Below are 144,179 nucleotides of genomic sequence, written 5' to 3' on the forward strand. Positions count from 1 at the left end.
TAATGGATTGAAGCATGGCCACAAGCAAAAAGGTTTCCTCATAATTGATGCCCTCTTTCTGAGTGTACCCTTTCGCCACCAGACGAGCCTTGAAGGTCTCAACCTTACCATCGGGGCCCTTCTTCCTCTTGTAAATCCATTTGCAACCGATTGCTTTTACCCCGGAGGGCGGATCTACTAGAGTCCAGACTCTATTGGTCTCCATTGAGTTCATCTCTGCTCTCATGGCCTCCACCCACTTCTGGGAATCTATGTCCAACATAGCTTCCGTGTAAGTCACGGGATCCTCCTCACTAGTCAAGGTTTCCACCAGGTAACTATCCTGGTCATAACCATAACGGACTGGTGGCCTGGATACCCGAGTGGATCTTCTAGGTTGGTCACTACCTGGAACTTGTGGGACATCTCCCACTACTCCTGAGTTCTCCTCATCAAGAACAACTTCCTGACGATGGGTGTCCAGGATATAGTTGGTTAGAATTGCGCATTACGACTGCAGAACACTTTCTACTCACTTGGGTCATAGAATAAGTAACCTACAGAGCATTTTGGGTAGCCTACAAATAGGCAACGGCTGGTCTTGGATTCCAACTTGTCTGCACTCGTTCTTTTAACGTGTGCTGGACAACCCCAAATCTTCAAGTGTCTGACACTTGGTTTCTTTTCGGTCCAAAGTTCATATGGAGTATTCGAAACCGATTTGGTTGGAACCCGATTTAGCACATAAATCGCAGTCTCTAATGCGTAACCCCAAAAGGATGTGGGTAACTCTGAGTGTATGAGAAGCGACCGGACCATATCCAATAAGGTCATATTCCTCCTCTCCGAAACACCGTTAAGTTGTGGTGTAGCAGGAGGAGCTAATTGTGAAGATACTATCCCATTGTCCTTTAAGTAGTCGCTGAACTCGTCAGAAAGATACTCCCCACCTCGATCAGATCGAGGGGCTTTAATTTCTCTCCCCAACTGTTTCTCGACCTCTTGTCTAAACTCTTTGAACTTTTCAAAGGATTCAGACTTGTGTCTCATTAGGTACATGTAACCGTATCGTGAAAAATCATCTGTGAAGGTGATGAAATACACGTGTTGATTTCATGTCCTAACACTCAGGGGACCACATACATCAGTATGTATTAGGTCAAGTGTGCCTGTACATCTTTCAGGCTTACCGTTAAATGGTCACTTCGTCATCTTGCCTTGTAGGCAAGGCTCACAAGTGGGAAGATCTTCTACAGTTAGAAAATCCAAAGGACCATCCTTTACCAACCTTGTGATTCGGTCAACACCGATGTTGCTAAGTCGGTAATGCCATTGACATGTGGGATTAACTGTATCACGAGCTCTCTTCTTGGGGATTTCAGCCGACGTAGTTTCGGTTATGTTAGTTTCTAGAGAAGGATGTAGAACATAGAGACCATTCTCCAGTTCCCCGTATGCGATGAATCTGTTGTTTCTTTTAATAGTAATCGTATTACTAAAAAAGACAGAATAACCATCTGCACACAGTTTTGAGACAGAAATCAAATTTCTCCTTAAATTTTGCACATAAAGACAGTCTTTCAGTACAATTGTTCCTTCTCTAAAAATTAACTCCACGGTTTCTATGGCCGTGGCTGCAATAGTTGCAGTAGTCCCCAAGTAGAGTGTGACTTCTCCTTCACTCAGCCTTCTGCTTACCTTGAACCCCTGCAGTGAGTTACACGCATGAGTTGAAGCCCCGGAGTCAATACACCAGGACGCAGAAGCTACCAACAAATTGATTTCTATAACACAAGTTTTGAAGTTACCTTTCTTGGATTCCAAGTAGGCATGACAATTCCTTTTCCAGTGGCCGGTCTTCTTGCAGAAGTGACAGGCATCCGATGCTTTGTCTTTCTTCTGCTTCTTGCTCTTAGTGGCTTTCTTCTTAGGCTTCTTTGCCTTCCTCTTTCTCTTGCCTGTCTTGCCAGCTTCAACAAGCATGGCTACAGGCTCATCCTTTCTAATCAGTTCTTCAGCTCTTTGCAACATATTGCTGAGCTCTTGTAAACTGACATTCAGCTTGTTCATGTTATAGTTCATGATGAACGGATTAAAGGAAGGAGGCAAAGAGTTAAGGATAGCATCTATTTGGGTTGCAAGGTCTAGCCCGGATACAAGAGCCTCCAGTTCGTTGATGTATCCCATCATCCGAAGGCAATGGTCGTGAACTTGTTGACCCTTAGACATTTGTGCGGTCATGAACTATCTCAAGACCTTTTGTCGAGTAGAACGATTCTGCTCTTCATACATTGTCCTAAGACTGTCCAATATGTCTTTGGCAAGTTCGATTTGATCGAACTGCCTCTGTATCGGGTTGTCCAATGAGGCAATGATGTAATACCGGGCAAGGGAGTTTTTCTCCTCCCATTCTTGATAGTCTCTCCTTCGGGCCTCAGAAGCCCTATCACCCGGACGCTCCGGGGCAGGATTCTTTGCCACTTCGTCTAGCTTTTCAAAAGCTAGGACCAGCATAAGGTTTCTGTACCTGTCAGCATAGTTTGGGCCCCTCAACTTGTTGTCATCAAGCAGTTTTGCAAAAGATCCGTTTGCCATTTTCTGATAAAAGAGCAAACATCAGTCCACAACCTAATTTGATTCATGTTCATTTCATAGATATGGATTTTAATCTACGATCCATTTCCATTTATTCGTCTCTGAGATTTCTCTCATTTCTCAGTGACGGAGACTACGGGTTGTATCTGGAAATGTGGGAAATCACATAGGGTGCATGGAGCCAACTGTTTCAGCTGCATAACCCCACCACCTTTCTGTGAAGGATCATATCCACTCATCATATGAGTGTTCCCTTTGGCCTCTGTCAGACAATGTTCAGAGCCATCTTCAGGTAAACATTTCTGTCCAGTGAGTGCTTACCCATCATATTCGTGAACGCCAAGGTACCGTGAGAGAGTTCCCATTTTCTGGTGAAGCCCCTCCCACATCGGTCTATGACGCCCCTATCATCTTATGAAACACTCAGACAAGCCCAACAGCAAATGGATAGCCCATTTTCTGGTGCGTTTCCTCATTACTGAAGGACCCATCCTCATGCTAATGATGGAAGGCCTTTAGAGAGTTCATCATATGAATCTCCCTATCACATGCACTCATATTAGCTGGAGGGAACAAAATTACGCCCTAGTTTGATTTAGGTCAAACCAAAGTGGCTCCCACTGACTTTCATAAAGCCAGATTTTGGTGGGCCTTAAATCGGCTAGGGTTCCGCACGTAACCTCTTGATGAGGTGTGGGGCCCACCACTAAGGGAAGTCATCCAATGACCAAAAGGGACATCATGGCAATGATGTGCATTCAGCCATGGTGTGCGCAAGAGCCACTGTCGAATGAGCATGGGCCAAGTATTTATGGCCCATGTACGCAGCACATCACACATCCATACATCTCATGCAGGGATAAATTGATCCAATCAATTAATTATCTGTAAGGCCCGTTGGAAGCCTGTTAAAATTCCATAATATTAACCATTAATATTATCTAGGTATATGGGCTGAATTAGGGTTACCCAGTTCGGCCCATATAGCTTTATCCTTTAAAATGGGCTTTTGTAGTTTTAACTATTTAAAACTGGGCATTTACAGGCTGGGCCGAATTAACCATTTAATTAAATATCAATCTTTAGGCCCATTAGTGGGAAATTAGGGATAACTTTCAACCTTGATTAAACCCTAGAATTGGTCCAAACAGTTTGAACCAATCTCAGTTCGAATGGGTCTAGGGTTTGATTTTTAATTAAATCCTTAATTCAAGAAAATAATCTAAAATTAAATACTGATAAAAGAAAAAAAAACAAGAATCAGTCAATCAGGGCTGTTCGCACAATCCATCCTACAAAACAGATGTTAGATCACAGAATGCAGTTTCACAAACTGCAAATCGCAGATAGCGTTTCTCCCATCTGGAAATCTCCTTCTCTGAGAAATCTCCTTTTCTGCGCTACCATCTTCAATCCAAAATAAAAATAAATAGAAATCTTATTTCTATTAATAATTACATCAGATCGAATACCTATACATTGAGTCTAGAAAATAAAAAAAAAAATTATTTACAAACCCAAAAATAATTCAAGAATTGCAAAATCGCAGGTTCCCTACGCAAACCAAGAATCCGATCTCCTCTTGTACGAACAGCCCATAAATCAAGAAAATTATAAAAAACAATTCTAAATAATAATCAAATTTATTTTAAATTAATTTCAGATTATTTGCCCATCTGTTTTGGGAACAAATTTTCCAAAACCCATATCTGCGCAAATTGGGTAGAACGCCTTCTCCCTAATTGCGCTGGTTCAGATCTGAAACAAAATTGTTCAAGATTTGAACCTCGCTCTGATACCACTGAAGGGATGAGAGATCCATCCCATGAACGCCCAAAGATTACGGAATAAGGGGCGAATTTTAAAAATTTTTCTCTCCCTTCAACTGGGAATCACATTCCCTATTTAGAAAATCATATTTTCAATGATCATTCTTGAACCTTAAACTAAACCAGATCTGAACCAAAAGGAATAGGAGAGAATTATACCTGATACGGAGAAGTAATATCTCCCAACAAAGGTGTTCACGCCCAAGGAATGATCCAGAGACTGCTCCCACTGAAGATGGCACAGTGCAGGATGGAGCAGAATCAGCAGTGTTCTTCCCCAAGAACTCTGTCCTTCTCAAGAAACAGTAGGATGGAACGTGAGCACAGCTTCCTTTTCAATCATTTCTCAAAGAACTGATGTCAAGATCCAATCTTGACTTCTCCCACAACTGGAGATCGAACTGGAAAACAAGACGGCAAGAACAGGGAGGCGGCAAGAGAGTATCCGCAGGGTGCAGAATTCTCTCTTCTTGATTTCTGCACTAAAGAGGATCTGATGTATGTCTCCTAAAGGCTGCCGCCCCCTCCTTCTTTTTGTTAACTTAAAAGATCAGCTCCTAATCCCATTAGGAGCTGCTTATCCAAATCATATTTAGATCAGCCTTCTCTTCTAGTGATAAAGATAAACCATTATCTTATCTGCAGATTAGATTAGCTTTCTCCTAATCCCATTAGGAGGTTTCTAGATCTGAATCACATTCAGATCTAGACTCTCTGAGTGGATAGGATTATGACCCTATCCTATCTGCTAATCCATCTCAGAATTCGCCCCTTTAATTAACTAAATAAATAGCTCAGTTCGAAATGGGCTTTAGGCCCATTAAGCTTATGTGCTCACTTAACCTTCCTAACTGCTACCCAGTTGGGCTTCCTTGTATGGCTTGGGACCCAAGCATTGATCTACACATCAGCCACATGGGTTCGGCCCAGCCTTTGTTACAAGGCCTAATCGAATACACTGCTAAAGACAGTGCACCCCCTGAAACCCATCGAATGGGCTCTATGGGCCCAACACTTACCCTAAGTGGTCCCTGGGCCAAGCCACCTTGTAACACCCAGGGACTGTGGGCAACTGCAAGATTAGCCCATCAGGTATTATCCTCAATGGTCTTACACTTAACCTCTCAGCCCTTAATGGTCATACACTACCCGACAAGAGAGGACCTCTCCCTCGGCTGCAAGGAACAGTGTTGCACTCTCTACTTATATGGATCCCGGGAATTAAAACATTTTTGCAAACATTTTAAAAACCATAATATATATACTTTTATATCTCATATAAAATATACTTTGCAAAAAAAATCTCAACGGTTCAAATCGGCTGCCGGCAGTCTTGGTTTCCAACAGTGAGAGTGCATCCCCGATCATTACCTTTGTCCGACAAAGGGGCTGATCCTATCACTATGATCACCCACTCAGATGAATTCTCAGACTGTCCCAACATACCCAGGTTTTGACCCCCGCTAAGAATCTCACTGATTGGTACATCAAAGACATCCCCATCCGACATCTAGTGCAGTATCATAATCGAGTCTAGGGGTCGGGTGTAACTTTCCAGTTTTGCCCATCAATCTCCAAAGTCCAGGGCAATACTGGAAATCTGGTCCAGTTCAAAGATTCAATTAATCCCACACTGTATATGCCTAGGGTCTCACCCCGGTAGCTGAGACAAGCCACCCCAACCGACTTGGTGGCACCACAGTGTCAGCCTTGTCAGGATAGTTCCCCCCAAACCGACCCACTGGCTGTGAACATTCTAAACTAACACGAGTCTCATTAAGTGTCCAGTTTAAGGGTATTACATAGAAAATACCATGGGAACATGAATCAAATATGCACTTTTATTCATTTGCAATAAACTCATAAAGTACATCAATTCGATTGAAGCTAAGGGCTTACAAAACTGTCTAACACTTCTTGTTGTCATATATTAAAGTTGTAGCAAATGTAGATACCTCTCAAATCTTCATTGCAGAAATGGTTTTTTTTTTATCTCCCACCAAGTATGTATATAGATAACCTGTACAAATCAAAAATCAATTTGGACGGATCTGATGGACCAATAAGATAATTGAATTGGACCAGTCCAGATTTAATGGTCAAAGTATTTATTGGATTGGATTGGAATTGGTCCGTCCGTAATGAATTTATATTAAATTGGGTTGGATGGAACCAGTATCGAGTCCATTGATAGAATAAAAGAATATAGGTGTCAATGGCTAGGTTTGGGTTGAAACCATGCATCTAAATTAAAACCAATTTAAACAGATTAATTAGACAGTCCATACATTAAATCGGACTGGTCCAAAATGGTCTAGAATATTCATCGGATTGAATTGGACCTGGTCTATCTGTAATGGATTCATATTGAATCAAATTGGATTGGACAAAATCCAATCCAATTGACGACATCCCTACTTGCAATCCCTAATGAAACACAAACACAGTGACCAAGAAATAAAGTGATATTTTGAATTTATTTTCATTGCTAGCATATTTGCGTTTCATTTGGAGGTCACGAGAGTGCTGCAGCCTGCAGCAATAGATGTGATCAATTCCATTAATGTGCGTTCCAATCGTTTGGGTTCGAGCAATAGGAGTGCAACTTGGGTTGGATTGAGTTTGAGATTTTGTCAAATTTGGGATAGACCCACCTTGGCAATTAACTTGGGTTGCCTCGTGATGTACATTACCTTCCATATTGCACTCTAAAGGGAATTTAGATCAGTTACCAATATATAGAACCATCTCCCGTGAAAGACAAAAGAGATGTTTAGGTAAGATTTGCAGTGGCCTGTTGGGACAATGTTGGGAGAGTACATTACCTTCCATAACTGCATTTTTTATCAAGAGGGAAGTTATTAATGGTGGGCTGAGCAGTTCGCATTAGTATTGAGGAGTGGGCTGAGCTAGCCACGAGCCTGACCTCCATGATCTAAGTTTCCCAGCCCATACAGAAAAGGGGCCGGGCTGGGCTCCCAAAAGGCATCTATAGTGGGACTCTCTAGTTTCCTTAGTGCCCATGGACCATGAGAACTGGCCTGACCTATATGATAATTATATATAAAATATTATCTATACTATTATAAAAAGTATGAATGAGGGTGTAAAACTTTTATTGATTAAAATGCTCACATTTCTTATTTAGTTCATCTTTACTTATAAAGGTCTAAAATATAATTTCAATTAATGATTTTCACTTCATTTAATCCCCTCTTATTAATTCTTGTATTTTATGTATTAATTCTCATTCTCTTTTATTAAATCCCACATTTAAGTTATATTTTCACTAATAAATATTACTAATTAGATCTATCCTTAACAATATAAACCCGTATATTTTAGAACTTACTCAAAAACAAAATCAATGTTTTCAAAACTAGACTGAACCGAATGATCGGACTGGAAAAACCAGGAACAGGTCACCCGATTGGTTTAGTTTTACCTCAAAATCACTTTTTGGCCAAAAACCGTTGATTTAGTCAGTGAACCGTTGACTTGGGTAGTCAAACTGTCGAACTATTCAACCCAGGAATGGTTTTTATATTTTTTTATTTTTATTTTTTTTTTGTTAGAGCGGATCATCCTTTTGGACCTGACGATAAGACTGTTCGACCTAGGAACTGGACCCTAAAACAGTTCCTTGTTCGGTCTGGTTTTAAAAACCTTGAACAAAATCATTCTTTATCCAACTAATGACTATGCAATTCAACTATCCAAATCAAATTGTACAACCCATGAAGTCATAGTTAGATAATAAAATTTGTAAATATAAATAAATATAGAAAATTACAAAATTATAGAAAAAATAGACACATAGAAATAAATAAATATATATATATAGAAACAAAAAATAAGTGTATAATATCATATATTTAACATATTAAACAAAAAATAAGTAAAAATAACAATATTATTTATACATGCATAGAAATAAAAAAATTATAGAAAAAATTGAACATATATATAACTCCATATTTAAACAACCATTAAAAATATGAATAAAATTGTAGAACTTTCTTTTGACTAAATATCCATTTTTTGAATTTAATCTCTATTTAATTGTGAGATTTAAAATGTTGTTTGAACTATACTTTTTATATCATTCAATTTTACCTCTTTAAATCTTACATTTTTTATAAATAAACAAAAAAAAAAGTATACACTAAGAAGATAAAACATTACAAAAAGAAGAGTCCAACCAATTAGGTAGGCCAGCCAATGATACTCAAAACTCTGTAGCCCAATATGAGGTGCTTACGTAATCAGATTCGGATTTTATAATATACATCCAATTAATAGTAAAAACAAAAAATATAAAAAAATAAATAAATTTTATAAAAAAATTCAGATACATTGTTGATATTATTATTATCATCTAGAATTGCTACATGCAAAACATATGTACACTTATGCTAAGGGTTTGATTATGATACTAGAGAAGCATGTGTGAAATTTAAAAAACGTATAAGCAATCTTCAGATATCATACTTTTCGAAATCATAGATTTACCCTGTTAGAAAATAGACAAAATGATACTTTATAAACAGTTCATTACACGAATGTATCAAAATGGGATTGGCATAGAGCCAACCACCTTGGGCTGGGTTTGAGCCAAAGCCCTGAATGAGCTGGGCCGTTTACAATTCTTTAACCATGAACTTTCCGAGACGTGGTCCTAGGGTTGCAAAAGAGTTTTCCATTAACGTGTACCTCTATTGCAATATAATTCATTCACCCAAAACGATAAATCTATAGCAAATTACTGTTAAGAAAATTTGACATGCAAAATTTTAAATGCACATATTAAGAGTTTCAAAAGCATTTTACCAAGTCATATGCATATGATGAGGTAATGCATTGAAAACTATCAATTGCATCTGTTCGAACTAGTGATTTGTTACACATTAAAGGGGCTAAAACTAAAAGAGCTTAAGATAGACCAAAAAACGACATGAATAGAAATAATAAAAAATGATTTATGCACTAATAATTTAATATTGGATATGGCTTTTCAGGTAACAGATCCCATAATGGATGATGATCATGAAGATGAGATGCTATTTTTTTTTTATTTTTTTTAAAGGAATATACAACGGGGATAATCCATCCCCAACCTAGATACAGGCGGGATTCAATCCCAAGTCCCCACTATGACCAGCAGCAGGAGACCTTATCAACCAACCAATTGGTGAGATAATTGATAAAAACATAATTGAGAATAAAGGTGAAAAACATTTTTCAAAAGCCAAGTAGCGAAGTGAAGATTTGTTAAAATACAGAAAATGCCAGTGAATTTTATTTATTTTTCTGATTGGGCAAGCAATTCGCTCGGTGCAATTTGGACAGGCTCGGATTGAGATTTTGTCGAAACTCAAAATTTGAGTAGGCCTGGCCCAAAGGCCCGACATCGTGTAAAATGCTAATTCGGGTCAAACCCAAGCAACTTCCGGCCTTCCTCCAAGAGGAGTAAAGGCTAAAAACAATACTGCTTAGATTATTTATACAAGTATATTTTTCCAGTTTTCTAGATTTCTAGTTCATTTACTCACCCCCTGTAATTTGAGATTCGTTTACGTATTCCACCCCTCAACTAACACGCCGTCAATTTTAGTGACAAAAATTGTTTATTTGGCATTTAACACTTTTCAAAAATCCATTTTATCCTTTGACACCCTTTGTATGTTATATCGATAAAAATACTCTTGTATGTACTTTTTTTTTGGAGGGACAACTTTTATTCTCATGATGTTAAGGTGGAAATGAAAAACTAAAAAAAAAAAAAAAGTTTTAGGAAAAATTAAAATAAAACAAGTTTTTGATATAGTAAAATTATATTTAGTATTCAAAAATGAGGTAGCTTTTATTAATGTCAAAAAGATTATTTTATAGGCAAAATATTTTTTTATTATTAAGGGAATTTGATAAAATAGCATTTTTTATTACTTCCTCTTCCTTTCACAGATCCTTTTAGTTCGGTGGTCAGAAGGGGTATAAGTTTAGGTAAATCTCAAGATGGTATAAAATCCCATAGAATGCATTAGCAGGGGAATCCCGTCGCACATTGTGAATCCCCATGAATTTAACATAAATGTTTGGGAGATATTCTCAATGTGTGAATATGCTATGTAATGAGAATTTTGTGCATTCATAGTTTTTTGCTTTTAAGATAATCTAGGCCCATCCACCCACACATTGCTAACATTTTCCCATGATTTTAAGATACATGAATAGGAGATATTCACAATGTGCAGATGGATTCAAGCATTCTCGATGATATGGGCTCGTGTGGTAATGGGTCTCTTTAAAGCAAAAGCCCTATAAATATTTAACAAGTATGAACATCCAATCACACATTGGGAATATTTTCTCATGAATTTAGGATACATGTTGATGGAGAACGATTTGGTATGACCTACGAAACAGTGACATGTGGACACTGACTCAGCATAAGCGATAGCTTAGCATTGTAGCCTAATACAATCAAGTAACGGGCCCATAAGGCAGCTCGCTATATCGTAGCGCGCAAAAGGAGGAGCTCGCCACAACATGAACTCTGGGTTCCCCGAACTACCTCTAAAGGGATATTCCGAAGCAACTTTAGCTCACGAGCTAAGAAAACCAACTCCCCCGAGCTCCCAAGCAGACAAGTCATCCAGAGGACCAATTCTACTAAGGGTACTCCTAAAGTATTCCGAGTTCGCTACATAGCAGCTCGCGAATGGGCCGCACGAGCATTCCTTAGGAAGCTTCTATCTGACAAGTCATACCAATCAGACTGCGCCACGTCCCTTACTGATAGCATAGTCTCTGTCCTTTCGACAGTCTACACCCACGTCTCTTAACAAGTGGAGGTGTGCCTGTCACTTTGGAGAAGTGTCACTCACCCGGGCGAGGAGTACGTCACAACGGCCACCTGCGCAGCCCTGCCAGGTAACGGCTGTGGCAAGGGCCCAGTGGCGGTTATGCCTAATCTGACAAGAGCGCTCCTATAAAAGCCCTCAGGGCAGAAGAGAAACTTCTTCTTGAGACCTCTGATCTCTCGAGTATAGTGATAAAGAGCGACCTACACTCTTAGCTACCGACTCTTCTTTTCCTTCTTTCTTGCGTTCTAACTTAAGCATTGAAGTATTCCCACTGGGTAAAATCCCCCGGAATCCTTCATTTCCATCTTCTCAGGTGCCGTCCGTTGTCAACAAGGAGGCAGTCAACAGCCAGGTAGGAGTGCCCGGATTGTGCCGCATCACATGTGTACAAGTTTGATTTTTGTTTCTTCATGTGTGCATGAGGAATTATCCTTTTTCCTGTTCCACCAAATAGGATTGTTCATTAAACCAATGAAAACAACCTAACCGACCAACCTGACCCAACTCAACTTGAGTTAGGCGGTTTTACATTATTTTCAATCGGCTTCGATTTAGGAATTATGCTAACTCAAGAGGTCGGTCGGTTTCGGTTTAGCTATGTGTAAACTGACCAAAACCAACATGACTTGACCATTGATATATACTAATATTATATATTTTAAATTTAAAATTTTATATGAAAAAGTGGGAAATTTCTAATATTTTCTAGTTTAAAATATTTTATATTGTAAATTTTATTTTTTAATAATTATGCTGCAATTTTTTAATTTGAATATAATTTCTTAAATTTAAATCTTTTGAACCAACGAACCAAACCGATACAACCCGAGCTGTCTTGTTTCTACTAAAGGTTAATCGTTTTAGGTGACCAATTTCCCAATATAACTATGTCAGTTTAGTTGGCTAAAAAACTAGCGACCGAACCAAATCGACCCTTGAACACCCCTACCACCAAAAAATAAATTCATTCCTAAACCCAATCCACAAGTTTTTTATATTGGGCCTGCGTTTTGAATCCAAGCCCAATCTGAACCCTTTAACATATATAAGTGATTTATCCAAAGAGTCATTTTTTTAATTTTTAGGATGATTTTTTGATAGAGATTGAAATTTCTACCCTACCAATGGGTACTCACCACTACATGCCCCACTAGGGAGGGTTTTCCCTTGAAAAATGGATTTTGGGGCGAGGATGGACTTTAGGATTTTCACAACCTGCACGGGTACGTATGGATGCAAACCAATCACATCATATTTGAACCAGGGTACATTCGAAGCCAACCTGATACTATAAATTGTAGATCTAATCCAAAGATCCGATCGGACCTCACAAATATGGATTCAAATCTATCTATCAAGGAAGTCAGATATTCGAATATGATTCGATTTGATTTAATTTAAAAAAAAATAGTATATTATTAAAAGGAAAAAAATTTAATAGTTAGGGTCCAATTTCAAATTGGATCAAATCATGATCTGGTCCATTTGCACCCTTATCGGCACGGGTAGAGTACAATATTAGGCTAAATTTGACCCTCCCAACTTGCATACTGTTGGAATTAGACCTAGTAATTGGGTTGGGTTGGTCGGGTTCGGGTTAGGGTTGACCCATGAGTCAATTCGGGTCATCCCAAAAAATAACTAAAATAAAAAAAAATAAAGAAAAAATACATGAAAAAGGCCAAAATTAAAGAAATTAACCTTAAAATTCCAAATGTAAAATAAAAAAAAAAAACTTGAACATTTAACAATTTAAAGAGTAAAGACTAAATAGGAAAAGTTAAAAAGTGGAAACTTCTAACAATGAATAAATAGTCCCAATTAGACTTGACAATTGGGTCAACGAGTTGACCCATGACCCAACCCAACCTAGTTTTTTCTAGGTCAAGTCGGGTTGGGTCAATCGGGTCATTCTCACATTCAGGTAGCTAAATATGAAACCCTAACCCTATTTTTTCGAATTGGGTTGGGTCGGGTTCGTAGGTTGGGTCAACTTTTTGCCAGGTCTAGTTGAAATACATAAACCTATGCACTAAGTGTTAAATATATAATATTTTGTTGTAACAAAAAATATAATAATATTTTGAATTTTATGTGAAGGAGATAGTTTACACGATTTTAACTATTTTATCAAATAATAGAGCTAACCAGCTAACCTAACAATCTGATCCACCCCACCCTCAAATGTGGAAAAGATAGATTCTAGGAGGGTATCTTGTATTGGTGTTTGTAAGGCTTTGCCACGTGTTCTACTTAATGAATCCTACTTTTTACCCCAAAAAACTCATGTTTTGAGAAGAATATAGTTTTTTTTTCTTTACATGGAGGTAATTAAGGATCTAGAATTTATAAAATAGAAAGTTCCCAATTAGCACCTGTACTTTGGGCCTAGTGCCACTTTGGTCATCGAACTTTAAAACGTGACTATCCAGTACCTAAACTTTCAAATCATGCCAAATCCAATACTTGTAGTTAACCGACCGTTAAGTAGCATTTGAAAAGACACAAATGTCTTTCGAGTATCATCTAATTTTCTTTATCAACCATCCACTTTGATCCCCAAACTTTAAAACGTGACTATTCAGTACCTAAACTTTCAAATCGTGCCAATCCAATACTTGTAGTTAACCAGCCATTAAGTGGCATTTGAAAAGACACAAATGACTTTCGAGTGTCATCTAATTTTCTTTATCAACCATCCAAACGCTTGTTAAAAAATGAACAGTCCCAAATCCTTGCCTCTTCTATTCAAGAAAGTTGGGATCAATAGAATGCCCACTCCACTAAGATGTGACACCAACTTTCTTGAATAGAAGTGGCAAGGATTTGGGACTGTTCATTTTTTATCAATGTTTGAATGGTTGATAAAGAAAGTTAGATGACACTCGAACGACATTTACGTCTTTTCCAATGCCACTTAATGGTTGGTTATTAGGCTAGTTAACGATAGATAATGTACAAGTTATGCTATTGAGAAATGAAAGTTTATCTTTTTTTGGCAAAAAAAAGGGGTTGAGGTACTAAATTGTCACGATTTAAAGTGTGGAGAGCAAAGTTTAACTGAACGCTTTGACCGTTTAGACTGTGGAACTAATGATAAGGTTCCATTACAATAATAAAATACATGGGGTTCATACCTTTCATAAATGAGGCCAAATTCCCAATCAGTATCCTGTACTTTGGCTCCTCGAACTTTAAAATGCAACAATCCAGTACCCAAACTTTAAAATGCGATAATTCAGTATTCTAACTTTTAAAATATGATAATCCAACACCTTCTGTTAATCAATTCGTTAATTAGCTATTAAGTGACATTTGAAAAGTTAAAAATGCCCTAAGAATGTCATCTAGTTCTCTTTATCAACGATCCAAACATTGACAAAAAAACTGAACAGTTCAAAATCTCCTAGCCTCTTCTATTAAAAAAAATTGGTGACTGTTTAGAAGAATCCAGAATTTGGGACTGTTCATTTTAGTGTCAATGTTTGAATATTGATAAAGAGAATTAGATGACATTCTTAAGGCATTTTTAACTTTTCAAATGTAACTTAACAGCTAATTAACGAATTGATTAACCGAAGGTATTGGATTATCATATTTTAAAAGTTAGAATACTGAATTATCGCATTTTAAAATTTGATAACCAAATTATCACTTTAACCAAAATACAGGATACTAAACAGAAAATTTCCCATAAATTTATTACCGGCGTGAAAATTGATCGCTGGGTTAAAGACCAAAATGGCACTTAGAGAGGTAATACTAATCGGGATGTTTTCCTTTACAGAACTACAAAACTAACCCCGTTGCTATCCTGCTTTTCGTTGTCGTCGTAGTCGGATCACATTGGGAAATAATTTCTTTGGAGGAGATAGATACGGTAAAGTATCAAGTATGAATTGGAAATGGATACGTTTCCGTTTGTTGTGTTAGATGAGTTTATCTTTATGTACTCAACGTCACTCTTAAATCTTCACTTAAAAGAGATGGAGAGGTAGCTGCGTAACATCTCAACCAACCAAACCAATAATGATAACACATTAGCATCTCAATTTTCATCTCTTGTGCTGCCACCTGCTAAATGCGACTTCACATCTGCGCCCCACAACGTCTTATAGTATATCTTCACCGTGTATTGAGAACATCTTTCGATGATATATCAGAATAGATGATGTGAACATCGATGTTCCCAATACACGGCGAGAATGTATTGTGAGGCGCCCTCGCAGATCTGAACTCGCTAAATGCTAAAATCCGGACGGAAGGATAGAGAAAACTCCGAGTCCGCTAGAAGCTTCCACACCCTTCCCTCCAGGCTCCAGACAAATCTCGTCCGGCTCTCTTTCTATTGCCGTCCCTGTTACAAACAATCCCACCCAACGCCGCCACCGGAACGTCTGTTCTTCCACCACCAATTCAAGCTACTCAAAACCCGAATAACGCATTAGTATTTAGTAGTATCATCACCAATCAAGAAGAAGAAGAAGAAGAAAGAACACAGTAGCGGAAGATATGGGCATCGATTATTACAAGATCTTACAGGTCGATAAAAACGCCAACGACGATGATCTTAAAAAAGCATACAGGAAGCTTGCTATGAAGTGGCATCCTGATAAAAATCCCAACAACAAAAAAGAAGCCGAAGCCAAGTTCAAGCAGATCTCTGAAGCCTATGATGTCAGTATTACCTTTCTATTCTCTCTGTTTTCCATACATGTATAAAACTATGCATCTGTTCAGAACCTCATATTTGCTCATGGATTTCTTTGCTTTACCTCTATAGGGCTGATAATCCCAAACTCTTTCATTTTTTTCTAGACTCCCAACCAAACTCTTTCAAGTTTATACCTTTTTACTTCTTATACAAATCTCACATTTCCGATTATCCTAAAACTCCCATCTTTTGATCTGGGTTCCTTTGCTTTATTCTAACTTTTAATATTCAAGTGCCTGATTTCTTTTTCTCGTGAATATACTTAGGTTCTCAGTGATACCCAGAAGAGAGCTATCTATGACCAATATGGTGAGGAGGGACTTAAAGGGCAAGTTCCTCCACCCGGTGGGGCTTCCTTCTTCCAAAGTGGAGATGGCCCGAATGTGTTCAGATTCACTCCTAGAAGTGCAAACGACATTTTTGCGGAGTTCTTCGGCTCCTCGAGACCGTTCGGAGGCATGGGAGGAGGCGGAGCTATGAAAGGCGGTTCGAGGTTCCCTGGTGGTGGTGGTTATTTTGGGGACGATATATTTGGGTCGTTCAGGGAGAGCTCCATGAATCAAGCTCCCCGTAAGGCTGCTCCAATAGAGAATCACTTGCCATGTAGCCTTGAGGAGCTTTATAAGGGAACTACCAAGAAAATGAAGATCTCAAGAGAGATCACCGACATCAGTGGGTGAGTACTCCGTCATTCATCTCATTTTTTACATCCATTTTTCTTGATCCAATCGATGTTAGCTCATATCTCATTTGACGCATTTGCTTTTGTTTCTATGATCCATTTAGAAGTTGTTAGGATCCTTGGTTCTTGACTCACCTTGGTTCTCGACCCACCTGAATGATGGTTTCTGTTTACTTGTCCATTAATATCTTGACATATTTATGCCATATTTCGTCCTCAGCCATTACAATAATGAATAACCCCATCCAAAATCAGTCTTGTCCAACATTTGGTTGTAGCTGCGATAATGCTGCTTTGAAGTCTTAATCAGGCCCCTATAATGTCTTCAGTCAGAAATTCATTAAATTTATCTCTTTTATGACAGATGTTAATGCTGCTTAGAAGAAGATGCAGTCTGATTGTCATCATTAGCAGTCTTATCCATCAGTTTCTAGAATTTAGCCTATTCATTGGCTTCAGCAATGGAGTTGTTCACCTTCTTAGCTAGCCCAGATAGGTTCAGCTCAATATTCTTAGAAACTTTCTTCTTCTGTTCCTTCCACATTACATTCAGGCATAGTTTTCTGTAGTTCTCTGGTGATTTATCACTGTTGAAGATAAGCTAAAGTTCAGTTTCTGATATTAGCATGAAAGATTGTTGCGGTTTAAGTTTATGTTTGGAAGCATTAAAATATCAAAATTTGCACCTCATTTGGTATCACCTGTTCCTTGGATAAAATACTAGAGTCTATGGACATAGAAGTAACCTGCTTTGATACATTCTGTCATTTTCTATTCCCACCAATTTAAACACGTTGGAAACACTGCTGAGGTGATACAAGGTCATCATACGATATCCAATCCATTGCTTTGCATAGAGAAACAAAATATTAACTCTTTCCAGAAATTGAAAACCCATTCCTAGCCCTTCCAAACTAAAAATGGCCCCTATTACAAGACATTGAAATATGAAAGCTATACATTAAAATTTAAAAGAGGAGTATTTGGTAAGTGACTCCCATCTAAAATGATGAAACTCAATTCCTGTCAGTTCAGACAGGAGAGAAGACGACAAATGTCTTCCTCACGATTATCCAAGATTATCCCATAACCGACTCCAAATGATGGCTCCTTCTGTAAGGAAATATGGCTATTCTACTCTACTCCTACTAATAATGAACTCTCTTGTGGGCCATCCTGCAACTGAAGCTGCTAAATGTCTGGGAGTCATTTATTATGGAATACACCATTTAAGTGCAACCACAGCTTTTAAGGGAAGTTGAAATGCAATAAGAGATGCCAATAGATTCTCCTTAATGTTTACTGGTCTATTGTTAATTAATTTGAGGTTTAGCCTGCTTAGGTATTTGAAATAAAAGCAACCTGGAAATTAAAACCACAAGTGGATTACCGAATGCCAATATTTTGCTAGACTCTGTTCTACATTCACCATTTCCTTCAACTTCTAAGAAACAATTGATAATACCATCGGACCAAGGGGTGTTGTAGAAGAAAAGAATTGATGGAGTTCTCCAAGTCAAATATGAAGATGGACTTCTTCAATGTCATTAAAATTGTCAGAGGTTTTCCTTGTGGATAGGCTAGCGTATCTCCTGCATTTGTTTTGTATAAAGTGTATTTAGATGGCTTTTCCCTTTGGTGGCCTATGATAGCATTTTTAGTTTAGTTTAATAAGGTTCCTGAACTCAAATATGGAGATGGTCAACTCAAAAGTTCCTAGTGATTTTGTTTACTCAGATTTGCTGTGTAGGATATGGTTTTAGATGGTTCTGTCCTTTGGTGCCGGTAAAAGCATTTCTAGGTCAATCTTAGATTTGAAGTGGCTGCTCTAACTTATAAGTTTGAAGGCTATTCATCTTTATATGGAGACAGCTTTCCTAGGGTGCTTTTCTGTCATCATTAATAATTAGATGGTGTTTTAGTGATTTGCGTTCCTTTCAAATTACAGAAGCACCATCTTTGACCACTTGGGAACTTTATTTCTTTAATTATCTTGTTCTGCTGCTCCTGCATTCGATTTCTCCGTGCATATTTGTAAGTTTAAATTGATGAAGGCTAACTGTGTTGTAGCATTTACTGGTAAATGTTTTAATTATATATGAATTGCTGTTTTACTAATTTCTTATTTTCTTTATAAGTTGATAAGATTCCTTTGGTTACTTAACCTAGTGCATTTGTGGGTCCAGGAAAAGCATGCCAGTGGAAGAAATTCTAACCATTGACATTAAGCCCGGCTGGAAGAAGGGGACGAAAATCACGTTCCCTGAGAAAGGGAATGAGCAGCCAAATGTTATCCCTGCAGACCTTGTATTCATCATTGATGAGAAACCACATGATGTTTTCACAAGGGATGGAAACGACCTAGTTATCACACAGAAGATATCACTTGCCGAAGCCTTGACGGGTTACACTGTAAACTTAAAGACACTTGATGGTAGGAGCCTGAGCGTACCCATTAACAATGTGATCCATCCAAGTTATGAGGAGATCATCCCAAGAGAGGGAATGCCACTACAGAAGGACCCTTCAAAGAGGGGAAACTTGAGAATCAAGTTCAACATCAAGTTCCCTACGAGACTAACCTCTGAGCAGAAGGCTGGGGTCAAGAGACTGTTGGGTGCCTGAGTTGTGAGTCTGGCGGTTAAAAATTTGCAGGGGCGACACATGTGAATATTTTTTTCAGAAGGCTGTGTAGCTGGATATGTAGTTGGGTGCGGTTCAATATATTTGTAATTTAGTTGAGTATAAACTTCATTTTTTGATGGTCCAATTTATTTTTGTTAGATGTTTGTTTACACTAGGCGATTGATTTTCTTGAGATGGAATATACATTGTAATTTATTTCAAGGTGAGAAAAAAAAAACAGAACCTACTCAAAGTGATTGTCAATAGTTGATTTCTCTGTTTCTTGACCATTTTTGTCTAGGCCCACAAGGGTAGCCATTGTTTTTCTTGGTGGGGTCATATGGATGTATGAGGACACAGTTCGGATCTGTTGGCCACCTTCATCCAGCACATTGGGAACATCTCTTGTAGATCCGGATTGATAATTCTGGAATCAGTAATTTATGGTTCCAGATGAGTTATTACATGGCAGTAATGCAGTAAGCTTTAGTAATTTTTTTTTTTTTTTTTTAAATAATGGCCGTAAGATAAAAAATGGTGAAAACACATCGGTCACACAATCAAAACCCCCTTGTTCCTGTACTTTGTTTTGCGACAAAGAGCCTCTGTACTATGACCCTCAGACAAAGACCCCTTTCCCTTCGTTGAAATCCACCGTTTCAATATTTTTAATCGGAGAAAAATACTGTTTCTTGACTTCACGATACACGAACAGTAGTGTCGGTAACTGTTACAGCGGCGACAGACTTTCGAAGCCCTCCCACTCTCTCCCTCTCTCTCCCCCGATCTCTCTTCTTCCCCTTCCCCTTTCTTCTTCCCGGAGAAAAGCACAGCGGATATTGAGCACGAAGCTCAGTCCCAACACCATTGTAGATGATCCAGTTATTGCCGCCGATTATGTTGTGAACGTCATAATAACTAAATAAAAAAGGCGGCTTCTTTCTATACCACCAGCAACCAACATTCTCCTTAACTTCATTTGTTGGTCAATCATCTCTGCTGCCCATTTGCCATTTGCTCCTCCCCTCTTTCCTCCCTCTCTCTCTCTCTCTCACATATAAAAACTCCGAAATTCAGCTTCTCAATTGATCGAGCCATGAGGACAGAATTCTAGACTCGATAATGGAGGTGGTGATACCGGTACCACCCAGCGGCATGGATTTCAACTTCACAGCGCCTGCTCTTCCCCCTACATCAGCGCTCCTTCCAACCCCAAACGTTTTGGTGAGCTCTTCAACGCTCCCACTAGTCCTACTAGGGCCACTGCAATCTATCATGGCTTCAACGACTTCTCCATCACCAGCGGCACCGGCGGTAGGGGTGGCTCTTTGATACGTGCATGTGCATGCATGCACTAGGGGCACAGCATCCGAAGACCCGGTCAAAGTGGATAGCAGCAGAAGACCCGGTCATGTTAGCTCTTAGTTGTGGATAAGCCTTAGCCATTCAGTTTTAATTCTGTTAGAATAGATAAGTCTTCAATTCTGCATTCTATTTCCTACATAAGTGCATTCTGTTTTTTTGTTGATAAGCTCCTAAGATTAAAGGGCAGTAGTTCCTATTTCTACTCCCAGTTTGTAACACAATAAGACTATAAATATAGCCTGAATGAATGGACTTGGCATTGGCTTTTCTATAAACAAACTCTCTCTCTCTCTCCTCCTTATTCTCGATCCTTCTCCCTCTTGTTAGATAACTTGAGCGTATCATTGGTATCAGAGCCGGTTCGACCATGGACACCCGTGGAAAGGCTAACGCGGAGTTCCACAATGAGGTAAATGAAACCTTAGCGTGACATGAGTCGAGCTTCGACCAGGTGAGCACTGTCTTACAAGCAGTGTTAACTGAACTCCAAGCCCTTCGAGCCTCACGAACCACTCCCAAGACCAACCCCTTCGCCCATGAAGAATCCTCACACCCTCATACTTCCCGTTCCAGCTCCACCCATGACCACCCTCATCAACACGTCAAGTTGTCATTCCAAAATTTAATGGGGATGATCCGAGCGACAGAATTTACAAGGCAGAGTAGTATTTTGAATTTCAAAATATTATTCCAGACCAATAGGTACAGCTAGCTTCCTTCCATTTGGAAGGCATTGCCTTACAGTGGCACAAGTGGTTGACCAAGCATCGTGGACCGCTCACATGGGAAGAATTCTCCAAAGCGGTGTTACAACGGTTCGGCCCCACCGACTACAAGGACCCATTGGAAGCATTAACCCGCCTGAAGCAAACCACCACTGTGACGGCTTATCAAGAAGCCTTCGAAAGGCTCTCCCACCAAGTTGATGGCCTGCCCGAGAGCTTTCTCATTGGCTGTTTCATTGCAAGACTTCGTAATGACGTCCGTTTATATGTGAAGATCAAGCAGCCTCGAACCTTGATAGAGGCGATTGGAGTGACCCGGTTAATTGAGGAACAAAATCACTTACAGCAGAGAGCTAGCCAGCCGGTTCAATCCCCATCAGCCATGACAACCCAGAAGGGGTCACCCAACCCCATGGCCGGTGTACTTGGGCCTCCACCAAGTTCGCGCACAAACCAAGTTCCGGTTCAATCCCCATCAGCCATGACAACCCAGAAGGGGTCACCCAACCCCATGGCCGGTGTACTTGGGCCTCCACCAAGTTCGCGCACAAACCAAGTTTCTAGTGCTCCTTCCCCAACATTCCAGCGACTCACCAACCAGGAGGCACGAGAACATCGTGAGAAGGGGTTGTGTTACTACTACGATGAGAAGTTCACCCCCGGCCACCATTGTGCACATCCACAACTATTCATGATTGAGGATCCAGAACCGGCGGACGTGGAGACTGTTGAATAAGAGGAAGAAAACCAATAAGCCATCCCTGAAATCTCCTTCCATGCTATTGCAGGAGCCGAGCACCCGCAAACCATACGTGCTCTTGGGAAACTAAAAAACAAGAACGTGACAATATTAATTGATGGTGGCAACACCCACAACTTCATTGACCAAGCCATCGTCTCCAAGTTCGGGTTGCCAGTGAACCGAGACAAGAAATTTCAAGTTATGGTGGCCAACCGTGAAAAGATTGAGTGCATGGGGCAATGCTGAGCTCTCACCCTCGCCATTCAAGGACACCACGTTACCGCTGACTATTATGTTCTTCCCGTCGCAGCATGCCAGTTGGTGTTGGGAGTACAGTGGCTAGACACGCTTGGACCCGTCGAGATGGATTACAAAAAACTAAACTTGACGTTCAAAAAGGAGGGGCTCTCTTGCACCTTCCAAGGGATTGGGATGAGCCAACATCGAAGCCTTAACCAACAAGGAATGCAATGGGTTACAAGGTACGGGATTTCTTTTTCAAATAGTTCCTTCACATAGCAACGGCCAACCAGGTTCCCTTCCACCCGAGATGGACTACCTTCTCACCGAATTTTCCCACGTGTTTGAGCTGCCCGCAAGCCTGCCTCCTAAACGACCCCATGACCACCGGATTGCATTGCTTCTCGACAAAGGACCGTTTACTGTGAGGCCATATTGATACCCATATTACCAGAAGACCGAAAAAGAGAAGATGGTGAAGGAGCTTTTGCAGACAGGGCTGATAAGACCAAGCAATAGCCCATTCTCATCGCCGGTTTTGCTAGTGAAGAAGGCTGATGGAGATTGGCGGTTTTGCGTGGATTACCGAGCACCGAACGAAATCATTGTTAAAAACAAGTATCCCATCCCCGTGATTGATGAATTATTAGATGAGCTCTGCGACACCAAATTTTACTCCAAAGTAAATCTACGGTCAGGATACCATTAGATTCGAGTGCAAGAAGAAGACATCCCTAAAACGGCTTTCCGAACACATGAAGGGCATTACGAGTTCTTAGTGATGCCGTTCGGCTTGACAAATGCACATGCAACTTTTCAAAGCCTCATGAACGACCTCTTCCGCCCATACCTCCGGAAATTTATTTTGGTCTTCTTCGACGACATTCTGGTTTATTCTAAATCATGGGTAAACCACCTATCTCATTTGAGAGTTGTTTTAACTGAATTATCCTCTAACAAATTATTTGCAAAAATGTCAAAATGTCAATTTGGTGTTTCGCATGTCGGGTACTTGGGTCATGTGATTTCAGAACAAGGTGTATCCATTGATCTAGCCAAGATACAAGCTGTTCTCGCATGGCCTACACCAACATCAGTAAAGGGGGTCCGTGGCTTCTTTGGGTTAGCAAGATATTACCGGAAGTTCATCCGCAACTTCGGAAGCATTGCAGCTCCCTTAACCCAACTGTTGAACAAAGGGAGATTCCAATGGAACAAGGCAGTAGAGCTGGCCTTTCAACAGTTGAATAAGGCACTCACTTCACCGCCAATCCTATCCTACATCTACCAGATTTTTCCCAACGGTTTGTGATTGAATGCGATGCGAGTGGAACCGGGATTGGCGCCATCCTCATCCAACAAAACTGACCAGTGGCCTACTTCAGTGAAGCCTTGAAAGGTTCAGCCTTGGCATTATCCACCTATGAGAATGAGATGTTAGCTATTGTTAAAGTCATTAAGAAATGGCACCCATATCTGCTCGGAAAACCATTCACAGTCCACACCGACCAAAAAAATCTTAAATATTTACTCGAGCAGAGGATAACCACACCGCCCAAACGTGGTGGCTGCCAAAAATACTGGGCTACGACTATGAGATCGAGTATAAAAAAGGGGCTGAGAACCAAGGTGCGGATTCCTTGTCACGTATGGCTGAATTTCAGTTTCTTTCCATCTCATACCACACGCAGACTGGTGGCCGACGCTACAGGAAGAGGTCAAACAAGACACCTTCTATGAGGAATTGATGAAGAAGTGACCCTCCCACAAGTTGCTTCAATGGGATGGGGTATGGTTCAAGGGGGACAAGATTTATTTGAGCCCCGCCTCCACCTTGATTTCAAAGGTGGTGGCGGACTGCCACTCATCCCCTGTAGGGGGACACTTTGGGTTTCATAAGACCCACTCTCGCATCAAGCACAACTTCCTTTGGCCCCACATGCATCGGACGATGAAGGAGTTCTTGTAGCAATGTGACGTATGTCAACGCTTCAAAACAGATTGCATGAGACCAACGGGATTGCTTCAACCATTACCGATTCCTACTCAAATGTGGACAGACATCTCCATGGACTTTATCGAAAGATTGCCTCCCTCCAATGGGTACACGGTTATCATGGTAATTGTGGATCGGTTGACAAAATATGCCCACTTCATTCCCTTAAAACACCCATTCACTACCACCACAGTCACGAAGGCATTTGTTGCCAACGTTGTCCGCCTACACGGGGTACCAACATCCATTGTTAGCGACCGTGACAAGGTATTCATCAATTCATTCTGGCAGGCACTTTTTCAGATGCATGGGACAAAATTGTGTATGAGCTCAAGTTACCACCCCCAAACCAACGGGCATACCAAAGTTGTTAACCGGACGTTGGAGCAATATCTACGGTGCTTTGCAGGTGACTAGCCACGAAAATGGTTAGAGTGGGTTCCTTGGGCAAAATACAGCTACAACACCTCCACTCACTCTTCCACCAAAATGACACCCTTCGAAGCAGTCTACAGGATCCCACCCCCAAGTCTCCTGAACTATGTATTGGGTACTGCTCGATTAGGGGCAGTTGACGAATACTTGCGTGATCGGGACATCATCCTACGCGAGCTACAACATAACCTCCAGGTAGCTCAGAACCGGATGAAATGCCAAGAGGACCAGCAACAATGAGAAGTCTCATTCGTAGCACTTGACTTCGTGTATGTGAAGCTACAGCCTTACCTGCAGACATTGGTGGCGTTTCGGCATTCCATGAAGCTCGCCCCACGATATTTTGGGCCATACCCAATCATTGAGAAGATTGGTTCAGTAGCCTATCGCTTAGCCTTGCCCCCCGTCTCTTAGATCCATAATGTGTTTCATGTCAGTTTGCTATGGAAGCACTTGGGACCCATCACCCCAACTTCCACTCAGCTTCCTCCAATCTTGGATACTTCGACCATCCTACCCTAACTGGAAACAATCCTAGATCATTGTATTATTCACAAGGGCAAATACCACCCAAAATCCGAAGTCTTGGTCAAATGGATTGGGGTGCCGGCCGAGGATGCAACCTGGGAGAATGAATTGCACTTCAAAAAATCTTATCCCGACTTTCTTGCGGACAAGGATCCTTCAGAGGTGGAGGAAATGATACGTGCATGAAAGGATACGTGCATGTGCATGCATGCACTAGGCACACAGCAGCCGAAGACCCGGTCAAAGTGGATAGCAGCAGAAGACCCGACCATATTAGCTCTTAGTTGTGAATAAGTCTTAGCCATTCAGTTTTAATTCTGTTAGAATATATTAGTCTTCAATTTTGTTCCTAGATAAGTGCATTATGTTTCCTAGATAAGCGCATTCTGTTTTTTTGTTGATAAACTCCTAAGATTAAGGGGTAGTAGTTCCTATTTCTACTCCCAGTTTGTAGCACAATAAGGCTATAAATATAGCCTGAATGAATGGACTTGGCATTAGCTTTTCTACAAAAAACTCTCTCTCTCTCTCTCTCTCTCTCTCTTCTCCTTATTCTCGATCCTTCTCCCTCTTGTTAGATAACTTGAGCGTATCACTCAATTGGGAACAAAAGAAGCCTGGAAAGTCAAAATCGAGCGACACCTAGAACGATGATGACGACTTCACCTTTGATTTCAGTGGTCAGTTAGAGATAGCTTCACTCACCGTCGATGAACTCTTTGATAGAGGCGTCATTAAACCTTTAAAACTTCCTCCTCGGTTATAGTAGGTTCCTAGCGGAGTTGACGAGTTTGCTACTTGGAAGAAAGTTGTTTCGTCGCTGAGGTCCCCAAGATCACCTATCTTGAAGGGGAAAAGGATTATCCGTGAAGCGTTGTCCCCACCACACAAGTAAGACTTTGACTCGCTCGCAGCTGCAATAGAGCAAGCACGTAAAGGATCAGAATGTGATCAGAGGGAAAGATTCTCCAGTTTGACTTTTGGTCGTAGGGGTACCCGATCACTGTCACCTTTCAGAGTTTCTACGTTTGCATGGGAAGAAAAAGAGCAACAGCAAAGCACCAAACCCATTTTGTCAAATTCAAAATCCTCTTCTACATCGTTGTTGTCTTTGAAGGGGAGCAAGAAATGGAGGCTGAAAGATTTTCTGTTCTTTTGAAGCACTTCAAAGGTCGAGCGATAGACAATGATCCTTTTAGAAAATTCGTGGTTTTATCCAAGAAACAGGACGACGTAAAGAACTCGAGCTTCTGGTCGCTCCGGTTCGAGGAGAAGAGGGCTAGTTTCAGCTCACGAGTTGCATTACACGGCGAACTAGGCGGTATCTGAGGAGTTGAAGACGACCTTGCCGTACAAACAAGGCTTTTTTAGGGAGAGAAAGGGGAAGGGGAAGAAGAGAGATCGGGGGAGAGAGAGGGAGAGAGAGGGAGAAAGAGGGAGGACTTTGGAAGTCCGTCGTTGTTATTTGTGTATCGTGAGGTCAAGGAAGGTCGGAGAAGATGAATAGTGTTTTTCTCTGAATAGTTATTAGAAGGTTAATATGGAAATTAAAAAATATTGCAACGGTAGATTTCAATAGAATACTAATGGAAGGGGGTCTTTGTCTCACGGTCATAGTACAGGGGGGTCTTTGTAATAGACCCCATAGTACAGAGGGGTCTTTGTAATTTATCCTATAGTTAAAAAAAATGAAAATTGCCTTTGTATTGTGTAAGAACGTTTTAAAAAATGACTCAAAAATGAAACCATTCTGACCATCGATTTCGGGTTGATGGTCCAATCATCTGGTTCAAACTGATGATCTATTCTAACAAATAAATTAAAAATAAAAAAAATGGTCAAAAACCATTGAACAGATCAACGATTCGACCACCCAACTCAATAGATTGTTGACTTTTTTAATGGCTTTTGGCCAAAAATCGGATTTGGGGTAAAATGAAACCAGTCCAACCGTCCGGAACAACGGCAGTTCGAAAACCTTGTTGTAGTTAAAAAACCTTATCGGAACCATGACCTAAACACCACCTAAAGTGATTTTTCACAAATCTCGACCTTATCCAACACTTCAATTCAGTTTATGACAAGTGTATAATCACGTGTTTCACAAATTTCGATCCTATCCAATATACTTCAATTCAGTTAACGGCAAGTGTTTGATCACGTGTGTTTCAAGTAGTAGATACCCAAGTATTGTACTGTCTGTAATAGGACACCTGTTAGAACATGCAAAGTTTCAAAAATTGATGTCATAATGATCAAATTCATGGCGTATCATTATCAATTACAGGACCAGGCCCAATGCAGATTTCTGAACTTCATTCTCCAGACCTATAAATATTCAAAATGTCAAATTCTCCATTTTATACATCACTGCCCGCCTATAAATTAACATCAATTCCGAACTGACACCTACCACAATTACACTTTGGGCTTAAAAATTCTGACCCTGGACTGAACCGTCATTCTCCTAATTTTCTAAGGGGTAGGCACATGAAAAAAACAAAGGGCAAAGATGTTGAGATGGCCATTCCCATTACAAAGGTCATCTTTATGCGAGAAGCTATTATTATGCATCGGTACTGTCCTCACCAGATGTATTAATGAACAAAATCTGCGTACAACTGTGACGTCTATCGCCGTAGTGTGGAAAGCTATATTTCATTGAATTTTTGGAGGATCGCATCTTCAGATCTTCTGTGTTTACACTGATTTGCATTTACTCGATCAACTTCTTTTCTCTCTTTTTTTACACTGATTCCATCTTTTCATCCGCCCAGAAACATTACATATTAGGGCTACAGGATGGGCGCTACAACTCTTTAAATAAAAGAATGTAGGGCACTGATGTTGGACAACATTACTAATAAATCAACTAATGGAGCTTACATGAGAATTTTCTTAATCACTATATTCCGATGACGTAGAAACCGTGCCTTCGTCTTCATCCCCATTCCTCTCCCCGTCCCCGTCTACATTCCCCTCTCCATCTAAATCCCCCTCCATATCTCCATTCTCATCTTCTTCCACTTCATCTCCATCCATTTCTTCTCCTTCGTCCCCATCCCTATCTTCTTCCTCGTCGTCATCCTCATCTCCCTCTTCACTTTCAACATCCTCATCGCCTTCTACATCAGCATCAGCATTAACATCTTCCCCTTCCTCATCACCCTCAACATCATCCTCACTTTCCAACAATAAATCTTCAGACTTTCCATTAAAAATCCCACCGTAATCTGCTTCCCGGTCATCATATTCATCACCTGTTCCTTGACCGTTGACATCATATTCTGATGCTTCTGCACTATTACTATTGTCAGCCTCCTCCACATGCATCCTCCCGGTTTCCTCAAGATCCCAATCTCCCCCAACTAAAATTGGAAATTGCCCACCACTTTCCTGCTTGGTTCTGCTGGTGTGATTGAAACGACCCAATGTTTTCTCCTTCTCAACCACTCTCTTCTGTGTTCTTGGTCTGCTTCTTACTGTACGGCGACCCCGCCTACGCCCACGCCCACGTGTCCGACCTTTCCGCCCCAGACCTTGACCTGCCTTCTCAATGTTAAAAATAGACTCCTTGCACAACCGGGATCCACTGCCTCTCTGCCACCTCCCACCACGACTGCGACCTCGACCCCTCCCACGGCCCCCACGTCCACGTCCAGAGCTTCTACGCTCACTGCCTGTGTTAAGCCAGTTTCCTTCTTGCATGTATTCACGATGGCCTGTAGCTTCTGTCGGTTCAACAACTTGGATATTTTTCACAACCGTGTATTTTGATGGAAGCTTCTGTTGAAGATGAAAGTGAATTTTATATTCAGCAAGGAATTCTATAAAAAAACAGTGGACATGATCTCAGCACATGGGATCTAACGAGTGCAATTGTCTGGTTTTTTATGACCCAAAAATATGCCCATCAGTGACCTTGATCAGTGAACATACTAGCTATTGTACGAGGCAGAAGCAGTGTTTTAAAAGCGCAAGGCGCAAAAAAGGCGCAAAGGTCAATTTGCACCTGAGGTGCAAAGCACAAGGCGAGGCACGCACCTTTTTGAAGCAAGGCACAAAAATAAAAAAAAAATGCTAAAATATCAAAAAAATGTCAGAAAATTAAAAAAAAAGTCAAAAAATCAAAAAATATTAAACATAATATTAATAAAAAATATAAACTTAAATTTTAAAATAAATGTTTTACAAAACCTATTATCTAAAATTAAAATACATAAATATAAGATGTAAAGAATATTCAAATGAGAATTTAAAAATAAAATCAAACATACAAAACATTTTAAAGCATGTAAAACCTCTAATCTCTTTTTTCACTCAATTGCATTACTTCACGTAGCTAATGTAATGTAAAACATATTATATTCCTGATGTTAGGTGTTAAAGTCTTAGTTTACACAAAAAATAATGAATTTATAATTTTAATTGCTTTTTAAGAAAACATTTTAAGGATGAAAGAATGAACAACATCAGCAAATAGGGGGTTCTCGTTCGCTTGCGTTAACACCTAACACGGACTTTGTTTGGGCCTGCCCCATTCCTTGAGGGGTGTGGCATGGGGGTCCAGGGGGCGGAGCCCCTGGCCCATCCGCTATGTTCAAAAGAAAAAAAGCAAAAAATCGTCAAATTTTCAAAAGGTGCACACCTGGGCTGAGGTGCAAGGTGCATCAGGCGCACGTCTAGGCACACCAGGAATGTGCCTTTTGAAAGGGCTGCACCTAGGACCTAGGCGAGGCGCATACCCTAAAATGCACCTCGCCTGTGTGCCTAGGCACGCCTTCTAAATCACTGGGCAGAAGGCTATCATTCATGATCTTGTTGCTGCCTTGTGTGCCTTTCTATCAGTACGTGGCAACATTAAGACATCAATCATTATATATTAACGAAAATTTTTCTGTAAGTAGATTTTACCAAGATCATCTGAGAAAGTTACTCACAATGAATTCTCCATCTTCCTTGTCTTTACTGGACTCAGCTTTCTCATGCAATATGTAGGAGATCGATGCATCAAATTCCATAAGCCTTAATAATACAGCAGCAGTTGTTGAAGGTACCCATGGAAGTACAGCAACTGATTCAGGAGGTGAAGAATCAACAGCAGATCCTGATTGTGTAGAGGAACCTAACAGTTCCTCGGTTGCCTCAAAGTTTGATGATAAATAGTCCCTTCTTATAGCACCCTCCAATAGAGTCAATATCTGGATACACCATCAACCATTCTTAATAAAGAATGCAATTTAAGCCATTGTATAAGCATAAGCTCTGATATAGAATAACAATAACTTACATAGGACATTTATACACATTAAGTGTCAATTCACCTAAGAGGTGCGTGCTTCCAAGACAAACAAAAGCACTGGAACATGGGTTAACTACCTAACATATTAAAAGAGGTCATTGTATACGGTAAAATTATGATTACCAGGATGACATGCCCTGAACATAGGCAGCCAGGCCACCTATAACCTATTACCCAATTCCTGCTCTCAGGAATCCAAGCAAGTACATGTAGGAAAACAGAAATAGATTATTAGTTTGCAACTTGGGCCAGGATCAATTGAAACATGACAGAGCACCTTTGATGTTTATGGGATTTTTATTGATTTCAAGAAACAATCTAGAGATAGAATTTTCAGACTAAAGGTTAGGCTTAATAGAGGAATCCAAGCCCAAGCTAAATGTGAAAGTTTGGAGATTAATCCAAACAGATGATACTTAGAAACTGGAAGCATCAAGTAGCTTAATTTCTATTTGCAAGGTGACGCCTAGGCGACAAGACGCCCTTTGAGGCTCACCTTGCCTATCGCCAAGCAGTTTTGTACTTTCTATTATGAAGTACTTTTTTATTCTTTATTTTTTGAGATTATAATTATAAAATAGACATTATTAAACTAAAATATTCATTTTGTATGTTTATATACTAATTTATTTTTTATTATTTTCTTATTAGTTAGGGTTTAATCAACACAAACATTGCTAAATTTTCTTTTAGCAAAAATAAGGGTTCAGCCCCTATATTTTTTGAATTTTCTTTTCCTTCTTTTTCTTCTCATGAATATGTTGATTTTCCATACTTTAACATGACCTTTATACTTTTCTTATGAAAATTATGGATAATTATTAAGGAAATATGGTTATGGAAAATCAAGACGATTTTACATAAAAAATCCATAGCCTAGGCTAGGCAACAAGGCGCACCCTGTCACCTAGCCTTGCCTTGGTGCCTTTAAAACTATGCACATAATGTTTTTATATTTTATTTTTATGTTATTAATAGTAGTATAATAGATATTATTAGAATAAATTGTTCATATTGTGGGTATATAAAACTAATTTTATTATTCTTATCCTAGTTTCTTTTCACTATTTTCTTTTTGGGTTCAATTTATACACAAGTCAGTGACATAGGGGCCATTTCATAACAACTAAAGTTTTTTTCTTCTTTTTTTTGAATAAGGTAAGGTAAATATCATTAAGAGAGAACCAGAATACATATTACAACAGGCCCCTCAACCAACATAACTGAGGCCCAAAACTAAGAATACATTATAAGTTAGATATCACCAACAATCAGCTGGGCTCCCAAAATCCTTGGTTGAACCCCTTTCACAGAAGCAGTCCAGGAGACTAACTTCCCAAAAGTAAAGGAAATTAGTTGATCCACTTCCCTATGCTTGTTCTGGAAGATTCTGCTGTTTCTTTCGGCCCAAATGGTCCTAATTACTGCAATAGGAATGGAGGACCAAACACTTTTTGCTACCTTGGACAGTGCTCCTTAATCCCAACAGCACAAGAAATCACACACAGTCGCTGGCATAACCCAGTCGAGATGCCAGAAGGACAAGAAGTGGTTCCAGATTGTAGTGGAAACAGAGCAGTGCAGAAATAGGTGGTTACTATTTTCTTCCACTTGATTACAGAACACACAGGGCAGGTCATGGAGCTGGATTCCTCTCCTCACCAGATTCTTTTTGGTGAGAACTCGTTCAAAGCCACAGCCTAGAGCAAAGCATTTATCTTTGAAGGGACAACCTGATTCCAGACTACTTCAGCAGGAAACTCAGCTTGAGGACCACTTGTAAGTTTCCTGGCAGGGTTAACAGAGAATACACCATCACTACTCCAATTCCAGTTCCAGGTGTCATCTTCAAGCAAATTCAGGTTCTGGTTGGACAACAATTCCAGCAGGTAAGACACAAGGTCCAGCTACCAGTCCTGAAAGTGTATTCTGAAAGAAGGGCACCAAACCTGGGTGTTGTCTCGAACCTCAGAGCAGTCAGCCACCAAGATATCTTGATTCTCTGCAATCTAGTACAACTGAGGAAACAACTCTCCTAATCCTAAAGACAAGCTTACCCTTTGTCCATTTCTCAGGTAAACCAAAAGATCCCTATTTATCAGAGGGAAGACTTCCATGATTTTCTTCCAGATGGAGTACCCCAAAGAGGTCACAGAAGTAGTTGTCACCCAGTCCACACTCTGTGTTGATTTAGCTGCAAACAAGCTTCTCCACCAACTACCTCTTTCTTTGCCAAATCACCAGTTCCATTTCCCCAGAAAAACCTTATTAAAGACCTTCATTTTCCTGACCCCGAGACCGCCTATTCTTTTAGGGGCACAAACCTGATCCCAGCTAACCAAGTGAGTCTTCTCCTCTTCCTACCCTTTCCAAAGGAAATCTCTCTGCAGGTCCACTTTTTGCACCACTTTCCTTGGCATTGGTTAAAGAGACGGGAAGTAGGACAGATTTGATAAGGAACTTTTTAGAAGTGTAATCCTACCACCTAAGGAGAGAGATTTTGATTTCCACGAACTTCTTTTCTAGCCTCTCCAGCACCGGCTCCCACACTAAGGATGATGTGCATTTGGCTCCCAGAGGGAGCCCTAGATAAATAGTTGGCAGGAAACCAACTTGACAGGCCAGGACCTCAGCTAAATCATCTATATTTTCTACTTTTCCCACTGGAATTAACCTGCTTTTGGCCCAGTTGACTTTCAGGCCTAAAACTACCTCAAACCAGCAAAGAACCCCAAAAAGCACTCCCAACTGTTCCACATCAGCATCAATGAAACAGAGGGTATCATCAGCAAATTGGAGCGATTCCCACCTGGTTCAGTAAGGCTATTAATATTTCCATCACACAAATAAAAAGGAGAGGGGAGAGGGGATCTCCTTGCCGAAGACCTCTAGAACTCTTGAAGAAACCAGCCAACTGACCATTCAATAGGACTGAAAGACTTTTGCTTTGTTTTTTGGTTGATAACATAAACAAATAAATAAAACTTTCAAGGGTATAGTGTTCAGTCCAATTTCAGTTCCAACCATCAAGGAACCCACAACGTCCTTAAAGTCTTATTCACTAAAAGACAAAATAATAAGCTTTTCAGTTCAGCACCTTCAGCTGTTATCAAACAGCCCCATAGTCTTTTTGAACTCTTTAAAACTTGAATTGATAAGTAAGAAAGTAACTTGAAGATTTTACCCAATTGACACACAAGAACAATCAATAGGATATCATCATCATCATCATCATCCTCTTCCTATGACCAACAAGGGCTCACCCTTATGTTTTGTTTGTTTTCTTTCCTTTCTTATTTTTCTTCTCATAAATATGTTAGATTTCTATCTTTGGAAATGGGATTTATACATCTTTCATGAGGATTATGGTAATTATTAGTTAAAGATTACTGCTTCTAGGGAACTACAATAGGATTATTTTTTTATTTTAAAAACTCATCACCTAGGCGTCACCTAGGCAACTAGGCAACAAGGCATTCCCCTATTGTAGCTTCACCTTGGCACTTTCAAAACTATGCTCCCATGAAACATCTTATTTCAGGTTTCAGTAACCTCAATGAAATGTATCTCATTTGTTTCAATTAGTTCACTCTGATGTATGTGGTCACTCTGATGTATGAGGTTTCAGTATTTGGTTACTTTCGTCAGCGATCATTCTAGAATTAAATGGATTTATTCAATTAAAAAAAAACCTTTCTAAGCTGTTTTCTGTATTAAATCTTTTTCTTGGATATCTGGCCTACCATATATGTTTTGCAATCAGATAATGCCAAAGAATACACTTTTCAGTCTTTCAGTAAATATTTGGATATAAACATAGGCTACTGCACCAACCTTTTTGCATGAAAGAACTCCTTAGCAAAATGATTTTTCTGAGAGGAACAAAATATAATCTCCTTGAATATGCACAAAAACTTGTGTTTAAAATGATTTTTCAAAAAAAAATTTTGATAGGCATGATTTCCCAAAAAATGTTTGCGGAAAAAAATGCTTACAGCTCATTATCTGATTCCACTACGATATCATTTTCCAATGTGCCTTTATTTTCTGTACCACCCTGTATTTTTAGTCATGTGTTATGTCAGCTTGATGTCAATCCTAACCCAACCCAAGTTGTTAAACCCAAATCCTAATCCTAACTCAACCCATGACTTGGGGTGGGGTTGGTATCAAGTTGAGCAAATGACACACACACACACATGCATGTTTATACATATTTTTGCTTAAACAAACTCACTTTTCTAATTTAGTTTATCCAATCAAAGGTTTGAAAAAAGAATTACCTCTCCCTTGGTGGGAGGACTACACTGATCAAGGCCATACTAGCAAACTTACCCATTTATTTCCTTTCAGTGTTCAAAATTCCAGTAGGTTGGAGAGATTAATGAGAGACTTCCTTTGGGAACTGGGAGAGGAGAAGAGGGACCATAGAGTTAGCTGGAAAGTGGTGACCAGGAGTAAAGCTTGCGGAGGTTTCGGGCTTGAGAACATCGGGAAAAGGAGCTCGGCCCTCTTGGGAAAGTGGTTGCGGAGGTTTCCTCTGAAGCAGGAGAAGCTATGGTCTAGAATAGTGGCAAGCATACATGGGATGGAGAAAAATAGATGGGATGTTGGAATCAGAGCAAGGACCACAAGCAATTCACCTTGGAAAGCCATTCATGATTTGCTTCTAGTCTTCTCCCCACTTGTCAGGTATGATTTGAATTCTGGCAATCACATAAAGTTCTGGGAACAAACTTGGGTGGGGAATGTTCAATGTAAGGACCAGCTTCCTTCTTTGTATGCTCTCTCTGACTTGAAAAATAAGCCAATTTCTTCTTTCATCACCCCTTCCTCTTACAGTCCTAGGTTTGGGTGGAACCTGGGTCTGAGGAGGGCTGTGAGGGACTCTGACTTCCACAGTATTTTGAGCCTCTTGACCTTCTTGATAATGTTTCCATTGACCCCTCTAAGGTGGACTCTAGAACTTGGACCCCGACCCCCACGAGCTCTTTTTCCTGTGCTTCCTTCTTCAAAGTTTTATGTCAGTCCACCAGTCTTGCAACCTCCCCTTTCCCGGTTAATGAGGTTTGGTGCAGACCAATTCCTCCTAGGGTTGGTAGTTTTTGTTGGGAAGCCTATCTAGAAAGATTCAACACTAGTGATTTGCTTCAAAAGAAGAGACACAATACATGCTTGTCACCTCATTGGTGTGTTCTATGCAAAGCGGATGGAGAGACTAGTTTTCACTTACTGGTGTCGTGCCAATTTGCAAAGTCAATTTGGGAATGGGCTTTTTCTCTTTTTGGGCGTAGGTGGAACCCTCCATTAGATTTGCAAAGCCTATTTTCCCCTCTGTTTTTCAGGTGGCGCATGAAAAGGGGAAAGACTGTGGAGAGGACTGAGGGCTGCAATATGCTGGTCATTATGGGAAGAAAGAAATCTTAGGATCTTCTCAGAAGAAGAGAGAGGGGCTGAAGAATTGAGGGTTGTGATCCATGTAAGGACTGTACAGTGGCTGAAATCTTTAAAGCTATTCACAGACTACACAGTGAATGACATGTTGAGGAAGTGGGGTGAGATTGCAAACTGCATGAAGACCAAATCAGTTGTGAGGGTGTCTTGGACGCCCCCACCTGCTGGTTTTCTAAAATTGAACTTTGATGGGAGCTGTAGGGGGAATCCTGGACAATCAGGGATTGGGGGTGTTTTTCGGGATGAGAACGGGATCATTTCTGCCATGTTCTCAGGTCCAATTGGAGTGGGGGATTCTCTTAGAGCTGAGATCTTGGCAGTTATGGAAGGAGTCCAGAAAGCTAAGGAGATGGATGTCAGAAAACTCATAATTGAAGGGGACTCAAAGGTGGTGATAGGGTGGCTAATGAAAGACAATTGTGGATCATGGAAATACAGCAACAAGAGGAGGAAATTCAAGTGGCTGGTGCGGGAAATGGAAATCAGGATGAGTTGGGTTAAAAGAACAGCTAACTCTATAGCTGATGGACTAGCTAAACAGGGGATAGAAAGGGATGTAATGTTTTGGGCTAAGTTGTAATTAAATTGCTTCTTCTTTTCCTTTTCTTTCTTTGAGGACTTAAGTTGTATTTGGAAGATAAGAGCGTTTGTCTTCCTTGCTTTAACTATTCTTGTGATATTTTAATAAAATTACTGAAGTTGTTATTGATCAAAAAAAAAAAAAAAACAAAGGTTAACTAGCACTGAAAAATCTTTTGGTTGGTTGGATATCTAAACCATCCTCCTATTACTTGGCTAAATACCACATTTGTTGTTAACATAGTCAAATCAGTTCACGAGTTTTCCTAAGAGTTCTTCCTATGAAGGCAAATTATCATAAGATGAGAAAAGTTACATGATCATCTAGTCTTTACCGGAAAAAAGGAAAAAAAAATAAAGAGAAAGGAAATAACATACAAAACAGACATTGTTAAACATAATACCTAAATCAAACTGCAAGTGCTTTCCATAATTCCAAAAATATATCAAAGTAATCTTACAACAGCATCATTTTCCATGCCTTGCCATCTAAATACAACAAAAACAATTTTCCACTGTTTCCATATACCAATATGAACACTCTTTTTCCTTCAAGAATCCAAACTTTGACATATTTTGGGATCACAATTTTGAGGTCGCATTTAACTTTTTTTTTTTTTTTTGTAATTCCATTTCAAATCCAACAAGAATGGTCATAATATTAATATATCAAAAACAAGGCTTAGACAGTAATACCGCCTCATGGAAACTAGTAATATTCAACGAATTCATTTGCTTCCAATACACCCATGCAATACTTGAGACCTGTTCTCACACTTTTATACATAAAAGTTTGAGGGAATGTTAAAGCAGTTAAAGCTCTCTTAAAACAAGGCAAATTATAAACAAATAAACAAAGGGGCTTGACTATGATACCAGAAAGTCATGATACCGGGAAAACCTATAAACAAGGATAAAAAAACCATTACATATCGGCTGATACGTATCATTTCGGGACCTCTCCGATACGCCCCTACAGTGGGTGTATTAGGGGTCTGACCGGTTCAGGGTGTGGAGCCCTAAACCGGCCCCCCTGAACCGGTTTTGAAAAAAAAATAAAGAAAAAGTAAAAGAAAAGCTATCGATATCGCCCGATACGCCCCTACCAGCGCATCAGGCGTATCGATATTTTGAACCTTGCCTATAACCAATCAACCAGTATCATAAAAGTTATAACCAATCAGGTGGCTTTCATTAAAATTCGGGGGGAGGGGGGAAATGGTCAATGCCCCTTCAGTATCATACCTTTCTGGCATCATATATTTTCCCTAAACAAAGAAACTATTATAATTCGGCCTGCCTTTGAGTTTTGTTAGTCTGATAACAACCTAGAAGAGAGAAGAAAGAAAGAGAGAGAAAGAAGGAGAAAATGAGAGAAGAAAAGTCTGGTTCAAATTAGGAAAAGATCACATCTCCCATTCGGCCAGACATGTTTTATATTACTAATATAATGGAAAAGACACATGTGCCCTTATTTAAGTGAGGGACACTAGTTCTAATATAATATTACAGATCAGCAACCTCAACATAAGTATAAAGATAGAAATACCCCTACATTAACACTCCCCCTCAAGCTGGTGAGTATATATCATATAATCCCAGCTTGTTACATATGTAGTCCACTCTTCCCTGACTCAACCCTTTTGTAAATAAGTCTGCCCACTGGTTCCCTGTGTTAACATATATAGTGTCTATCACTCCATTCAACACCTTCTCTCTCACAAAGTGACAGTCAACCTCTATGTGTTTAGTTCTTTCATGAAACACCGGATTAGAAGAAATATGAACTGCAGCCTGATTGTCACAATAGAGATTCATTGAAGTGTTAATATTGTATCCTATCTCCTGTAGAAGGTTCCTTAGCCACACTAATTCACAAGCAGTATGTGCCATAGCTCTATATGCTGCCTCTGCACTGCTTCTCACCACGACTGTCTACTTCTTACTTTTCCATGTCACCAGATTACCCCCAAGAGAAGTGCAATAGCCTGTGGTAGATCTCCTATCAGACATAGAACCGGCCCAGTCAACATCAGTATACCCTTCTATTTCAAGTTTTCCACCATTTTTGTATATCAAACCACAACCAGGGGCCCCTTTTAAATACCTCACAATTCTTAGAACCGCATCCCAATGAGGAACCAGAGGTTTCTGAATGAACTGACTTACCACACTAACCACAAATGAAATATCAGGTCGAGTAATGGTTAGGTAGTTCAGTTTACCTACAAGTCGCCGGTATCTGCCAGGGTCTTCAAACACTTCACCCATACCACTGCTCAGCCTAGTATTTGTTTCCATAGGTGTTTCAGTTGGTTTAGCACCTAAAAAACATGTTTCCTCCAGCAAATCAAGCACATATTTCCTCTGACACAAATTAATACCATGCTTAGATCTTGCTACTTCTATCCCCAAGAAATATTTCAATTTACCAAGGTCCTTTGTTTGAAAATGTTCCTGTAGAAAAGTCTTCAACCTGTCAATGCCCATTTTATCATTCCCGATAATAACAATATCATCTACATACACCACCAATAGGATTTTTCCTGCCTAAGAGTCATGACTGAAGACAAAATGATCAACTTGGCACTATTTCATACCAAACTTCTTTACCACCTCACTGAACCTACCAAACCATGCTCGAGGAGAATGTTTAAGCCCATATATAGCCTTCTTTAGTCTGCATACCTTACCATCCTCCCCCTGATCAACAAACCCCGATGGTTGCTCCATGTAGACCTCCTTGAGAAAATCACCATGCAAAAAAGCATTATTGATATCAAGCTGATAGAGGGGCCAATCATACATAGCAACAAGAGAGATTACAACACGAACCGAACCTATCTTAGCAACTTGGGAGAAGGTCTCTATGTAGTCAATACCATAAGTTTGGGAGTACCCTTTTGCAACCAATCGAGCTTTCAGGCACTCAACACTACCATCAGGTAAATACTTAACAGTGTAAACTCATTTACAACCAACAGCCTGCTTCCCAGGAGGAAGAGTGGTGAGGTCCCAAGTATAATTATTAATTAGAACTGAGAGTTCTTCTTCCATTGCACGGCACCACCCAGAAGAGGCAAGGGCTTCCTAGACATCCTTAGGGACAACAACTGAGGATAACACAGAGATAAACTGGTGATGGGAAGTGAAGGTGAGCGAGTGAAACATAATTAGAAATAGGATGAAGGGTACAAGTGCGTTTACCTTTCCGCAAGGCAATGGGAATATCAAGATCAGAGACTGGGTTTGAAGCTGGTGTGGAGACAACTGTCGGATCTGTCGATGGTGATGGAGCCAGAGGAGTAGCAGCCGGTACATGTGGGCGATGTATACGCTTGACAAATAGGTGGGCGTTCAACAGGTGGTGGCACTAGAGGAAAGGACTTGGTCACGAGCCTCATGGCTAGAACAAGGGGAACAGAATCGACAACTGGAAGTGGAAGAGGGGGGTGATGAGGAGGAAGAAGCATCATCGGACCCCAAGGAAAACAGAGTAGACTCAAAGAAGGTAACATCAGCACACACAAAGGAACATCGAGAACTATGATGGTAACACTTATACCCTTTCTGGGTCCAGGAATAGCCAAGGAAAATGCACTTAATGGATCGTGCATCTAACTTGTCCTTCCCGGGGCCCAGATTATTGACGAAGCAGACACACCCAAAAACCCGAGGAGAAAGAGGAAACGGAGACAAGGTGGGAAACACGGTAGTAAATGGGGAATGACCATCAAGGATAGACGTGGGCATCCGATTAATCAAGAAGCAAGAAGTAAGCACCGCATCACTCCAAAAGGGTTTGAGAACATTCATGTGATGCATAAGGGATCGTGATGTTTCCAAAAGATGACGATTCTTTCTCTCAACCACCCCGTTTTGTTGTGGGGTGTAGGTACATGAGGTTTGATGTATAATGCCATGTTGGTCCAAGTATTCTTGAAATGACGAAGATAAATATTCACGGCCATTGCCAAAACAAAAAATTTTAATGTAAACACCAAATTGATTATAAATCTCAGCATAAAACTTTTGGAAGATGGTAAACAATTCACTTCTTTCTTTCATTAAATAGAGCCACGTCATCCTTGAAAAATCATCAACAAAAATGACAAAATATCTATATCCATTGTATGACATCACTTTATAAGGACCCCAAACATCTGAATGAACCAAAGAAAAAGGACTCGACACACGGTTATCAACACTAGAACTAAAGGGAACATGATGATGTTTCCCCAACTGACACGACACAATCTAAAACAGAAAGTTGACTCAACAAAAGGAACCAAAGATTTCAAAACTTTCAACAAAGGATGACCAAATCGACAATGCCAATGGAGAGGAGAAAGAGATGACTGGAGAGTTGTTGATGTTCTTCCACCACCATCAAGATAATACAATCCACCAGCTTCATATCCTCCACCAATCGTCATCCCCATCTTGAGATCCTGAAAAACACACATAGAAGGGTAAAAAGTAATAGAGCAATTGAGTGACTTTGTTGAGGGCCCGGGAATAGGATCTCATCACGGGTCGGTCCACGGGGAAAACCTCCTGTTTTCCATTGTTCCTTCCTGCTCGTGATGAACCTATCTTGGCACCTTCGGTGATTTGTCCAAGAGATCACCAACTCTCCTAACTCACTCTTGACTGAATAATTTGATATCTCATTCAATAATGGGGTCTCCTTAAATAGGAAATTACAAGAGTCCTAATCAAAGGGAGTCTCCTTGCTGAATAGGGAGACTTCCAATTTTATCTTGCTAAGGAAGCCATTCCTTACATAGGAATGGTAGGCTGTGTTGTAGCAGTACTCGGCCCAAGGAAGCCATTCCAACCACCGTCGAGGTTGATCGCCTACGAAACAGCGGAGATACATCTCGATAGTGCGGTTAACCACTTCCGTCTGACCATCGGTTTGTGGCCGATAAGCTGATGAGTAGGCCAGGGTGGTGTCGTGTAGTCGAAATAACTCTTTCCAGAAGGCACTAGTGAAGACCGGGTCTCTATCGCTGACGATGGATTCCGGCAACCCATGTAAGCGAAAGATGTGTAAAGAAGGCAAGGGAAACCGAAGTGGCACTGTACGGGTGTGATAGAGGGATGAAGTGCGCGTATTTAGAGAAGCGGTCGACTACCACAAAGAGAACTGATTTGCCCCCTACCTTGGGAAGTCCCTCAATGAAGTTCATGGAGATGTCGGCCCAGATCTGCGATGGGATGGAAAGGGGCTGAAGGAGGCCTACCGGGTGTAGGTTTTCCCATTTGTGCTGTTGGCATGTGGAGCAATTCTGGACAAAATCTCGAATAGAAGTCTTCATACCTCACCAATGGAAATCTGACCGGACACGGTATAGTGTTTTTTGAATGCCCTCGTGGGTGGAGTTATGGATGCTGGTGATGATGGTGGGAATCAATGGGCAGTCTGCTGAAAGATGGACTCGTCCCTTATACAGTACCAACCCGTCGTGAAGTGACCAATCGGGGTCGGCCGTGCCGGTCTGGATCTTCTGCAGTAAGAGCGACCATTCTGGGGACTGTGGTGCTGCCTTCTTAATGTCATCAAACAGAGAGATCCAAGGTTGGGAAATGCTACATAGAACCATCACGTCTTCTTCTCGCCTAGACAAGGCATCAGTTGCGCGATTAGAGGATCCTGCCTTATATTCCACCCGGAAGTCAAACCCGAGCAGTTTGCTAACCCAATGCTGCTGAGGGGAAGTGGTGAGACGCTGCTCTAACAGGTATTTTAGGCTGTAATGATCAGTTTTGACGATGAACGACTGCCCCCACAAATACGGCCTCCAGTGCTGGATGGCTCGGGCAAGGCCGATTAGTTCGCGCTCATAGGGTGGAAGCTTCAGATGCCGGTCAGCCAATCTGCGGCTGAAGAAAGCGATCGGGTGCCCTTGCTGCTGTAGTACGGCCCTGATACCCACTCCGGAAGCATCGCACTCGACTGTAAATTCGAGGGCGAAATTAGGTAATTGCAGGACAGGGGTTGAAGACAGTGCATTTCGCAGTGACAGAAAAGCTTCATTAGCTGCGTCATCCCACCGAAAGGAGTTTCTCTTCAATAGGTTGGTTAACGGGGCTGCTAACACTCCATAGTTCTGTACAAAATTTGCGGTAGTAACCCGTTAAACCGAGGAACCCGCGTAAGGCCTTGGCGCATTGAGGTTTGGGCCATTCTGTTATAGCCTGAATCTTGGAACTATCAACTGTTACACCCTGCCCATGGATGATGTGGCCGAGGTAAAGAACCTGTTGCTCCTCGAAGGAGCACTTGGACCGTTTCAGGAATAAGCTGTGTTGGCGTAGGAGTACGAAAACGGTCCTCAAATGGTGGACATGCTCTACCCATGATTTGTTGTAAACGAGGATATCATCAAAGAAAACTAAAACAAATTTGCGCAGATGGGGCTGGAATACCTCGTTCATTAGTGACTGAAATGTAGATGGTGCATTGGAGAGTCCGAATGGCATGACTAAAAATTCGAAGTGGCCATGGTGGGTGCGAAAAGCAGTCTTCTTCACGTCATTGGGAGCCATGCGAACTTGGAAATATCCGGACCTTATGTCCAACTTAGAGAAATACCGGGCACCATGCAACTCGTCCAGTAGTTCGTCAACAACGGGAATAGGGAACTTATCTTTGATCGTCCGGTCATTGAGTTCTCTATAGTCAACACAGAACCTCCACGTTCCATCCTACTTCGCCACCAACAGAACCGGCGAAGAGAAGGGGGAGTGACTTTTGCGTATGATCCCTTGGTTCCGCATCGTTGTACATTGTTTTTCTATGTCATCCTTCTGTAAGTGAGGGTAGCGATAAGGTCTGACAACGACTGGTGCTGAACCCGCCACCAAAGGAATACGATGGTCGCAAGCTCGGGAAGGGGGAAGGCCTTTCGGTTCTTGGAACAGATCTGAAAACTCGGCGAGAAGTTTTTCCATGGCTGCCGGTTCTGTCTGGAGTGCATGAACCTGCGGTGTCTTTTCTTTAACCCTGCAACCGTGCCATGAAACTTGCTTGCCATTCAGGTGGAAGGTCATGGTGAGTGTGCTGAAGTCCCACAAAATCAAGCCTAGGGTAATTAACCATTTGACCCCAAGAACAATATCGAACCCATCCAATGAGAGTACAAATAAATCAACAAGAATTAGTTTAGAATTGACCTGTACTAGGACGTCCTTACAAATCCCTGGACTGTGAACTTTTTCACCATTTGCGACGGCTACCTGTAGTCGCGGCCGGAGTTCCATTGGTAGTTTTAACTGCAGGGCTGCATGTTCACTTATGAAGTTGTGTGTGCTCCCTGAATCGACAAGAATGCGCACCGGCTAACCTGCGATCTGTGCCTGTAACTGCATGGTCTGAGAGGTTTTAATACCGGTGATCGCATGGAGAGAGATCTTTGGTTCGAATGTGACGGGTTCCCCTTCCTCCTCCTCTTGCTCATCTATGAGAAGGCAAAAAAGCCTCTTGCATCTATGTCCTGCCGAGTAGAGGTCATCACAGTTGAAACATTGACCTCTCGCTCGACGCTCTGCCATTTCTACCCTGGTCAAGCGCTTGATGGGAGGAGTGACCATGTTACTGCCTGTACTTGTCACTGCTCTAGAGGTGGTGGTTGTGGGAGGCTTCATTTCCCGGCTGGTAGCAGAAGAGGGGGTCGTTGCTGCTGGTCTTGGGGGCACCCACGAGTTCGGTGGACGACCCACATTAAAAATTTCGCGGCTGAGCTGCAGCTTGCGCTCAAATGCACGGGCTAAGTTCATGGCTGTGACCAAATTTGGGGGATTCTGCATCTCGACATCCACTCGCAGGGGTTCTGCTAACCCTGCTGTGAACATATCGACTTGCTAGTCTGGTCTCACGGAGGATGCCCTCGCGAGGAGGGTTTGGAACTGTCGCTAGTATTCAGCAACTGTTCCAGTCTGTTTTAGGTTAATTAGCTCGCCCAGTGGGTTGCTGGTCAATGGGGGTCCGAACCGAAGAAGGCAATAGGATTTAAACTGGGCCAACTGAGCTCGGGTTCTTCTAGCTCTAACTGATAAAACCAAAGTTGTGCTTCTTTTGTTAAATGAAAGGCGGCTAGGCTTACCTTGTCCTGGTCATTTGTCCGTTGATTCCAGAAGAACTGCTCGCAACGACACAGCCAGCCTAGGGGGTCTCCGTTGCTGTTGTACAATGGGAACTCCAGCCTGCTGTACTTGGGGATGATGGTTGCTCCATGGCCGACAGACTGCTGTTCGCCGTAAGACTGGCAGATCTGGCCGGCGGTCGTTAACTGTTGTCCCTCCGTCAGAGTTCCTTTCCCGGCTAGAAAGAAACATCTCCATTAGTCGTCGCAGTTCTCGCACTTCACCTTTGATCTCACGAACTTCGGAGCTGGTCTACACGAGTTGGTGCTCGAGGTCGTGGACCCTGGAAGGTAGCTGCTCCAGATCTCCCATGACGCCTTGCTCTGATACCAAGTTGTTGAGGGCCCGGGAATAGGATCTCGTCACGGATCGGTCCACGGGGAAAACCTCCTGTTTTCCCTTGTTCCTTCCTACTCGTGATGAACCTATCTTGGCACCTTCGGTGATTTGTCCAAAAGATCACCAACTCTCCTAACTCACTCTTGACTGAATAATTTGATATCTCATTCAATAATGGGGTTTCCTTAAATAGGAGATTACAAGAGTCCTAATCAAAGGGAGTCTCCTTGCTGAATAGGGAGACTTCCTGTTTTATCTTGCTAAGGATAAGATAAGCTAATCCTAATCTGATAAGCTACTAACAAGATAAGATAAGCTAAGCTAATCCTAATCTGATAAGCTATTAACAAGATAAGATAAGAGATAAGAACAATAAGATAAGAACAAGCAAAATGAGCTAATCTAATCTAGATAAGGCTGTTGTTGCCAAACTGGGTAGGATGAGCATCACTGAATCCTTGCTGCTGCTGGCGGTGGGCCCGGGGCCTGTTGCTGCCGGTGGCGATGGTACGTCTTCCCGAGGAAGGCGTCCATAACAGACTTGGTCAACTTACTAATAGACATAAGGTTAAACGGAAATTTAGGGGCATACAAAACTTAGGATAAAGATAAGGGGGTCAAATTAACATTGCCAACACCACAAATCAAGGATGTGGAACCATTAGCAGGGGTAACAGATTGTGATGTTGAGCAATGAGGGAAGAAAACACACCTGGAGTTCCAGTCATGTGATCGGAGGCTCCAGAGTCAATAATCCAGGGATTGGGTGTGGATGCCAAACAAGCCATACCTGAGTGTGCAAAAGTAGTCGTGTTCTGCAGAGGAATTGTCCTCAATACCTGGAATTCAAGAAAGGTAATTTCGAATCTTGTGTCATAGAAACCAATTTGTTGGTTGCTTCTGCGTCCTGGTATATTGACTCTGGGGCTTCAACTCATGCGTGTAACTCACTGTAGGGGTTCAAGGTAAGCAGAAGGCTGAGTGAAGGAGAAGCAACGCTTTACTTGGGGACTTCTACAAGTGTTGCAGCTGCGGCCATAGGAACCATAGAGTTAATTTTTAGAGAATGAATAATTGTACTTAAAGATTGTCTTTATGTATAGAATTTAAGAAGAAATTTGATTTTTATCTCAAAACTGTGTGCTGATGGTTATTCTATCTTCTTTAGTAATATGATTACTATTAAAAGAAACAATAGATTCACCGCATACGGGGAACTGGAGAACGGTCTCTATGTTCTACATCCTTTTCTAGAAACTAACATAGCCGAAACTACGTCGGCTGATATCCCCAAGAAAAGAATACGTGACACCGTTAATCCCACGTGCCTGTGGCATTACCGACTTGGCCATACCGATGTTGACCGTATCACAAGGCTGGTAAAGGATGGCCCTTTAGATTTTCTAACTGTAGAAAATCTTCCCACTTGTGAGCCCTGCCTTCAGGGTAAGATGACAAAACGGCCATTTAATGATAAGCCTGAAAGATGTACAGGCACGCTTGACCTTATACATAGTGATGTATGTGGTCCCCTGAGTGTTAGTACTCGTAACCAGCACGTGTATTTCATTACATTTACCGATGACTATTCTCGGTATGATTACGTGTACCTAATGAGACATAAGTCCGAATCTTCTGAAAAATTCAAAGAGTTCAGACAAGAAGTCGAGAAACAGTTAGAGAGAGATATTAAAGCCCTTCGATCGGATCGAGGTGGCGAGTATCTCTGACGAATTCAGGGACTACCTGAAGGTCAACAGGATAGTATCACAGTTGGCTCCTCCTGCTACACCGCAGCTTAACGGTGTTTCAGAGAGGAGGAATAGGACCTTATTGGATATGGTCCGGTCACTTCTCGTACATTCAGAGTTACCCACATCCTTTTGGGGTCACGCATTAGAGACTGCGATATACGTGTTGAATTGGGTTCCAACTAAATCGGTTCCGAATACTCCATATGAACTTTGGACCGGAAAGAAACCAAGTGTCAGACACTTGAAGATTTGGGGTTGTCCTGCGCACGTTAAAAGAACGAGTGCAAACAAGTTGGAATCCAAGACCAGTCGCTACCTATTCATAGGCTACCCAAAAGGCTTTGTGGGTTACTTATTCTATGACCCAAGAGAGCAGAAGGTGTTCTGCAGTCGAAATGCACAGTTCTTGGAGAATGATTATATCCTGGACTCACACCGTCAAGAAATAGTTCTTGACAAGGAGAGCTCAGGGTCAGTGGGAGGTGTCCCATAGGTTCCAGGTATTAACCAACCTAGAAGATCTACCCGAGTGTCCAGGCCACCAGTCCGTTTTGGTTATGACCAAGATAGTTACCTGGTGGAAGCCTTGACTAGTGAGGAGAATCCCGTGACTTATGCGGAAGCTATGTTGGACATAGATTCCCTAAAGTGGGTAGATGCCATGAAAGCTGAGATGGACTCAATGGAGACCAATGGAGTCTGGACTCTAGTAGATCCGCCCCCCGGGGTAAAAGCAATTGGTTGCAAATGGATCTATAAGAGGAAGAAGGGCCTCGATGGTAAGGTTGAGACCTACAAAGCTCGTCTTGTGGCGAAAGGGTATACTCAGAAAGAGGGCATCGATTATGAGGAAACCTTTTCGCCCGTGGCCATGCTTAAATCCATTCGGATCCTGCTAGCTGTAGCAACATACCATGACTACGAGATTCGGAAAATGGATGTCAAAACTGCATTCCTGAATGGAGATCTTACTGAAGATATCTACATGCAGCAACCGCAAGGTTTCATAGCTGCGAATCAAGAACACATGGTATGTAAGTTAAATAGATCCATATATGGACTTAAGCAAGCTTCTAGAAGTTGGAACATCCAGTTTGACTCTACTGTCAAAAAGTTTGACTTTGAGCAGAACCCGGATGAGCCCTGTGTTTACAGGAAGTCCAGTGGGGATAAGGTTACGTTTCTGGTTCTGTATGTACACGACATTCTACTCATTGGGAATGATGTAGGAATGTTGACTATGGTTAAAGTATGGCTTTCACAGCAATTCTCCATGAAAGATCTTGGAAAAGCCTCCTATATACTGGGTCTTCGACTCTATAGAGATAGATCGAAGCAGATAATAGGATTATCCCAATCTGCTTACATTGACAAAACTGTCAAGAGATACAGCATGGAGAACTCCAAGAAGGGAAATGTTCCTTTCAGGCACGGAGTCACTCTCTCCAAGAAGATGTCTCCCAAGACATCTGAGGAGATTGAGGGCATGAAGGACGTTCCCTATGCCTCAGTCGTAGGGAGCATCATGTATGCCATGCTGTGCACTCGTCCTGACATTGCTCAGGCAATGAGTGTGGCAAACAGATTCCAGGCCAACCCAGGGCAAGAGCACGAAACCGCTGTGAAAAATATATCGAAGTACCTTCTAAGGACAAAAGAGCTTTGTCTGGTATTCGATGGTAGCTCACTGCAGATCCAGGGGTATACTGATGCCGATTTTCAATCGGATCCAAATGATAGAAAGTCTACATCTGGGTATGTTTTCACGATAGGATCGTGTGTTGTTTGTTTACTGGAAAAGCAGCAAACAAGGGTCCACGGCAGACTCCACAACCGAAGCCGAATACATTGCCACAAGTGAAGCTGCCAAAGAAGCCGTGTGGATGAAAAAGTTCATTCACGAATTGGGAGTAGTTCCGTCCAGCACATCACCCATCCCGTTGTTGTGTGACAACAATGGAGCGATTGCTCAGGCTAAGAAGCCATGAGCCCACTCGAAGTCTAAGCACATCGAGAGGAAGTACCACGTACTACGGGAGATTATTGGTAGAGGGGACGTCCTGATTCAAAGGGTAGCATCAGCGGAGAATGTAGCAGACCCATTAACTAAGCCACTGACACAGAAAGTGAAGCCGTGTGGATGAAAAAGTTCATTCACGAATTGGGAGTAGTTCCGTCCAGCACATCACCCATCCCGTTGTTGTGTGACAACAATGGAGCGATTGCTCAGGCTAAGAAGCCATGAGCCCACTCGAAGTCTAAGCACATCGAGAGGAAGTACCACGTACTACGGGAGATTATTGGTAGAGGGGACGTCCTGATTCAAAGGGTAGCATCAGCGGAGAATGTAGCAGACCCATTGACTAAGCCACTGACACAGAAAGTGTTTGAGAAACACGTGGAAAGTATGGGACTCCAGATTATACCAGATTGGACATAAGTGCAAGTAGGAACTGTTAGACAGTTGTATGCCCTTAGCTCCAATCAGATTGATATACTTATGACATTTATTGTAAATGAATAAAGTGCATATTTGATTCATGTTCTTGTGGTGTGTTTCTGTGTAATACCCTTAAACTGGACACTTAATGAGACTCGTGTTAGTTTAAGGGTATTACACATAAACACACCACAAGAACATAAATCAAATATGTACTTTATTCATTTACAATAAATGTCATAAGTACATCGATCTGATTGGAGCTAAGGGCATACAACTGTCTAACACTCCTTCCCGGGAACATCTGTGGATATAGGAGGCATCTGACCAGCTGAACGATTCTCCTATCTGAAACTGGTGTCACTAGTCAGGGCATGATTGGCCCAAGTTGAGGGTGGACCATACAAGTCATAGCAATAATTAATGGTATGTCCATCCATACCACAATGAGTACATCTCCTCGGACCCGAGCCACGTCCTCTACCACGAGTTCCCCCTGAATCTCTATCTCCAGTACGACCACCACCACAATTATATGTAGGTCCACCACCACCACTCCGGCCATATACCGGACCACTGCTACCACCACGGCCCCTTGACACTACAAAGGCTAATCTATCAGAGACATTAGAGTTCTCAGTAGATCCAATGGAAGTCCTCCGAAGTCAAGCAAACACCTCTTCTAAGGAAGGGAGAGTTGACCCTCCTAGTATCTGAGCCCGCACTGGTTCATACTCAGATTTCAGCCCCACAAAAAATCGAGCCACATCAAGTTGTTCTCTCTGTTGTTGCTGAATTTTGACATCAGAAGTGAGGGGTGATAAACATTCAACTCGTTACGAATGTTTCTCATACTAGCATAATACTCATCAAGACTCTGATTGCCCTGTTGCAGATTAAAGTATTCTTGATACAACTGATATACTCTGGTTGTATTGTCTTGACCAGAATACAACTTCTTAGCATGGTCCCACACATCTTTGGTAGTGTCAAGAAACATGAAATTTACACTAATCTTGGGTTCCATACTGGTCCATAACCACGTGATAATATGTGCATCCTCTTGTTCCCAGTCTTCATACTCATGAGAATCAGTGGAGGGTTTCTCCTCCCTTATGTGTTTCACCTTCTTCTTTGCCTTCAGAAAAACTTCTACAGATTTAGCTCAAGGTACATAATTCTCTCCATTCAATTTAATGGAGGTCATTTGAACATTCAGGTAGTCAGTAGGTATCATCACATTAGATTTGCTATCACTGTTATCTCCCATTGCTGAATTCTATTATTACTGAATTCGGCACACTGCACACTACTTGATCACACTAATCACACTAGTTTCAGCACTTGTTATTTTTGAAGGTTGCACTCTTTACACCACAAACCCTACCCTACGATTATCTGAAATCTCACCACTATATGAGAACCACTCCCCCTTCGAATCACACAAAAAGCAGCATAAACCCTAACACACTACAATCTGAAATCCCATCATACGATCTGAAACATACTTCCCACTTGATTCATAACAAAACTATGCATAGAACTCTCTTACCTCATCACTCGAAAAACAAACCACACAAGAAGAAAATCAATCCACAGAAGACACCCACTGCATCAGCTCTCTTCTCTTCATCGATTAGGGGAGGCCTTCTTGGAAACCACAGCAACTGACCATGAACAGCACAACTAGAGCCATAGAAACCTCCAAGGGAAGAGGGCGACCACTCCTTTTCAGCCTTTTCCCTTATCTCCAATTGATGGTAGAGAAAAGAGAAAACCCTAGATTGAGTGCACAGAAAACAAAAATCTGGGCAAATCCGAGTTGCTTAGTTTTGCTCTGATACTATATTATAATTCGGCCTGCCTTTGAGTTCTGTTAGTCTAATAACAGCAAAGAAGAGAGAAGAATAAAGAAGAAAGAAAGAGAGAGAAAGGAGGAGAAAATGGGAGAAAAAAGTCTGGTTCGAATTAGGAAAAGATCACATCTCCCATTGGGCCAGACATGTTTTATATTACTAATATAATGGAAAAAACACATGTGCCCTTATTTAAGTGAGGGACATTAGTTTTAATATAATATTACAGATCAGCAACCTCAACATAAGTATAAAGACAGAAATACCCCTACACTAACAGAAACAAATAAATGAGGGATTAGATGGGAAACAATATCATATACAGCAATAATTTTTTGTTGGAAGATGAGTTCAAACACCTATGCTTAACAGGAGTTGAAATTGGTACTTGACTGCTTTTAATTTATTTATTGAAAGTAGAAAGTCCAAATCTACATAAATTTAAAAGATTGAGCAGGCTTATCTGACAGAAAAATAGTAAGATCAGAAATGGATGACCAAATAAGAACACTAACCTGAAGAAGCTCCTCTGCTGATGATGAATTGTGCAACCTGACACCCCATGATTTGCGATAGTTCTCATTCCAAAAAGGTTGAAAAGCTTCTTGTGGAACAGAGACCTGCCAAGAAAAATTAGAACATAATCATAAACTACATTAGAAACAAACAACAATACATAATATGGAGAAAGAAAATTGAGCTAAAATATGCATAATGTTGTTATTCAATTTTTTATCCTAAGAGAAATTTCCAATGAACATATTTAATTGCCCACCTCAACTAGAACTAGCATTGCCTTCACCAATCTTGTCCTCAAAGGAAGATAAGAATCTATATAATGGGAATTCCAGTCAGGGTCCACCTTCTGATTCTCTTCACATTGCACCACATGTTCAGAAAATTTTAAATTTAAGCTGTTAGATAACTTGCCAAAAGTCCTGTGACATGAAGGACAGTGGTTGTCTTCAAAGAAGTAGTAATCTTGGCAGGAATCACATGTGCCTAACAGTTGCGCACATCTTTTCTTCCCGTATTTCATGGCAGATAAAGTTGAAGGAGTAAAGCATTCTTTCCACATCCACTTCTGGAAATCTTGATATCTCTTCAAGGCATCATTTTTCTCAGGTTCACTCCTCCCAAGCTGAATTTTGAAAGAAGATGCCTGCTCTGATGTTTCAGAACTTGAACTACATAATATACTGGTAGGACTATTGATTCCAACAGTACAATCAGAAGTGGGACCCATTCCAGAAGCTTCAGTTTTGACAACTACTCCACCCAGGTCCCCAATGTTGGTCCGACATGAGTTCCTTCTTGCAGTTACCTTGAAGGACGTCTCAATCTTCTGAAGCATAGAATGCAAGTGGGATTCCCTAATACCTCGTGCATCTAAAGATGTCATAAGAGCATCAAAAACCTACATACAAAATGAATATAATGAATTAAATTGATAAAAAAACATGGATACTGTACTGTTACATGGACCAAGCACAAACATGTGCTTTAAGCTCAGTTTGGAAGGAGTACAAATACAAATATGTAGAGTGCAAAACCTTGTATTTTGTATGTATTTGTATTTGTACTCCTTCCAAACTGAGCCTAATAATAAGGCTCAGTTTGGAATATGTATAGTACAAATACAAATATGTACTGTACATACTGTACATATTTGTATTTGTACTCCTTCCAAACTGAGCCTTATAGGGGAAGAAAGCACCGACACTCGTCAAAATTCCAATTTGCTGAAACCTTAGTTTGACAAATTGAAAGTAATATGCTATTTAAAGGTGCAGTAAATAATTTATCAAACCAATAGAGTCTATAAAGAGACTGTTACCTCTTCTGAGTCAATAAGCCTCCAGCAGCCATCGTGAGATTCAAAAAAGATCCTGCCAGCACCAGGATCATTTTTTGAAGATGTAACAAACTGCCAGTATCGATTACGCCTACGATCCTGACCAAGAGGCAGAGACCTATATACATACATCTCTTCTGCTCTATGACCAATAGAAGATTTTAACTGTGAGCGTGACTTTTCTGTGGCATATGCATGTTGCTGAAGTTGGAGATTATCTTGAACATTTAACTCTTGCCCTGCCAAGTTCCTTTCAGTAGGCAAGTTACCTATAATACTTTGACCATTTTGTGGATCAAGAAATAGCTCTTGCTTGGTTGGATTGAAAGATGCCTCATTGTTCTTGTTATCAACATCAACCAGTGGGCTTTGTTCAGCTTCGGTTGCAGAACTAATAAGGTTGTTCTCAGTTTTGACCCCCATATAAAATGAACTCACCTTCATTATGTACTCCTCTTTCATGCGCCTTTTATCCAGTTGAGCCTCTGCCCACATCTGCTTTTTAAGAGCATTTGCTGCTTCCAAGCGTTCCTGCAAAACTCCATTTCAGACTATGAAACAAAAATAATTTAGAAATTAACTTCATTAAAACCTGCTTAGAACTGGTCACCTCTAGAATGACACGAATTGAGTTTCCTTCAATAGCCACGCCAATTAAGGCAACAAGTGCATTGAGACGCTCCTCTACACTTAGATCAGAGTATTCCCCTTCCATTAACCCCTGAACCCAGGGTTCACCCAAACTGCTCTCATCGATCTCTACGTCCTGTTTATCAAAATTGCTTGTTTCATTGCAGTTTGTAGCAACATCACCAGATTGATAAAGGGTAGCACCTGGACTTTTTACTTCCTTTGTGACTTCCGAAAGGAATGGAGAGAAGCCTTTCCCAGAACTAGCAAAGCCACATTCTGGAGTTTCTCCAGCCTCATTATTAGAGGTTTTCTTTTCATTTCCTGAGCAAGTCATTGGTTGAGTAGCCTTGGCTTCGGCAGAATGGTGGGCTTCTTTTGAATTCAATGGTCTATTAACATCATCAACTTCAGGATCATCAGCACCATCGCATTCAGAATCTTCATCTCTTTCAACATCATCAGCATCATCTACATCCTTTTCAACTTCTTCAGAATCTGAAAATCCACTTTCAAATATCTGTATTTTTTCTCTTGCAGCAGACAATACTGCTTCTGCATCAGCAGGGTCCTTTCTAAAAGTAGGGCGTACACAATATGTTGAAGGAGCTGTTCTTTCAAAAAGGGCTGCATCCCTTGACAATGCAGCAGCAATAGATGCCTCAGGTGTCTTGCTTGTTGTGAGATCCCGGAGGCCAGATTTCTTGGAACAAACAGAAAAGAATGAGGATAAAGGATCAGAAAAGCAAAAGCAGTGTAATATTATGAAAATTACCTGAATCTTGTCTGCAACTTCTAGTATCGTTAATCCCTTGCTTCCCTCAAGAGAAAGAACATGAAATGCTGCAAACTTAACTGTTCCTGGGGTCAAGCGATGTCGGGATCCGCGTGGATGGGAAAACCCCTTTTCTTGCATCAAAGCAACAGCATTTTCAGCTGCTGTCCCAGTGCGTAAAGTAGTAACTATATCTTCGCCATCATGACCCTATACACATAAAGAAAGATTCCCTGTTAGAGATGATAGAACATACAAGTATAGTTTCAATGACAAGTTTAAGTCACCTCCAGAGCAAAATAATCTTAAATCCAATTTAGTTACTGAATGTCAACAACAGAAGCTCTAATGCAATCACACTAAACCAAAAATAACCTGTAAGTAGAGTACAGCCTTTGCCATTTCCTTTAGCAACAATCTCTTTATTCCCAGAATTGCTAAATTAAATAGAATGTGGGGTGGGGTGGGGTGAGGAAGAGGACCAATAAGAAAAAGAAAACACCACGATAACCAAATATGGAGAGAATAAAGGGAGACAGCCAGACAGACAGAGAGAAGGGGCTAATTATAAAGCATGTCGGCTCAAAATACCATCTAGTTAACTTTGAATTCTGTTCTATTGATAACCTGGGACCTTCAGAGTGGAAAGTATTTTTAGAATAAGGGGGGAGGGAGGTAATTATTCTGTTCTATTTGTGAACCAGTGGTGGTGGAGATTCCTTTGTGAGATTGTTTATTTTTGTAGTCTATTTACTCCTATATCATGAATCTATTTACTTTTATCACAGAAAAGAAAAAAGAATCACAAGAAGAGAGAGAGAGAGAGAGAGAAAGAGAGAGAGAGAGAGACGTGTTTTCTTTGCAGAGCAAGTGATGTATCCACTTGAGAGATTAGCAAGTGGCCCTTTTTTTGATAATTCATAAAAAATGAGAACACGTGCAGAGAGATAGAAGTTGTGCTGCAACTTGGATACAACATTTGCTCCATTGTGATGCATCACTTTCTCTGAAAGGGGGGGGGGGGGAGTCATTAGTAAGTGGCCTTTTGAATTTCTCTTCCCACTCACTGCTCCATTGTGTATCTGTCTCCCTGCAAAGAAAACTGTTGAAACTGAAGAGAGGAGAGGAGACTTGTGTGTTTCGGCAATGAGGGTTCTGAGAAGAGTTTTCGAACAGTATCTATCTCAGCCCTCTAACACTGTTTTATTAGATATATTTGAGTAATTACAAGGAGGCCCTTAGTTGGGCAAGAATTTACAAAGAACTTAAAAAATAACTTAACATTGACAGGATAGGCCCAAAATAACAAGAAGAATAAACAACCTATGGGCCATTCGGCCCATCTTCTCTACACTCCCCCTCAAGCTGAGCATAGATGTCAATCATGCCAAGCTTGCTAGTATCATGCTAAAGTTTTGCCTTGGGAATGCCTTTGGTAAGAAAATCTGCCAACTGTCCTTCAGATGTGATGAAAGGAAGACACACTTCACCCGAAGAGACCCTTTCCCTAATGAAGTGTCGATCAACTTCAATATGTTTGGTTCTATCATGTTGCACTGGGTTGTGAGCAATGTTGATGGCAGCCTGATTATCACAGTACAACATCATTGGCTTGTCATATTCAACTCCAAGTTCTTCCATCAAAGATTTTAGCCATAATAATTCAGAAACGCCATGTGCCATGGCCCTGTATTCTGCTTCAGCAGAAGACCGAGCAACAACCGATTGTTTCTTGCTTCTCCAAGAAACAACATTACCAGCTACCAAGTTGCAATACCCAGAGGTAGATCTTCTGTCATCAATGTTCCCAGCCCAGTCAGCATCGGTGTAAGCTTCAAGTTTCATATGACCATGCTTGGCAAACAGAATACCCTTTCCTGGGGAGCCCTTCAAATAACTTAGGATTCTCTCTGCAACTGCCAAATGAGTGTCTCGAGGAGCATGCATGATACAAAAGTTTCCCAAGAAGTCTCTGAAAGATTCCTTTATCTTCTAACAATGTCCCTTCTGAGGCTGAGAGTTTATGACTCATATCAATAGGAGTAGCAGTTGGTCTAGCACCCATCTTTCCAGTTTCAGAGAGCAAGTCAAGAACATACTTTCTTTGGGAGATAAGAATCTCATCCTTGGATCGAGCCACTTCTATGCCAAGAAAGTATCTCAATTCCCCCAAATCTTTAATCTCAAACTCTGTATGGAGAAAAGATTTTAGATATTGAATTCATGAGGCATCATTACCCGTCACTATAATATCATCTACATACACAATGAGGTATATTGCCAGAGGTCCACTCTTCACAAAAAGAGTATGATCGGACTGTGTCTGCACATAACCAAAGTTAACAAGTGCTGTTCTAAATCTCTCAAACCATGCTCTAGGGGACTGTTTTAGTCCATAAAGAGATTTCTTCAGCCTGCATACCTTCCCTTTTATATCAGTTCCATACATCCCTGGAGGAAGAGACATGTAAACCTCCTCATGTAATTCACCATTCAGAAATGCATTCTTTACATCCAATTGATAAAGGGGCCAGTCAAAGTGAGCAGCTAAAGATAGAAGAACCCTCACAGATGTCATCTTGGCAACAGGTGCAAAAGTCACTAAATAATCAATCCCATATGTCTGTGTATAGCCTTTTGCAACCAGCCTGGCCTTGTACCTTTCAATGGTGCCATCAGCTCTGTATTTGATAGTAAAGACCCACTTGCAACCAACAAGATCCTTCCCTTCAAGCAAATCCACCACTTCCGATGTGTCATTCTTGTGTAGGGCATCTATTTTAGATTTCGTAGCATCCCTCCATTCAGGAATCTTAAGAGCTTCTGACATAGACCTGAGAATAAGATGAGAAGCAACAGAAGAGAGATAGGAAAAATATGAATGTGAAAGCAAACTGTAAGAAAGGTGCTTGGAAATGCAGTGTGCAGTGCACTTCCGTTTTCCTTTTCTAACAGCAATGGGAATATCAAGGTCAGGGAAGGATGAATCCAAAGGTGTTGAACCAGTACCTGTTGTCTCTTCTGTGACTGGAAGTGTAGGAGGCTCATGTGTTGTAGGAGAAACAACCTGCACATTTCCGGATCTTTGCCTCTGATACACCTTGGGATTGAGGATAGGACGAGGAGGTAGGGTACCGGGACAAGGAGAATGGAACGACTGATCCAACCTTGATTCATTTGAGGGAGAGGCAGACACATCAAGGGACTCAACAGGGACAGGAAGATGAAAAGCAAACACCTGTGTCAAACTCTCCCCCTGTGGACAATGTCCTTCTGGAGAGGAACCATAAAAAGGAGAAGACTCATCAAAAGTGACATCCATTGAGACATACCGATTGCCAGACTTTGGATCAAAACAGCAATAACCCTTCTGTTTGGGGGAATAACCAAGGAAGATATACTTTTGGGCTTTGGGTTCAAACTTATGCCTTTGGACACTTGGAACATGTACATAACAGGTGCAGCCAAAGACACGAATAGGAACAGGAAAAAGGTCTTTGTCCGAATGAAGAAGAGTGAAGGGAGACTTAAACCCCAAAACCCTGGATGGCATGCGATTTATAAGATAGGTAGCAGTAAGTACAGCATCACCCCAAAACCTGGTAGGAACATGTGAGGCAAATAAGATACTTCTTGCAACCTCAACAATATGCCTGTTTTTCCTCTCAGCAACCCCATTCTGTTCTGGGGTCCTAGCACATGAGCTTTGATGAATAACCCCCATGTCAGAAAGATAGCAGGATAGGTCTTTCTCAAAGTATTCTTTTGCATTGTCTGATCTAAAGATTTTAATCTTGGTATCAAATTGGGTTAGAACAAATTCATGGAATTGTTTTACAAGTCTTGGAACTTCATCACGGGATTTCATCAGGAATATCCAAGTGAATCGTGAAAAGTCATCAATAAACAGGATAAAATATTTGTAACCACCCATGGAGGGTAAGTGGTAAGGCCCCCACACATCAGAATGCACAATATTAAAAGGAACAGATCTTTTATTTCTCAAAGGATACTTGCTTCTACAATGCTTTGACAATTCACAAGACTCACAATGAAGACTGGACAGACTAATTCCCTTAAACAGTTCAGAGAATAGATGACTCAAAGCCGAAAAAGACAGATGACCAAAACGACAATGACACAACATAATCCGACTAACAGGCTCTGAAGAGACAGATCCAAGAGCAACATTCCCAAGATGATCAATGCATTGTCCCGGAGTATCAAGCAAGTATATTCCGTTCGCCTCATGGCCACTCCCAATCACCTTCTGAGACTCCAGATCCTGAAAAACACAGTAAGAAGGAAAAAAAGTTACACAACAGTTTAGTGACTTGGTTAAACTGCTCACAGACAACAAATTTGTATTTAGTTTAGGTACATGAAGGGCAGAAGGGAGGTACAAGGAATCTGTAGCCTTGATGGTTCCCTTACCAGAGATAGGGGCAAGTGAACCATCAACTAAATTGATTTTATCACGTCCAGGAAGTAAGTCATATGAAACAAACAAGGTAGACAGATTGGTCATATGGTCAGAAGCACCTGAGTCAATAATCCAAGAGATCTTGAGATTACCTGAAGAGGTAGTATGATTAGCAGAAGCCCTTATACCTGAATGAGCAAGTGCTGAAGTAGTAGATTTTCCTGAAGGGTCGATAGTAGAGGTCACATCACTCAGCTGACTGATCATCTTCCCAAACTTTTCATATTCTGCTCTCATGGCTGCCAACTGTGCAGAAGCAAACATCTCTTCACTATCTGGCTCGGCAGCTACATTTGCACTTCCTGATCTCTTACTATCATATTTTTTCTGAAACCCGATGGGAACAAGATTAGGATGTAACTTCCAACACTTGTCTTTGGTGTGCTTTGGCCTCTTGCAGTACTCACATACAACTTCTTTCTTTCCTGTGCCACTAGAAGTTCCAACATTCCCTTTAGGTTTAATCCTCATATTGGCAAAGTGATCATTAATATCAGCCCCTTGAACCTGAACAGCCCTTCTGCTCTCTTCACTACTCACAAATGCATAAGCTTGGGACAAAGATACACACTCCCTGGAAAGAATATTCTGTTTTGTGATATCATATTCCGAGTTTAGTCCAGTTAAGAACTCAAAATCCTTGTTCCTTTCAACCAATTTTCTGTAGGTCTCTGCATCATTAGTGGTGTCCCAAGTTACAGCTTCTATTAGGTCAATCTCTTGCCATAAGGATTTCAGGGTTGAGAAATATACAGCAAGAGGTTTCTCTCCTTGCCTTAAATTCTTTACATCACTTCTTAATTTATATGCCCGGGCCACATTGAGATTTTGGGAATAGGTTTCTGCAACACTGTCCCAAATTTCTTTTGCTGAATTCATCCATAGGTAGTGTTGACTGATTTGTGGCTGCATTGAGTTCACAAGCCACCCAATGACAGTGTAATTTTCTTGCATCCACTTCTCGTAGGATGGATCATCTTCTGGAGGAGCCTTCTTACTCCCGGAAATGAACCCCCACTTTCCTCTACTACAAACATGAATCTTTACTGATTGTGACCGTGCCAGATAATTAGTTCCATCTAGTTTAATTGTGGTCACAGTCAATAAGGAATCACTTGGAGTCCCCTGACCCAGTCCATATTCAGCACCACTTTTGTTTTCAAATTCTGAGGAGTACATCATGTAAACACTCCAAATATGATTTCAGATGACTTCTACAAGTATGTTGGATAAGAACAAGCAATAACTGAGTTCAGCCGACCACAAGGAGACAACACACTGAGTTCAGCCGACCACAAGGAGGCAACACACTGAGTTCAGGCTTCAAGAAGTAATCAGAAACTCCTAGGCCTTTTCACAAACACAGTGTGGGCAATAGAGACAACCCCACTGTCAAAGAAGAGAAAAGACCCCAAAAACTGTTCGTACAGCCCTCTAAAACAGCTGAACAAGAGTAACAATACACAGCCTTGTTACAAGGATGTTTCGGCAGGTTTTAACAGTCCAATAAGAAGAGAAAAACAGCCTAGAAATTTCTGGGTTAAACCAGATTTAATGCAGTTGAAGGTAGTACAGAACAGCTAGGATTTTCGGACACTTCAACAGTCCAAACACAGTCGAAGGTAATGCAAAATAGAACCAGAAAACTGAGCACAACTTACAGTTCGAGCTTCAACAGTCCAAACACAGTCGAGCTTCAAAAACAGAACCGAGTTGTTCCCCTTCCCCTTTTTTCTTCTTCTCTGATTCTTCCTGGTCACCGAACCCCTTCTCCAAGAGATTCTAGTCTTGGGCTCGTCCAATGACCTCCAAGAATCAGGCAGTACGTGACTAAGCCTCCAACCCTAGGACGTTCAAGTTCAGATATGCTCTGATACCATGTTGAAACTGAAGAGAGGAGAGGAGACTTGTGTGTTTCGGCAATGAGGGTTCTGAGAAGAGTTTTCGAACAGTCTCTATCTCAGCCCTCTAACACTGTTTAATTAGATATATTTGAGTAATTACAAGGAGGCCCTTAGTTGGGCAAGAATTTACAAAGAACTTAAAAAATAACTTAACATTGACAGGATGGGCCCAAAATAACAAGAATAAACAACCTATGGGCCATCTGGCCCATCTTCTCTACAAAAACACAGAGCAAAGAGAACACATGTAGAGAGATTAGTAAGTGGCATTTTTCTTGTGATTCTTTTTTCAAATCTTTATCCTCCAACTCTGTCTCAAGTAATCTTCCCTTTTTCCTTGATATTTCATTAAAAAAAGACCACATAAATAGACTTGCATTCATAATACAGGTGCACTAACCTTGACCATCTAACAGTGACAAAAACACAAACACAATATGAATTGTGGCTGCTAACTTGGTTATACCAGTGTCAATATAGAAATCCAAATAAAATGACGAATGTTTTTTTAATCAATAAATATAATGCTTTATTAGAGAATCAAAACAAAGTACAATCAGCAAGCAAATGGAAGAGATAAGATCTCTTAACTTTCCCAGTGAATTTCTCATTCCAGCTATAATTGATCCCAAAACAGATATTCCCTATCCATCAGCAAAAGAGTTTGCACTTATTTTAACCCAATGCAACTTTACTTCCATGTCCTGATTTAGCCACTTGAATGTCTTCCTTTCGTTGTTATTGTTCCAAAGCCTATTCTTCTCTTCTTTCAGTAACCCACTACCAGCTTGGAATCTCCTTCAATAATCAGCTTTCCAATACACATATCCCTTGCCCTTTGTACTCTTCCATTACAGCCAATATCTCAGCCATTAAGGACCCACCTACTCCAATTGGTCCTGAAAAAAATGCAAGTATTTTGCCCTCCTCATTCCTAAAAAAGTTAAAAACACTTCCATTGCCTTAAGGCCCCGGGTTTCCCACACAACTTCCATCAAAATTCAGCTTGACAAACCCACTGTTTGGAGGAATCCAAACAAGAGCTATAATATCCTTAACAGGGGCTGAATCTGCTACTTCCAGCTTCTAAACAGGCCACCAGTTGGAATATCATCAAACAATTCCAAAGAATTGACCCAATGAACCACTCAGATGTAGTAGACAGCCTCAATGTTTGCTTCCCTACTTACCTCCCTATCTGAAAAAATTCTTGAATTCCTTTCTTCCCAAATAGTCCAACTAATAGCAGCCCCTGCACATCTCTGCATTATTCTTCCCCTTTCATTTGGCCAACTGAACATTGTTGATGCAAACAAACTTTGCACATTCAGATCATTCCTTTTGCAGTTAATGTTTTGTGATTTACATAAAGAAATTGCTCTAAACCTAGACATCTAGCTCATTAGCCAGCAACAATATTGCAGGAAAAGGTTCAAACATATACTGCAACTAGCAAATCTAAAATCAAAATAAGCTCTTTCAATTGCTGAGGACAAAAACAACATACGAGCATTTCTTTTTTCAAGAAAGAACTTCAGTCATCAATGATAACACAAGATCTTAAGTGTAAAGGGATAAAACCTCATTGTCATCGCGAAAATAAGCCCTTCCAATACTCCTATTTTTTAGTTGAGGTCCAAATCCAGCAGACAACCCAAATTGTCGCAGAATTTCAGGCCATGTCAATGGACTCAAGTGGCGCTGCCAACTGCGTATATCAAAGCCCCATGCATATGCCTGATATAGGAATTAGGAAGTGGAAGTTTAACAAAAGACTATACAAATAATAAGATACTAAACCAAAACTAAGAAGAAAGTGAGAAGCAGAAAATAAGGCATACCCCTTCAACAATCTGTGGATGTCCACCTCCTGGATTAGCAGCACTATTTTGATTAGCACCAATTCCAATAGAAGGTGTCCTTGCAACATCCTCAATATCTTTTATAATGGATCTCAAAAGGACAACATGCACCTCACTCAACAATCTCGGATCCTGAAATGATACAAAAAGTGAAAATAGTATAAAAAACAATGGGAGAATGCAGCAAATTAGACATAATGGGGGAAAAATTTTTTTGATGAGTACAAGAACTGGACCAACTAAAAGAGATGTTCAATAACTTACAAAATCATGAAGAGCTTGAACAAATTCATCAAGCGTAAAAGGCCAAAGTCCAAGAACATCAGCAAAAGTAATTAAAAATCTCCAAACCTGAGAAATTCAGCTGCGGTATTTAGAATCTCAAAAGGAAAAGCATTAAATGAATGAACTTCATGAATTCAAACTGTTAGCCAGACAGCTTAACCTCCAGGTAAAGAAGAAAGAAAAGAAAAGAAACACTCAATGCTTAATGGGGATGGGATAGGAATTACCATAAGAAGGTTCCCTATGTTCTCCTCCGAATTAGTCCAGGGCTGAATTGAAAATGGCATTTTTAATCGCACCGACTCAGGAGGAAATGTACTCAACATATCTAAGGAGTAAAGATCTTGTTAAAGACAACTAAAGAAAGTCTTGGAAACAAGAAAATAAGATAATAAATAGATCAGAAGCTTAAGATTTCATACAGTTCCAAATCCAAAGAGGGAAACAAAAATGATGAAGATTCACATTTTAGCCATTTTAACAAAAAGTCGAATCAAAATCATGATTTTTGTGTCAATTGCATGACAAGAGCTGAACATCAGTTTCTTTAATTGAATATTGACTTCTGCCAAATTCAAAGACCTGTAGGTTTCAGCTCACCTTCTTTGTTATGTTTCATTCATGGTTCGCAATATCAACGATATTTAGCAATATATCCCCAAAATATCCCCATTTGCTAGGTAAGGTTACGAAACCTTGTGGGAACCTTTTTTTTTCAAATATCCCCAATATTTTGCTGATATGCCGGCAATATTTCAGATTTCATTGATAGACTATATAATTAAAATTTAAAATTTTAGAATATTATTAAAAATTTCAATATTTCATTATAATCATCATAATCTTATAAAAATATTTTCCTAAAAGAACCTGAAGGGAATTGGTGATTGGATAAGTGGATTTACTTTGATATGACTCCCTTACTAAGTCACTATAATTCAAAAGAAAAAGAAAGATGCATATAACTACAAAACAGTATTCTCAATATAATCAAAACATATAGTAACAACAAAGACAAAAGTTAAAATGGCAAATAATTGGCATATATAAAGAAGAGAATATGACTAAAGACCAAAAGGGAGACAAAAAGAAACATACCTATTAGTCTCTTAATTTTTCCTATTTGATTTATATAGTTCTTTGCTATGGTTTTGACTTTTGAGCCTTAAATGTGCAATTATATTTCTTCTAATGATCTCTTGAAGGTTTATTAACTAATTCCATGTTTTTAGAGAACTTTCCTGGTTTTTTCAATTTTCCAAATATCTTAGCAAAATTTCTTCAAAATTTCTCCAACTCTACATGGCAAAATGTTCATCAATATCAAAAACATGAACCATGGTTCAACTTTTTACCTTAGCATGGCACAAAAAAGATACTCTTACATGAATACAGTCCTTGAAGGTTTTTTTCCTTTTATTTTCTTTTTCACAAAAACATACTGATGTAAGCATACTATCCTAGCAACATTAAGGGATGCATTAAACACAGTTCATGCAGTGTAGGATAGAAGTTTGTCTATCAGGTCTTAACGAATGCTGATAGGGAGAAGTTACAAAAGCATACTGATTATTCTAACGTATCATGACAATATTCTTTTCTTTACCCACATACTTGGGATAAGGATGGAATTATGATGATAGAGGCTTTTAGTTGATATAGGTGATCATTCTCTGGTAATATAGCAACTCCATGTATCCAACCAGAAAAAGGATCAATGTTCACTTAACATAGAAAGGCAACTAGTAGCACTTTTTGACTCCCTAGGAAACAGAAAGCATGCCACAAAATTGCATCTTTCTGTCAAAAAAAAAAAAAGAAGGAAACTTAAAAAGGGAAGAATATCAAAGGATGCATATGATAAGATAGACAAAGAAAACCCAAAAAAAAAAACATAAAATACAGAAGTTAAAAGTTGACAAAACAGAAGAATATTTAACAATTAGGATCTAAAAATGGAATACCTAAAAGCCATACATTAAATATTACATCAGTGATGTCTAAAGATTGGAAAGAAACTTAAAATGTGTACAATACCAAATATAGTTTAGAACTTCAATAAACTTTGACGATTCCCCCAAAGGAGAAAGTAGAGGGATAGGATGATACTGCCCAGTCGAACCTTGACAGTTGGTACTCACATGTAAGCAAACAGCAAATCGACTTGGATTACAATACTTACCTCTGAATGACTGAAGATTTTGTAATGTCTCACTGTCCAGATAAAGTATTGAGGGTAACCCTTTAGTTGAAACAGCCAACTCCATAAGTTCCAGACGTTCATCCTCAATAAGCTCCATAGATTCCTTAGCAATTCTACGAGCAGTAGCCCTCTCATTAGCAGCTTTAATTCTTGCAGCCTCCTTCTCCCTACGAAGTTCTTCTTTCTGCCTTAATTTCTCAGCCTGAATTAAGATATAAGAATCACGAGTATATTTTAAGTAGAAATTCCCAAATCACAGTATATGAGGTAGCAAGACTTACTCTCAAAGTTTCTTTCTGCAAAAACCTCTCCCTTCTCTCATTCTCACGCCTTTGCTCCCGCTGGAATCTCTCCTCTTCTCGTTGCTTTTCACGCATCAACCTCTCTTCTTCCTTTCGCCTTTCACGGTCATGCCTTTCCATTTCTTTTCTCATTTGCTCCTCTCTCTTCACATAGGACACAGAACTAATGTTTACAACTAATGCGATTGGTAGAACACAAAATTAATAGTGATAAGATTGTACCTTTCGCCTCAAAATATCTTGCTTTTCAAGCTCTTTCCGAATCCGTTTTTCATGTGCTTCAACTTCCCTTGCTATTCTTGCTTCCTCACTCTGCACAAGGGTAACAAAGCGTTCATGAAATATTAATTTAGTTGAAAGATGCCAAGTCCAGAATACTTCTTTCTAGATTAAGAATACCTTGCGTTTCCTCTCCATTCGAGTAACATCTTCATCATGGGAAACCCTCCTGTCAGATGGTACAAATGGATTTTCCAGTCCAACAATTGGGTGGGCACCAAAGTGAGGATCCATCTCAATATTTGTAAAGGAGTTCCTATGTGAAACATTTTCGTATCCTCCTGAACCTGAAGAAAAGACATGGCCCTTCCTGCCTTGATGAGACAAATGACCAACACCTGACACCTGTCCATGGAATCCATAACCTGTTCCCACCTGCTCATTTCCATGAATAAATGCCCCTCCAGAAGATAATGATGAAGCCCTAGCACTTGGACCATCAACTGGTAAATTATAGTAGTGGGATGGACTGACCCTTTCATAAGTATCAGATCTAACAGTTGGCTGCTCTGGAAGAAATTGGTATTCCTGGACAGCCCTTGCTGCAGTCTGATGATGAACTACATGAACTCCAGCTGGGACTTTTCTTTTCCCACCAGATGAACTAGGTACATAACCATGTTCCATATTGGGCAAAAGTGAAGATGTCTTCTAAGGAGAGAGAGAGAAAGAGAGAGAGCAAATTAAAGAAAAGCTTCTTAAATCTTACAAAGGAAACACAAAGCTTTAATAATCATAGAAACTATAACTAAGTAAAGCAAAATAACAACTAAATCTAAATTTTTCTGACAATGGAATCATTTGAGCATTCACCTGGAAGCATATGGATGATGGACCAAGACTAAGAAAGCTACAAGAAATTTAGAGAGGAAAACAATGCTATGCAATAAATGTTTTAACATGTCATAAAACAACACTCAACCCATTCAAAATTTGACGAGATAATCAAGTGCACTTTTTATTTTCTCCATTGTTTCAACACATGGACAGCCATTTAGACAGTTAGTAGTGGAGGTTCCTCCAGTACAAGGTCGGGCAAGCTTACCTAACCTGCCACAAACTAGTTATGTTCAGAAATTTCAGAATTCTGGCTCGGCACTTAACTGTATGGCCAACTGTTAAGTCAGGTTAACAGTTTAATTGCCCAATCCAGTTTTAGCGCATGAATAATTGGAGAGTAGACTAACAATCAAAAAATAGAAAGAAAAAGAAAAAAGGAATTGGAAGCTGGATTAATTGTTCCAGACAGGTACCAAGCAACATGCATGCAAATTAAAAGAGCAAAATTTCTGCAGGATGAAGACAATGCCTGTTAGCATAGAAAAATAAAAGAAAATCCTCCATCAGAATAAATTGCAAAATGAAAATGATTAAGTTGTTATTAATAGTCACAGAAAGCAAAGCAGAATACTAGAGGCTCTTGTAAATACTGTCTTCCTGTGCTTGTTAGTCTAGAAAGATAAGTTCTAAATACTATGGGGATCCATTGTCAAAGAACACAAGTTGAGTTATAGTTGAATTCTTCAACTATACTTCTTGGCTCCCTTCCCTTTTTTCCCTAGATTCTCTGACACAAGTTAGATTATCTATTTTTTAATTTTCTGATGGGTAACCAAAAACTTTATTAACAGGACATAAAATATACATAAAGATGTACAATTTTGTTTTGATAGGCAGCAAGATTCATTCATTCATTCATTAAAAATTAAAGAGAACTTACGGAGCATTTACGCAAAGTGTTGAGAGTATAGAGTCTATCTTACCCCTTCTATATACAAGTATCAAATTACAACAACATACAAAATAAATGATCCCTAAGTGCCCCTTGTTTTGCTAAAGTATCAGGCTATTGGTCATGATGTTGACTAATCTTTGCACCCACTGAACTTGCACTAGTATACCCCCTGTTAAACATTTCAGTTTTTTCATTTCATTTCTGTAGATACATAGAGTTTTCTTTCTATTCTGTAACCACCCACCACCATCTTTGAATGTCCCTCCTCTGATCAACTTATTAATATTTTAACTCTTGCTTTCTGCACTCCAATCAATGCATCCATGACTTCTGCTCTTAGGGAATCCCCTACACCAATAGGCCCCACGTACATTGCCTTTACTATTGCTGAGGTTTTAGACAAATTGTGTAGTCTATAGTGGTAGTTTTTGATTATTTACCATTTAGATTGGAAGTGGGGACCACAGAACTCCTGTTGGGTCCTTTTTGAGCAGTTATTTTAATTATTTTATCCTGTTTTGTGTTAACCTCCCTATGAGGTCATATTCGTCTTTGTACTCTATCATTTTAGACTACAAATAATAGTGAAGAGGGCAGCCAGCATTATTGCTCTCTTTTCTCTCGCAAATCTCTTATCTTCCTTTTCTCCTTTTTTCTCTTCTTCTACAAGAAATACTCTCTTCTTTTACAGATTTTTTATTTCAGCACTTTTCTACTTGGTCTCAAAGCTTGGCTAAGGTTTCTTGGAGTTTTTTCCATGCAGTCCTAGATCAGCCGATTGCATGAGGAGATAAAGGGCTGACCAATCTACTTCAAATTGCCCAGTTCTTGGGTTTTTTGGTGTGATCTAGTCATTAGGAGGGTGATCTATGTTTTGGCATCAAAATCAAGAAGAACTAGAGTACGGGGAAGAGTCCTAGTCAAGTTGGACTCTTCAATTTTGATCTGATATTGGGCATTCAGGTATTGTTGGACTTCTCTAGGTATAGGGGCGGTTAGGTTTCTGGAATTTTCTAGGCCTTGTGGAGTGGCTGATTCACTTTTTCCTCCAGTGGGAGATAGTGGGAGGAGAGAGATTTCTCTCCGAATAGGGTTTTCTTCTTCTGAAAAAGGTCTATTACCTTTGCATGTGAGATCAATTTGATCTTGGAGGCTCTCTACCTAATTATCTTCTGCTTCTGAACTGTTTGAGGTAAAATGGAGAGTTGGAGTACTGAACAGAAGTCCACTAGTAACATGGGTCTGGGTGTTGGAGGCAGTAGTGATATTTTTGGGTCTAGAATTATTACTACAGTGAAGTTGATGGTACAAATTATCTAGAATGGGCACAATCAGCCAAGATGGCCATTCGTGCTCGTGGGAAACTGGGGTACATCACTGGGGAGGAGAAGAAACCTGATACAGATCCCCCCCGGTAGGTACAGGAGAATTAAATGGTGATGACCTGGTTGTTATGTTACCTCACATTGGTAAAATTTTTTTTTGGGCTAATACTACAAAGGAGATTTGGGATGGAGTGACTGAAACTCATTCCCATAAACAAAATGTAGCTAGAGCCTATCAGTTAAGGAATCAGGTGATTAGTACAAAACAAGAAGATAGACCTCTTGACATCTATTTCTCCATGCTGAAAACTCTTTGGCAAGAGATCGACTACTTAGAAACTATGGTGTTGGAGAGTATGAAGGATGCAGCAGCAACCTATCAGGGGTTGGTAGAAAAGAATGAGGTTTTTGAGTTCTTGGCTAGGCTGAACCCTAAATTCAACATTGCCAGGCAACATCTCCTTTCTAGAGAAAGTGTGACTCTTTCTCAAGCTTATGCCTTTGTTTCTGGGGAAGAGAAAAAGAGGAAATATCATGTTGAAAATGGAGACAAGGGGAGTAGTGAGGCTAGGAAGGAGGACAGGAAGAAGGACTTGGTATGTGACTATTGCAAGATTAAGCATACTAGAGATACATGTTGGAAGCTTTACAAGAGACCCTTCAAGAAGAAGGACTTGGTGTGTGACTATGGCAATTACAAGAGACCCTTCAAGACCCCTCTCCCAGGCTGATCTGGAGTCCATTGCAGCGGCAGTAGTGAGGACTGAGATGGAAAAGCATGGACAACTTATGAGTAAGAAGGATTTAGCCAGTTCTAGCTCTTCAGATGGGCAGAATAGTACAGGAGTCAACCATACTACTTCCTTTGCTCATACAGGTAATTCATATGGAGTTGCAAATCGTGCATCCACCTCAGGTAAGTAGGGACCTCCCTAGGTTATAAACTCAGGAGCATCTGAGCACATGGCCAATATATCTACCCTCTTTAGTTCTTACCAGTTGTGCTCTGGTAGAGATAGAATCTCTACAGTAGATGGTCCCCATATTCCCATTACTAGGAAAGGAACAGTTAAAGTGACTAACGACATTACTTTATCCTCTGTCTTACATGTCCCTAAACTCCACACTAATCTTCTTTCAATAAGCTCTCTAATAAAAAAAAAAGTGAACTGTTCAGTGACCTTTCTTCCTGGTAATTGTGCTTTGAATGATCTTGAATCAAAGAGGATGATTGGGAGTGGCCGTGAGGTGAATGGACGAAGATGATTGGGAGTGGTCGTGAGGTGAATTGAGTCTACCTTTTGGATGAGATTCCGAGACATCATAGCCATCGTGTTAGTAGCAGCAGTAGTAGTGGACCAGAATCAGTGAGTCAGATTATTGGGTCATCTTTCTTTCATTTCATTGAGGTTTTTGTTTCCAAAGTTGTTTGAGTCTATTCAGTTGTCTAGTTTGGAATGTGAAAGCTGTCAGTTGGGAAAGTATTGTAAACACTCTTTTAAACCAAGTAATAAAAAGAAGTTCCTTTGCTTTTGATATTGTTCATACTGATGTATGAGGTCCTTACCACATTTCTTCCAAGGGTGGTTACCGTTATTTTCTCTTGTCTGTGGATGATCATACACAGTATTCTTGGATATATCTAATGAGATCACGTGATGAAGTACCCATTTTGGTGCCACAGTTCTACCAGATGGTTCTCACATAATTTGGAGTGAGAATTAGAGTCTTTAAGTCAAATAATGCTAGAGAATACTTTGAAAAAGACTTGTCCTCATACTTTTTGGGGCTTGGTGTGATTCATCAGAGTAGTTGTGCATACACACCACAACAGAATGGGGTAACAAAGAAAAAGAATAGACATATTGTGGAGGTGGCAAGGAGCCTTATGGTGTGTGCCTCAGTTCCTATTCGTTTTTTTGGGGGGGGATGTAGTTCTCACAGGCGTGTTTTTGATTAGCTATGTTCCTTTATACACTTTGGGGTTTAAGGCACCTTTCGGCTTGTTTTTTCCAGATGGGGAGATATTTCATATACCTTTGAGAGTCTTTGGGTAATGTGTCCTTTGTTCTCATTCTTGGTCTTCATCGCAAGAAATTTGATCCTAAGGCCAAGAAATGTGTTTTCCTTGGGTAAGTATGCTCAAAACTGAAAGGGGTATTGTTGTTATGATCCAATGTTAGGGAGTAGGTTTGTCACTACGGATGTTACATTTTTTTAGTCTACTTTCTTTTTCTTAGGTGGTTCTCCTCAGGGGGAATGTTTTGGGGAGGAGAACTCACAACATGTCCCTCTTCCAGTGTCATTTATTCCTTCATTTGACCCACCTATTCCACCATCAACAAGCTACAGTCTCACTACTTGATCCACTACAGCCAGCCTCACAATTCTATCAACACCACCAGAAGAGGGTTGACTCCACACATGCCCAGATAGAAGAACCTACACCACTCTCTGTCAGTCCATCTAAGATCCCAGGTTTGGCTGATACAGTTTCAGGTATTTCCCTGGAGCTTGAGCCTATTATTTCCACTGGTAGTGGATGTTTCTGTACCTAACACTGTTGTGGCAGCTAATTCCACTAATCTTGATCTTCCCATTGCACTCCACAAAGGGAAGAGAAAGTGTACAGCCCATTGCATTTCACACCATCTCTCCTACAATGCCTTATCACCCTCCTACCATGCTTTCCTTTCTTCCTTGGATTCTATGTCTATATCCAAGAATGCAATGAGGTTCTCTCCAAACCTGAGTGGAAACTAGCTATGCAAGAAGAAATTGAAGCTTTGGTTAAGAATCAGACATGGGAAATAGTTGATCTTCCTACATACAAAGAGACAGTCGGATGCAGATGGGTGTTCACTAGTGGTAGTTTTTTATTATTTACCATTTAGATTGGAAGTGGGGACCACGACACTCTTGTTGGGTCCTTTTTGAGCAGTTATTTTAATTGTTTTATGTTGTTTTATGTGTTAGCCGCCCTATAAGGGCATATTCGTCTTTGTACTCTATCATTTTAGACTATAAATAGTAGTGAAGAGGGCAGCCAGCATTATTGCTCTCTTTTCTCTCTCAAATCTCTTCTCTTCCTTTTCTCCTTTCTTCTCTTCTACAAGAAATATTCTTTTCTTTTACAGTTTTTTTTATTTCAGCACTTTTCTACTACTGCATTGTTGTAGAGTAGTGACAGAAGGAAGTTCCAAATCATGGATACCCCTTCTAAAGCTCAAGTCCCAATTGAACCCAATCCTAGAAGGAGAAGGGACCACAAATTTAGAAATTGTCTCCCCTTTTAAACTAGGCAATTGAAAACAAATAATGAAACGATCTTTCAACAGAGAGTCCCCCAACCATGTATCCTCACATAACCTCACAACCTTTTTTTTGAAGGTAAGGTAAATTTATTAGAACAGAAAATATATTACAGAGGGGTCCAAACTAAAATTACAACTCAAACAGACTTCTAGACCCCAGCTAGGTTCCAAGCACCCTGGTCTGGAGACCTTTAGCAGTTGTTGTCCAAGAAACTAACTTGCCAAAGGTACAAGAAATTAGATATTCTACACCCTTTAATCTGTGTTGGAAAATTCTTCTATTTCTTTCCACCCAGATGGTACTTGAGGAAGGGTGATTTGGCCCGGCCTATTAACACCCTAACATGTGGAAGCAAGGTTTAAAATATCGTAACGTATCGGCCCATATCGGCCAATACGTACCGCTTCCATAAGAAACCGATACACGGAACATGTAAAATTCATGTGTTCGGTTTCTTTTCGTATGTATCGGCCGGTACGGGCCCGTATCAGGCCGTTTCGAATCTGTATTGGCCAATACAGGCCCGTATCGGGCCATATCAGATCTGTATCGACTGATACAATCCCGAAACAAGCCGATACAAACCGAATCGTTTCGGTTTCCCTTGTTCAATTAATCTATTTAATACCGAATCTCTCTCATTAATGTCTTTTATTACTTATCTATTTAAGTCTAACTTCTTCATTAATTAGTTAATTACTCCTATATTTAAGGCAATTTTAAATTTAAATTTGAATGTTAGCGCCTATTTACATATCTCTCATTAATTCTATTAATTAATGACTCTCTCTTTCTCTCTCTCTCATTAGTTTCGTTTTGTTAGTGTAAAAATTACAAATATTAGCAATAGAAAGACTCGAACCTTGGTCACCAAATTTTAATGCACATAATTTCGCCACTAAACCAGTCCAATTTGTTTGTTGTAAGTACATGCATTTTTAGTTTTAAGTCAATTGTTTTTCTCTTCTTAGTGGTGCTTATTAATAAATGCTGAAATTAATTATTGAAATTTATATATTAATAAATATTAAGATAACTATATCGGTTATTTGAAAATTGATGTATATAAATTCATATTTTAGTTTTTTTTTGTTTTTTCACATTTTAGTTATTCCATCATTTTTCAACGGCTACTAATTATGTATCGATATCACATTTTATATAAAAGTTAAATTATGGTTTTTTACATTTAAATAATTTATTTGCAATCATATAAAACTTGTAATCATTGTTAATAATATATTTTTTATGATTTATTTGAATTTCTTAACATATTTATGCATATCTTGATTTTTTGTCTACATCCGTGCGTATCCAAAACATATCCCAATACGTCTCTTAGAATTGTCTTTCCGATATACTTTGCGTTTCCGATACTTAAACCTTGTGTGGAAGCGATCTACCAACTGGATGACAACTCAGCATTCCCTACCACCTCAGCAAGCCAGGTCAGCTCGGGTACCTCGGGCACCTCGGCCAAGACCAAGGTCTAAGCAGCTCACGATGGCCCAACCTGCTAAGGTGACACGTAGACGACTTCTAGAAGCTAATCAGCTGTCTCCAACCTCTTCAGGATCACGCCACACGCCCACAAGCCTTATCCTTATCCCGCCCGGATCGGACGGACTCGACAAGCCTTATCAGCTCACACGAAATCCACCTCCTAGAGTGAAACAGATGTTGGACAGTTTTATATGCCCTTAGCTTCAATCAGAATGATGTACTTTATGAGTTTATTGTAAATGAATAAAAGTGCATATTTGATTCATGTTCCCTTGGTATGTTTCTGCGTAATACCCTTAAACTGGACACTTAATGAGACTCGTGTTAGTTTAGAATGTCCACAGCCGGTGGGTCGGTCTGGGGAGATCTATCCTGATAAGGCTGACACTGTTGTGCCACCAAGTTGGTTGGGGTGGTCTGTCTCAGCTGCCAGGGTGAGACCCTAGGCACATACAGTGTAAGATTAATTGAATCTTTGAGCTGGACCAGATTTCCAGTATTGCCCTGGACCTTGGAGATTAAAGAGCAAAACTGGAAAGTTACACCCAACCCCTAGACTCAATTATGATACTGCACTAGGTGTCGAATTGGGTTGTCTTTGATGTGCCAATCAGTGAGATCCTTAGCGGGGGTCAAAACCTGGGTATGTTGGGACAGTCTGAGAATTCGTCTGAGTGGGTGATCACAGTGACAGGACCAGCCCCTTTGTCAGACAAAGGTAATGATCGGGGATGCACTCTCTCTGATGGAAACCAAGACTGTCGGCAGCCGATTTCAATCGTTGAGATTTGTTTTGCAAAATATATTTTATATGAGATATAAAAGTATATATATATGGTTTCTAAAATGTTTGCAAAGGTTTTAATTCCCGGGATCCATATAAGTAGAGAGTGCAACACTGTTCCTTACAGCCGAGGGAGAGGTCCTCTCTTGTCGAACAGTGTTTGATCATTATGGGCTGAGAGGTTAAGTGTAAGACCATTGAGGATAATGCCTGATGGGCTAATTTTGCATCTGCCCACAGTCCCTAGGTGTTACAAGGTGGCTTGGCCCAAGGACCACTTAGGGTAAGTGTTGGGCCCATAGAGCCCATTTGATGGGTTTCAGGGGGTGCACTGTCCATAACAGTGTATTCGGCCAGGCCTTGTGACAAAGGTTGGGCTGAACCCATGTGGCTGATGTGTAGATCGATGCTTGGGTCCCACGCCATACAAGGAAGCCCAACTGGGCAGCTGTTAGGAAGGTTAAGTGAGCACATAAGCTTAATGGGCCTAAAGCCCATTTCGAACTGGACTTATTTAATAAGTTAAATATGGGCGAATTCTGAGATGGATCAGCAAATAGGATAGGATCTTAACCCTATTCACTCTCAGAGTCCAGATCTGAATATGATTCAGATCTACAAACCTCCTAACGAGATTAGGAGAAGGCTGATCTAACCTGGAGATAAGATAAGGGTTTATCCTTATCACCTAAAGAAAGGACTGATCCAAATATGATTTGGATCAACAACTCCTAATAGGATTAGGAGCTGATCTTTTAGGGTTACAAAAGCAGGAGGGGCGGCAGCCTTTAGAAGGATGACATAATCAAATCCTCATCAGAGCTGGAATCACAGAAGAAAGATTTCTGCAATCCCTGCAAAGATCTTTCTTGTCGCCTCCTTCCTGCAGCCGCCAGACATCCAGTTCGATCTCCAATTGTGGGAGAAGTCAAGATTCGATCTTGACATCAGTTCTTTGAGAAAGAATTGATAAGAAGCTGTGCTCACGTGCCATCCTGTTGTTTCTTGCGAAGGACAGAATTCTTGGAGAAGAATACTGCTGATTCTACTCCATCCTGCACTGCGCCATCTTCAGTGAGTGCAGTCTTTGGATCCTTCCTTGGGCGTGAACACCTTCGTTGGGAGATATTTTTTCTCCGTATCAAGTATAATCCTCTCCTACTCCTTTTGGTTCAAATCTGGTTCAGTTTATGGTTCAAGATTGATCCTTGAAAATATGATTTTCTAAATAGGGAATGTGATTCCCAATTGAAAGGGAGAGAAAAATTTTTGAAATTCACCCATTTATTCCGCAAGATTTGGGCATCCATACGATGGATCTCCCATCCCTTCAACAGATTCCCAGTAGCACGGACCAGGGATCTCGGAGGTGTTTCGTAAGGCATATGACAGCTCACCTATATAAGGGCATCAACCCCAACAACACAAGGTACGCGCAATTTATTGCTTACTAGCCTACTTGCATTCAAGCTTTCAGCTCACTTACTAGCTTACTAGCTTACAAGCACCCACACCGAGTAAGCCACCCTGGGTCTTCTGAACATTCCTCTTCTTGTAGTTCGACCAGCCAACAAAGCGGACAACGTCCGAGCTGCCCTCCAGCTAGGAGCATCCAGATCGCACACCATCAGTACTAATCACTGCTGCAGGAACAGACATCCACACACTTTTTGCCAGCTTAGACAGGCCATGGAGCTCCCAGCACCAAAGCAGAACCAACACAGCCTTTAGCATAACCCATGATAAGCCCAGGGAGGAAAGAAAGTGCCCCCAAATTACTGCAGAAACAGGGCAATGAAGGAACAAATGGTTGTTATCCTCCTCTACTTGGCCACACAGCACACACAGAAAGTCTTGGATCTGAATCCCTCTTCTAACCAGGTTCTTTTTGGATAGACTTCTGTCCAAAATTACAGCCCAAACCAAGGCATTTACTTTAGAAGGGGGAATCGGTTTCCAGATTATTTCAGCAGGAACATCAGCTCTATCTCCAACTGTTAAATTTCTGGTAAAGGATTTAACTGAAAAAAGCCCATCTGCTGTCCAGTTCTAGATCCAAGTGTCTTCTTCCAACTGGTTCAACGACTGATTGGACAACAATTCAAACAGCTCAGCCACTTGGTCAATTTCCCAATCTTGGAACTGTCTTCTGAAATAAGGGCTCCAGGAAATGTTGTTGTCCTTCACTTAACCAGACGCCATTGCATCCTGATTCTCTGGAAGGTGGTATAACTGAGGAAATAACTCAGCTAAAGGCCTACTGTTACACCTCCAAAATCTCAGTCTTTGACCAGTTCCCAGCTTTAGAGACAAGCCTCTATTTGGAAGTGGAAAGGTTTCCATAATCTTCTTCCATAAAGAACACTTAAAAGAGAAGGTCGAAACTGTAACCCAATCACCTCTGTCCTTATCATAATTTGCTGCTAATGATTTCCTCCACCAGCTTTCTCTTTCTTTTCCAAATCTCCAGATCCATTGCCCAGAAGGGCCTTGTTAAAAACCTTCAGATTCCTAACCCCCAGACTTCCTTTTTCTTTAGGAGCACATACTTGGTCCCAATTGACCAAGTGGATCTTCTTTTCCTTTCCATAAAAAGTCCCTCTGTAACTTTTCAATTCTTTGGGCCACTTTGGTCGGAATTGGGAATAGAAAGAGATAGTACAACTACACCAGCACAAACATCATACCTTATGCCATTTAGGAGGGCAGAATGGAATTTGGACATTGCCTTTGAAGGAGAAGTTCTAGTGACCCTTGAAGAAAAAGGCAGCATCCTAACGATTAGCCATGAACCCATGTATGCTAGCAATCACTTTATGCCACAAATTCTCCTCCATAAGCAGTCTCCACAGCCATTTCCCAAATAAAGCTACATTCTTCTCATCCAAATTCCCAACACCCAGTGCCCCTAATTCTTTCCTTCAACACACCACCTCCATTTTACTAGATGATCCTTTTTCCTTTCCTCTGGTTCCCACATGAAGTCCTTCATAATTTTCAACTTGTCTACTATTGCTTATGGGATTCAGAAAACCAAGAGGTAATAAACTGAAATGTTGGGCAAAGTCAATTTAACAAGAGTTAATCTACCACTTAAAGAGAGGTAATTCTTGTCCCATACCACTAAACTACCTATCCACCAAAGAAAAAGAAAAGGAGTAAAAGTTACAGAATAGCCCAAAATAATTGGTCCTTATTTACCTCTTTTTAGCCAAACAGTCAACTAAACAATTGACAGATCTTGGCACCACTGAAATTTAACTCCCATATTCAAAGTCAACCACTTAACTTCCTTAAGTTCTTTTTTCTATGTCCAAATTGCCTTCTCCTCATTAGTTAATTAGTTTACAATAGTCTTTGAATCAGCCTCAGTGAGCAGACTAGAGAAGTTCAATTGCTTTACCAATCTGATAGCCTGAAGCACTGCTACCAATTTTGCTCTTATAGAATCTCCAATTCCTATTGGACCTGAGAATACTGCCTCAACTTCTCCACTTTCATCCCTAAACACACCACCCACTCCAGAAGGGCCTAGGTTCCCAAAACTACTGCCATCAAAGTTGAATTTAATAGTTCCCCTGTCCAGTAGTTCCCATCCATTTTTCACCACTACTTTCTTTGAGATATAAGAAGCCACCTCCCCCCACTTCCACACAATATTATTAAAGGAAAAAGTAGAGAAGATACTCAAAGACTTAACCCAATGAGCCACCCCAACTGTTATGGTTTCAATGATGGCTTCTTTAGTTTCTTTTTTTTTCTTGATCCTTAAAAATCTCTCAATCCTTTCTTCCCATATCACCACTGCTCTTGAACATCTCCACATAATCCTTCCCCTCTTCCTTGACCATCTGAAGGTAAGAGGAAGCAAACAAACTAGCTACATCCTGAGGGGTAATCCATCTGCAACCAAAGACAGAAAAGCCATTCCCAAATACTAGTGGCAAATGGACAAGAGAATTGTAGGAGGAAACAAGGCTCCTCACTCCTACAAAGGAAGCACACACAAGGAGATAAGATCCAATTGGGCCTTTTTTTTCTGAAGAGTACAAGTATTAATTTTCATGTAGTATAATTCCCAGCAAAAAGTCCCAATCTTAGGTGGAATAGGTCGAAACAAAACCTCTTTGACTAGAAAAGGCTGCAAAGAAGCATCAATAGAGCAGGGGGATTGGAAAAAAGAGACATGAGAAAAAAAAAAAAACTAAAAAGAGGGATGAGCAGTCCAAATATGACATCTGGCTTAGAGGGATCCCAAAAAAAAGTACCTTCAAGAATTTGCAATAAAGCTGAGGCTGAAGGGACTTCAGAATCTCTGAGATTCTCCTATGGTCCTACCACTTGTCAAATAAGTTTCTTTGTTTGTCAATAAGTAAGTTACTAGATGGCCAAAGGTCAATTTTTCACTTGATTATGCATTTTCTATTGATAAATGAAAATTTTACAAGATCAATGAAAAATACATTTTTTTTGCTTAAGTCCTTGCATCTTCTTTCTCAGATTACCAATCAGATACCCGGTATCACATTCTGAGTTTCTGACTGCATTGCATACCCATGCTCCATCCAAAACTAGTTAACTGTCAATTGAAAAAACATTTATTCTGCTTTTACAAGTGCATCAAAAAAAAAAAAAACCGAAAGAACCACTGCAATAAGTTAGCAGAATCTGATTTTAAAGGTGTCTTGTACATGGCAACATAAAGTCCATACAATCAATTCCATAATGATGAATCATCCCATTTTTTCATATACTTGCAAAGTATGTTGACAGAACAACATAATGTAATGATTGTGACATCAGAAGGTGGATTGCAAGTTGGTAAATAATCTTCCTCAAAGTTTATCATCTTAATCTCCCAATAAATTACCTAATCACCAAAACAAAATGTAAATGGGAATATTCAGAGAAAGCTAACTTAGTATATGATGCCAATAGTGTATTAGTGGAGAAGGGCACATGATGAATATTGCAAAAGAGAGAAGCGCATGGACATATTAACCAATAACAAATCACCAAATATCTTTGTGAACCATGACATGAAATATGGAAGGAGGAAAACATTTTAAATGCTTAGGTGAAAAGAAAACCAACTTTCATCGGTTTAGCATCATGCCGCTCGTATACTTTGCCATCATAAGGCCGACCTGCTTGCTTCTGTTGCCCCATTATTGCTGTTCCAGAGAAAAAATTTGGGAGAGTTAGCAAGATCATTTACTTTATTTAATTTAGCATAGAAGATAACCCAAACAATGATAGAAGGATACTTGTACATGCTTAGTGTACTGGTGTCAACCTAAAATGACACTAGATACTGCATGGACACTTCTAAAAGTACACTTTATAGTAGCAGCACTCATGTAAAATGATATGTTTTAAATTGCAGTGCTGGTCATTAGGGCCTTTTTGGTCTTTTTCTATTTGCTTTCTATTTGTTATTTCTTTATTGTTAATTCAGGGGTAGTGGTATAATTTCAGATTAATATAATAAATAGAGAGTGGAGCGGCAGTTAGAGATCAGTTAGTTCGATCTCTTCTGACTTTCGGCCCTAGTTCTTTAACTTCTTCTCTCCTACTTCCGCTCAAAATATTTCTGGATTGTTTCTGGGATCTTTCCTATTTATTTAATTAGCTTGCCAGGTCTGATCACAATATATACTGTAAAATGAAATGTAGTTTTAAAAACTAGATATAGCGTTATATAAGCAACTACAGATACAGGTATCCATATAGCTGTATCCATGTCCAGGATTGTAGGAAAGGGAATGTGTATCCCCATTTTCCCATATCCATGTATGTGACTGTCAATATCCACATCCACCATCCAGGCATCATACAACCCAAGTTCTAAGAAATAAGAAACTAATTTATTAATAACTTTTTAACTGCAACAAATCATAAGTTTGTATAAACACAAACAAAAGAAAATTAAACAAAAAAAAAAAAACTAATCTACGGGATTCAAAATCCTAAAACTGGATACCACTCTATTAAATGGCAGCTACACTTTTCATAATCTTTTTGACCAAGAGGCCAAAATGAAACTGGTGCTGGCAACAGAGCTTGCTTTTGGAAAGAAAGATACATGGTGTCATAACAGAGATCTAGTGAAGACCTTCCCTTCATTCTTTTTTCATAATAAAAGAAAATTTTTGTAACCAAAAGAAAAATTACAAAACAGCCTTGAGGTGATGAGATAGCACCTCACAAAATGTTCTTAGCCAATGACAGTAAAGCTCAGGTGAATGCTTCTTTTAAGATGAGAGGTGAAACTGCATTCCGGTGCCCAACCTCCAGAAGGCATTTGAATGATTGGGAGATCGATCTGGTTAAACAGATTCAGAAACTCAACTCTAATAGCTTTCGACCATAGCATGAAGATGAAATGAGACAGACCTGGTACCTTCTCAGCTTGATCTTTCTTCAGAAAATTGAGCACCCACTGGAAATAAACTTTCCCCATAAACAAATATGATTGTTACATGTGCCATCAAAAGTGACCATGATGTGGACTGTGGTCCTGGGAAAATGCCTCACCAGGGGTGGCCTAGAAAGATGGGGACTCAACCTGCCATTGATGAACTGTGTATTTTGCTTAGAGAGGAAGACAGCGGAGCACCTCTTCCTCTACTGCCCTTTTATGAGAGAACTTTATGCTTATTTCTGCAAGCTTCGAAATTGCAGATACTGCCACCCAAGGCCAATGAGGGCGTACTTGTCTAGCTGGAAAATTAAAAGCCTTAACTGGAAGGGCAGAATGTTATACCAGTTTAAAGAGATACCTCACCATGCTTATTTTGACATTGTGGTTCTGTTTACATGAAGGTTTATACTATGCTATCATGGGACATGGATTAGTCTTTTGTATAGCTCCGCACTGTACATAATAATTATACCTCTACATGGTGATAGTGAGTTTTATTCAATGAATACAATACAATACTTCACCTTCCCTCTAAGAAACAAACTATTTTTAAAGATAAATAAAAAATCTATTGGAAAAAGAAGAGAAAAGAGGAGATTGCAAGAAAGGTGATAAGAAATCACCAAAAATAGAAGAAAACAACCCAAAGACAATCACCCTCCTCTAAGCTGCTAACAAACCTTGCATAACCCCATAACTCTGTACAACAGTCACAATGACCACACCCTAAATAGCGATAAAAAACATTGTACTACAAGTAAAAAGGAGAAGCATCCTATTCCATCCAACTCCATTCCTTCATATTCCAAAACCTGACATCTCCTGATCTCCCTGCCCCAAGACCCCTTTACTTACAAATGAGCATCTTTACTTTTCTTGTTCAATTTCTTTGTTTTCTTAACCTTCTTTACAGGACCAGCCCCAAAAACAGGATCCAATCTTCAATTCCTGACAAACATATCTGGGGAAGGAGTCTAAAAGCACATTCAGTAACAATAATAAGGACATATCAGTGTTGCCAACATTCTTTAAGTGACTTAAAGAATCACAAATTAATTTAATTCATGATTTTTGGTGTACAATTTAGCCACAGTTCAGGAAATCCAACGAAGTCATAAATGTTTAAAATGTAAATGTACACATTTCTCATAGGAAACAGTATCTCAGTTCCCCTTTTTAGCAAAGAGGATAAAAAAAAGCATATCTCTCAAGTGTTAGAACATGATTTAGAACTCTTTTTGGTAACACAAGAGAAAAGAGCTAAATGAAGCAGGGGGTTGATTCAGAACTTTTTTTGGTAATATAAAATATGATTCATAACTTTCAACCAATAAAAAAACTTCTAACTTAGGAATCTAAAATGATTTTTATTTTCTTTTAACAAAAAACTCAGACCAATTACCAATATTTGATGCATCAAGTGAATCAAATTTAATTATATAAAAAGTTAAATTCAAGAACTTAATAAGCCGGTGCTGCAAATTGGATGAATCAAATTTAATGAATAGGACCCAATGCCAACTTACAAATTGTTTACGAGATATGATGAACCAATCTCAAGTCAATTCATGCCATGAAAATTGCAATATAGGGATGAAGATAGAAACTTCTCTCTGCTTTGGGGAGCTCCGATATTATAAACTTGTAATTGTAAATGAGAATAAGGGGGAGGTAGCTGACGTAACCCTAAAATTGTAATTACATTGTACATATTTTAATCAATGAATATACTTTTCTGTTGCTTATCAAAAAAAATAAAAAAAAAAGGAAAAAAAGATAGAAACCTTTCTCCCTTCAAACTACTATAAGAAGTTATTTAGGTAAAAGGATTCACACAAGACAAAAATAATAGCGAAAGCAACTTAAGGTTTCTCAGTTTAAAGTCAACTGCAATGAAGAAATATGAACTAAAAGCAGGTTGGAAGCCTTGAAAATTTCTATGTTATAAAAAAACAGCACCAAAACTTAAGGACTATTTACTAACTGCTGAAATAGATGTTTGAAGAAGAATACTGAAAAGATTCCAACTTAAAAGGGCTTAAATCTAGGGGCATTGTTGGTACTCTATAAGACTTTTGGGGGTAAAATAATCACCTCATTGCATGTGCTTCATCATTCAGCAATTAAGTAGGTAATGAATTTGCTGAAATGCTAAATGGCACTTCTTTAAATTGGAATTTCTTCAGCTCCTATTTCAGCAGTTATCAAATTTGGCTAGTGATCCATTTTGGTTTGAGATAATTGAGCTCTAGTTGATCGATGAAAAAAGGGCTCTACCTCTTCCAACAATGAGTATTTTGTACAACAAAAAGAAACTCCTATAGAAGCTTGGTAACATTTAGTGAGTCCCCAGTTTTTGAATGATTTTTTAAAAGGTATTGTATTAAAGCAAAAGAGAAAAAAGTGTTATGCTTAAGCCATGTAAATCAAGGAACTGTACATGGAGCTATACGATAGGTACAAACTTTCTGTGTTGACAAAAAAAAACAGGTTGTCCTTGTGCATGGCAGTCCTTGGAATTCTTCATGAACTGCGAGCCAGGATAACAATTTTCCTTTGATCATCCTCAACACCTCTTGCCATGTGTAGTACTTGTTTTCAAAAACCCATTTGTTCCCTTAAAGCTAAACGCACCAGAACAAAACTATAGGTATTAAATCCCCTTCTTTGCATAATTATTTATACCACTTCAGCATTTTGTGAGACAAAACTATGGTTCAATTATCAAAAGCTATCAAAGACTTTTTCAAATTTTTTATAGTAAGAAATGCAAAATGCATTAGGAAATGATTTCCCTGTTTTTGCTCATGTGGCGTGGCCCAAAAAACACAAGAAATGAATTCAACCCACTAACTAAGCACCCTTCAATTGCACAGAGAATTTAGTTACCATGCTTTACATGTATTGGCAGAGGCAATTGCTTGGTGTAGTAAAGGTAAAATCCGGAGCTGACAAGTCTGAGAAATTTGGGTCCCAATCTAAGAATGGCCACTTTGTGCAAAAAAAAGGCCAAAGATTAGGTCCATAACTCCATATCCAGTCTATCCCTCCCAAAACCCCAGATTGCTGGGACCAACATTGGGTAATAGCCTAATGCTTAACAAGTAAAGACAGCTGAAGGTCACATTACTTGTATTTGGTTAAGGACTAGTATCATGTGAACAAGGAGTTGAGACTGTTGTAACATTTTAAGTTTCTTTTGTTTTATATAGGATTTGCAGGAATTAACCAACCAGAACTAGAGGAGCCACTGCTAATCTAGGTGCTTTAATTTCTCGAATTTGAGGCAGCATTTTTAAGATAATTCTACCATGTCAGGCTTCCATTCTATTACTTGACAACTTCAGTTCAAGTTAGTGATCATTTTCTGAATCTCCAGAACTTTAAGAAGAAACATGATTGTTGGTTGAGTTTACGTATAAAAATGAAATGGCCATTACTTTGCTCTTCGGGTCATGGAGGCTATCATGGATCCATTGCCAATATAAAGAAAGTATGTTTCTTGCACTAACTTGATTCATTAATCACGGTTGAGGAATTTTTCGCTGGGAGTCTAGCAAATGACAGCATAAATAGAATAATAGACGATCATATGAGCATATTAATCCCTTTAGTGCTGGCAATGGAACATCATATGCTGTACACAAGGCGATACCGATGCCCTTACCAATTCACGTAAAAATTAATCGCTTGAAGCAAGTCCAAACAATAACATGAACCAAAACTTCTGTGAAGAGAACACTAGTGATGATTGATGAAATGGTACCTAAAGGCGCACCGAATGCATCAGGTGGCAATGGATCAAACTCCATGCCAAGAATCGGTCCGTCTTCCCTCAACGGCTCCCCCAGCTGAGCTTCCACAAAAGCAATAGCACGTAGCTCCAATATGGACTGTTGTGGCTCATAGTACCTCTTCATCATTGGCATATCAGCTCCAACTATCGGCACAATGGATGGCGCTCGAGCAACCACCTTTCTCGGCTCACCCTGCCCAAACGGACTGGACCCCGAACCCGGCCCCGACCCAGGCTCATTACCCAGCTCACCACCAACCACCATGTCATCTCCACCCCCAGAAACCGGCGTATCCTTCCTCTGTCTCTTCACCGGCGCAACCTTCCTATCCTTCAACCTCCTATGACAAAACCACATCTGCAACTGCCGATCCGTCAGCCCCAGCTTCGCTGATAGCTCTGCTCGCAGAGACTCCGACGGATACGCCTCCACTGGTTCACATTCAAACCCAATAAATCAAAACCCTAACAAATCAAAACCCAAATAAAACGAAAAACGAAAAATTCCACACAAACCAGCGTAGGTCTTCTCTAGAAGCTCCAATTGAGAAGCAGTCTTCATTTTGCGCTTCGGCTTTTGCTCGCCTCCTTCTCCACTACCCCCTCCCTCAGGAGGCTTCTTCTTCTCCCCTTCTGAAGCAGCCTCCATTAACGAACAAAATCAGGAATGCCAGAGAACAAAAGAGATCAAGAAACCGCTGCAAACCCTAGAATGGAAGAACAGACTAGGGTTTCGTAAGACCAGAGAGAAGATAAACGAGAGAGAAATTTGGGAATCGGTTTTGACATAGAATTAATAATATTGATATTATTGGTTTTGACGAAAAGGGAATGCCGAATGCGAATTGTTCTGAGTCGTGATAGCGAAGAAAAAAGGAGGGGGTGATGTGCGGTGAGATTTGAAGAATAAAAATAATAACAATTAGTAACATGGAGTAATAGTTGAGTTGTTTTGGAAGAGTAGTAGTGTAGTTGTGATAAACAGAAATACTTCTAATAATAACAATATTATTAAGAGATCGTAAGAAAAACGAGAAAACAAGAAAACATGAGATTGTAAGAACAATTAAAGATGTCGAGAACCAACGAACAGTCTCTCTCGCTTCCATCTTTTCTTTTTTTGTTTTCTTTTCTTTCTATCAAAAAAACGTAACGCGTTGTAATGTTGTTGTTGTTGTTGTAAAAAAAAAAAAAATTGACGATGAGATTTAGAAAAAAATAACAAAAGATTCAAAAGTTTTATTATAAGTCTTCGGATCCTTGGAGTCATCTTTGTTCGTCTTTCTCTCTCCTGTTTTTGCTTGTTTGGTTTTGTTTAGATTTAGTCTCTCTCTCTCTCTCTCCAAATCCAAACCCCCCGTTTTCCGCGGGTTTTAGTTTTTTTGGGATGGAAGATCGGACCGGCAATGAAGCTACTGTCCGCATGGTGAATTGGTGATGGGACCCTCCGCCTCGTTTGGGATTTTGGGGCCCACAAAATTCCCCTTTATTTTGGTTTCGTGATAGAAAGAACCAAGAAGAATTGGGTGGGTTATGACTTCTGAAGGTTTGAAGCTTGAAGCCTCACTGCAGTGCTGGAGTAGCTAGACTGGACCTCTGGCTCTGGTATTGTGGAGTATTTTTTGAGTCAATATGTTCTCTGGAGGAGACCAGGGAGGGTGGGAGAAGGAAACGTAGTCCACCGGTTCTCTCGGTTATAACCCTGGACTCTGGACTCTGGACCACGCAATTGGTGGGGCCCTCACACGTGACAAGCAACGGTAATAATACAGTAGAAAGTATCGACCTGGTCCTGGTGAAACAATTATTAATCGTAAGGTCAGGCAGGAGTTAAATCGTGGAGGCGTTTGTAGAGGACGCAGGACCACCGGGATTAACAGTTATGGAATGGGCATATTTGGATTTTGGAGTTGGCGTAGCGTAGGTTTCAGACTTCGTGATGTTTGGCATCAGAATTTGAAAAATTAGTGATTTTTTGTTGATTGATTTATGCTGGTTTATGGGAAATCGGCCAAAAATAAATTATTAAAATCAGTCCTTCTAATACAAAAATAATCAGCACCAAACAGCCAAGAATTAAGGATCATCTTTTTTTATGATTTCCTGATTTTAAATGCAAAAATAATCAGCCCTTGAAAACCAATACCAAACAGACTTAAGATCGACTTCTCAAAAATCAGCTTATATGGCATAAATAATACCAAACAATAATTTTTTATAATTTTTCAAGCATCACTGATTCCAGAAATCACTGATTTTCTAGATAATCGATAAGGAGAAATCATCATTGATGCCAAACATCACCTTCGAGAGGACCAAAAATAGGCCACATCATCCATCCACGTGGGGGAAATATGGTAGGTTAGATTCAATACATGTGGCAAAAGTGGGGCTATTAGTTTGATTAAAAAAGGGTTCATAAGCTAGGAAAGACATAATACCGAGAAAAAAAAAAAAAAAACTTGCGGGCAATCAACTAGTGTCATAAAAGTGGTGACCAATCCAGTGGTATTCATCACAATTCACTAGGTGCTTTGATTGATAAAAACTCTACTGAATACATGGTTCAGAATTTCGATATGATACATCCAATAAGAGGTGTATTATAACGTATCTTTGGAGTCTTGATATATTTGTTTATAGGTGTTTCAGGACCCTTCCTTTTTAATAAAAAAAAATATGTATGAGAACCTCCCCAAAGACCAAATTTTGAAAAAAAAAACTAAAAAAAGTAAAATTGCATGCTTTTCTAATACGTCTTTATAGTATTATCATTTCCTCCATGACCAACGTTTGCCATACAGTCAGCAACTCGGTTCACTTCTCTAAAGTATGAGAATATTGGACATTTAAATTCCAATATCACATAAAGAGTAACGTTCCTCGACGTAGCTTTTATGCTCTATAGCGCAACATCTCAATCGACCCCTAGACAATCTATCACTAACTTTGAATCCCCTTCGATGATGAAAGCTTTAGTAATGTCATGGTCTTCTTTTCCCTTAAAAATATATGTGTTAGAACAAGTACATATAATAACTTAATAAGAGTAAATTATTAAAGTCTCCCCCGAAATTTTGTAATTGCAATCACCTTGCCTGAACTTCCTACATAGCTACAAATATACCCTCTATTAGAATCCTATAACAAGAGGCACAAAAGTGTCCAAAATACCCATACAATTATTATTGAAATTAGTTTCTACAAAAATAATAATAATAATAATAATAATAATAATAACACAAATCTTATGAACAACAAAAAAACAAGAGAGTTTAGGGTAGCCATTGATATAAAGAGAAGATTTAGAAAATAAATATTTTGATCAAAAGTAATTATATGGGTATTTTGGACATTTTTTATGCCTCCTTTTTTTTTTTTGGTAACTAAGATCTTCATTACGCCTCTTTGTTAGAAGATTATAACAAAGGAGTTTACTTGCAATTGTGTTACCCAAGTTGTAGGACTATTTATTGCGTCTAAAGTTCGGAGTGCCCTAAATAGATCATTTTCTTTGCATTCACGTCCTAGCTAGGGATTGCAACTTAGGCTTTAACTCCAAAATCTAAAGAAAGGTGATCTATCAAGTTTAGAAAGCTAAAACAATTGCAAATAACCTAGCTGCAGTTTTTGAACCAATACCAAGGGAGGATTTAGATCTATATGTTATTTATGGCTTAGGCAATGAGTATGAGTCTCTTATCACTACCATAACAAATAGAGCTAATGCAGATCATTTAAACATCAATGATGTTCTAAGAATGCTTCTTAGTCATGAATCATGGCTCCTTTAGCATAATATCTCTAGTGAAACCCCTAATGCTAGTGTTACTACAAATAATATTAAAAATAATAATAGTGGTTCTTAGTTTTCACAATTTCCTCCAAATCAAAATAGAGGAATTTATAGTTGTAGCGGAGGAAGGGGTCTAGTGATCAGTCCTTTGGGCAAGGTCAAGGAAAATAATGTCAGTACCCTTGATCCTGTAACATTCCACAGTGAAAAATGCCTTCCCGTGCTGGTTCAGTTTCTAACTTTGATCATTGATGATGGTGAGAAAGGACAATGGTGCCCCTATAGAAGGCTTAGATGATGACAACCCTAGGAGATGCCATGTATCGTCTACTAGTGGAGTGGTCAATAATACATGTGTCAATCAATACAAATAATACAAATGATTTTAATAATATACTAAAACTTAAAGGTAATTTAAGAAATTTCCCCAAAATACGAAGTAAGAAGTATACAATATAAAAAGTAGAGATTAAAGAGTGGGTCAACCGCCAACTAGCCCATTTAGAAGAAGATCCCACCAACTTTTGAGAATGTGCAATATTTTTTTATGGTATGTTTGGTTTATGCAACCGGAATGGGAAAATGGAAATATTCCCATTTTCATGTGTTTGTTTGCCAAGATGGGATGGGAAACCACATGATGCCAGTTCCCAAAATCAAGGACGCAAGGTCATGCTAAAATGGTGTGACTGATGAGAAAGAGAAAATCATGGGAAAAAATATCGAGTCTTTCTACTAAAGCTCCCTATTTGGCTATCATTGCCTCCTTGTGTTTACAACAATCAAGTCTCCGATGGCATTCCCGGCAATATCCAACCAAGGTAAGATTTGGTCCATGACCATTGACGTTCGGTGACTATTTTTATTCCATTTTTTGGTGTCATTGGTCTCCTCATGCCACTAAGAAGAAATGGGCAAATGGTGAAAATGGCGGCCTTGGTATCTTTAGGTTCCGACAACATTTCCTTTAAATTGGGTTTCATCCATACCGGTAAAGGCGGCCTTGGTGTTCTCTCTCAATCCCTCTTTTTACCTTGCTTTTTGTTGCAATTTTAGGGCATCAACAATATCAAGTTGTCCCTGTTTTGGATGCCATTGATTATGACAGTGTCTAATGCATGTAGATAGAGTTTCATCTGCACCGGTAAAGGTGGCCTTGGTGTTCTCTCTCAATCCCTCTTTTTTCTTTGCTTTTCGACTTTTTGTTGCGGTTTTAGGGCACCGATGATATCAAGTTGCCCATGTTTTGGATGCCATTGATTCCAGCAGTGTCTAATGCATGTAGAGGGGGTTCCCTTCTAGATCTACTAATATACTTGTTTTCTTGTAGCTCTAATGTTTTCTCCACCATGTTTTGTAGATCGAAGGCAGATTCTGAGTTCTTTATAGCTAATTTTGAGTTCTCATGCTCTTGAAACATTGAAATAGTTTTTGAGCGAACATCATCATAACCTTCTAGGCGTATCTAACAAATCAAACACAAGAAACCCCAGTGAAAAAATAAAATTTTCTATTTCTCATCCCATCCCTTCCCATTCTTTCCTTTCCCAAACTAATTTTCTTAGAAACCAAGAAAATCATTAAGGAATTTGTCTAAAACTCACAATGACCTATCAACATTTCTCTAAACTCATTTAATTGAATTCACCATAACTTTTCAAAACATCCAAGGAACTTATGTCACGAATAATATCAAAGGAGGCATTCCTTCCACCTTGCATCCACGGGTTACAAGTAATATCAAAGTAAGTCATTTTCTTAATCCCAATGGAACATGGAATCTTTCTCTACTTCAAAATTCATTTACCCATGATTCAATTGAGCACATTATACAAACAACACCATCCACAAGTGTTGGAAAGCTAATTTAGAAGAGAAATAAATTGGGCACTTATATTGTGAAATATGCATACCAGACTTTTCTCAATCAAAATCATTCTTCCTCTGCTTCCTCCTTTAAATGGTCATCAATATATCAAACTAAAGTGCCCTTTAAATACCAAGTGTTTGCATGGAAGGCTCTATGGGGAGGAATTCCCACAATAAGTAAGTTGAGACCATGGAATAAAAATGCAGAGGTATCATGCATTTTTTGCAATCATGAATAGGAAAGCTTTTCACATCTATTTTTTAGATGTGACTTTGCAAGAGTTGTTTGGTGTCAAGCCCAACTTGGTATAAACCCCAGTACAATGAATGATGAATACCTACAACAACTTATTTCGGATTGGCTTTAGTCACTTAGGCAATCTTTTAGTGCAAATATTAGATTATGCTTTCTATCCAAATTTCAAGTACTTCTATATATGATCTGGGAGGCACACAACAAGACATTCCATCTAAACAAGGATGTGAACCCCGTCTCTTTGGTGGACAAAGCAAATGAAATAATTGTTAATTCATGTCTCACTCTCTATTAGGACAAATTAAATGCATTGCCCCTAAGCCCAATAACTAAAAACCATTATCTAGCATTCACTGATGGATCTTATGATCAACACAGACAACACAGGAATTGGTTTTGTCATCGAGAAATCTAATGATAGGCAGATCATTGCAGCCCAAGGGTCAACCTGTAGAGTCGTTAATAGTTATGATGTAGAGCTTCATGCAATCATCAAGGGCTTAGAAGCTGCTATAGCATTGCAATGCCAATCAGTGCGAGTTTTCTAGGATGCCGAAGTAATAGTAAAGAAGTTAAACATTTTAGTAATGGAACGTACATGAATCAATCAAGTACATTTTGGGCAGATCTTGCATCTCCAAAAGTTTAGGGATTTAAAATTCATTTACACATCTAGAACTAATGACACTTTAGCTTATCTTTTAGCATATTATGCTTTTAAATATCAAATCCACTCTACTATGGACATGCTACCTTGTACAACTTTACTCACAATATAATTTAATCATCACTCTTTTGCCTAAAAAAAAAGGGTAAATTTCTGAAACTACCCTTATGGTTTAGTTAATTGACTAAGTATACCTCTATTGTTTGAATGTTGTCTAATTCTATCCCAACTATTTCAGAAAATCACAATTACTGTTAAAATATTGACGAAAGGGCTAAAATTTCCATTTTGCCCTTAAATCAAATTTGAAGCTCCTTTGTTCTTTTTTTAGGGTTTCCGAGGCTTTATCAGAGTTTGAAGCTCCTTCGTTATTCTTCTAGGATTTTCAACGCTTTACTGGAATTAGTCTCATCCACTTGTGTCCGAGAAAGGAGAATCACTGCCTCCGAAAGTTGGAGCGGTGATGATGATTTAGTTTGAATGAAAAAAAAAAGTTAACCCTACTTCACCGACAAAATCGGATTCTTCATTGTTCATCATCTTCAATCCATCAAATGATAGCGAGAACAGAGGCAACATCAAACCCCTTTCATCTCCAGCTCCTCTCTCTCTCTCTCTCCAATTTGAACTTGGTGGTAACCTCTTACCTCCCCAATCTCTCCCCAGGTTATTTCTTTTTTTTCTCTTCCCGCTTTCCCTCCCTTGTTCCTTCATTTGCAGCGGTAATTTGAACGTTTCAGTGTTTTCTCGGTTTAAACAAAATCTACACAGGAAATCTAGCTCAATGTCTCCTTCGGTTGCAAGCTTCCCATTGCACTATAGGTAAAAAGAATCTAGCTCTCTAAAATTTTGATCATATTAAGGCCAGAATCCAATCAGGTAGGCTCCACTATAGTTTATTTTGTATTATGTTTTTTGTTTTTTTTGTTAGCCCCTCTTTTTTTCGTTTTATTCTTCTTCATGATTGGTCATGGGAGAGTTGACATTTGAGCGGTAAAAGTAAACAAACCCGATGATGAGGCCCTCCACTGAATCAGTTCTCTTGAAACTTTTGACGCATATCTATCTTGGCATCATTATTTTGGGATTGCTATTGTCATATTTATCTAATTAGCCGCTTAGAGAATTGCCCACTATTGGTCTTTTTTTCTTCTTTTTCTTTTCTCTATGAATTGGTTTCTCCCCTGTTGATTTAGGTTGAGATTTTGCCACTAATTCGGTCTTGTCTTTGCTTTCCAATTTATGAATATTATGCCTTTCTTGCTGAATGTTAATCTGTTTATTCCATTTTAAGATTCTTATGAGTCGGACGTGTGTTATAGAGAACGATAAGTTGCTGGTTCGAAGGTGCATAATTAAGGGTAAGGGGAAAATAGAGAATGAGGGAGAGAAAGGCGAAGTACATGTGAGAGAGATAGGGAAGTGTCTCTGGAGAACTGAAACGAAAAGGGCATTTTCAAACATAAAAGGGTAACTTTGGTATTTTTGAAAGTCATAACGGTCACATGATGGCACATTTGAATGGTTTATGATGGAACGTTAACGGAAGAGAAGTATTAGTTAATTATCAAAAACAGTAGGGGTAATGTTAGTTAATTTTCAAATAGTAAGTGTACACTTAGTCAATTAGCTAAACTATAAGGGTAGTTTAAGAAATTAAAAAGAAAAGGAACCCATGTCACTTGCCCTAAAATATACACGGGTATTAGTAGAGTACCATTTTACCCTTTATTATATTCAACCCATTTTCTAATAGGGCAAATTACAAAGACCCCCTGTACTATGGGGTATGTGACAAAGACCCCTGTACTTTGTTTTGCAACAAAGACCCCTTGTACTATGACTGTGAGACAAAAACCCCCTTCCATTAGTTTTCCATTGGAATCCGTCATTGCAATATTTTTTTAATTCCCATATTACCCTTACAATAACTATTTGGACAATTAAGAGAAAAACACTACTCATCTTCCCTAACCTCATGAGATACACGATCAACAGCGGCTATAAACTGGCCTCCACCAAAAGGCACGATTGGAAAAGCAATTCATTAACCACAAACCCCACTTTACCCAATACCCACCCACTTTCTTGTCTCTCACTCTCACTTTCTCTCTCTCTGGTTTGCATATAGTAGTGACTTAGTGATGGATTCCAGCCAAGCATAAGAAAAGATGCTATCTCTGAACCCTTTTTCTCTTTTTTGCACTATTCTTCTCTGCCTACCTCTTGCATTCATCTTCACAGTTATCAGCCTGTAAAACCAGAGCTTTTCTAGTTTGTTTTTCTATCCATTATTCATTGAAAATTCAAATATATATACATGAATACACAACCACTGAACTCCTAAGCTTATGGCAACTAGAACTCCTAAGCTTACAGGGACTTAATCTTCCCTATCTTATCTAAACTATTCATGATAAGGAAAGAAGATATACACAAAGATGTTATATACATGAACGAACTCCTAATCCTAACACCCCTCACGTTGGAGCATGCAGATTGTGAATGCCCAACTTGCGGAGAAAGTATTCAAATTCTCTGCGACCTAGTGCCTTTGTAAAAATGTCAGCCAGTTGAACGGTAGTCAACACGTAAGCAGGCGAATGCAACCATTTTTGAAATTCATCACGTACAAAATGGCAATCAACTTCAATACGTTTCGTACGCTCATGAAACACTGGGTTTGCCGCAATATGCAAGGCTGCCTGACTATCACAATATAATCGCATTGAGTTTGAATGCATAACTCCAAGATCCAATAACAATCCCTTCAGCCATTTTAATTCACATGTGGTCGTGGCCATAGAACGATACTCTGCTTCCGTTGAAGAACGAGCCATAGTATGTTGTTTCTTAGTTTTCCAGGAGATCGGCGATTTTCCAAGAAGAATAAACCATAGAGACAGAGAGCGTCGGGACAGAGGACAACTCGCCCAGTCTGAATCACACAATGCATATAATTGCAAGTCACAATCTGAACGCAAAAGAATTCTTTGATCAGAATTTTCTTTCAAGTAGCGCACCACTTGTAATGCAGCCTCCCAATGTCTTTCTTGCGGTTGCTGCATAAATTGGGATAGAACATGCACGTAATAAGACAACTCAGGATGAATTGCTGAGAGATAAATAAGCCTGCCAACCAAGCGCCTGTATCGCTCAGGATCAAATAAGAGAGGCCCATCTGTCAAGGCGAGATTGTTATTTTGCTCCATAGGAAAAGGAGCAGGTTTTGCACCAAGTAATCCAACTTCAGAGATAATATCCAGAGCATACTTTCATTGAGACAGAAAAATTCTTGTTGAGTTTTGGGCAACTTCAATGCCCAAAAAATATTTCAATGGTCCCAAGTCTTTCATATGGAAGCAGTCACTCAAATATTTCTTGAAGACTTGAATTGTCATACGATCATTACCTGACACGACAATGTCGTCCACATACACGATAACAAGTACATGCACTCTGTCTCGACGAAAGGTGAATAGGGAGTAATCTGAACCTAATTGCTAAAACCCATATGTCTTCAAGGCTGCGGTTAATTTAGCAAACCAACATCTTAACGCTTGTTTCAAGCCATACAGAGATTTTCGCAACTAACACACCATACCTGGTTTATCTGACTGAAAATCAGGAGGCATTCGCATGTAGACTTCCTCATGAAGGTCACCGTGCAAGAATGCGTTATGTACGTCCATTTGATGAAGCTCCCAATTTCTTGCTGCTGCGACTTCAAGAAAGGTATGGACAAAACAATTTTTGCAAATGGGGCAAAAGTTTCATTATAATCAATTCCCTCAACCTGCTTGTTCCCAAAAATCACGAGATGGGCTTTGTATCTTTTCACTGTCCCATCAGCGTTGTACTTGATTCGATACACCCATTTGCATCCTATGGCTCATTTTTCAGATGGCAAAGGCTCCACGGTCCATCTCTGATTATTCTCAAATGCCTGTATTTCTTTCTACATTGCATCCCTCCATTTTTCATCATTTACGGCCTCAACAAAAGTAGGTTCAACTCCTGCAATAATAGCTGCCAAGAAAGCATGGTGTCGATAAGATAAATTGTTACAATTCACATAGTTATCTATGGGATAAGAATTACCCGCAGGATGTGATTGGCCGAGTGAGCTTGTAAAGGGATGCGGAGAGGGACTCAAGCACTGTGTGGTGTGAAGCACATAATCTCTCAACCTTGTGGACTGCTATTTCTGTCGATACTCACGCCCCAAATGAAATTCAGAGTGCTGTTGTTGCTCAACATCGCCACCCCCCTGACATTAGAATTGTCTTCGGTTGCATTCTCTGTGGTGGCGTCACAAGAATGCATGGGTTCACCAACATTTGCATTTGGGTCTACGTGGGTCCCTTCTTCTACACGGACTCCTTTTTCAGCAAGTTCACCTCGCTGGGTAGACTCCATCTCGCCATTTGCTAGTCCAGGTAAACAAGTGAATGGTACCAACACCTCATCTGTCCCACCTATTCCACAATTAAATTGACCTTGTGCTTTGTTCGACTGTGCATCCTCCTTGTGTGCATACGGGAATTCATGCTCTAAAAAAGTAACATCTCTTGATGCAAAGAACTTACTGGACTCTAAATCATACAAGTTCCATCATTTCTTTCCAAAAGGATACCCAACAAAAACACACCGTTTGCTCTGACTGACAAATTTATCCCCTCCATGTCCATGATTGTGCGCATATGCTAAGCAACCAAAAACTCGCACATTATCATAAGAAGGAGGTCGCCCAAATAGCATTTCATAGGGAGTCTTTCCCTTCAACAGAATGGATGGTGTCCGATTGATCAAATAACATGCGGTAAAGACACATTCCCCCCCAAAAATCAATAGGCAAGCTAGCTTGAAAGCGCAAGGCTCGAGCAACATTGAGTATGTGGCGGTGCTTACATTCAACCCTCCCGTTTTTTTGAGAGGTCTCGACACAAGTGGTTTGATGAATAATACAACTTTCAACAAAATAACTAGCCAAGTAGACAAACTCAGTCCCATTATCAGTATGGATCACCTTTACAAGTTTGTTAAATTGCCTTTGAACCATAGCAAAAAAATTTTGAATCGTTCCACTTCCGTCTTATCAACCAGAAGATAGATCCAAACGCCTCTAGAAAAATCGTTTATTATGGTTAAGAAATAATGAGCACCACAAGAGACTGCAGTTCTATAAGGACCCCACAAATCACAATGAATTAACTCAAAAATATCAGATGCTTTATTATTACTATAAACAAATTCTTCTCGACATTGTTTAGTTCGTAAGCATGCATCACAACCCTTAATATTGTCATCATTATTATTCTTAGTGCTAATTAAATGCAACAACTTAACAATTCTATAAGAAGGATGCCCTAACCTTTGATGCCAAATATCCCACGTTTTGCTCTCTGTATTCTTCATTGCTCTTGTTGATGTAATGCTCCAAAAATAATAGAGTCCCTCTCGCTGCTCACCTGCTCCAATCAGCATCCTTGTAGTGCGGTCTCGTATCACACATAATTTATTAGTGAAGTGGACAATACAATTCGATTCCTCAATCAATTGCAATACAGAAAGTAAATTGTAATTCAAACTAAGCACATATAAATCACTAGTCAGTTTCAGATGATCGTCCAGTGCAACTATGCCTTCTTTCTCTGCTATTGTCGCTTTCCCATTTGGTAGCCCGACAGAGCACAGAATGACATTCTTTATGTCACCCATTGACTCGAGGCTTCATGTCATATGATGAGAGGCCCCTATGTCTGCTATCCATTTTGACAATTTTTGCTTACCACTTAGTTGTTGACTCCCCTCTTTCTGTGTGTTCAGAAGGTTTAGTAACTTATTCCACTGCTCACTATTTAGTCCATTTAACCCAATCTTAGCTGCATCAATTGATTCTCCTTGAGATGCATTGCCTTGCGCAGAGGCTTTGACTGTATTGGCCTTGACTTGGCCGCCACGTCCTTTTCCTCCTGCCCCTGCTCCTTGTTTCTATCCACCACGCCCTCAGCCTGTTCCACGGGCATTATTCTTCGGCCGATCGCCCCACCATTCAGGGTAGCCAATCAGTTGGAAACAAGACTCTGTATCGTGGCCTGCCTTGTTGTAGTGAGTACATACCACGTTTTTGTCTCTGCCTTCACTTTGCCTATTCCTTGCGTGGGCTGCGAAGGCCATAGCTTCAATCTTCTCTTCCTTTGCTCTAGTCATGGTTTGAACTTGCTCATCTTGAATTACTATAGCATAGGCTCGATTCAAACTTGGCAAGGATTCTGTACTTAGTATATGCGAGCGCACACCACCATAGACCGTGTCATCAAATTGATGAAGTTTCTCTTCATCTCACTTCTTATCCCATGCCTTGCTTATGTTGCAGCTGCACTTTCCACATTGACATGTGGGATATTGCTCATAATTTCACAATTCCTCCCAAATCATCTTGAATTTGCCATGGTAATTCAGAATTGTCATTCCTCTTTGTTTGCAATTTTCCAGTTCGGATTTGAGTTGTTGAACTCGTGGTCCATTACCATCAGAGAATCGCTCCTTTATGTCGTCCCAGAGTGTTTGCGCAATCTCAGTGTACATTACGGTTGAACACAAATTAGGTTCAATCATATTCATAATCCATGACACAAGCATGGAATTCACCATCCACCAATCTTTCAATTCCACCGAATCATCCGAAGGTTGCTTCACTGATTCATCGATGAAGCTGAATTTCTTCTTGGCTCGCAACGCCGTTCTTATTGCTCGATCCCATTTGTCATAGTGGATCTGTGTGATAATGCTGCCTGAATTGTCATTGGTTGATAGAAGGTAAGGTGAGATCACATTCCTTGTCAATTGACCACTTTTCTCTGTTTTTGCCCATCCATGGGTTGTTGTCGTACTTCCCAAGTCTTGATAGAAATCCAAATCCCCCCCCTCCCCCCAAAAAAAATGGATAAAATGGAGTTGAGCTTACCTTCAGTCCTTATAAAAAAACTGCTCTTCGGATTTGGGATTGCACTAACAACTAACAGAACTCGCGAGGTTGCTCTTTGGATTTGGGATTGCAATTACCGAACTCGCGAGTCACCCGCAACCAACCGCTTCTCAAGCTTTTGCTCCAACCACTAGTAATAGATTGCCGCCGCCGGTAATAGTTTGTCGCCGCTGGTAATAGATCGCAGCCGTTGGAACGAAAGACGACCGCTGGTAATAGATCGTCGCCGCTAGAACGAAAGACGACCGCTGGTAATAGATCACCGCCGCTGGAACGAAAGATGACCACTGGTAATAGATTGCCGCCGCTGGAACTACTCCCGCCTCTCAGTGTTCGCTAAAGGGGAGAATCTGCCCCTTCCGCTGGTTGCCCAAAGATAGAAGACGATTATCAGTTTCAGCAGAACTGAACTTTTGTAGAAGAGGAAGACCGAAGAACTCTGCAGAGTTCTTGTTTGATCTGCGAGAACCGGAACTCAGAACGGACCCGCCGGTTGTAGTCTTGGTAGGACGAAGGTGAAGGTCGAACTCTGCGGAAGACGGAGTGTCAAACGGAATCTGGAGTGCAGAGTCTCTCCTTTCCCGACACTGATTAACGTCGCTGTCGCCATTGATCTCCAGAGGTCTTGGAACATAGACCTTTCCTAACACAGCCCCACTAGCAGCAGCACCGATGACACCGGCGCCACCACCACCACCATCCATAAACAATATTGAGGAAAGCAAGAATAGCGGAATCAAAAGCAAAATTGTCGGCAGGCTGCAGCCGCCACCAGCAGTTATTCCAGAAGACGACGAATCTCCGTTCCGCATCGCCGGCCGAGTAAACCGAAGACCATCACCCACTGGAGCAACAAAGAAATTAGCGTTTATGTTCCTGACTACTTCGGATCTCCCATTTGCTCCACTATGGGAGTGCTTCTTCCTTCCAAATCAAACCCAGCAACAGAACAATAGAGAGAAGCTCTTCAACATCCACATCCACGCCAACCCATCTTCTCACTACGACCAACCATTCTCCAGCGTCTTCTTTGGGCGCACCATCTCCTCCAAACCCACCCAACCGTTTACCCCATCTCTTGTCTCCGCTGCTCGTCGCCTCCTCATCGAGATCCTCAAACGCCATGTTCTCTCTCCTTCTGAGTTGAGGACGTCCTTTTTCATTAACCTATGATTAGGTCTATCCAAAGCAAATTCAACTTGTTGCTAGCGCGAAAGCCATTGCGCGTTAGCGCATCCGGCTTTCTTGCTGCAACGGCTTTCGCGCGTCAGCGCAGCTATCAAGGGTTGCTTCTTTCTTCGCTCCTCCGCTTGCTGCTTAGTAGTGATCTTTCCTTTTCCTTCTACGACCCCTCCAACGCCATGTTCTCTCTCCTCTCCCCCTCCGTTCCTTTGGCTTCACATACATAACCCTCATTGGATCCGATAAGAGCTTCATCGAGATCCTCAAAGACGAACCGGGCAGCTTCGACCGATACGCTGCGCGTGGACCGGACGCGATGCTCCCCGAAGTACCATTCGAAAGTTTTCGTATAGGATCGTAGTTCTTCGTCTTGACACGCTGGCACGCTTGGCTTATGGTTGTGGTGAAGGTCAGGCATCTCTGGTCTAAGTTCAAGCTGCCATGCGTGTAGTGGAACACGTGTTACCCCGAGGAAAACTATTTCCCTACCTTACTCAACATGGACCCACGTGGGTGCGTGCCATCAACTTTAACTCACATGACGATGGCAGCTCGACTACAAACTTCTGAGGTTTCGCCGGAGCTGATCCTCTCGCTTAGACAAGATAGGCCCAGATACGGGGACGATGGCAACTCGACTGCCAATGGCTCCGACTCGTCTGTGTCGAAACAGCACAACCCTTTTCTTTTTGCCCGAAAATTCTATAGCCGGCGACACCATCTTTCAAGACTGTAACTAGTAAGTTTGGTTGTAGGATTTTATATATAGAAAAGAAATACAAAAACATGCAAGTGTAATTGTGTAAACCCCTCTCTTTGTCTGTATTCTCTGAGTTATTTTTAGTTTTTATCAACACTTTTAACTCAGAGTCAACCGTCGCTGTTGTTTATGTATGTGAGGTCGAGGAAGATGAATAGTACTTTTCTCTCAATTGTTAGAATATTTATTACAAAAGTGGTATGGGGATTAAAACGACGGATTTCAACGAAAAACTAACGGAAGTGAGTCTTTATCTCACGGTCAGGGTCTTTGTAATTTACCCTTTCTAATATTTCAGAATATTTTTTTTGATTAATACAAAGATTCTATTCTTTTACCTAATTTTGATTAATAACAAAATAACAACATTGATTAATCCTAAACTCCCTCCCTCTCATCTCTGCTTGGCTGCCAGGCGGCGGATTCTCCGCCGGCGATGTCCTTTAAGTGCCGATCGGAGCTCTTTACTACAGAACTGTTTGTACTCTAGAATATCTCCTCCATCTTTCTTTACTTCACCACCGGCTCCGACAGCTACCCAATCTCTAAGTACTCCTTGTAGTGGGATACCATCAGTAGAGAGAAGTCAAGAAAACTTCGAGATCTGGAATTTACCAATCGGTTGAGAACAGAGACTCCAATGTCTTCTGGCATGATCAACTCTGTTCGAGCGGCGAGAGTTACAAGGAGCAGGGGGGTTCGGTGAATGACTGGAGAGGTGATGGAGCTGACGAGGTTGATGTGTTAACAGTAAGAGTAGAGATGAAATGAAGAGGAAGCAGTCCTGCTGCTGTTGGTTATGTCTGAATACACTGCAGCAACAAGTTGCAGCAGCGGGAAAGATGCCTGATGGGTGATCGGGGATAACGTACGGAAAGGGGTAGAGAGAGAAGCGAGGCAGAGAGAGGGAGAGAGAGAGGGAAGAAAAAGAAAGAAAGGGACCGGAGGGTAGAGTTATTGTTGGGTTTAGATCTGTTGCTGCGGCGGTGATGAAATGGGAAAGAGAGAATGAAGGGGAGAGAATAATGGGGTCGAGGAGAGAGAGAGTGAGGAAAGAAAAGTGGCCAGAGAAAGGGGATAAGAGATCGCGGGAGGTTGCCGCCGCCTCTGTTTCAGTGCCGAGAGGAAGAAGATGCATAGTAGATTTTGATGGATTAGTGAACTAGGTAAGTGAAATGGAGTCATGTCCAGGCGGAAGTAATACCCGTTTACCATCAAACTGCCACCACAATCTGCCATCATCATTGAGAAGCGCCGGCTAATACCGTCATCCCTCCCTTTTTCTCATCTCTCTCTCTCAATCTGCACCGCCCCAGCTACCACTGCTGTTCTCTCTTTCTCTTTCTCTCGTCCTACAAGTTTCTGGCATGGTAGACCTTGGCGAAGGTTCCATTGCCCGGCAATCGACCCAGTTCGTAATTCCTACGAAGCATCGAAGTTTGGTCTCCTATGTTCTTGTCTGCCATTGAAATGATTCGAAATCATTCACAGGAAAAAAATCGAAAAAGCAATCGCCCGAGAATACGAAGAGAAGGAGGCAGAGGAGGGGGTAGGCCAGAGATAGAAGCCTCCGATGATCTTCTTGGCCGGACCTCCCAAATCAGGGCAGTGAGTCGGATGTCCTCTCTATCTTTCTGCATTATTAATATTCGAATTCGAATTGAATTTGAACAATTAATTATTTTAGGTAATTAGTAAATATATAAAATATATAAATATATAAATTATTTATATAATTTTATTATTATTATATATAAATTATATAAAATATAAATATTTTATATATTATATATAACAATTAAATAATTGGACAAACTCAGATATTTATCCAATTGGATCAGGATGTATTCAATTCGATCGATTAGATATTCCAATGGTTTGAATTTGATTCAATTATATCAAATCTTGAATCAGAAATTGGATTTTCCAATATCATTAACACCCCCTAGCTAATCATTTGGGGGTAATTTGGTCATAAAAATTACATTTATGATGACATGGACAATTTTTATAAATAAACATAATGGTGGTTTAATGGATGGTGAATTTTGGAAAATAAAACCTCATTGACATGGGTTCAATGGACGTTTTAAAAGGCTATCATGTCTTTAAGAGAAATGCTGAAAAGTCATTATGAATTTTAGATAATTTCATATTTTTTCCGCAATGAGTCCCATCGTGTCAATGGGATGAGTCCATATTCGTGTGGGACTAGAAATAGTGTAGTATAGGGGTGAGCATTATTCGGTTAGAACCGAAATACCAAACCAAAAGTTTTGGTTTTGGTTTTTTTTTGGTTTTGGGTAATTCGGTTCGGTTAATTTGATTTTCGGTTTCAGTTTTCAGATTTAGAAATTTGGTTAACCGAAAAAAAAAATTAACTAAAATTCATTATATAATATATAATATACAATATATAATATGCTATATATTTATATATTAATATATTATAATGAAATTAAATTTCATAATATATGTTATAGGTTATAATATATAATATTATATATATTAATTAAATTCGGTTTTTAACTGAAATAACCAAAACCGAACTAAAATTTTTAGTTCAGTTATTTTGGTTTTATTATAATTCAGTTTCGGTTCAGTTTTAAAAATTTTGGTTTATTCAGTCGTGTTTTAACCAAATAAGCCGAATGCTCACCCCTAGTGTACTAGGTAAATTGATTCCTCCCCCTATACATATTTGTGGGCCCATTCTAGAGCAAAATGACTCCCACTTCTTACTACAAAGAACAATGCCAATGCTACTGTTGTAAAATAGGAAACAAGAATACCCTTAGGATTTATTTTTTATTTGTTTGTCTTCAAGGGGCTATACAACTAGACCTGTTCATGGGCCAGGCTGGGCTTTTATTCTGTATTAACAGATTTTTCTAAGCCCCGAGCCCGAGCTCGAACATGGGGCCTACAACTTGGGCTCGAGGCCGGCCCTCATAAAAAGCCCAAAGCCCGGGCTTGAGCCCGAACCCGAAATTTAGCCCATACTATTACTACTGCTGAAGTGGCTGAATAGAGAGAGAGAGAGAGAGAGAGAGAGAGAGAAATTATAAAGAAAATAATACAAAATGTATATATTAAATTATAAATATATATTTTAATAAATATTATATTATTTATATCTTTTATATAATATATAAAATACATATTATATATTTTATAAAATATATGATGTTGAGTCGAGTCGGGTCGGGCCGGGCTTTTTTGACAAATCCCGAGCCTGGCCTGAAACATAATCGGGCTTACTGTGGTAGGCCCGAGGTCAGGCTTGCAGGCCTAATTACATGACCAAGCCCGACCGGGGTGCGGGCCGGGCCATCGGGCTACCCGGCCCATGAACAAGTCTATATACAACCAAGTAATCCTCCCCTAGCCCTGGTGGTAGTAGTAATAGAGATGCAAACGAATTGGATCAAATTAGAATTAGGGTATATTTGAATCCGATCCAATAATATGAACAACATATTCAATCCGATCTGAAGATACAAATGGATCTCACAAACATTGATTTGAATTCGAATCCAAGTTAGACTGGTTGAAGTCAACTCTAAGTTTAAAACATCACTACATATCATACCTCATCGGCTTTTGAATCCACAGAAACATTATACATAGCGATGATGTAGTGAGTTTTAATGTTTAGATACTAAAATTTAGAATCCCTCCTAACAAGCCCAGATACCCTAAAAACAAAAACCATTCGAATACTTGAGAGCACAACATTGAACGACACATCAAAAACATGTAAGATGCTCCTGGCATTTAGCTGGATAATGTGCTCTCACAGGTTTTCAGGGGTTTTACTTTCAGGATTACATATCCTACCTTCAGTCTCTTCTGTTTCTCAAGTTATCATATGGTGTGACAAACCGTTACCTAATCCCATGATGGGAGTTCAGATTGGTGCCCCATAGAGTGCGTCCCATATGCACATCACAGATTGCCTTGGAAACATTTTCTATATTTGTCATAAGGAGATGTTTGGATTACACGATTAGATTGTGCAGTGGGGCACTCTCTATGGGGCGCCCATGCGAATTCCCCATTGTGCACTATAGTCCATTTAGCCTAACAAGAAATAAGGCTATCTTATGTCCCCAAGTAGGTCTATAATCTTTTAGCGTGCCCCATGCAAGGTGTCTTTTTGCATTGATATTCTTGGTAGTTTTAAGTACTTTTAATTAAAAGATGCATTCCGTACTCACATAAGAAGCCTAAAATTCTATTTGAATTTTGCAGATTTGAAGATAGATAATCCGTCACACAAGAAATGGGGAATGGCTTTACAAACTTACTTTCTTCATCACAATTCAAATGTGTTCTTCAATTTGATCCGATTAGCAATTGTTACTACCATTTACCATAAGATCAAACAACCAATGATTAAAGTATCGGTATCGTATAGGACAACTTGGATAAGAATACAAATAAAGATACACTTTAGAAAAGCATGGTGATGAAGGGCGATTTGGCCCAACCTAGTAACAGGGGAACATGTGGACACAACTTAACTAGTAAGATGACAGCTCAGCCCGACATGCCAAGTCCGCAGTAGATCAAGCTCAGATAATCAAACCACCTCGAAATGAGTTCATCTCGGGGTAAGGTCACATTAAGACCACCTCGGTTCCAAGGCACTTCGGCGTTCGCCCCGGGCCAGATCTAAAGAGCAGTAGCTCGGGTAATATTGACAGACTACTACATGGCAACCTCGAAGATCTCATCATCAGATTCCGAGCCTCGCGGGATCACGCCTCGCCTTATCTCCTTCCTGTCCGGTTCAGGCAGAATTGATAAGCCCCATCAGTTATCCCCCATTAACATGGAAACGGATCTCATCGTGACGAGGATCTCGGAACTGCTCCGCGAAACTCGCGAGGACTCCACTATATAAAGGCTCTACCCCTAGAGGCCAAGGTATGTGTGATTTCTCTGCTCTCTAGCTCACTACATTCAAAAGCTTTTCGGCTCGCAACCAAATATACTGAATTAAGCATCAGAGTGACCTCATCGGGCAAACAACCCTAGGTTCTCTGATTCTTCTTTTACAGATCGACCTAGTCTATCGTTTACTGGAAGCCAGATCACCTCCAGTAGGGAGCAGTCAGATCACACTTCATCATTTGGCGTTGTCTGTGGGAACTCGCTACAAAAAGCCTTTTTCCACCAACAAATGCAGACTCAGATCCATGGCATCCTCTAGCAACACCGGACAAAACAACCAGATGAACGTCTCTAGGGCAGCCTTAGTTCCCTTCTGTCTGCATAGGTCAGTTCACCATCCCGCTCACCGCGGCTAGGGTTCCAACGCTGATCATGCCGCAAGTGACCACGCAAGTGAACGTGCCACTCCCTCTTGTAGCCAGTGCGACTGTCGCTGAGCCGTCTGTGGTTTCCCCTGGAGCCGCATAGTCCCAACTTGATGACCTGATACACTGTGTTCGGGCCATTCGGGTCCAAATGCAGCAGGTCCAGCAGTATCAACTATTACAGCAGCAAGCACTTCATTAGTTCTATCAACAATTGTACCAGTAGCAATTCCCTCCGCTGCAGCAGAATCAGCAGTTAGTTCCACCTCGGCACCCGACAACGCAACAGAATCAGTTCCATCGTCAAAACACTCACCCTCCTCGCCAGGGAGAGATTTCCCAGGTTCCACATCCTCTTGGGAGCTAGGTCTCGTCCCACGGCAGGAGGGACAAACAAGTCACTCCTTCCCCTTTGCAGAACGTGAACAAATCCAGAAACACAGCCCGCTAGAGTCGTTTCACCCCGGCCCTCGCATCATGAAGGTTCGCTTCCAGGGAACCAGTTCGGGGTTCTGGCGGTGGACTCCAGGCGAGGCCCTTCCGTTAATGGCAGCCAGCATCAGCAGTCTGAGCCACTTCGTGCCAGGACAATACCCGACCACACAGAGGTTAGCAGCACCAATGTGGAGCTGGTTAAGAAGTAGCAGAAAAGGCATTGTAAGGCACGCCGAACTACAGTTCCAAGCCAGCTCGCCGGTCTTAGTCAACTTGAGCATCTAAAAGGTAAAGAGGAGGCGAGCTTAGAAGCCACAAAGACCTCTCCCCTCCTCTCCAGGTCATCCCCTTTGTCCTTCGAGCTCCTAGCGACCCCAATGCCAAAAGACTTCAAAGTGCCTCTGTTGGACAAGTACGACGGATCGTTCGATCCAAATGACTACGTGGACTCATTCCAGTCCCAGATGCATATAGCTGGGGCTGACGAGTCCTGCATGTGTGTTGCCTTCTCCATGACATTCAAAGGGGTAGCTCACACATGGTACAGTAACCTCGCACCAGGGACGATCAAAAGCTGGGCGCAGTTCATGCAGATGTTCACCTCGCACTTCATCACCAATAAGAAGTGTCCGGGGTCTCAAGAAGGCCTCATCAACATAGTCTAAAGAGAAGGGGAGTCGATCCGAAGCTACATAAAAGGCTTCAACAACACCTATTTATAGATCCCCGACTTGGATCCCGCTGTAAGACTCACGACAACAAAGAGAGGAATTACTCACAAGGAATTCAAATGGCATGTGGTGGCCAACAAGCCCAAGGACATCACTGAATTCTTCAAGCTCGCCGACCAGTTCATCGAGATAGAAGAGGAAATGAACCAGAAGAGCAAAAATCCAGTGGAGAAGAGAAAAAGAGAAGGTGACAACTCCAATAACGGTGGCAGTAAACGAAGAAAAAGCAAGTCCTCGACTAGGAAAGGGAACAAGTCCGGGAGTCAATCTCCAAAGTCAGGTCGGGTTCCCGAACTCCATTGGTCGAAAGAATGAGCTACACACCCCTCAACGCGAAGGGGAGAGATTCTTATGGCATTCCTGAACTCCTATGTGAAGTGGCCACCTCGGTTGAGGGGAGATCCCACCACTAGAAATAAAAATGTATACCGTCATTTTCATAAAGGTCATGGTCATAGTACCGAAAACTGTAGAAATCTCCACGATGAGATCGAAGAACTCATCTGTCGCAGATATTTAAAAAATTTTGTACAAAAAGAAAACAACAACTCGGCAGATCGCCAGACAGATCGGCAAGGGGAGCAAAGGAGAAATGCTTCCGAGTCCAGCAGTAGGCAGAGTGAGCAGCCACAGAGACAGTACCAGAAGAAAGACCAATCCGCAAACTAATCAACATGATTACTGGTGAGTCCATCGTCATGGGCTGCACCTCAACAGCGGGAAAACCTCGGTTCGGGAAATAGAATGTGAAGAACAGAATCCACCGAAGTGAACTAGGTTCAAAGACCCCACATATTTTACAGAAGATGATGTGCGCGGGGTTCAGTACCTCCACGATGACGCGTTGGTAATAAAGATGAGACTGAATGATTTCGAAGTGAAGTGCGTCCTAGTGGATTCGGGCAATTCGGCCGACATTCTGTTCAAGGACGCCTACGACAAGCTCCAGTTCCAAGAAAGCGATCTCAAGCCGACATATACACCCTTGGTAGGTTTCAGTGGCGAGGAGGTCAAACTGCTAGGGCAAGTCTCAGTACCCGTAGAGGTCGGCACATGGCCTAACATTGCGATGTTCGAACACACTTTCTTGGTGGCCGCAACTCCCTCCCCGTACAATGCCATTGTAGGTTGGCCCATCACCTACGCACTTCGCGTAGTTGTATCCACCTACTACTTGACCATGAAGTTCCCTACGGACTTTGGAGTAGGGGTAGTGCAAGGCGACCAACTTGAGTCTCGTAAATGCTATGTCGTTGCCCTCAAAGGGAAAGCCAAGCTAGTGGTTGACATCGAGCTCGAGCGACCTACGGAGTACACCGAGGAGCGAGCCACGCCAACAGAAGAGACGGTCCACATTCCGGTCTCACCAGAAGATCCAACCAGAAATCTCCATATCGATGCATCGATCGAGGAACCACTCCGTTATCAGCTGGTAAGTTTTTTAATTAAAAATTTAGATGTGTTTGCTTGGTCCGCGGCAGAGATGCCTAGCATAGATTCAAAAATTATAACTCACAAGTTAAACATTGATCCTTTAGTCAGGGTTGTTAGACAGAAAAAATGCACCCTCGCCCCGGAGCGTTGGAGGATAGTCGACGAGGAGGTTGGGAAGTTCCTTGCAGCCGATTTCATCAAGGAGGTCCATTACTCGAGCTGGGTAGCTAACCTAGTTCTGGTAAAAAAGGCCAACAGTAAATGGTGCATGTGAGTCGACTACACCAACCTGAATTGAGCTTGCCCGAAGGATTGTTTGCCACTACCCAAGATCGACCGTCTATTGGATATGACCTCAGGGCACGAGTTGCTGAGCTTTCTGGACGCATACTCAGGATACAACCAAATTAAAATGGACCCTACCGATGAAGAAAAAATGACCTTCATCACTGAACTCGACCTGTATTGTTATAAGGTCATGCCCTTATGACTAAAAAAATGCCGGGGTGACCTTTCAAAGACTTGTAAATAGGATTTTTGAGTCATTGATCGACAACAAGGTCGAATGTTATGTAGATGATATGGTCATAAAGACCGAGTTTTCAAAATTTTTATTGAATGATTTACAAAATGTTTTTGAAATTTTGTGTAAGTACAACATGAAATTGAATCCCAACAAGTGCGTCTTCGGTGTCACCTCGGGTAAATTCCTAGGCTACATAGTCAACCGACGTGACATCAAGGCCAACCCCCAAAAAATAAAGGCCATCCTAGACATGAAGCCACCTTGCAAAATAAAGGAGGTTTAGAAATTAAACGGCATGATAGCTGCTCTGAGCTGCTTCATGTCCAAATCAGCAGATCGCTGCCTGGCTTTCTTTAAGGCTATTAAGAAAAGTAAAGACTTCGAGTGGACCACAGAGTGCCAGCTCGCCTTTGATGAGTTGAAAAAATACCTATTTAGCATCCCGGTTCTGACCCGACTCGAGGAGGGAGATGTTTCAAAGTTGTACCTCTCCGCGACGACGAGGTAGTCAGCTCAATACTAATAAAAGAGTTAGATCGGGTCCAACAACCCATCTACTATGTTAGCAAGGTTTTGCAGGATGCTGAAAGAAGATATCTAGAGATCGAGAAGCTGGTGTACACGCTAGTCACAACAGCTCGGAAGCATCGTCCCTACTTCCAAGCCCACACTGTCATCGTCCTCACCAACAAGCCTTTGAGGCAAATCCTACTCAAGCCCGAGGTATCTGGCAGGCTGACGACATGGGCCATCGAACTCAGTGAGTATAACATCTGGTACAAACCTCGGACGATGATTAAGGCCCAAGCCTTAGTCGACTTCGTGGCAGAATACATGTTCAGCTCCGCGACCCCCGAACTAGCCGAGCTCGGGCATGCGGAGGAAGCTTCAACCAGCGCAACACCAATTCCGGTTCAAGCAAGACCGACCTGGGACGAGGAGCCTTGGATCCTCCACATCGATGGCTCATCTAACCAACAAGGAAGCGGAGCGGGCATAATTCTGTACAGACCCAACGGGGTGAAACTTAAATACGCGCTTCGATTTGGATTTGCGGCGTCCAACAATGAAACAGAGTATGAGGCGTTGATAGCCGGGCTCACCTTAGCCAAAGAAGTAAAACTAAACACCTCATCATCTGCAGCATAAGTAGTAACACAATGAGGATCGTGTACATAGAGAACCTGCCGCGACCTAGCATTCTCGGGGGGGGGGGGGGCAGAAGAGGTTGCTCTTGTAGTACAAGCAGAGTCGAGTTGGATTGACCCACTCGTGAACTATCTTATTCACGGGACCCTTCCAGCAGATCGTAATGCGGCTCGAAGGGTAGAGCACCAGTCAGCGAAGTACATCATTATAGAGGGATAGCTGTATCGGAGATTTTTCACGATCCCCTACTTGCGCTGCTTGCGACCCTCAGAGGTTGAGCTCGTTCTCCGAGCCACTCATGAAGGCTTGTGTGGCGGTCACTTGGGTGGCAGAGCTCTGGCCCAGAAAGCATTGTGACAAGGGTACTATTGGCCCACAATGAAGATAGACGCACTCGAGCTCGTCAAGAAGTGCGATCAGTGTCAAAGGTATGCCAACATCCACCACCGACCTGCTACTGACCTCAAATGTCTCACCAGCCCGTGGCCCTTCGTGCAGTGGGGGATTGATATTCTTGGTCCATTCCTGCTAGTGACAGGACAGAGGAGATTCCTAGTGGTAGCAGTAGATTACTTCACGAAGTGGGTGGAGGCGGAATGCCTAACAACGACCACAACCCACAACATACAAAATTTCTTTTGGAAGAATATAGTATGTCACTTCGGGCTACCTCGGGTACTTATCTTTGACAACGGAAAGCAGTTCAAGGACATCAAGTTCCAGAGTTGGTGCGCCGAGATGGGGATACAACAGAACTTCACTTTGGTGGCACACCCTCACGTAAACAAGCAAGCAGAAGTCATGAACAGAGCCATATTCTATGGACTAAAGGCCCGCTTAGCCCGAGCTAAGGGACTATGGGTAGACGAGCTGCCCAGTGTATTATGGGCTTATCGAACTATCGTTAAGACTGCCACAAGTGAAACCCCCTTCAACCTCACCTACGGCACGGAAGTGGTGATCCCAGTCGAGATCGAGGTGCCTATACTATGCCTCGAGGCATACAACGAAGAAGCAAACGACGACGAGCCCCGTACCAACCTCGACCTGGTGGAAGACGTACGAGACCTAGCATACATTCAGACTGCGACCTACTAGTAGAGAGTGGCTCGGTACTATAACGCCCGTGTCAAGAAATGACATTTCCATGTCGGTGACCTGGTTCTTCTAAAAGCTATGGTACCTGAGCCTGGTGTCGGTAAGCTCAGAACGAAGTGGGAAGGTCCATACCGAGTAAGGTACGTACGAGCTCGAAACCCTAGAAGGGAAACAGGTACCTCAAGCATGGAACATCAACAACTCCCAAAAGTCCAAGGGCTAAGGTATCGACCTAACAAAAGACATCGGTATCACATAAGTCCCAGTCGCCTCCTCGGCATGGGCATACAAGTCCCAGTCGCCTCATCGGCATGGGCACATAAGACCTAGTCACCTCTTCGGCATGGGCAATATCAAAGATCAAGGAGGGTGGACTACGAGTCGCTCCCAGAGCCTAAGGGATAAAGTGCCAAACTGGTAAAGACTTCGACACCACATAAGACCCAATCGCCTCTTCGGCATGGGCAAACTAATCCCTGTCGCATCTTCGACATGGGCGAACTAATCCCAGCCGCCTCCTCGGCATGGGCAGATAATTCCTAGTCACCTCTTCGGCATAGGCAAAGTACCTCTAATGCCTGAGGCATAGATAACTCGGGTATGAGCCCTACGATGTCTAGCTCACTTCGGCATATAACAACAGGTTGGGCCCGTTAGGGATAGCCGACATCTAAATGAGTAGCCCGTGCGCGGACAGGTCGGGTGTATACCCTGCAATGTCGCTCACCTCGGCGTACATTACATGAAGTTTCCCCCACTAGTAGTCTGGGTAGACAGTTTGGGGTGACATCTACTTGGAAAAATTTTACTTTTGCTTATCCTTACTTGTTGTCCAGCTTGGTAGCTCGACAATTCAAGGTAACCTATACTCCTACTCCTACCTCTTTCTGGTTCAGTTCGCCAGATCAGGAGTCATTTATACTTAGAATATTTTTGCACATGGATTAGTCAAAAATGTTTGTATTTCATTGATGAAAAGATTTTAAGTACAAAGATTTCATTATAACCCGAGCTCGGTAGCCTCGGGGTATACACCCAAACAGTAAAAAGAAGAAAAAGGCAGGGATCAAGCATGTAGACTACCAGGCATGTCGGTCTCCATATGCTCCTCTGCGTCCTCTTGACCCGATGGACCTGCTGCCTCTAGGACTTCGTCGTCACTTTCTTCTTTAGATGAACCAGGCTCTTCGTTCGCCGCCTCTACCACCTCGGGAGTGAGGTCAGACATAGAGACTACTCTGAGGTCAAGATCAGGGAATTTCTGCCGCATTAAATACTTGCACAGCTTGAAGTCGAAACGATAGGAGCTTGATCCATATTCGACCTGGAGATCGTGGAACTCCGAGGATTCCTTGAAGTGGTTAATGGCGTGGCTTCTTTCTTCAGTTCGCACCTCTTGGATGGCGGTCTTGAAGATCTCAGTTCGCTCTTGGATCATTGCTTCGAGACTCTTGATCTCTCGTTGAAGCTTCGCCTTCTCCTCGGTCATTGCTGAGATCAGCTCCTGTTGCTTCGCCTTCTCATCGGTCATGGCCATGATCAGCTCCTGCTAGCTCCGAGCCCCCTTCTTGGCCTGAAGAACCTCGCCCCGAGCTAGGTCTAGCTCGCGGTAAAGTTTCTACGCCTTCTCCTCAGCTTCCCAAGCTTTCTTCAGGCGGACCTTGGACTGGTAGACCAACGAATGAATGTCGGAGTTCACCTGGTAAAGAAAACCGAGGTAAGTATGTTTGAAAGGTTGACAAGGAAATAAAATGTAAAGTAAGATACTTACCACCATGCAGTAGCTGGCAGCCCGACCTCTGAGCTGGCTTGTAGGCATGTCAGCCCATTCCACAACCTCGGCAGGAAAGACGACACCCTTGCTCTTGAGCAGTCCGAGCCGAGGGGTCAGGCAAAAAATCCAAAAATACTTTGATACGCTAGGGAAGCACATATAAATTCTATAAATGTATTAATAATACTACATTTAATATTAAATGTCTACAAATAATGTATAAATATATATAGAAAATGTATATTTTGGTGGTGTATATGAAAATATATATTAGAATTACGATACATAGATTTTATACAATTTTATTGATAATGCATCAACCAAAAGTACAAAACACAATACATATGCACCTATTATATTTTAATTATCATATCAATTATTTTTATTTTTTTTACATTAATAAAAAAGTCAACCAATTATTAAATTCTCAAATGTAAACTAAAATATATAAAATCTATTAAAATTTCTAAGATAAAATTCATATGAAAATTCATAATTTTTAATTACTAAAATTAATATTCCATTATTAATACTTTTATTTTTATAATTTGTTAAAATTAAAAATTATTTTTTGATATAAATGTAGATTAGTAGGTTTGATAACTTCAATTTAATATTATATTCTTGAATATTGTATAGATATTTTTTATTTTTGTAAATAATAAGTATGTTGTTATTTAGTGTAAATTAAAATATTAATTAATAATTATATATATAATATTTAAGATATATACCTCGTACAAATTTGTAAATTTTAAGTACTAAAATTTATTATTTTATTATTAATATTTTATTTGTATTAATTTCTTGAGATTCAAATAATATTTTGATATAAATATGTATTGTCTATTAAGATTGCATTTGGAGAATAAAATTAATAAATATTATTTTATTTCATTTTAATCCAAAAAACTAAGTGGCTTAGGTGCTAAATTGCTAAGCATAGTAATCAATTTGTGTTAAAATCGCTTTAACAACATTTTTTTTATAGAAATCCTCATGGGCCATATGAGTATCGTTAGGTGTTGGTCCATTGTGACTAATACAATACGATACACACCCATATCGGTCATATACGTGACCATTTGGAATTTCATAGTTTTACCATTTGAAAAAGCAATTCGCATGGGGAGGTCAAGTTTCCAGTAGTAATAATCAATGAGTAGAAACCAAGGATTTTAAAACCGATTCAGACAAAGAATCGATCAGGGGTCTGGTTCTCGGGTTGAATGGCCTGATCATTCAAATTGAATGGTTGGCCCATTCTGACAGAAAATAAAATAATTAAAAAATAAAAAATGGTCAAAATTATTAAATGGTTCAAATAATTCAACCGACCAAATCAACGTTTTTAACAAAAACCCGATTTTGAGGAAAAATGGAATCAGTCTCCCGATTTTTCCAGTCTGATCCAATTTTGAAAACCACGGTAGAAACAAAAGAGAAGTAAAGGGACTGGATTTATTAGCTTATTATACACTACTTGGATAGTTATATTCTTGTATGCCACACCATACCATAACCTTGGATCCAACAGTGGATACTAGGTAGGGGAATCAATTATCCATTGCATTTGTTTGCATTGTAAATACAAGTCAATGTAAACTCTACCACTAGTTTGCATTTGTCCATGTTTATTTTTAATGTAAATACTGACCAGTGTAAAACTCCACTCCCAGTTCGTATTTTCACGCATTTGTTTTTGGTGTAACCATTGGTTGAGTTTTACATCAAATTATCATACTTCAAAAGTGTTCCAACCGTTCACTAATTCTAAATCCATCGGCATTAAACTCCATCAATGTATTTTTACATCAATGAAGTTTACATTAAAAATAAATACAAACTACACATGAAAAGACAAAAAAATGAGAATAAAAAACATCTTTAAATGAAATACCACTAAAGGAAAGTAATTCATATTGCAGAAATGGTACAAGAAATATATAGGCTAATAGTTAAAATTTTTCTAGATCCATAAGAATAATTTAATCGATCTTTAATACTTTTCTTGGTGGAGAATGAGGATAGAAACCGATGGGGCAAGTATTCATGTACTCTAGTGCTCCAGCGAACGTTTCAGGTCCATTTCAACTTGGTGAATTGTCCATTACATACTTTCCAATTTTTGTTAAAGATAATGGATTAGCATAACTAGACAAACTGAGAAGATCAATTTATACGAGACAGAAAGTACCTTTAGAATATCATGGTACTGCCTTGCAATAGTATGAAAGTGAGGATTAACACCAAGAGGGCGTTCTTTTTTTGGATTTTTAGAGGAGGAAAAATTGGTCAATGGGATTTTGGTTCCTATTGACCAAAAATCCCATATTCTTTTTTCAAATTTATGTGGGAATCAATGAAGGTTTATTTTCCTGGGTAAGTGATACTCATCTCCTAGGTGGATAAATAGCTTTTTTCACTTAGGGGGAAATTATCAAAACTTAAATGGGACAAAAATGTCCTTTTAATAATGAATTTTTATGACCAAATCGATCATTATCTTATTTACATGAGAAATAAAAGAACATGGATAAATGCAATTATCCAGGTAAATATTTTCTAAGAAAAACTTACCTAGTTAACTACATTTACCTGAATAAATAACTTATGGAAAAATGAACAGGCACAAATGTCACTCATTTGCCTATTCAAATGAGTGAGAAACCACCCTGTATTACCATGTCCACCACCTTTATTGGTAACCCACTTTCGTTGCTCTATCGAGCGAACGACGAATTGGCAAAGCAGGTTAGGAAGATGGTGGGTATTGGGTCAGGTCGGATCGGGAAGCCAAATCCATCGTCTTTATTGGGACCCGCTTCGGTTAAAATGATTTGGGTATATCGTTTAAACTGGTTGGAATGTGTTTAACATTTTCATTATTGTGGTTAAAGCTGGTTTTATAATATTTAATGTTAATTATACCAAAAATGTTAATTACTGATTTATTATTAATAATTAATAATTAATAATATAATTAAAATTATTGATATTATAATGAAAAAATTGGTCTTGGCACTTGCACAAGCTAGGCAAGGTCAGTCCAATCGAAACTACAATTACAAAGTTTCGACCATTAAGGACTCTTACATTGGTTTCGACAGTCATATGGACACAATCTTTTAGGGGTAAATGCAGAAACCCATTTAATGGTTAGCGAAATTAGTCTTGACACTTGGACGCACTAAGCTTATCTGCACTAACATTCTTAGTTTTGGATGTTAAGGACTATTATGGTATTTGTAGTGTTTAATTGGGCATTGTATTCTACGAGTGGATGTGGTAACTCATTTGAAAGATGGCGAAATTAGTCTCAAGATCTAGAAATATAAGGCAAGTGGGATAGCAAAACTAAGATTTCATAATTTTGACCATTAAGGATGATAATGGTAGTTCTGAAGGCTAGATAGGTGTCATCTTTTAGTGGCTAATGTGAAACCCATTTAACAGATGGAGGAATTGGTCTTAACATCCCAACAAACTATGATTTTACAATTTCGACTGTTAAGGACCGTTATGGTGGTTTCAATGATTGAATGGGTACTATCTTCTAAAGTTGGATTTGGAAACCCATCTAACAGATGGTGGAGTTGGTCTTGACACTTGGACACATCTAGTCAGGCCATGCTAATCATAAAAGTCCTTAACTGTTGAAACTGCAAAATTGCAATTTTGGTTGGTCTAACCTTGCCAAGTATATGCAAGTGTCAAGACCAATTCCGTCATCTGTTAAATTGGTTTTTAAATCTATCTGTAAAAGATGGTGCCTATCCAACCAACATGACCCCCACAATAGTCTTAAGGCTGTGTTTGGTTGCTGTGCAATTTTATTCGCACTGGTATAAGTGCATGGGAATGCAAAGGAAGAAAATGTAAATTCTAGTTTAATTTTGTTTTGGGTTTTATTTTATTTTACTTCGTATCTTAATTTACTTCATTTGTACTACAATCAAACAAAATAAACCAAAAATTAAAACAAAGATAGGTTAGAATTTACACTCAAACCATTTGCACTGCCACCAAAAGATAAGTGCCCAACCAACTATTAGAACCCTCGTAATGATCCTTATCAGTCGAAACTTTTAAATCATAGCTTTGATTAGTCTGGTCTTATTTGATGTGTCTAGGTGTAGAGACAATTTTGCATTCGTTATACGGGTTTCAACATCTTCTCGTAAAAGATGGCGCCTTTCCTGTTTTCAAAATCCTCATAATGGTCCTTAATGGTTAAAGTTGTAAAATCACAGTTTTTGCCAATTGAACCCTATCTACCATGTTTTGGTGCTGGGAGCATTTCTGCAATCCATTATACAAGTTTCTACAATTAGCTATGAAAGACCTATTTAACTCTCAAAATCTTCATAACTACTCTTATTGACTAAAACGTCAAAATCATAGTTGTGGCCCGACCAAGTATTGTTTTGCGTGTCTGTGTCAAGACCAATTCTGCCATCATTATATTGATTTTTACATCCTTCCATAAAAGATGGTGCCCATCTTGTTGCCAAAACTCCCATGACGGTTCTTAAGTGTTGAAATTGCTAAATCAAAATTTTGGCTAAGGCCGCCTTGTTTGGTATGTCAAGGTGCTAAGACCAATTCTGCAATCTGTTATATGGGTTTCCACATCCACCCATGAAAGATGGTGCCATATGACTGTTAGAACCCCATAATGATCTTTAACAATTGAAACTTCAATTTTGTAGTTTTAACCAACCTAGCCTTGTCTTGAATGTCCAGGTTCAAAGAGCAATTCTGTCATCTGCTATATGGGTTTCCACATCCCCCATAAATGGGAATGGCCATCTAGTCATTGAAATCCATATTACTGTCAATGTTCGAAACTGTGAAATTGTAGTTTTGATTGGCTTATCCCTATCTAATAAATTCAGGTGCCCAGATCAATTCCACTACCTATATATAGGTTTCTACATCTATAAAAGACCAAGTTATGGGTGATCATCAAAAATTGAAAAACCAAACCAAATAAAAAATTACAATTAACCGAACCAATTGGTTTTAGTTTAGCTTCTATTAAGAGTCTATCGTTCATTTGCATAAACTCCATCAGTCAAATTTTGTCTAGGGTAATTGGCATTTACATAGAAAGGAGAGAGGGCTGCCTAACACCTTTCCTCTCTCCTCCCCAACTTACCTTCCAGGCTGTTACATTGGCATGGGAATCATACATTAAAAATCAAAATCTGCTTTGAATTCCAATATTGGGAGAATTCCATCAGTCCCTTTTCTATTCAATGATGGGTGGTGGCTTTGATAGTTCAACCATGAGATGAACCACCTTTCGATGCTCACACCAAGTGAATTCCACTATCCATTATACAAATTTGCACATCCACCCTTAACAAAATGGTGCCCATCTGGTGACCAGAACCCTAGTGTGTGTAGTGTTAAGACCAATTATGCCATTTGCTCAACGGGTTTCCTCACACCCATAAAATACAATGTCTATTTGACCACTGAAACCAGCAGTTCTTAATGGTCGAAAGTACAAAATCTTAATTTTGGCTATCTTGGATCAACCTGATGTGTTTAGGTGCTTGTAGTAGAGTGAGTCAAATCAACACATGATTTCAACAAGTTAACTAGGGTAACTGAATCAAATTCTATTAATTCCAATCTCTCTCTCTCCCTCTCTCTCTTATGCAAACCAGATCCTAAAGCTTCTAAACACAGGGAATCCAAAATGTCATTGTTGGTTGCAAAAACATCCTTATATGGCTTCCATTCTAATTATACATTTGGAAATAAACCTACTCATATTATTGATAAGCAACACTTACTCCTTTCTGATTGGTAGTTGGAAATAAACTTACTTCTTATCCTTGACATTTGGAAATAAACTCCTTATATGGTTGACATTTGGAAATATACTTACTTCTTATGCAAACCTACTCATAAAGCTTCTACTTATACATTTGGATTGAGTGAAAGAGCATTCAAGAAAAAGATGTTGCACTGTTTCTAGTTGATTATGACAGAAAACACAACTTTGGTCCTGATTGGTAGTAAATTTTTTTTCTTTAACAGGGATAAAACCTTGAATAATCCTCCAAATGAATAATTGATAACGAGGGGAACATGGAAGTTTCCAAATCCACTTCAGACAGAATTTTAGATGGTCAGAAATTCTTAGAAGAGAAGTATGGAGTAGATCAATATAAGCAACTGAAGTAAAAAATTTACCAGTGGAATGTTTAGCTTGGATCCAAGAAATAAATGTATTAGCTAGAACAATAGGTGTTTGTAAAATATGTTCCATTTAGTCATTATCAAAATGATTATGAAGATTAGAGGTATTCCAATTACCATTAATGATGAGATCATTAAAAGTAAGATGAGAAGTAGTAAGAGAAATAGGTTGAGGTACCATTTGAAAGTTTTCATTGTGTTGGATCAAAGGGAATTGATCAATTTTCTCTGAAGAAGATTCCAAGATTAAATAACCTACTTCTTGAAGTAGACTTTGAAGTTTGGGGAAAACAAATTTCTAGAAAAAGAACTATTGGAAGGGATGAAATAAGGAAAGAAAGATTGAACTGGGAGATATTTGGATTTCCAAATTTGGGCCCACAACTTATGTTGTTCATTAAGATATCTCAAGGCAAGTTTTTTAAGCAAGATTAGATTCACCAATTTAGTAAATCCTAAGCCTCCTGAAGATTTAGGAAGAGAGAGAGAATTCCAAGAACACCAAGGATAAGGATGGGGGTTGGTTTATGATCTAGCCCACCAAAAATATTTGATAATTTGGTCAATGGCAGCAACAATTTTTTGGGGAAGTTGTGCTACAGACATTGTATGAGTCAGAATAACTTAGAGTACAGATTGAATAAGAATTCTTTTCCCAGTTTGACTAAAAGCAAAATCTTTCCATTTATTGAGTTTAGCTTTGAGATTATCCAAAATAAAAGATAATTGGGAATGCTTATTCCATCCCCGAAATAGAGGATGGCCTAGATATTTAGTATTTTCAAGAATAGCTTTTATTAGAAGTTGTCTTCGTATCATTCTTTGGTGCCTAGGGTGAATATTCTTGCTAAAATAAATTCTTAATTTATCTAAATTAATTAATTATCCTAAAACATTCTGAAGTAGATGGAGAATATTTCTGAAAATATCTATTTCATCTTAACAACCTCAGAGAAATAAGAGGATATCATCTACAAAGAATAAATGAGAAATTGACGGGGGTCTAACGGTTATTTGAATGCCTTTAAGTTGACTATTATGTTTAGCTTTTATAATCATTCGAGTGAGACATTTCATTGCTAGGATGAACAAGTAGGGGGATAATGGATCTCCTTGTCTGAGACCCCTAGTGGGTAATATTTTCCCTTCAGAAGTACCATTAATAAGAATAGAGTAAGAGACAAAAGATATACATTCTAGAATGATGTGATAAAAGTCTTGAGAAAACCCTAATGCTTTTAGGACTGAAAGAAGAAAAGAACATTCAAGTCGATCATAACCTTTTGCCATATCTAACTTAATGGCCACATAGCCTGTACCTCGTTTGTGATGTTTTAAAAAATAGAAAATTTCATGGGAAATAATGGTATTATCTGTCATTTGACACCTTGGAATAAAGATTGATTGGTTTGGGGAGATACATTTGTCCAAAACAGTAAGAAGTCTGGTAGCTAAAATTTTTGAAATGATTTTATATAGTACACTACAAAGATTGATTGGACGATAATCCTAGACTTTAGTATATTTTACTTTTTTTGGTACAAGGAAAATAAATGTATGATTCAGACGTTTAAGTAATTTCTTATTTTAGAAAAATTCATTGGAAAAAAGCTATAATTTCAGTGCCCATCATATCCCATTATTCTTTATATACTAAGGTTGGCATTCCATCTAGACCCGGAGATTTGAGACTACCTATACTAAATAAAGTTGACCTAATTTCTTCTTCAGAAGGGATGGCAGTTAAAAAGGCATTATCCTCCTCAGAAATGATGGGGTTAAAAATATCTAGAATAAAGGACAAATCATCCTGAGGTTGATGTGAAAATAAGTCCAAAAAATAAGAAATAAAGACTTTTGATATATCTTTATGATCCGCCACCCAAGAGCCATGACAATCTTTAATTCCTTGATTTTCATTCTTTCTCTGGTGACATAGAGTGCTTTTATGAAAATAATTTGTATTTTTATCTCCCAAAGTAAGCCAGAATTATCTAGATCTTTGTCTCCAAAAACTCTCAACTTGGGTTTGGGTATCATCATAATTTTATAAAGAGACATGATTTTTGTTTGATCCCAAGGAGTTGATTGTTCAATTTGAACAATCTGTTGCTCTAATTCACTTAATTTCTATTAAAGGTCCATAAATTTTAATTTCCTCTAGTGAATAAGATTAGCCTTAATTTGGTCCATTCTTTGAGAAAGTCTATAGGCAGTATAACCATCTATGGAAATCCCATCCATTTTGAATAACTTCACTACAAGAACCTTTTGCTAACCACATTTCATAAAACCTAAAAGGTTTTGGATATTGATTCTTGTGGGGATTAATGTCTAAAATTAGAGGATAATGGTCAGAACCCCATCTTGTAGATAAGTTAAGGGTTGCATGAGGGAAACCTGAGGTCCAATCTAGGGTAGCTTAGGCTCTATCTAGAGTTCAACTAATGAGTCCAAAAGGTATTTTATTGGACCAGCTAAGCTTTCCCCCTTGAATATTAAATTCAATAAGTTTATTATCCAAAATCAAATTATGATACTGGCTAGAGGTAAGTTTGGTGGTATTGTTAGAGGAGAGGTAGGATCTTGAATTATGGCTATATTTGCTTAATTAAAATCACCTAGGATTAATAAAGGTAGATTCAGAGACTATAGCCATTGATTAGGATTTAATCAAAATTTATTTCTATGGGCTTTAATTGATGGACCATAAATGAAACCTACCAACCACTCATTAAAAATAGGAGGAGAAGAAATTTTAAGGAAAACATATCTCGATTGAACAAAAAATGGGGAAACCAAGATACCCGATTTCCAAAAAACAGCTAAGCCTCATGCACATTGTTCAAGAGGAATTAAATAGGAATTAACATAATGAATGTGATTAGCTAAATTTTCCATTTTATCTAAAGGAATTTTGGTTTCACATATAAAAATAAAATATGGGTTATATTTTTTAACCAAAACTCCTAGACCTTGAACTTCCTTAGGGCATGCCACCCCCCGGCAGTTCCAGCTAATAATCAACATTGGCGGTGTTATGGCTGTTTGGGGCTAGCCACCATTGCCCCATGCAGAATAAAGTAAAGTAGATTTTTAAAAGAAGAACTGACCAGTTCTGACGCGCTTGTAGGAGTCTCCTCTTGATAAGAAGGTTCTGTATTATGGATGTGCATATCATTATCAATTTCCAAATCAGATTGTACAATAGAAATGATTTTGTTAGTCTAATTACTTCGGTCTGAAGATTCAGGTTTGTCATAAATGGGTAAATCAGGAGTATCTTCTATCTCTAGATTTTCTAGAACATCAAACCGGGGGCATTTGCTTCTAGAAGAAGAAATGCTAGGAGTATTAGAAAACAAGAGGTTGGAAAGGGTAGTCTAAGCATGCTGAGCTAACTGGTAAGTTTCTGAAAAGACTCATAGTGGAATGTTGAGAATTAGAAAGTTTAGAAGTAGAACCAGAGGAAGTAATTCTTGCTAGAGTGGAATCAGAGTGAGAGTTCCCTTGTTGAGATTGAAGAGGTGATTGCTGGGGTTGAGATGCTGTTGGGGAAGGTTGAGCCTGAGATGGTGGAGCGGGAACATGGACAAAATTACGAAGGAAGGTTGATTCCAGTTACGACGCATGGGTATTTCTTCTCTAAGCCAGGGACCTGGAAGATGCATAGATCTTTGATTAAAATATTGTTCATAAGATTGTCTAGAAACATAAAGAAGATGTTGTGAGCAGCGATGGTATAGATGGCCAACCTTACCACAAAGTAAACAAGTAATTGGAAGATCTTCATATCTAAATGTAACCCAATTCATAACACTGAAAAACAACAACTAGTTTTTAAAGGTTGGTCGATGGTAATGAACACTTTTGCATGAATGTAGTTTTGGACAACCTCAATATGACGGGTTGGAGCTATACATTCTAACATGGGTTTGCCTATACCTTCTGATAAGATTTCATAGGGGAGATTATGTAATTGAACCCAAAGCTCAATTTGATTAAGCTGATATTCATATTAGGGACGAACAGGAACCTAGGGAGCTATACATTCTAACATGGGTTTGCCTATACCTTCTGATAAGATTTCATAGGGGAGATCATGTAATTGAACCCAAAGCTCAATTTGATTAAGCTGACATTCATATTGAGGACGAACAGGAACCTAGGATTTAAGAATAATCCACTGACCGTTGAGCATCCAAGGCCCATTATCACTAATTCAAATAAAATCATCTTCATAGCGAAAATGGAGTCTAAATTGTCCCCGTTGAAAGGGTGCCATAAGGAGACGGTTTGGATCTAGATTCCATAGGGTATAGAGACCTTGTTCAAGCTCAGAAAATTGATCCATAAGACGAGGAAATAATCAACAGATAAACAAAAAATCCTAGCCCTCTCGAAGATTTTTGGGAAGATGAGACGAATATCAACAATGTCAATACCCTAGATATTAGTAGCATGCAACATGTTTTGGAAGGCTTCATTCAGGGCTTTGATATTATCCATGGTGGAAAAAGAAAAAGACAAGAACAAGAACAAAGAAAGGAAGACAAACTTCAAGTGTAGTAAGAAGATAAGTGCAGAGGAAGAAGAAGAAGAAAGATACAATTGTCTGAGAAAGGATTTAGTAAATCTTGAAGTAAAGACACCTACTCAAATGAAAAGTTGAAAATCACCAGGTGGCAGAATAACTAATCAAAAGAGGATAATCTCATTAATGCACTAGAAAGTGAAAGGACGTTTAGAAAAGACCAGAAACAAGCATAAGATAAGACTTGAAAGATTTAGTTCGAGAAACTAAACCAGAGACAAGAAAAAGAAAACTAACAAGTTCAAATGTAACTAGATAGAACCAACTAAATTGAATAAATCTAAATTTTTACATCTGCTTAAGTAAAATAAAATAACTAGAACTTTAAAAGCTATGTTATAGAAAACACTAGACCTTGCTAATAATATAACTAGTAACATCTAAAATAAAATAAGAGATACTCCCTGCAAAGAAAGTAAATACAATTGATGCAATGACCAGTAACAAATATGGTATTCGATATCTTGTAGAGTTCTGCCCTAGAAATCATTCATGCTTGCATAGCGAACGTTCTACTTGCATATAACTAGTAACATCTAAAATAAAATAAAAGATACTCCCTGAAAAGAAAGTAAATACGATTGATACAATGACCAGTAACAAATATGGTATTCAATATCTTGCAGAGCTCTGCCTTAGAAATCATTCATGCTTGCATAGCCAAAGTTCTACTTCAGTTTTTTAGCTTCGACTGAGCACCATCTCACTATGAGATTGAGATTCACCATCCATCCCTCTCTCTCCTTGTTGATTGGGAATAGGACTTGGGTTGGGTTTCAGACAACCCTCAGTTACAACTTGTGCTTGGTTTTAAGTATTTTGAACAGAATAAGCAAGTAAAGAGTGTACAACCCAAAATTTTAAACAAGGAAATATGTTCCCCACATTCATAAATTTACCTTCTCCACTTAACCAGTAACCAGAGTCCAGCACCAAGTTACCAGCTTTATTTGTGCCAAGAGTGATCATGTGGTCAATCTACATCTTTCTCTAGATTGCTAATTTACCATTAATTTGTTACTTATAGGCTAGGTAAAATAGTATATGAATGGTTTGGTATTTTCTACTTAGATATGTTGAAGAAATATAACTAGTGCTTGTCTTTTTTTTTGGGGGGGGGGGATTCCTGATAGTACCCTATACTTTAGGCTGAGTTCCAATTTAGTACCCGTACCTTAAAACATGACAATCTAGTACCCAAACTTTTGAAATGCGACAATCTAGTACCTACCATTAATGGGCCATCGATTATGTATATCACGTGACCTCATGTGCGATTAAGACTTTTGAAAATGCCAAAATTACCCTTGAAAATAAAACACATTGTTCATCATCTTCTTTCTCAAGAAAATGAAACAGAGCCCAATCCAAGTTCTCAAAAGTCCAGTTCAAACTATCATTTCATGATGAAAATACAAGAACCAGGGCTCGTGTTGGCCACCACCATGGCCAGCGGGAGGGGTGGTATTCTTAATTCACCACCGTAGCTCCCACCATGGCCCATGTTGGCATGACTGAGTACTAGGTTTCAACTGCACTAACTGAACACTTAAAACTACTCAATCCACACTACAGAGTACACAATGGAAGATTTGGATAATAGAAAGAGTGTGATGTAAAAAGGGAAGCAGAAAGCGGCAGAGAGAGCCATATCTGATAAACGTTGGCATGACTGTTTGATAGATGGGTCCAATGACAGCCCACTTGACTTTGCAACTAACAAAAGCGTAGTACTCAATCTCTCTAGAATAGAATGATCAACTAAAACATTAGAGAGAACTACAACAGAGACAGGGCAAATGAGCACTACTGCAATCATCATGAAACCTGGGGAATTGTAACGAAGGATCCTAACAGTTTCTCTCAAATCTCCAATGCACCCATGGAATGAAATTGTTGATCTGAGCCAAGGCTCCCAGTATTCGTTGATTCCAACTCAATACTCTGCAAATGTGATACTTCAAAGCTTCCATTATTCAACAACTCAGTCAATTTTACAAGAATGCTCACCAGAGACCTCCATCTTCATCAATATCTTTAGAAACTCGACAGTTCTAGTTATATGATTGAAACGGTAATAGGAGACCAAATAGTGCATCGGACTCGCAACAACGAATTTCCATTCCAAAATTCAAGTATAATCGTCTCTACTTTTTGAGTTTGGAACTAAATTTCAGCAAACAAGAACAAAAAATGAATGAGCTTTTCTTCATTAAAAATCCTTGACTTTAGCATCAAAAGAACTACAAACAAGGCCAACAAGCCAAAGTTTTCCACAGCAGAACATATACGAATCCAAATTCTACAGTTTCCTCTGTAAATCAAAGGGAAAAATTGTAGAGCGACAGGTACCATTCCTTGAATTTACAAGGGGCAGGCTTTTCTTCTCTATTTTGGCCTCATCAGTACTGTTTCTGCCACCACAGGTACCATTCCTGGTATTATGACTGCTATTGCTGTTACAACTCTTGTTTTTGTTCTGACGCTTTAGGTCATCCAACTCAATACCACAACTGGGGTTTTGGGCAAGGGTGGGTATGAAAATGGTTCTTCACTCTTGGCTTGTATCTAGTGGCATTGATGGAGTTGCTATTCGACGAGTTGTGGCTTCTGCAACTGTTGCTTATGCTGGTGAAACCACAAGAAGAACTTTGCTTCAAGGACTCTGACCTCAAACCGCAATGAATAAAATTCTGACTATCTTAACAGAATCCGGCCAATCCACTATCAGAGCTAACTGAGAGTCGTAAAGGTAGGATCTGGCCCTGAAAGAATACGTCGTCGGCTGCACACATTTCTGATTTTGTCAAAAGAGAGGCACCCCATGAACCTAACTCGAAGTCCTCTTCGGCTTCAAGAGCTTTAATTTCTTCACTTAATGCTTATCTCTCTTGATTTTTATAGTTGGTAGATCAGAAAGCAACAAGGCTTCTATTTCATCCTGTTCTTCTGCTTTCATATATTTGAATTCAAATTCTTATGCTTTGTATTTGGTTTGGTTCGTGGGAAATTGGGATCATTGTGCTTTATAAACAGAAGATTGGTAAAGAAAATTAGATGATACTTAAAGGATATTTATGTTTTTTCCCATGACACTTAATGGTGAATTAACGCTGATAACGGTAAGTGTTCCAGCAGTCCACGTACACCTTAGTTGTTAGGATATACTTTTGTAATTGAACTCTAATAGTACTATTATAAATACAACCCTCACTCACCGTATTTGGTGTGAGAGTCTTTTTCAAAACCTGTGTACTTTGGTATGGTATCAGAGCAAAACCTCGGTCCAACCATGTCAAGTAGCAGCACCGCCACCACTACTCAAAATTTCAAAACCCAAAACCAAAATCCAGGGCTATCCAATGTAAACCTCACTCATCTCGTCACAGTGAATCTAGCTAGAAACAACTAAATACTTGGAACTCTCAAGTCTTTCAAGCTCTCAAAGGGACCGGATTACTTGGATATGTAGATGGGTCAATCCCATGCCCAACCAAATATCTCACCGTCACCACCAATAGTGAAGAGTCAGTGAGTAGCTCCAACAATATTCACAACCTAGCATTTACCACATGGGAAAAACAGGATGCCCTCTTACTAAGTTGGCTTTTGTCAACATTAACAAAAGCTGTACTTGGCCAAGTAATTGGGTGCACCTCTTCAGCAATGCTATGGAAAAACACTTTGCCTCCAAATCATGGGTCCGAGTGATGCAACTGTATTTTGAGTTACAACATCTCAGAAAAGGTACGCTATCTATGGCTGGTTATCTCCAGAAAGCCAAATATTGACTGACAGCTTCGGTGTTGTTGGTTCTCCTATATCTGAATTTGATCTTAATCTTCAAATATTGATGGGTCTAGGAGGCATTCGTCACATCAGTAAGCACTCGTTCTGATGAATTCTCCACCGAGGAACTCAATGGAATGTTGTTAAATCATGAACACCGGAAGGAGTATTTTAAACTTGGATTCGAATCCGGTCCATTTAGTGCCAATACAACCTTTCGTGGGCCCAACAACAATAATAGTAATAAGTCCTCTCAATATGGACGACCCAACCCTCCACGGGAACATGGCCAAGAAAATTATTCCAAAAAAGGGACCAATGGTCCTAATAATGGCCAACCTTCAGGCCCACAACGACCATCAAGCCCATGTCAAATTTGCAAGCGCAAAAATCACACTGCAGTAAATAACTACTTTCGTTATGCGAAGAAAGGAGAAGGATCCAAATCATCCTCCAACTCCTCTACTGATCATTCTCTGTGGTATCCGGACTCCGGAGCTACAAATCATCTCAGTGCCGATTAGAACAACTTAAAGCTACATTCCGAGTATACGGGTACTGATCAGATCAAAATGGGCACACTGGTTCTACACCCATTCCCAACCCCACTCGTCGCTTTGATTTTGAAAAATGTTCTTCATGTTCCTTTAATTACCAAAAATTTACTTTCAGTTGGGCAATTTTGCTATGATAAAATGATGTCTTTTTTTGAGTTCCATTCTAACTTTTTTGTTGTAAAGGATTTCCAGTCCAAGAAGATTTTGCTCCACGGGTGGAATAAGAATGGTCTTTATCAGCTAAGATCCAAGAGGACTACCTCAACTCAGTTCTAATTTTGCTTTCATAGGTGAACGTTGCAGTGCTGACACGTGGCACTATAGGCTTGGGCATCCTAGCCCACGTATTGTCTGCCATGTCATCCCCACCAATCAGTTGCCTCTCTTTTCGAATAAATCCTTAGCCTTTTGTTCATCTTAACAATCGGGCAAGAATCATAAATTGCCTTTTGTTTCTAGAAAACATTCTTCTTCTTCTTCTTCTTCTTCTTCTGAGCCTCTTTCATTAATTTTTGTGGACTTATGGGGACCAGCCCCAATTTCTTCTCATGGTTTTAATTATTGCATTTCATTTGTTGATGATTTTACTAAGTTCACTTGGATCTATCCATTGCATATGAAATCTGATGCATTTGATGCTTTTGTTAATTTTAGAACTGTGATTGAGAAACTTTTAAATTCATCCATCAAGGCTCTCCAAACTGATGATGGTGGAGAATTTCGTAGTTTTAAGCCCTTTCTTCTACAACATGGAATTGTTCATAGGTTGACTTGTCCACACACATCTGCTCAAAATGGCACTGTTGAACGCTGTCACAGATCCATTGTTGACATGGGCCTCACACTTCTAGCCCACGCTTCTGTCCCTTTAACCTACTGGTGGGATGCCTTTGACATTGCTGCCTATCTTTTGAACCGCTTACCCACAACCGTGTTAGGGTACCACTCACCATGGGAAGCCCTCTTTCACTCCAAACCTAATTTGTCACGGTTGAAAGTCTTCGGATGTGAATGTTTCCCATGTCTACGGGACTACAATAATCACAAGTTTGCTTACCGCTCCAAATCATGTGTCTTTTTGGGTATAGTAGAGTCCATCATGGTTGCAAGTGCCTTCATATACCCTCTGGCCGCATTTTTATTTCCCGGCACGGGACGCTTTTCCTTCTTCTAGACAACCCTCTTGTCCAACTCCTACCAGTACCGATACCACTGAACCTTCTATTGGCCTCCCCACTGTTCTCAACAGTCCCGTGCTGCCTCTAGACCCTCTCTCTCCCCATATCGTGCCGGGCCCACGATCTCCCTCTCTCAGTCCAACTGTTGTGAGCTCCCTTCCCACTACAGGCCCATCCCTCTCCAACCACCTTCCTGAATTCCTTAACCAAGAATCACTGACAAAACCAGTCCCCATATCTTTTCCACTAGGCCCACCGGGCCCATCCAACCAAGCATTGCACATGCCTCCTCCTAGTGGGCCCACCACCTCAACTTCAATAACTTCAATGAGCCCACCTCACGTTGATCACACTTTCCCTTCTCCTACTTCCTCCCAGCCCATTCCCATACCTCCTCATCAGTCCACTCACCCCATGGCGACTCGTTCCAAAAATGGCATTTTCAAGCCCAAGGTCTTCTCTACTAGTCGTCACCCCCTCCCTGACCTCACCTCTGAGCCCTCTTGCCTCTCCAAAGCTCTCTCTAACCCTAATTGGAAATCTGCCATGACTGAAGAGTATGTAGCGCTCTTGCGCAATCATACTTAGGACTTGGTTCCCCCACCCCCCAATTCCAACATTGTCGGGTGTAAATGGGTTTTTCGTGTAAAACAAAATCCCGATGGTAGCATCTCCCGGTTTAAGAGGCCCGTCTCATTGAAAAGGGATTTACACAACAAGAGGGCGTAGACTACACTAAGACCTTCAATCCAGTAATTAAGCCCGTCACCATTGGCCTCATTTTGTCCCATGCTGTCTCCCATGGATGGTCTTTACACCAACTAGACATCCAGAACGCCTTCTTGCATGGGGAGATCTCTGAGACCATTTACATGACCCAGCCACTGGGGTTCCGTGACCCCACCAAGCCCGATCATGTTTGCTTACTATGCAAATCGCTTTATGGGCTCAAGAAAGCCCCTCGCGCTTGGTATAAAAAATTAAGTACTTTTCTTCTTAATGATGGCTTCTCTTGCTCCAAAGCTAATACTTCCTTGTTTATTAAGCACACACCTTACTTTTCTCTTCTTTTGCTCATTTATGTTGATGATATTATAGTGACAGGTTCCAGTCCAGCTACTATCTTGTCTCTCATCACTCGAATGGGCTCATCCTTTGCTGTTAAGGACATGGGCCCACTGCACTTCTTCCTTGGTGTTGAAGCAATTCGCCTACCCATAAGACTATTTCTTTCCCAACAACGCTATACTGTTGACCTTCTGTAGCGTCTCCACCTTGAGGATGTGAAGCCCACCCCTACTCCCATGAGCGCTTCTTGCAAATTGTCCAAATATTCAGGTGACTAGACCTGGCAATTGGGTTGGGTCAAGGTATTTCGGGTTGATTTCGGGTCAGGTTGGGTTATCAAATGCTAGACCCTAACCCTAAATGTTTGGGTTAGGGTTGATTTGTGGGTCAATTTGGGTCATCCTAAAAAATAATTGAAATTAAAAAAATAAAAGGAATTACATGAAAAATGTCAAAATTAAAAGAATTAACCTTAAAATTCCAAATATAAAATAAAAAACTTGAACATTTAACAATTTAAAGAATAAACAATAAAAAGCAATGACTAAATAGAAAAAATTAAAGAGTGGAAACTTCTAACAATGCATAAATAATCCAATTAGACTTGACAATCGGGTCAGCGGGTTGACCCATGACCCAACCCAACCCAACCCAACCCAGTTTTTTTTCAGGTTGGGTTAGGTCGAGCCATTTTCACATTCGAATAGTTAAATATGAGACCCTAACCTTATTTTTTCGGGTCGGGTTGGGCCAGGTTCGCGGGTTGGATCAACTTTTTGCCAGGTCTACAGGTGACCCACTTCCAAATCCTGTTGAGTACAGAAGAACAGTTGGTGCTCTTCAATATCTCTCTTTCACCAGGCCTGGTATAGCCTTTTGTGTTAACAAAGCTTGCTAGTTCATCAGTGCACCCACTACTGAACATTGGGAAACCGTCAAGTGCATCTTGCGCTACCTCAAGAATACCATTCATTTTGGTCTTTGTATTACACTGTCTCACTCTCCTCATCTTCATACTTTTACAGATGCTGACTGGGCCGGTTGCTTGGATGATCGCAAATCCCAAGGTTGCCACTGCATTTTCTTTGGCAATAACCTCATCTCATGGTCATCCAAAAAGCAACCCATTGTCTCGCACTCTAACATTGAAGCCGAGTACCAAAGTGTTGCTGTTGCCACTACCTAACTGTTGTGGATTCAATTCCTTCTCAAAGAACTTGTCATTCCCTCAACCAGCACCCCGATCCTTTGGTGTGACAACCTTGGTGCTATGTACCTCTCCGCCAACCCAGTCCTCCATGCCCGTACCAAGCATGTTGGGATCGATGTTCATTTTTTTCGTGATCAAGTCTCCAAAAAACTACTTCATGTCTAATTTCTTTCCTCGCATAATCAACTTGCTGACATAATGACAAAACCCCTTGGCACCCCTCGCTTTACTTGGCTTCGACACAAGCTGAACGTGTCTTCTCCCACGTTCACCTTGAGGGGGTGATAAAGATAAGTCTTCCAGTAGTTCACATACACCTTAGTTGTTAGGATATATTTTATATATTTCATGTCTATCTCTCTCCCTTGTTATCACATTATCATATCCTCTCTCCTTATTATCATTTCTACTATTTGTTTTGTAATTGAACTCTAATTGTACTAATACAGCCCTCACTCTCTTTTTCAAAACCTGTGTAGTATTAAATCATCGTAAATTAAAAGTTCGGATATTAGATTGTCGCATTTTAAAATTATGGTACTAAATTGGTACTTGGCCTAAAGTACAAGATATCTATCGGAAATTTTCCCTTTTTTATTTTATATATATATATATAACTAGTGTTTGAAAACATTGTCAATGGCGTAAAAAAAAAAGCACCCATCGTTAATGGGGCTATTTATGCCAATATATTAAATAATTGTTGACATGGATCGTCTTAGTAGTGACGTTTTAGTCTGTTGCGGGGAGGGGGGTGTTGAAATCATTTTGCTAGGGAGAAATTTCTATTTTGCCCCTCATGGTAACGTGGCATTCCCAAAAATGTTCTTTGCTGTCGGGTGTTTGCCCCCAACAGCCGAAGTTTTTCCGAAGTTTGGAATCACACTCTTTACTTTGCCTTCTGAAAGCCTCCATTAATAAGCTTCTTTGCTTCAATTTCTCATCTATTTCTGCTCCAATTTTTTAAAATTCTTCCCTTGTTAATAGGTTTTTGTAAATGAAACTGCTGGCGAGCTATAAGTAGAGCCATCTCTGATCATTGAAAACCATTAAAATGGAAATAATTTTGCATGCATGCGAGCACATAAATTAGAAATTAACAAGTTCAAGTGGTTAATGTTGTCACAAAGCTATTGGCTGGATGCAATTGAGTGTCTAATGATAATGGAATTTGGGTTTGGCCTACCAAAAAAAGAAAACCTTTTATGTTAAAAATTGGAAAATGCTATAATCATAGTTTCTCTTGATACAACACGAAAAAGGCCATTACCCGATCTGGGGTCTTGGGAGGAATGGACTAGATATAGATATGGTTCTAATTTCTGGCATTTTTTTCGTACAAAGTGGCCACTCTTAGACTCAAACCGGCATTTCACGCTTGACAGATGACAGCTGGTTTACCCTTTTGATACAACAAATAGAATTATTACATTCTCATAAACTTCAAAGTGAGTGATTCTTCAGTGGCAAGTGGCAACAAGAGAAACACAAATTGCAGTATTATTTACCTAAGAATTAACATGAATCTATCTTTACAGAATCTTTTACTACATTGAATTTGATTATCTAAAACTAGATGGACTTATTCTATGGTTTAATTTATTTCTTTTTTCTGCACAAGAGATCGTTAACCAGGCAAGACAAGTTAGGCTTTGATGTTCTATAATCAGACATATATATACTTGATCAGTGCATGCAATTTTGAGTTCTGGACTCTGAATTGCTTTGCAGTAGTTTATATACTAGATATATAAGAAAGCAAATAAGTGTTTAGAAACAAGAAAAGCAACATGGAAATGCAGATCAACTAACCATGCAGTCTCATGGTACACCTTCCTTGATAATATGTACTATTCACATTTTCCTTCCCATGCATACACCTCCCTTCATAGATTCTGACCAAAAGATGAACGCTTTATAAGCAAAAGCATAGTGAAACATTATTTTTTCAGTCAACAGAAGATGATGGCAAACTAGAAATGGTTTGTACTCCACGTGACAGGAAATTGATCAAAAAGGAAAAAAAAAAAAAAAGAAAAGAACATGGTTCTTCACAAGTTGGAGGATCTTGATTAAATCATATTTTCTTTTCAGCACCGTCAAGGTCTAAACCAGAAGATTGACTCTTCCTCCATTTTCATGTCTCCTTCCATCTCATGCAGTTTTCATTTGCTGCAGAATAATTCATAATATGCATTAGACGTATGGACTTCATCAAGGAAAATCCAATATAGGGATTTCTAGAAAATCAGACATTTATTAAGGCCATGCAATCACAAGGCTTATCTTGGATGGGTCACTGCACTAAAAAAGTGGAAGACTGAGGCCAGGAGGGAAGATGGTTTATAGTCTCAGGATCAATGGGCATGTATATTAACATCTGTTGATAAAGATAGTAGACAGATTGTCTTCTGGATTGTAATTAAAGAAACTATGATAGGAGAAAAAGATATTTATCTATCTGAATTGATATTATTTATTTTTGCTTTTCAAAGAAACACTGCTTAGTTGATAATATGCATATGAATATATTTTTCCAGGCAACTCACTCGTTTCTCTTCTTCCAACTTGGCCTTGATGTATGAGTAGATTGCCACTCCAGCTATTGCAATGGAAGTTCCAATGCCTGTTTGTGTTGAAATCTTGTTACCTGCGTGCAGAAAAATGTTAGAAGTATTGTTTTTGTATGTGAAGATAAACTAAATATCTAATAAAGAAGTTAAAAAATTAGGAACATAAAAAGCCGGTTGTTAGAAATTTCTCACCAAAGACCAAGATCGAGAAGCCAATCACGAAGACACGCTTCAACACATTGCCAACTGCATGAGTAAGAGGTGCCACTCTCTCTAGGGTATTTGTTGCCAGCTGAGATCAAGAAGCAAATTTAAATCACAATCATCATCATTTGCAACTAACAACTACTACATTTTGTACCATATCTTATTTAAATTAGAGGAACAAAAGGGTAGTAAGTTACTTGACAGTTATAGACAAATTACCTGATTGTATAGGTGGTAGAACAAGCCCACCCAAAAGAGATCTGAGATAAACTTCGTGAGACCAACTTTAGCAATTGCATCACTAAATCCATACTTCATCAGTTGAGGTCCCTCAATCTGTGAAAACAGAAATGAAGTAGATATAAAAGGGGAGAGAGATTTGATTAAAAAGTCCGCTTTGCAAGGTTGAACTCTTCATGGATTTCAAGGTGGACTTAAGTTCTACTCACAAAGATTGCTGGTGGAATACAGACAAAAAGAGCAATGATGGAAATGTAGGCATAGACATTGGTACTATCCATGTCAGTCTGCAAGTACAGGAGCAACTATCAGAGAATTTCTAAAGAGAAGCTTGACTTATTCATAAAGAAAATGAATTTGGAAAACAAACCATGGCTTTTTTTGAATATATGCTCCTGTAAGTGAAAGAGATGTTAGAAATCATAGCACTAATGAATCCCGTCCAGTTGAACGACAACTCAGTCAATGATGCCATCGACACACCTGAACAGTAATTTAGTTTTAAAAAAAAAAAATTGATGCGGAAGAAGGTGGTCATATAATACATGTAAAATTTGTTCCAAGAACAGTCTAAACCATAACCATGAATCTGTTTCTAGTTTGTTTTATGTAGTCCATTTTCAGTACGTTAGTTCACATTGAAGTCAAGGAAGCAAACATAAAATGACCAATTAACATGACAACTAAGCGTATATATCCTAGATATACTGGAACCAGCGGTTGACTTCTTCATTAAGATATGCTCTGGTATTCATGTAACAACAAAGATGCCCATACTACATTAGGTAAGAGGGATAACTTACCAATAACAACAGGAGCTAGTGATAGCCAAAGTGACAGTGGTATCGACTGTCCAAGTATGAATTGAGAAGCAGCTGCATTGAAGAAAGGCTCCAGAGCTGATCCGAAATGAAAAAGAAGATCAGAGGAGAAACAGGGCAGTGAGTATCTTGTCTCTGTATATGTTCGAGAAACTGACAAGAAAATAAAACTGGGATACATATATTGTACCTTTGATTGTATGGGTAAAAGAGACAGCAACTGCAGCAAAAGATACATTACTAGTGACATGGCCTAGGGCATGGCAAACTGCAACGGGGATGAGCAACTTCAGGAGGTTTGAGTCGATAGGCTACAAAAAATGGCATTACACAAATCAACTCAGAACGAATAATACAATAACCATAACATGACACAGTGACATTATAAGGTCTCCGCCCATATACAGCCATGTATGAACGTATGGTAGATTAGCATTGTAAGCATGACAAAATACAGGACATGAAAACGATAAATATAATGTATAAAACACTTATTAAAAATCAACTAACTCAGTATTTTGATGACTGAACTTTTTGATCAATCATCCTCCCTCCTTTTCCTTTTCTAAACAGTGAGTGATCCATGTTTTTTTATTGCAGATTGTTATTGATCAAATGACAACTAAATCATGTGATAATCAAATTGAATGGCCTTGATCTATATACATTCTACGATTTGTTTGTAAAGAATGATCCATTTATATTGTCTATATATGCCTAACTAACAATGATATAAGCAACATGTCAGATTATCAGAATTGACTCTTCGGACCAATCAGTATCAATTCCTTTTCTTTTACCAATCAATACAAAATAGGGAAATAAGGATTCCGCCTTATGGATTATGATGTTAAATTCAAACGAGAATTAAGCGTTAACGAATGATGACAAGAGGAAAAGTTCACTTACAGCACGCTTAGGGAGACCCACAGCCCAGCTCACCAAACAGTAAACGACTCCAACAAGCAAATGCACCACCGATACAAAACTGCTCACCCCAGAAAACAATCAGATTAATTCACCACAGTTACGGTTACGCTAAGTTGCGCTGAATAACCAGAATACAAAAAGAAGAATGAAAGAGAAGAGGCGAGAATCTTACTAAGGATAAGGGAAGTAGTTGTAGATCTTCTTGTTGATTATGTTGAATATTACGTTCAAAAAATACCTGTAAATACAGAAAAACTAAGAGCTCTGTGTTCGTGACTATGTTCAGTACTCCAAGGCGCGATTTAGAGAATGCAGTTCATTTACCACATGAAGAAGAAGAACCCAGTAACCAGAGCCGGATATTTATCCGCAAATCCAACCGGAGCGACTTTGCCTTCGCTGAAAGAGGAAACAGACAATGGGTCATAGAACTAGTCAGATTTCTTATACATTCCGGCAGCCAAGTCGGAACGGAGGAAAAGGACCTCACCCGGCGGAATCACCTTCAGCCGGAGACGAGGCGGCTGCGAGACAGGGCTTCAGAATATCCCGTTTCGCAGCCGGAACTCGAGATGCAGCCGGCGACTTCTGTAGGACCAAATTGGGTCGGAGCTGTCTACCCCAGATGAGGTTTCCACCATCAGCAACGGCTCCGAAGGTCCTCGTAGGGACGAAGAAAGCATTATCCCTCGTAGGTTTTCTCAACTGAGTGAGGCCGGAAATGGAGGTGGTGCCGGACAGAACTCTGGACTCCATTCTATCTCTTTGTCTTCGAAAACAGAGAGAAAGAGAGGAGAAGAGCAATAATTTTGTTTGCAAATATCCACCTCTTATTATACTGCATCAGGGAGTGAGGGAGGTACTCACACAAATTTGGTGGCTCTCAGGAATTCGGAATCAGTACACACAAAATTGTGCTTAAACCGTGCTCACAGACTTTCTCATCCGTGCATTGGGAACATCTCTCTATAAATAAAAAAATATGTGTAGAGATATTTCAAATACAGGGCTGTAATTATTGTGAGAATGGTGTGAAGACAAATTTTGTAAGGACTGAATCGGGTCTCGACTCTTAGACGATAAGCCCGATGTATCGGTCTCGAAAGGTTGTCCACTGGATTGAGATGCGCCGTAACGAGTCCACCCCAGAAAAAGCATGTGGACATGGTATCACGAACTGTGGTCAGACAATCTACGGCAGAGAATGCCGGGGACAGTATACAATGGTAGTTGGAGAGATACCAGAGTGTGAAAGTTTATTACTGGCGTGGCTCTCATTGAGCCAGCTATTTGGAAAAGAGATCGGATTCAGTGATTACAAGACCAAGTTCACACAGTTTTCATAGCCTTTTTACAGCCCTACATTGGGAATATCTCAGTTCTTGCATATTTTTTTTAATGGTGAGATATTTCTAATGCAAAGCTGTTGCAAGGAACTAACTGTACGAACGAATTCGTACAGTATGAGCAACGATCTTGAGAAGTTGAGAGTACCAAATCCGATTTGTTTGGGAAGCACCGTAGAAGGAGACGATATGAGAGGGAGTGCTTAAGCATTTCCTTATCCTCAAGGAAAGGTGTAAGAGAGAGCACTTGTCTTTGTCCAATCGTCGCCTCCCTCTCCTCTTCTTTCCTTTCAACAACTCTTATCTCTCTCCATCTCTCTTATAACCTCTTTTTAACGACTTTCTCTCTCTCTCTCTTTCTAACTTGTGGTCACGAGGGTAACGGGGAAAAGGAAAATGGCTGATATTTCAATCGTGGTGAAATGCATTTGGGAGCAATGAGCCGAGGAAGCACATCTAGTGGGCCTTGGCATTGGGTTTCAAGCTAGGCCCAACTTGTTATTTGGAGTAACAACTACCCATGTCCACATGTCCATGTTACACATTGGGTTGAACCACCATTAAAGGGGTCCCACAAGGAGATGCCTGGGTTAAAACTAGGGTTTTCTTTTTCTGTTCTGGACAAATTGTTACCAGGCCCGGTTGAGCCGGCTATAGAGTTGCCAAAATGAACCATTGTTAATTCCGTAGATCAATTTGGAACGTCGTTGGACTTTTTATAGGAGTTTTGAGCCAAGATCATAGTAGCTACATAACTTTAAAGGTTTTAGCTGTCTTTTCTTTTTCTTCTTCTTCGCTTTATCTCTGGAAGTTCTAGTTCCTTCTAGTTCCTTCCTGCACTAGGTTCTTCCGTTTCTTTTGTTTCTCAATACCTTTTCTGTCCTCATCTTCTTCGTGGATAATATCAACGCTTTGAACAAAGCATTCCAACATATGCTTCAGGGTAATGCAAATCCTCTAGCGGATGTTGTTAATATTCAGCCTCTTATCCCCCCAAACACTGAAGAGAACTGGCAACTTTCCCTTATCTGATGTCTGTTCCCCCGACTTACGGACCAGTTTGACGAGGTGGTCCAAGGGCTCTATGAGTTATGGAATCTAGATTCTAGTTGTCTGTTACTTGCTCCTTTTCATCAGGGTCATTTTCGTCTTAATTTTTGGTACACGGATGATTTCAATAGAGTAAGAAATAACAGACCTTGGACTCTTAATGGGCAATGGGTCTCGATGCAACTGTGGGTGCCAAGGCGTCCCCAATATGCTTGGAATCTTCAAGAAATTGAACTCAGATTCATGACCTTCATTTTGAAACTCTTTCACTAGAAGTTGGCAGACCTCTCTTTGAACGTCTAGGTCCTATTCGTCTTGTCTCGGTAGTCCAGAACTACATCCAAGCAAAGGTCCCCCCATCTGTGATGCAACCTCTAAAGATGGGTTTCTTTGTCAATGTCAACAACTGGATTACCTATCGGTATGAAGACTTACCCTGGACGTGTTAGGTCATCTCTTTCGCTGTTATTCTCACCTCTCCCTCAAACTACAGGTAGATTGTTTGATTAGTTTTTTAGTAGGCGTTTAATGAATCTTCCAGGGCCTTGGCTTTGGGTTGAGCAAGCTATGAAACACTTTTGGAAACGTCTCTCTTTTAGTAATTTTGTGAATCTCCCAGCTCATTCTTCGTAGGTTTCAAATAATCTTAATGCAAAAGCAAACCCGAATCCACCTCCCTCAAACCAATAGCATACTCCTATTCAAACAACTAATACCTCGATTTCTCCAAGTCTTATGATTTCATCTTCTTAGACTACTACTCTAAGGGTTTCTCCTAGTACCTTTAATTTAGTTGCAAACACGCAACATCTGTTAAACCGACCGACTTTTGGATGACATGCCTGGGCTCTCCTCTTCTTCCTGAGGCAAAAGGCCTAGGTTGGATCTAATCGCCAATCTTGAGATAGATCACTCCTCTCCTAACATCCCTATTTATGACAGGCCTAAGTCTTCAAGAATCTCTCTAGAAGAGCATATTGTCCCTATTGATCTTATAGGCAATAGAGAGTTTGATAGGGACTTAGAGGATCATTATACGGTAAGATTTTGGTTTTTTTTCTTCATATCTTACTTTATTTATCCATGGGTGGAGGTGGCTGGCCCTTATCAGCCCCACCAATATCAATGTTAATTTTAAGTTGGAGCTACCATGGGGTTGGGCACCCCAAGGCAGTTCAAGGTCTTAGGGATTTTGTCCATAGAATTAATCCAGATTTTTTATTCCTTTGTGAGACAAAAATCCCTAACAATAAAATTAATAGTTTATCTTTGATGTTACGTTATCTTAATTGTGTCACTATCACCCCTGAAGGGAGAGTTGGCGGTTTAGCAGTATTTTGGAAAGCGGGCTTTGCAGTGTCAGTTGTGTTGTCGGTAGCTAGGTATGTCTTTCTTGAAATACATTCCAATTCAATTTCTTGGTTAATAGGTTTTTTTTATGGACCTTCTGTGAAACATCATCGAAATTCCTTTTGGAGAAATTTAAATAATTGGTTACAGTCAACTTCTATTCCCTTTTTATTAATAGGAAATTTTAATGAGGCTGCCTTTTTTGATGCTTTAGAACCCTCATCCTCTATCCACAACTCTAATTTGGCTTATAGACAATATAGAAATCTAATTCTTGATCTTAACCTGCTAGAATTAAACATCCAAGGTGGTGGGATTTCTTGGTCCAATAAACAAAGTAAGGGTCATGTTCAACGAATTTTAGATCAAGTAGTAGTTTCTCTTGAGTGGCTTGATCTTTTTTCCGAATGCATGCCTCTCTCTAGGAACTGAATGGGGCTCTAATCATCATCCCCTCATTTTAAATTTAGATCCCCCAATTCAGAACCTTCCTAAACTTTTTTAGGTTTTTTGAAATGTGGTTATCAGATAACTCTTGTAAACAAGTTATTGAAAAAAGCTAGAAGTTCCACTCTAATGGCTATGTAGCTTACAAATTAACCAAAAAGCTATATAATTGAAGAATGATTTAATTGGATGGAGGAAGAAAACCTTTGTGGAACCTAGAGACAAACTAAAATGTTTGGAAGATCAAATCTTACAACTAGAACAATCGAAGTCCTTCCAAAATCTTCATGGCTTGTACTTGGATTATGAGAAGGCTAATTGGCAATTGGAAAGTTACTGGAGACAAAACTCTTGGAAAACTTGGCTACAACTAAGAGATAGAAATACAAATTTCTTTCATAAGAGCACTCTTTGTAGAAGAGAAAGGAATATCATTGAGGGTATCAAAAGATGATTAGAATAACTGGAAAACCTCGCATAAAGAAATAGCTAACACTTTTCTAGATTATTTTAATTCCCTCTATACTACCCAAGAGCCTGACGAGTTGGAAGAGCTATCTCATATAATAACCCCTGTAATCTTTGAAGTAGGGTTGTTCATGAGTTGGGCTGGGTCGGTTTACTGAGATTTTTCCAACCGACCCAACCTAGTCGGGTTACTTGAAATTGAAACCGAAACCAATCCTATGTTAAGCAAAACCGACCTAGTCCGTTTGGGTTGGTTTCGGCTCTAAGTTCAACCATGGTAATAAATTGGTAGATTGTGTGTCAAAGAAGTAGCTAGCAACATCATCCAGTAAGAAAAGCACATAAATTAAGAGAAAACAGACCAATAACTTTGTGAAGCAGGAACACCCCCCATGTTCCTGTGGTGCAAGTTTGGGTTGTCAATTTGAGAATTTATTCTCGCTAGAAGTGAAGACCACAAAAAGAAGACAAATTGATAAGCATCTGGGATTAGAGATTAGTTTCACCACGAAAACTGAAATCATGAATTTCAAATATTATATCAACTTGTATGCACTACACAAAGGATTATGAACAACTAAACAAATTATACAATAACATGCTTCTTTAGCTAAGTTCAATTTCTACATGCAATACAATTTAAATTCAGTAACTTATATTGACTGCCCAATATCCATCAAATTCATAGGAATCCTATAGTCCGCTCTTACTCACATAAACAACAGCACCTGAGTTCCCAATCTTGGGCCTCTGTCCGGTACAAGCAGAGGATGAGTAGACTGGGTGTATGGATAAGATCTGCTCCAAGGATGAGTAGACTGAGTTCCCAAGCACACCATTATATCACAAGTAGTACTAGAAAATTCAAGTGGGAAGAAGTCAAAGTGAGAACCATAGAAAAACAACTCCATTGTAGCAAAACCCACCATTATAAACATCAATGAGAAATAGTTGCCTATCCAAGAATTCCAAAGCATTAAAACTTTCCAACAGGAAATTCTAACAAGCTCTGTGATTAGTTTTGCTCTTGTACAAAAAGGACATAGAAGGAAATTTATTTGATCTCCCAATAGAGTTAGTGGTGACTTAGTTGCTGTTCAAGAGTCCAAGACAAATCTTAATTCAATTCAAGTAAAGAATAAATTCTTCATGTAAAAACAAGTGTCAAGTAAAATTTAAAAACAATCATAAATTGAACATCATTTCAGTCATCTCCTATGATAAAATTTAAATAAAAAATTAATCACAAAAGTTGTTCATTAATCACTAATCCAAAGTTGCTTGCAACCATTCAAAAACTAGGTGGCCTAATGGGCTTTGGAACTTCATGTTTGAAGAAGAAATGTTGCCATGCTAATGGCTCAACTGTCAAGAAACAAACAAGAAAAGTTTGTTTTAGATTGTCACATTACTTGGAAAATGAAATTTTAAATTGTAGAAAAAATAATTACACTTATAAAGATTATTAAGTCTTACCAAAACACCAATCATTATCACTTAATTACACTTGTTCGTTTATTCATAAGAATTCTAAAACAAAGAAACAAATATTAGTATGTAACCCAAAAACTTACATAAGTTAAAAATAATATCATGAAGTAAAGTTTATTCATAAGATAACAAATATTATCTAATGCAATTTCTTCATATTTTTCCACTTCATCCATAGCTTCTCGAACATCAATTGGGATTGGTTTGGACCGTAACCAATCTTGGTCACATATAAGAGCCTTCACCATTTTTTGAAATAGTGAACTCCTAAATGGATCAAGTAAACGCCCACTTGTGTTGAATGCCGATTCAGAAGCAACTATAGAAATTGGCATGGCCAAGACATCTCTTGCTATTTGATAAAGTATATGATACTTTTGAAAATTCATTTCCACCAAATCAAAATGTCAAATGAATCACTTGGCTTTTCACAACTCTCTAACAAATACCTTGCAACCTCAGATTTACTTTCTACACTTTCTAAGTGTTTTGCAAATTGAGATGCTAAGAATCTCTATGTATCATTTTCATTATCATCAAAATCCATCTCATTAGAAGCTTTATTTGAACTTGATGCTTCATGTTCAGCATTAAAATTTGAATTGCATTCATGATCATGATAATGGTAATATAAATGATTAAGAGTTTCCTCTACTCTCTTAGTCATCTCTTTAGCCCTCAAACTATCATATATTTGACCAAAACAAATTTTCACATATTTTAATTTATAACAAGGATCCAAAATAATAGCAACATATAACAAAAAATTCAGATTTTCAAGGTTCTCCCAATATTTATCAAATTTCCGTTTCATGTGCTCTACCATAGAACTCAAGAGACTGTCTCCACTTCTAGACAAATGAACCAACCTACTTTACAATGCCCCAAGTGCATGAAAAGATGCATTCGATGTGACATAAAGAGACCCCAAAAACCGCAATGTTACATTATAGAAAAGTTTTAGAAACTTCACAAAACATCTGGCGTTGTCCCAATCATTATAATTAGGAGGCCCAACATGCTTATTCCCTCTCCCTTTTCCTCTCCAATTTCCACCTCCACTCTCCTCATTTTCATCCTCATCACCACCTTCAAAGTATAAGAGATATATTGGGTAATCCTCACCTAATCGGTCAAAAATTCTTTCAAAATTTTCAGCAACTTCCAACATCAAATAGGTAGAATTCCACCTAGTCAAAACATTAATGTATACAAGATTCTTATTTTCTATTTTCTCATTCTCAACACACCTTTTGAAAGTTTGAAACCTAGATGGAGATGGTCTCACATATCTTACTGCATTTTGTATTTTGAGAAAAGACTCATGTAAGTCTTCCAATCCTTATTTCACTATCAAATTCACAATATGAGCAAAACATCTTAAATGCATGAATTCATGTTCTAAGATGGTGTCTTTCCAATCCTTAGTTATTCTTTTTAAATATCTAATTGCACCATCATTAGAACTTGCATTATCAACAGTAATTGTAAAAATTCCATCAATGCCTCATTCTAGCAAGCAATCATCAATAGTCTTACCGATTGTTTATCCCTTGTGATTAGGAACTTGATAAAAGTTTAAATTTTTTTTGTTTAAATTCTATTCACTATCAATCAAATGTGTTGTCAAGCACATATAATTTAAATTTTGGATTGATGACCAAGTATCAGTGGTAAGACATATATGTTAATTTTTCATCACTTTTTGCTATTTCATCTTCTCATCAAGAAAAATTTTCATGCAATCTCTAGAAACTGTGATACGGGATGGAACTGTAAACTTAGGTTGCAAAGTTCGAGAGTAGTTCTTAAATCCTTCCCCCTCCACAATCCTAAAAGGCAATTCATCAATTATAACCATTTTAGCAAGCTCCTTTCTAGCTTCCTCAACACTTAAAGTCACTGCTTTTAGCTTACCAGTAGTGAGACCATCTTCTCCTCCTTCATTTTAAGGCTCAAAAGATAATATATTTTGCCTTTTATCAAACTTATAGGG

At 39.8% G+C, this 144,179-nt stretch overlaps 3 protein-coding genes and 1 pseudogene across 5 annotated transcripts; 2 read left to right on the forward strand and 2 right to left on the reverse strand.

Annotated features, from left to right (window-relative positions):
- The first annotated feature begins 15,465 nt into the window (after positions 1 to 15,465).
- LOC148875986 (uncharacterized) lies at positions 15,466 to 19,580 on the forward strand. The gene is made up of 3 exons (XM_088966351.1): positions 15,466 to 15,946; positions 16,250 to 16,659; positions 18,852 to 19,580. The coding sequence occupies exons 1-3, from the start codon at positions 15,782 to 15,784 to the stop codon at positions 19,288 to 19,290; spliced, it is 1,014 nt and encodes a 337-aa protein (XP_088822477.1). The 5' UTR covers positions 15,466 to 15,781; the 3' UTR covers positions 19,291 to 19,580.
- Positions 19,581 to 27,887: 8,307 nt separating this feature from the next.
- On the reverse strand, positions 27,888 to 86,260 carry LOC148875987 (homeobox-DDT domain protein RLT2-like). 2 transcript variants are annotated; one of them, XM_088965869.1, is made up of 18 exons: positions 85,173 to 86,260; positions 84,627 to 85,088; positions 79,531 to 79,610; positions 65,895 to 66,422; positions 65,718 to 65,807; positions 65,475 to 65,639; positions 65,173 to 65,395; positions 63,218 to 63,318; positions 62,970 to 63,056; positions 62,685 to 62,837; positions 62,425 to 62,580; positions 54,457 to 54,666; positions 53,662 to 54,384; positions 53,034 to 53,582; positions 51,972 to 52,613; positions 51,712 to 51,816; positions 30,262 to 30,522; positions 27,888 to 29,107 (listed from the first exon to the last, which is right to left on the reverse strand). In XM_088965869.1, the coding sequence occupies exons 1-18, from the start codon at positions 85,303 to 85,305 to the stop codon at positions 28,220 to 28,222; spliced, it is 5,556 nt and encodes a 1,851-aa protein (XP_088821995.1). In that variant the 5' UTR covers positions 85,306 to 86,260; the 3' UTR covers positions 27,888 to 28,219. The 2 variants fall into 2 exon arrangements, with proteins under 2 accessions (XP_088821995.1, XP_088821994.1); XM_088965868.1 differs by having other exon boundaries at positions 65,895 to 66,425.
- Positions 86,261 to 96,460: 10,200 nt separating this feature from the next.
- On the forward strand, positions 96,461 to 100,516 carry LOC148875988 (uncharacterized; annotated as a pseudogene). Its single transcript, XR_016109589.1, has one exon. The product of XR_016109589.1 is annotated as an uncharacterized LOC148875988 (transcript).
- Positions 100,517 to 133,057: 32,541 nt separating this feature from the next.
- Positions 133,058 to 136,974, reverse strand: LOC148875989 (triose phosphate/phosphate translocator, chloroplastic-like). The gene is made up of 12 exons (XM_088965874.1): positions 136,522 to 136,974; positions 136,356 to 136,430; positions 136,204 to 136,269; positions 136,011 to 136,089; positions 135,292 to 135,412; positions 135,084 to 135,179; positions 134,651 to 134,763; positions 134,490 to 134,567; positions 134,260 to 134,376; positions 134,026 to 134,125; positions 133,810 to 133,910; positions 133,058 to 133,432 (listed from the first exon to the last, which is right to left on the reverse strand). The coding sequence occupies exons 1-12, from the start codon at positions 136,785 to 136,787 to the stop codon at positions 133,415 to 133,417; spliced, it is 1,230 nt and encodes a 409-aa protein (XP_088822000.1). The 5' UTR covers positions 136,788 to 136,974; the 3' UTR covers positions 133,058 to 133,414.
- Positions 136,975 to 144,179: the final 7,205 nt, after the last annotated feature.

This window comes from Nelumbo lutea, chromosome 1 (assembly GCF_056320005.1).
Source record: "Nelumbo lutea isolate HS-2025 chromosome 1, American lotus-T2T, whole genome shotgun sequence".
Lineage (NCBI taxonomy): Eukaryota > Viridiplantae > Streptophyta > Magnoliopsida > Proteales > Nelumbonaceae > Nelumbo > Nelumbo lutea.

Excerpts from the sequence above, each read along its gene's own strand:
- LOC148875987 (XM_088965868.1), bottom strand. The coding sequence starts at position 85,305 with ATGGAGGCTGCTTCAGAAGGGGAGAAGAAGAAGCCTCCTGAGGGAGGG. Across the intron at positions 66,426-79,530 it reads ATGATGCTAAACCGATGAAA|AAGACATCTTCACTTTTGCC; the intron begins GTTGGTTTTCTT and ends CTCTCTCCTTAG. Across the intron at positions 65,808-65,894 it reads GAATGGAGAGGAAACGCAAG|AGTGAGGAAGCAAGAATAGC; the intron begins GTATTCTTAATC and ends ACCCTTGTGCAG.
- LOC148875989 (XM_088965874.1), bottom strand. The coding sequence starts at position 136,787 with ATGGAGTCCAGAGTTCTGTCCGGCACCACCTCCATTTCCGGCCTCACT. Across the intron at positions 136,431-136,521 it reads GCTGAAGGTGATTCCGCCGG|CGAAGGCAAAGTCGCTCCGG; the intron begins GTGAGGTCCTTT and ends TTCCTCTTTCAG. Across the intron at positions 135,413-136,010 it reads TGGGTCTCCCTAAGCGTGCT|CCTATCGACTCAAACCTCCT; the intron begins GTAAGTGAACTT and ends CATTTTTTGTAG.
- LOC148875986 (XM_088966351.1), top strand. The coding sequence starts at position 15,782 with ATGGGCATCGATTATTACAAGATCTTACAGGTCGATAAAAACGCCAAC. Across the intron at positions 15,947-16,249 it reads AGATCTCTGAAGCCTATGAT|GTTCTCAGTGATACCCAGAA; the intron begins GTCAGTATTACC and ends GAATATACTTAG. Across the intron at positions 16,660-18,851 it reads GAGATCACCGACATCAGTGG|GAAAAGCATGCCAGTGGAAG; the intron begins GTGAGTACTCCG and ends TTGTGGGTCCAG.